Here is a 132913-nt window from a genome sequence, read left to right on the forward strand (position 1 = left end):
AGGCAAAAGGCTTGGCTCGCTCACACCCTCAGGACCTTCTAGACCAGCGTTCTCAACCTGTGAGTCGCGACCCCTTTGGGGGGTCGAACGACCCTTTCACAGGGGTCAACTAAGACCATTGGAAAACACATATATAATTACATATTGTTTTGTGATTAATTATTATGCTTTAATTATGTTCAATTTGTAACAATGAAATTGGGGGTCACCACAACATGAGGAACTGAATTAAAGGTAGCGGCATTAGGAAGGTTGAGAACCACTGTTCTAGACACTGTAACAAGAATTTTTAAACTGACTTACAACATGTAGACACAACCCTTGGGATAGGCCACGTGTTCTCACCATTTTTGAAACATTAATTCAGAGAGGATATGTTTTTATTATTATTGCTACGTGTCAAATGGGCATACTAAGGCAAAACAACATGCTCTTACACTTGTAAAGTACACTACTCACACCTCACAACTTCTGTGGACCGGGCATCTGGGCACGGTTGGGCTGGGTGCCTCTGCCCCAAGGTCCCTGTGAAGCAGGAAGTATGTTTTCACTGAGGCTGAACGAGGAACAGATTTCCCCGCAAGGTTACTCGCCTGGTTTGTGTCAGGATGCAGGTTAGCCTGAGGAGAGCTCTAGCTCCTGCCTGTTGGCCTGGGCACTCCCTCAGTTCTCTCCAATAAGGTCTCTACATAGGGCAGCTCAAAACATGGGTGCTTGCTCTCCTACTTCTACGGATAAGACAGACAGACAGGCAGGCAGGCAGACAAACACAGATAAACGTAGAGAAAATAAAATAGAGGCTTAGAGGAAGGAAGGAAACTCAAGAATGACAGAGGAGTGACAGGACATGACACCCCATCACCTGGGCTATATTTTCAACTGTTCAGAAGCCAGTTCCTAAGCACTCAGCAGACGCACAGGATGTTCCCACCAGGAGGCAGGAACCACTAGAAGCCACTGTGAAGGCTCCCACCACATGGACTGACATGAGGCACTGGGTCTGATTCTAAGTTTAACAAGAGACCACTGGGAGGTTTTAGGTCAGTAAATGACAATATCTGAATTTCCTGTCATTTTAACTTCAAGGTGCAGACATGAGGCCAAGATAGGCAGTGACTTTCCCAAGATCACACACTGGCCCCCCCGGCATGTTTAGGTAGATGTTCCATGCTACAACCCACCCCTTCTTGTAATGCTTCCACTTCTATGTTTGTCTACCAGATTCATGGGACACCAGCCCACAGGCTGTGAGAGGCATTATCTCATCCATACCTGATGAGGTCCTTAGGAAATGGTGTCTAGCATCACTCTCATTGTGCAGGTAGGGAGACGGGAGGCTCTGAGAGGCACAAAGGCTTCCCTAGGGCACAGAACTCATAAGAAAAAAGAGGTGTGAACTCAGCTTTCTCCTCCAAGCTGGGGACCTGGGACATGCCCAGGGAACTGTGGGAAGGCTGTGTTAGGTATTGGTGCACATGTGTGGTGACGAATGGGCCAGGAGGGGCAACGGTCAACAGCCCAGAGGGGGCTTTTGGTCGCTCTGATTGGAGGAAGGGGCGCAGGTCATGGAACCTAGAAAGGGTGACCTCACTTCCTCGGTGACAGAATCCCAACAGAAAAGAGAAGTCTAGTTCACTTGACTGCAGACGGTCAGGAGAGGAGGATGTTTCTCTGTTGCTTCTCGACTTTGTGCCGAGGCTCTGGGCAGAAGAAAGCCCAGAGTGAGAGATATTTCTGCTCTAGAGTCTGGCGCAAGCACCACCATGGACACCTTTCGCCCTCTGGCAGGAGGCACCCTCAGGTAACCAATGGCTAGCCCATCCATGCCAGGCCCCAACTGGGATCCTACTAGGCCAGCCCCAGCCTCTGACCCCTCATCCTACATACCTGTGTGTGTTGGGCCTGGTGAGGGAAAGTGCCCAGAGTTCGGGGTCCCCAATAATCCACGACCAGGGAGCCTTTTCCGATGCAAAAGCAAAGGGTCTTTTATTCAAGCCCAGGACTTGGTCCCCTCCTGCCTCCATTACTGGATGCAAGAGAGAGCCCTGAGTTCTAAGAGAACAAAGAATTTATAGGGGTTGGGACAGGGGGTGGGGGCTCACTCGGACCACTGATTTGGCCGATTCTGGCTGGTTGAGTGATGGCCGGGGGGCTAATGGCACAAGGGTAGGGTGCAGCTAGGGTCTGGTTACACAAAGATAGGAGGTGGCTAGCATACTTTTGGCCTTGGGCTAGTTTCCTTGCGTTCCTATTGGCTGAGATAAGGGCTGGCTGAGCAACTGATACATTCTATGGCTTTTGCTTGAAGAGGAGTTAGGAACACGGTTATCAGCCCCGTTCTGTCCTTTCATTCCCCCCTTGTCTTGGAACTTCCGGCTCAATCATGAGACAGACTGAACTATCAACTGAACTACTTTTATACGCTTCTTGACAAATTGGACTAGTCTGTTAATAATGCAAGGGCCGAAAGTCAACAGCATCAGGAGGATTATAAGGGGTCCTTCGAGGTCTGCTGTCTTCTTGAGGGTGATCTGCAGCAGGTGTGCCTGGTTAGAGGTCACCTTCCAGTCAGGCTCCTTGCTGTCCTGGGCACAGAAGAAGCTGGGCTTGTGACCTGGCAGAGACAAACTATAACAAATGGCCCAGTGGAAGGGAAAGAAATCATTTTAGTTTTAACAACCTCTCTTGAAATAGGATTTTTCTTCTTAAAATTCCTCTATGGCTATCAAAAAGCCAAATTAATATTAATTTATCTACTGTATTCAATTTGGCCTGATGTTTGCATAAACACAACAAGAATGGGAACTGACTACCCTTGCTGGAATTTCATGACTGAATCTTAACGTGCCCCGTAGGGCCAGGAAGCCAAGCCATTCAGCCACCATCAGGCCCGCCTGCAGCATCTGCTGAGTTAGGTGAATCCCTCACCTGTAGTAACTCCACCTGAGCCCACGCTCTAGGCTTTAAGGCCCATCTCAGTAGCCCTCCTACTCGTTGCGGCCCAGAGTGAGTGGGGTTCCGCAGGGATGCAGAGGCATCCTTATTGCTCCCCTTCTACTCTTACCAACCGCCAGTGATGGTAGGGCATGGGCCTGACGCTCCAGCGCCAGCCATCTTCAGGGCTCCCAAGCAGGATACCAGGCTTTTCCTGTGGCATTCTTATTGGCTTTAAGTCTTAAGAGCTCAGACAGGTTTGTTTTTTTTTAAAACATGATATTCCAGTCAAAGTTTCAGGTTAATAAAATTACTATTGAAAACCGGTCTTAATGATTTCATGCAAAGAAATGTATTGCCAGACTTATTAAGCATTGCCAGATTTCAGAGGAATTATATAAGGAGAAAAACATACTGATTTGCTCTAAGATCTTCTGATTTTTCTTGTTAGTCCTTTCAACATTTCTCTTCTCCTTTTTATCATATATACAACCTTTTTAAATTTTATACTTTCAGATTAGCCTTTAAACCTTCTTTTATGTTCTTTAAAAATGCACAACCATGCCTCAGACCTTTCATTCCAAATAGGCTTTTCCCAGCTCTCTACAGCCGAGGTTTGTACTATCCCTGACAGTACAGGCTGCCAACTGTTAGCTGTCTTTTAATAGAGACCAAAACCTGATGGGTATTCTTCTTTGCCCAGTTGGGCACCTGCCCTTTTGGCAGCCAGACACCCTCTACTCTTGGGGTTCACCCCACACAGTCCCCTTCCAGGATAGCCAACATACATTCAAACCTGCAAGAGAATCAAAGGTTAATATAACATATCAATACAATGAAACATAATATTGGCATCATGGCCGCTTCAGGCAGCCAAATCCTCCACTATTAAACATGAGGTATGGCAGGGCTATACAAACATTTTAGGGAGGTGACTAAAGTCCACTCTTTGACCTTTCTATATAAGGTAAAATTGTCCTTGTCTTTCTGAAGCCATGTCTATGAAGATGCAGGCATCATCTGAGTCTATTATACAATTTTCTGCAGGTATAGTCCTTTTCAAGTTGGGGTGAGTCCTGGGGTCGTGAACTTCTTTACCCACATTGAGTCCCCAGGCTGGAAAGAATGTACAGAGTCCGAGGTGGCACTGGCAGGGCATCTCGAACAAGCTTATGGGTGGCTTGTAATTTCTGTAAGATATCACGTAAACGAATGAGTTACCATGTTCTTTCTGAGGTCCACAGTCCTCTCTGATGTCCAAGGGAAAAAAAAAGGCAGTTTGTCCGGTGGCTTTTAGAACTGGTGCCTTTTTAGATGTTACTGGTCCCATTGGCTCTGTCAAGACTGAATAGGCTGCTCCAGAATACACCAGGAAACTAACCGGGGGTTCTATTTATTTATAAATATTTATACCTAAGTAGACATATAAACATTAAATAAACATTTACATTTATACCTTTTCAGTGAACAAGTACTTTTACAGTGTTGGGAATTTTGGCAGATAACAGGAACACTGCCCAAGTCCCCTGATGGTGGCCTGACAAGAACAGATGTGGAGGCCTTTCGCTGGGGGGTATAAAGTCTTCATTCTTCCTCTCTCGGCACTGCTAAGGACAGGATTATTGGAGAGGTCTTTTCACCTAGGCAAGGCTGTGCTGAGCCATCTGGGGCAAAAGTGGTTTCTGCTTCCATTAGAGGGACCAGGTCAACTGGTAAATACAGGAATTCATGAACCACCTGATGGCCGCCTAACTGACATCGGCGGGGGCGGCAGAACAGTCTGCAGCTGTGGTCCTGGTAGCTCCAATCATGCTGACTTCCTGTCCTGAGAGGGGAACTACCTTCTGAGTAACTACCGAGTGCTCTGCCGCTATATCAATCATAAAGTTCACAGTCTGGCCCCCGTTCTTCATTTTGACCATCGGCTCATGGGGGCCCAGTTGGAAAAAGCCCAGTCTGTCCTAGACAGAGTCAGCTGTTGCCAGTCCGAGGAGGTCTGCCTCAGGCGACTCTGGCCAATAGCGGCTGGGTGGTTTGGATGGCCTTGCCAGCTTTTTCTGGCCTGCTACTAAACTTTACTCTGTCCCTTCTTACACACACAGAACTGGACCCAAGGCAGTGAGGTTTGAGCAATTTTAAAATTTCTTAATATACATTTTATCATTCATGTTGCAGAGAGGGACCAGGTTGGCTCCTCCTGAATAAAAGAACTAATCAAAATAAGGCTTATTTTCTAACTTCATTTGTCCTTGGGTGTGGACAACAAATGACACTAATCAGATTGACATAAACGATTTAACCTTTGTTTAGGGAGGCAAATGCAAAGCATTTGCTCCCAGCTTACTGGTCTATCATGCATTCAATTTTCTTAAAATGTATTCTGACACAGGAGAAAGTTGTTTTGCTGTACACAGGTAGTTTAACCCCTATATAACTGGGCTTGGACCTCTGCCCAGCAAACTGCAGTCTATAAGTTCAATATGCAGCCTCCGGTTCTTCTAACCCAATGAGGTTTCGGCCAGTCTCTGAGTCAGACTCCTCCTCTCTTGGAGAATTTTAAAGTCCTGATGGCTCCCAGGTCCAGGGAGAGTGCCCTTTTGTTAACCCTTAGGGCTCTGCTTTCTTGCCTCTCTACCAGTTCCCTTTGTGGCAGAGCAGCAACCAGGCCTTTTTCAAGGGAGTGCTCTTGAAGGGGATATCAGCTCCTCCTGTGAGCCAGCTGCTCCGCCTAGGGTCTCCCAGGGGCCCAGCCAGAGCGTCCCCCAGCAAATCCCGGAAGCCGCTGCCCTTTCGCAGTGGTATGGACTCAAGCAGGGGGTTCACTGGATGTAGCCTGCAGCGAAGCGCTTGCTGGCTTCTGCCTGCAGCTGCTCGCACCCACAAACCCTGCCCTGCAGCACGCGCAGCACTGTCAGCTCCAGCACCTCAGTGTTCTCCAGCTTAGCCTGCATGTTGGTGTCCGCCAGCAACTGCTGCAGCTCCTGTAGGCTCTCCTTGATCCGCGTACGCGCCGCTTCTTCTCCACCAGGAGCTTCAGGGCCTTGCGGGCAGCTCAGGCATTCAGCGCCCCCCCCCCCCCCCCACCTTCTTTGACCTGGCTCTCAGGGGCTGAGTCTGCCTGGCAAACAGTTCTAAATCACCAGGGCGGCTGTGGATTTTAACACATTTTAAATGTATTTTTACTCTTAAGATATATCTAGACCTTTTGTGATCAAACTAAGAACAGGTATTGGTCTAATTTAGCATTGGTTAAAAAGAATAACACAGGGCAGAGAAAGACTACTGTGTTTACAGTTACTTCCTGTGACCTTGAAGTTCATTGATAAGACCTGTTAGGTCTGCAGCCAGTAACTTAACTGCCAACACCCCCACCCCCTTTCTCTCAGCCCAGGCCCGATTGCTTTTCCTCACAGAGTCGGCCTGGAAATATAACGGGTGCATAGGGAGGTTTCCTGCAGACAGAAAACCTGGAGACTACCTGAAATACAATTACAGATGCTTTCAGAATCAGGATGAGGGAGGAAGGGAAAGACCAATTGAAAACAGCAAGTTAAACAAAATACAGTCACAGGCAATAAATCAATCCAAGACCTGCAGAGCTGTAAGCCCTTTGACTACCAAAGAGATAAGAAAACCATGAATAACAAGTTCTTTGAAATTTGCTACTTTGTTAATTTGCTAAGCAAACAGTTAACTTGAAAAGACTTCTCTCTTGCTTTTCTTACAAGCAATCTTGGAATCTAGCCAGCTTTTAACTCTATCCTAGAACTTCAAAATTTCAATTTAATACAGCGAATTTACAACCCAGGAGAGAGCAACCGATAGACAGAAATTTATATTAACTAAGTGGGCGGATTCCCCTTTAATAGTGAGCAAAAGACTCTGAGGAAAAAAAAAAAGATTCTCGCAGCTGCTAAGAGCTGAAAGGACAGAACAGGGCTGATAACCGTGTTCCTAACTCCTCTTCAAGCAAAAGCCATAGAATGTATCAGTTGCTCAGCCAGCCCTTATCTCAGCCAATAGGAACGCAAGGAAACTAGCCCAAGGCCAAAAGTATGCTAGCCACCTCCTGTCTTTGTGTAACCAGACCCTAGCTGCACCCTGCCCTTGCGTCATTAGCCCCCGGCCCTCACTCAGCCAACCGGAATTGGACAAATCAGTGGTGCGAGTGAGCCCCCACCCCCTGACCCAAGCCCTATAAATTCTTTGTTCTTCCAAGACTCCGGGCTCTCTTGCTTCCTGTCACTCCACTGTGTCAGTGAGGGAGGCAGAGGGACCAAACTAGCTAGTCTGAATAAATGACTCTGCTTTTGCATCGGACTCGGCTCCCTGGTGGTCTGTCTTTGGGGATTTTGAAATCTGGGCATAACACTGACCCCTCATCCTACATACCTGTGTGTGTTGGGCCTGGTGAGGGAAAGTGGGGGATGAAGGGCACTCATCCTGGGCAGGAGCTGGTTGTTGGCGATTGGAAGCCTGGTGGGTCTATCATGTTCATACCCAACTCATAGCTGTGGGATGGAAATATGAGCACTGGGTACCAAGCTCCTCGCACACTTGTTAATCTTGAGCCCACAAGGTGTCATCTCATGCCTTCCCTGGCTGAGGTCTTTGCAGATGCCCCTCTGTGCCTGATCTGGGGAGCAGAATTTGTGGTGGGCATCTCCCTAAGCTGGCAACGCCCAGGCAGGCCACTGATGCCTCCTTGCCTGGCACCGGGCTCTGTCTTTGTAGAGCTCCAACAAGGATGTCGTAGAGGAGCTGGTTGAGGCATTCAGTTATGCCGTCAACCGGTACAAAGGACAAGAACGCCAGGCCAGGAACACCATCCAGTGCCAGGCTGAGGTGAGAACTGTCCCACAAACAGGACCTGGGATGACTGGGTGGGACCAGAACCCAGACTCAAATCTGAGGCCCACTCCCAAAGACATCTATACCTCCAATACTCCCATCCAGGTTCCTGGTAGGGTAGGAATACAGTCTTCACGTATTTGTTGAAATGGTAGAGAGAAAAATTCTTGCTGTCTTTGCATTTGGCTCATTATGATTGTCTAATTACCTGCCCCAGGTATCCTGTGGAGCAGTCAGCTCGACTGTCCTTGAATGACTTTTCCAACCCTTACATATCATCATACATGATAGGGTGGTTTGTACAAAAACACAAGAAAGGAAAAAGAAAAAAGCATGAGGAGGAATGAAGGTATTGGACACATTTCTCTGCAACCTGTCATCTCACAGAGCACGACAAACCATTGTATGCCAGCCAGGTCAGGAGCTGTGGCCTTATCCACCAGCATTTTGGTGCTGTTGGACCTTGACATGATTCAATCCTTCTGTCAGTTCAACAGGGCTGCCAGGAATATCCTCACTGTGTCCTAACAGAATGTATCAGTTTGCTAGGTCTGCCATAACAGGGGATCACAGATGGAAGGTTCCGGATGCCTACTGACTCAATACCCAGCTCTATTTTTGCAGAACTCCAATGAGGATGTCATTGAGGAGGTGGTCCATGGGCCCCACTATACCATCTGCCGGGTCAGGGTGCAGGTGCACCAGGCCAACAACTGCAGCCAGTGCTGGTCTGAGGTGAGAATTGGCCTCGGGGGGTCTCCACACCCCAGAACCCAAGATGACCAGGGAGGGTCAAGAACCCAGACTCAAATCTGGGGACTCCTCTGGGTGTTCCCACTAGAGTGTCCATAGGTTTATGTATAAAGGATCCTGGACCTCCACTTCTCCTTCCAGCTACATGGTAGGAGAGACTCTCCTCACATAGTTTAGGAATATTAGGAAAAAAAAGTATGTTGTTTCACTTCACAGTAGAACACGAGCACATTTGCATGTTGCTCTTTAGTGGTTTGAATTACCTGACCCTGTATCCTGTGGAGTAGTCAGCACAACTGTCTTTAGAGACCTTCTCAGAGCTTTATACACTTGATTGGGTGGTATGAACAAGAACTGGATACACTTCTGTGCAACTTGTCGTCTCACAGAGCACAGCAAACCATTGCAGGCTGGCCACGTCAGCAGTCATGACCTTCTGCATCTCCATATCACCTCAGAAAGGACATAATTTTCCTCAGTGATTCAGCCTTTCAGTGCTGTTGGAGCTTATGAACAATTCTGCTGCTAGTTCAGCAGGGCTGCCGGGAACATTCTCATTGAGTCCTAACAGACTGTCTGAGTTGCCAGGGCTGCTGTAAGATAGAACCGCAGATTGGGTGGAGGGTTCCTAACGCCTACTGGCCCCGGACGGGCTCTGTCTCTGTAGAGCTCCAAAGAGGACATTGTGGAAGAGCTCATCGGTGGGTTCAACTCTTCTATCTCCCTAGACAAGGGGAAGGTGCGTCAGGCCACAGACACCATCCGGTGCCAGACCGAGGTAAGAGCTGGCCCAGGGGTGGTTGAGGGGGAGGAGTGTCTCTCCTCACCCACCACCCTGAGATGACCTGGCAGTGCTCAGAACCCAGACTCAAATCAGAGGACTCCCCAGGATCTTCCCCTAGAGCAGCGGTTCTCAACCTGTGGGTCGCGACCCCTTTGGCGGTCAAACAACCCGTTCACAGGGGTCGCCTAAGACCATCTGCATATCAGATATTTACATTAGGATTCATAACAGTAGCAACATTACAGTTATGAAGCAGCAACGAAAATAATTTTATGTTTGGGTCACAACATGAGGAACTGTATTTAAAGGGCCAGAAGGTTGAGAACCACTGCCCTAGAGTGTCCCACAGTCCCATGCACAAAGGAATCTAGAGTTCCGCTTCTCCCTCCAGCTACATGGGAGGACACTCCACACATATTTGCAGGAATATTAGAGAGAAAAAATATGTTGTTTCATTTCACAGTAGGCCACGAGCACATTTACATTTTCCTTTTTATGTTGTTTAAACTACCTGCCCCAGGTATCCTGTCCTTGCAGACCTTCTCCAATCACAGAGGTCCTCTGCCACTGCCATGCAGGCTTTCAGTGCTGTGGGACAGCGGCATAATTCATTTCAGGCACCACACCAGCAGTGCTGTGAGAAACACTTAAGTTTGTCCAAATGTACTATATGAGTTTCCTCCTGCTGCTGTAACATCAAACCAGACTGGTTGGTATAAACAGCAGACATTCATTTTCTCACAATTCCAGAGGCTACAGGTTAGAGATGAGGGTGTCACCAGGGCTGGTTCCTCCTGAGGGGGTCTCTCCTGGGCTTGTGGATGGATGTCTTCTATCTCCGTGCCACAAGGAGTCCCCTCTTTGCTTCGGTATATCCTCCCCTTCTCTTCTAAGTACACTAGTCATATTGGATTAAGACCAAGACCACTGAATTCCCTTTACCTGAATGGCTTGCTTAAAGACTAGAACTCAAGTACAGGCACATTCTCAAGTTCTAGGGGTTCCAAAGTCATGGAATTTGGGTGACACAATTCACATCACAATGGATATACTATTTCCAGCTGGAGATAGATGTCCAGTCCAGATGGAAGGATGTGCAGATGTAACATTTTAGTAGCTGCAGCCTGATTACAAATGGAAAAGGCTGGAGCAGTGATGTTGCCAACATCAGTTTTGTGATGATGGCCACTGACTAGCACCCAATCTGGCCCAAGGATCTCTCACTCATTTAAATTTTGACCAATCCCAAACCAGGTTGTTTAAGGCAATCACAGTGTTCCTTTACTGGCAATTGCCTCATGGGTACTTTGACTCACCCATCGGCTTTCCACTAGCTACATGGATTAGCTACTTTCTGAGTCATGTGCTCACACTACCAACTTTCTCCAGTCTGGACTCATCAAGCCTTTGCCCCTTGGCTGAATCTGGGATCTCCATAATGAGGGTCCAAAAATGTCCTTTAATGTAAAAGGAAGAAACAGAAGTATCATTTTGGGAGACAATGGTTTTCATAGGCTGGGTCTACCCTGTACCCTGTCCTCCAACTTGGGGGGATGAGGTTCCAAAGGCCCTTTCCATCCAGGTCAGGAGCAGAGAAGTCTCAGGCAGTTAAGAGGGAATGTCATGCAGTCCTAGCTTGGGACAGTTTTCACTTCTGACCAGCATGCCCTAGAGCTGCCATTTGACATCCCTAAGCCTCTGGGCTCTCATCTCTATTTCGGAGATGTTTCTAGAGAACTCATTGGAACAATGGTCTTCATTCATAAAGACTATTTAGACAAGGAGGTCTGTTGCTCCTTAGCTAAAACACCATGCCTAGAAGATAACCAAACTTAAGTGGTACCTTTAAAACCTAGAACCTGGTTCAGTATGGACACTTCTATCCTTCCTCTGGACACATCCCTAAGGGTCTGAGAGTTCCTGCCTGAGCTCCAGACCGCATCCTCCTCGTGATTCATGGAGAGGGGACTGACAGATCCCTCCTTGTCCCACCCAGTGTGCAGCTGAATTAACACGTAACCTGAGTGAGGCTAACAGGATGCGGGCCCTACAGGAAGGCACACTAAGGAAGGTGGCAGCATCAATGGTACCAGTTCTCCTGGGTGGAAACATCTCCCGCACCACCACGTTTATATCCATCCACCCGGCCTTATCCAGAGCCCAAGAGTTCCTGGACCTGCTGTTTAATAGGTGAGCACTCTCCCCCTTCTTGGGCATGGTGGTGATTCTAAGCACTGCTAGCTCTGTGTCTTGAAAATGTCACCACATCTCTGTGAGCCTCAGTTTGCTCTTCTGAAAAATGGGGTAGGGGGTAGAGGATAAACCTCATAAGGTTCTTGCAGAGACTACTGTAGGGATGAGCCATGGCAGGTGCCAACCTGCTGCCTGGCTCTGCTGAAAGGGCTGCTGGACGGGCTATAGTTGTTCATGCCCATTATTTATCTGTCCCCCATGAAAAGTCATCTGCCTGACCCATCAGTGGCCTGTGGCATTTCTGTTTTTTCATTTTATTTTATTCTGTTAGTTTTTATATTTTCCTTGGCCTGTGGCATTTGAGTTTGCAAAAGCACGTGGAAAACAACCAGTCAAGGAGTTCAGGAATCCACTTCGCTGATCCCTGTCCTCATCATTGGTGTTGGCAGACTAGGGAGAGCAGGGGGCCGCAGGCCCACTTATATATCTGGGATGGTTCTCGTTGGAGTTCATGTATTCGACAATGTGTATTAAGCACCTACCACAAGTAGGCACTTTTGGAGACACTTAGCATAACTCGGAAAATGAAGGAGACACAATCCCTGGGCCCCAGTTCCACTCGGTGAATCAGACAGTGACACTGTCCATCATTCTCAGGTCCTGTCCCCCACCCATCAGATCTGATGCCATCAAGGTCTTCTCCACATCTGGAGGCATATCTCCTCATAATGACCAGGGTGACACACCACAGGGCCAAGTCAAAAAGCGAGTGCTCTTTGGGTCCAGAAGGAGGGCCTCCTGAGTCCACAGGACGAAGGCAATGGGTGGGGAGGGCCTGGCAGAACCACGATCTTACACATCTTCTCACTCCCAAGGGAGACCTGAGCCCTGATGGCTTCTATTCTGGGAGGACAGGGGTCAAAGAGGACTGTGGATGGGGCCCCTGGCCTCACAGGACCTAAGAAGAGGGGTGGGCTGACTTGTCCCCTTTGAGTTCCAAACCCACCCGTCCCATCCTGCTCTGCCTGCCGCTCTCCACAATCATCTCTCCTGACCACATCACTAGGCTCAAAACTGCCTGTTCACACACCTGTCTCAACCCTCAGTGCAGATGCCCAGGTGTATGGAGGGCTGGGCTAGGCAGAACATTCAGGAGAACTGTCAGTGGGAAGAAAAAACTCACACAGATGCTGTGTGAAAGTTACTTAATCACCAGGCCTGCTGCTCTCAGAACAGCCACTAAGAGGTCGGGGCTGGCATGGGGCTGTCCCCTAGATGGGCAGGGGCAGGCACAGAGGTCTGGTCCCAAACAAGGGTGCCCTGGGAGGGCAGTGTGTAAGCAAAGACCAGGATTCTGACTCCGCTGCCTACCCACCTCTCCCCAGAGCCATTGCTTCTACGGTGGGAACCTGGCCCGACGAGATGAAGGGTTTTGGCCGGGCTCTCCGCTTCCCCTGGTTCCAGCTGAAGCAAGCCTCAGTGCAGGCCAACTTCCCTGCCCCACACCACGCAGGCCACGCCCATCTCCTTTGGATGGAGCTGGAGCATCTAGAGTCCACCAAGGCCATGCTGGAAGGTGAGGGGAACGCATTCTGAGAAGGTGATCAGGGGAGGGGAGATTCATGGGCCGCAGTGCCCTTATAGACAGTGGCATCTTTCCTGTCTTTGGCAAGGCACGGAACGTCAGGTCTGTGTGTGAATCTGTCCATTTCTCCTGCTCCAGGTCCACCTCCAGGGCTCCAGAGCACTCCAGAGCCAGAGGAAGGGCCTGCTCAGGGGCCAGCGGCTGGTCCAGCCAGAGGCCCCTCCCTGGCCTGGCCAGGCATGAAGCTGTACCAAAAGTCATCATGGAGGCGTCTTTTTTAACCTTATTTTTTTTCTGTCTTAAAAATTCTAAGCAATTATCCTAAATATATAGACAAATAAGAGGAATACACCCCAACAGTATAAGTATAATAGTCAAAAACAATAGTTTCTATTAAATGAACTATATACCATTAAATGAAATACTTTGGAACAAATAGAAATAAAGTTGTTGATTAAAAATATCTGTAGATAATACCTGCTCATATACACATACTATAATTGTGCATTTATCATGTGTAACCATTATAAATATGGAAGTATACATTTTTTAAATATATTTTGATTTTTTTATAGAGAGGAAGGGAGAGGAATAGAGAGTTAGAAACATCAATGAGAGAGAAACATCGGATCAGCTGCCTCCTGCACACTCCCCACTGGGGGTGTGCCCGCAACCAAAGTACATGCCCTTGACCGGAATCAAACCTGGGACCCTTGAGTCCGCAGGCCGACGCTCTATCCACTGAGCCAAACTGGTTATGGCAGGAAGTATACATTTTTAAATTACTTCTAAAACAGATTTAAATTTTGTGATAAGTAAACAAATATAAACTGATAAAATGGAGAAATAAAATTTGGAAATGGCCGAGACCGGTTTGGCTCAGTGGATAGAGCGTTGGCTTGCGGACTGAAGGGGCCCGGGTTCGATTCCGGTCAAGGGCATGTACCTGGGTTGCGGGCACATCCCCAGTGGGAGATGTGCAGGAGGCGGCTGATCGATGTTTCTCTCTCATCGATATTTCTGGCTCTCTATCTCTCTCCCTTCCTCCCTGTAAAAAATCAATAAAATATATTTTTTAAAAATTTAAAAAAAAAATTTGGAAATGTATCCATCACAATGTCAACACTTGTGAACTCTTGCAAGAGGGACTACTAGAAGTGACTGGCTCTTCCCTTTTTGCTCAATCTATTTTCTAGTTTTTGTTCGAGGATCATATATTCATTACCAGGTATTTCAAGACTAACTATTTATATAGAAGACACTTTAAGAGTTTTTGAATTATCTCACCAATATTGTCTTTCTAAATTTTCCCAACGGCTGTTTGAGATCTTGAAATGATCTCATCAAAAGCAAAACTAACATAATGAGCTACGTTCTACCTCCCTCAGTGTTTAGTTTGATTTGCTATCTGAGCACTGAGAGCCACTAGGCTGGCTAATAATATTTAAAATCACTAGGGACAGAAACAGCATTGCTTTGGTTGTGACTGAAATAATGCAAAAAAGCTCTCTCCACTGAACACTTAATCGTTTTATGTTTCCTTCTTGAGCCCAGAATTGAACATACCGGTCAAATTCAACTGAGGAATAGGCAATGGTTGCACTGGGACAGGATAGTATGAAAACAAGGAAAACCTTCCTAGTCCTACCTGAAGGGCCACAGTTCACTGACACAACTGAAACAACCTATAATTAAAATTAAACCCAACATGTCAACAATTTTTAAGCCAAAATAAAAAAAAATGAGAATACAATCTGTAGCAATATTTCACAAAGAAAGCTTGCTGTGTAAGATGAAGTCACATCATGTCAATCCATACAAACATGTGGCTGAATACCCATAGGCGTTCATTCTTATGTTAATACTCTTGCTCTGAGGGGAGACACATTTTCTAGCTTTTGATTTCTATTTGGTTTGAAGGAAAACCAGCTGGTCTATAAACCAAGCCAACACTCCCCAGGTATCCACCAAGGGAAACCAAAAGGTCGACACTAACTGAATTTTAAGTTTTACTTCATTTTAGTTCATGTAAATTTAATTTTAAGAAGTTTTATGTAGCTAGTGGTAATCATATTGGAGAGAGTAGTTAAAGATACTAGCAAATAGGTTGAAAATAGGCATCCCTGAATGTCAGGATACTTTTCCTCCACAAGTCCACACAGAAGACATTTACAGGACCATTAGGGCCCATCGTATAAACAGGAAGACCACTTTCCCACGGCCATTCCCTGACTCGTCCTCATCCTCATCCTCGTCCTCGTCCTCGTGGGCAGAGGCAGCCTCCTTCAGTAGCAGTTTGGTGCTCAAATGCCCACGTCCCTCACAGTTGGGACACCTGTGGTCATGGGCTTGTGAAAGAGTCTCAGAGATGATTTCCAAGACAATTTTTTCCTCCCTGAGAAAAAGAACAATAGCAAAGAGAAGACTTATTTCCTTTCTTTGATGCTGGGTGCTGTGCCACCTTCCTGTTGTTGGCAGCTATATTGTGACCATGAGTGAATAGTGAAGAGAATGAGCAGCTGAATTCAATCCTAGATCCCACCTATGGGTTTGTTACTTTGTAAGAAAAACAAATCCCTCCTGTGAAAGATACTTTCATCAGGATTCCCTTGCTTAAAATCCTCAGCTTCCACAATGAATGAGATACTTACAACTCCTGAATGTGGGCAAGGTTGTATCATTTCTTGGTATTGCAAGAAGTGGGTAAATGTGGGAGCAGAGAGGACAAGGAAAGATGGGAGATGTTTAAAAGAAGTATCTACAGTCTTCCAACTATTCCAGAGGGCAACTCTGGACACAAGGCATGACACAGCTCCAAGCTGTGGTAGGAAAGTCTGATACCAATGAGGATCTCAAAGTGTGACCAGAAGAAAGGAGTGAAGGAGGAACAAGACTGGAAAAATAAGCAAAGGTCAGCATATGGAGGGCCTGGAGGGATATGCTAAGGATTTTGGACTTCTAAAGGCCATAGAAAACCACTGTCAGTTTTAAATAAAACACATGATCATATTTACATTTTCAAATATCTTTCGGGCTGCAGGTAGAGTAGAGAATAGTTTGGAATGGGGCAATACTAGAGGTTGACAGATCAGACAGAACACATCCTCTCAAGAGACCATGATGTCAACATGACTTAGGACTCTCAATGCTAACTCTGACATGGGGGAAAGAGTGAAGTGCACTCCCACTCTAACAGCAATTCCTGCACCTTTCCTTAGCACAGAGACACCCTAATCAGAATCAAGTCAACACCTGTGGGAACCAGCCACCTCACATTCACTCCAGGGTCAAACCTCCACTGACCTTGATTTGTTTGCCTGAGAAACCAACAGGCTTCAGAGAGCTTGCCTTGGGGTGCTGGCCACAGTAAACACACACACAAAGACACACACACACTCTGATGAGGATTACAATTCTGCAGAGACCTCACTCTAAGTTGGCTCCTCCCTCCCAGCTAAGCAGAGTAAACAAAGCTAGTGTAACCCCCAAAGTTGGCTTAAGAGACTAAAAAATTCCTCTCAGGGAACAGATGACCTCAGGCAAGCAGCCCCTCTTCCCAGTTCCATACTGATGGAGACAAACCCGCCAAGTGCAAAACCTGTGCCCCACTCCCACCCCCTCTCCTACCTACCCACACCCACTGTACCACACAAAACATCCCAGAGACAGCTCAAGAACATACCTATTCACTGCACAGTATGGACAATCGGAGAACTACTTCCGGTTCCCAGCACTTGGTCTTTCTGCCTGAAAAGGGGAGGAGAAAGAAACAAATTTAATAATACCGTCTTTTATTCCCTCTTCAGCCAGCTTCCTAGAGCTATAGAATTATTATGAATATTAACTCACCAACCAGGGTGCAAGGCAAGTACCGTGCCCATTTTACAGAAACAGAACCACTGAACCTCACAGCTGGTCTTTATTTCAGTGCCCAGTGGCAATTTGTCCACAGAGCCCTCCCTTTCACCTCTGACACTGACATCACCATGTCCTCGTATTGAAAGATACATGGAGCAGGTTAAAAAATGTGAAGAGTTAATTTGAGCAAACACTGATTCCAACTGGGTAGCATCCAATCTAGCAGATAGAAAGGAACTGTACAAAATGAAAGATTTGCACATACTTTCCTCTAAGGCAGTGGTTCTCAACCTTCCTAATGCCATGACCCTTTAATACAGTTCCTCATGTTGTGGTGACCCCCAATTTCATTGTTACAAATTGAACATAATTAAAGCATAGTGATTAATCACAAAAACAACATGTAATTATATATGTGCTTTCCGATGGTCTTAGGCGACCCCTGTGAAAGGATCGTTTGACCCCCAAAGGGTCACGACCCACAGGTTGAGAACCACTGCTCTAAGGTATGGCAGGGTGTATCAGACAGATTATGCAACTAGTACTGACCAGGTGATTCCTGATGGACTCATTTAAGATTCCATTTCTGGAAGAGCCAAAACTGTAATTAAGTCTCAGTTTGGTGATGTAGGGCTTAGCATCAGTGACTCCATTTTGGGCCTGTTGTCTAATATTTAACACTGTCCATCCTATCAGACAAAAGGCTTGGCTCACTTACAACTCACAGCAACTCAAGTTGGCCTCCAAATAATGGCCTGCAGATGAGCACTGAATGCTCCCTGACCTGCCCCTGGGAAGGGCGATCAGAAAGGAACAGATCTAAGACAAAACAACAGAGTCTAGATCAGTGGTTCTCAACCTGTAGGTCGTGACCCTTTGGGGGTCAAAGGACCCTTTCACAGGGGTCGCCTAAGACCATCGGAAAGCACATATATAATTACATGTTGTTTTTGTGATTAATCACTATGCTTTAATTATGCTCAATTTGTAACAATGAAATTGGGGGTCACCACAACATGAGGAACGGTATTAAAGGGTCTCGGCATTAGGAAGGTTGAGAACCACTGGTCTAGATGCAGCCAAAGAGCAGAAAGCAGAGGTTTCTGGCTCCCATGCCTTTTCACAAAAGCTTAATATCTAAAAGACAGGGGACTGACCGCAGATACCTTCACTTTGGTGGCATCACAGGGAACCTAAGGGACATATCCAGGCCACCCTCTAGAGCTCCCAAAGAGTCAACAGAGGAAGGGAGAGTCTGAAGGAAATGTGAAATAGTAAATTATATCAGGTTCTGTCCAGTTTCTGCCAATGGGTCCACGTTTTGCATAAGCCTGCCTCAGAGAATCTGAAAAAAGGGGGAAGCCTTAATTAGGAACATGAGAAAGTCTTCATATACAATAGGAAGGAATTGTAAAGATGTAGAACACTTCCTGAGTGCAAAGGACAAGAAATAGGCATCACACTTCTGAGCCTGCCTCTTAACAAAGGTGAAGGTGCCTATGAGTAGACCAGGTGCAGAGCAGAAGCCAGCTGAGGTCAGTTAAACCACAAACAGCACAACAAGGTCAGGACACCAACACTCAGGAACTAATGTGGAGCTCAGTTCCTCAGCAATTTCCTGGGAGCAATCTCCTGCCAATCTAAGGCGAAATGGCAAAAAAAACCAAAGGAGCAGCTACCATTTCTGAAGCATTTTCCAAGAAGATTTATAAATGTTATAAGTCACATCTCACAACAACCCCTTGTGATCTCAAGGCCCATTAAACCCATTTTAGAAACCAATTCAACACTATAAGAAAAACTTAAGACTTAGAAATGAGCAAAAAAATTACAGGATGTCCATTCAATGTCATGCTGGAGCCTGTAGGTACTGTATTATCTGATCCTCTAGGAGTGTTTGCCTTTGCCTTTGAGAAAGCATAGGGGACTGGGCCCAGGACTCTAAGAGTGCCAGATGACCAAAAGGAATACTGGACCCCAAAATGTCACCACCCCTCCACTCCACTCCCTACTCAAAAACACAGAGGTAGCTGATTTTACCTCCCCTCTAACTGTCTGCTTGAACTACTGACCCACATGCACAGTTAATCAAGGTTTGACCACTATTTGTCCTTCCCTTGGCGATAATGAACAGTGGGTCATCTTGCCCCCACAGCTGAGGAGCCAATGTATTTACCAGGCAACAAAGCTGGAAAAGGAAGTCACCCAAGCCTGGAGTGGAAAATTCCACAAGCCTGACTTTTTCAAAAAGCCCGCCTTTCCCCAAAGGACCCACTTTTCAAGAAAGTCCAATTTATTCCCAGCTTACAAAAGCAGCCAAGCAGAACCAGCCCCAGAGGTGGTTCAAAGGAACATCCTTTCCTCTGTGTTGCCTCCTTTGTGCTCAAGCATCCTATCTAATAAAAGACAAAAAGGGTAATTGACCATACCTTCGCTATGCTTCCCATTGGCTAATCAGGGTGATATGCAAATTAGCTGCCAACAAAGATGGCAGCTAATTTGCATATGTAGGTGCCAAGCGACGGAGTGAAGCAGGCTGGCCCCAGGCAGGAGCAGTGAGCGAAGGCCAGCATGGCAAGCGAAGAGCAAAGAGGGAAGCCCGCTGTACTGGCCCTGCCCTCGGGGCCCATCCAGCAAGCGAAGAGCTAAGCCCCTCGCCCACCGAGCCAGCCTCGCCCCCGGGGCCAGAGCGGCCAGCGAAAAGCGAAGCCCGCCGCGCCAGCCCCTCCCGGCGAAGAGCGAAGGCCTGGGTTCCAGGCGCCGGAGGAAAACTGGTGCCAGCAGCCAGGGGAAGGGGCCCCCGACTTCGAGAGGGCACAGGCCGGGCTGAGGGACCCACCCGAGTGCACAAATTTTTGTGCACCGGGCCTCTAGTAAGCTTAATAAAATCTGTCTGGAAATTTCTATGGGGTTTCCTATTGATTTCTATCTTGGGGAACCCAACAAGTCCAACACAGATCACACCTTGACTAGGCCATTTTACAATTCTTTAGAGATAGACTTTAACTTGTATTAAACTGTTAACAATGCAAATAATTCTTGTCCATAGAAACGCAATTAATTGTGTTTTGTGAGATCCATTTGATTATTCCCCTAGGGACATAACTTGTAAGTTTTAACATTTTTGACTGCATATACTTATGGTTCTTTGGTATTTCCTATGAACAATTATAACATCTTTTCCAGTTCCCTGATTAATTTCATGACTTAAAATAAAATTTTTGGTAGAGGTTTATATATGTATAGTAAGCATCATGATTTTTACCTATCAGAGGTTTATATATGTATAGTAAGCATCATGTTTTTTACCTATCAGAACATGTAAAGAACTTCACTAATGAGAAAATAAATACCTTGACTTAATGCCTAGGTAGACTTAAACTCACCTGAAGCTAAGAGCTCTAGCTATACAGAAATTCAACTGCCAGATTCCTTATTGCAATGCTCAATCATACACTCATGTCACCCAGCAGGCAGGTGACACATGGATGAGCTAGGGTGAGTCACACAGGCTCTGTGTGACTTTTAGAGGGGGCAAAGAATTGCAGGGGGCTGCCAGGCCAAAGGCTCCTCCACCATGTGATGTGGTCCTGGAATTAAATGACTGCCCCAGGAATCAGTGTCCAAGCCAAAGCCAGAGAGAGGTGGTCATGGGCTGACTATCAGATGGCCCAACAACAGGAGGCTGCCAAGCAGGCTGTGCTTGAGGAGTAGCCCCTTCTAACGGAAACACTAAACCACATGTCATACATGCAACGTCAGTACTTCACTCACCTCATCCAGTAGACAACCTTGGAAATACTTCTGCTAACCAACTGGAACCACTGCCCCACGATTTCTTCAAACTAAGCCAGTCAAACACAACAACAACAAAAAGCAAACAAACCAAACAACAAAGAGAACAAAGAGGTCTATGGACCTTCAGTAGGGCTGGGCCCTGAAAGGTTACCAATCTGGGGTAACTAACTCCCAGAAACAGGCAGATCTGAGTTCAGAGTGGCTACACAAAGGATTCGTTTGAGAACTCCAAGTTCTCCATCCACCCAAATGTGGAGGTGGTAACAACACTGGAACACCAATGGACTACGAAACTGGACCTATACCCAGAGATTCAATCCAGCAATAACCCCACAACCTCTGTATTTATGTCCACACTTCACACAATTCATTGAACATTTACTAGGAAGGCCCCGCTGTATGACACTGCATGAAGGTAAGGCTAGCTTCTCTCCAGGAGCTTATCCCTTACAGGGCTGGGAGACACAAACACAGAGATGACCAGAACATAAACACCTGCATAAGGTGCCTAAGAGGTATAAAATGCTACAAAATCAAAGAGAATTCACCCTCCCCTTATGAGGCTAAGGAAAAAGTGAAAGGAAGAAATAGCCTTTGAAGCAAATCCTGAAGGACATACATGAGATAGAGGACAAGAAAGAGCATTCTAGGTTAGGTCAAGTGTAATGATGTTAAAACACACTATATGCCAGTAGTCTGACTTTTTCAGTGTTCTGGTACATGGGGAGAAGGGAACATAGAAGGAAGCAAGATGGTGGAATTGAGGACAAGAACCAGTCTCTTGTCATTGGATCCTCCCCACCTGGCTGAGTATCTAGTTTACAATAAATGCTCCTGATGTGTCACATGAAGGCCAGGATAAAGGCACATGAGGGCCACTGTCACAAGAGCAGATGAAATCTTCAGAAGACAATAATGCACCACTTAGGATGCAGACAGAGGGGACAAGATAAGGGCAACTGCTGTCATCTGGCCCTGGGCAGAGCCTAAACGGGGCAAGCTGGCAGGTCAAAGGGAAGGGTCAGCTCTAAGAACATTCCAAAGGTGGAACCAACAAGACTTAGCACATAACCTACCCCAATAAGCTTACACAAATGAGTAAAGGAATCCAAGTCACAAAGTGCTAGAGGACAACATGGCCTTATCAGCGGTTCTCAACCTGTGGGTCGCGACCCCTTTGGCGGTCGAACGACCCTTTCACAGGGGTCGCCTAAGACCATCCTGCATATCAGATATTTACATTACGATTCATAACAGTAGTAACATTACAGTTATAAAGTAGCAACGCAAATAATTTTATGGTTGGGTCACAACATGAGGAACTGTATTTAAAGGGCCAGAAGATTGAGAACCACTGCCTTAGATGGAGCAAGGGATACCCCCTGGAGAGAACAATTAAGTACACAGATGTGTTCAATAAATGTGTGGATTTGAATTAGTTATCCCACTTGCAAAGTGTCCGGGACCAGACTCTCCTCCTCCCCGCTCTAGCCACATTTCTGGTGACCCTACCAACTGTCTGACACTGCTGGGCACTCAATAAATACCTGGCAAACGAATTCAATGAATAAATCAATGTTGAAGAACAGAAAATGCAAAATTCAAGTAGTGTTGGCATTTCAGGAAAGAATGTTGGTAGGGAAAATGGGTGCCACTGAGATTGGTAACCCTAAAAAGCCAATGGAGATCTCCACAGGATCACCTGGTAACTTCTTGGAATAATATAGCTGGAATCGGATGTCTTGGGGCTTTAGCCTGAGGAAAGGGCTTGCAGATTTTTACTTAAGCAAATACATAATTATAAAACAAGGGTCAGGGAGACATGCGCACCAAATATTAATGTAAACAGGTTAATACGAATACTAAGATTTGGTCCTTTTCTTTACTTGTCCATTAGCTACCCACTTTATCCAGGTATTTTGAAATATCAGCTTATTGTCCCAACTTTTCAGCTGAGGCACTGAATCCTAAAAGTAGAGCCAGATTACATTAACTCTGTGAATTCCCATAGAAAATTCTATTGCTAATCAGACTTGGAATACGTGACACCAGGACAGAGTAGCCCTGTAACAGGTGGAAGGGTAGGAACAAGAGTCACTTGGCTTCGGTTCTGGAGGATCCTTGACTATTCCTTCTACAGAACATACTGAGCCACTTTAACACACTGGCCCCTCCCACTTATCCAGTCTGTAGGGATCAACATCATCTATCTATGCAAAATAACTTGGTAAGCTAATGCATTATCAAATACAAAGAATTATCATTAGAGGATACCTTTTTTTTTTAAAGTAGAAAAGAAAGACAAAAAGCCAATAAAGCCAAAGAAACTCCATCTAAGGGCAGAGATACTCCACTTGGCTCCCAAAATACTATAATTAAGATCATTAACTTGATTGGCAACAGCAAATCCACTCAGGTCAAAAGACTCCACTAACATCACACTCTCCGTTTAACAAACAAGTGGGGCCACGATCTCCCCACTAGCAGCTGAACATCTCGGGGTGCCCACGGGGCCATCGAGAGCTCAGGTCTTCCCCTCTGACGCTCGCCCAGGAGCGGGTGCGCCAAGCTAAAACTACTTGGAGTGAAATTTCAAAGCAGTTTTCAAAGTCAACTCTCCACCGGCTTCCCAGGAAAGTAAAGAGAAGACCTCTCTGCAGCCCAGAATTCACCAGTTTCCCTTTGTTGGTAAGAAGACCAGGGGGCAAGTCCCTTCCAGCCCCACTCACCTTCAGACACACCACCTGGCCCCACCCACATTGCAACTATTGTGGAGCAGACCAGGGGTCTTTAGAAAGCTGGCCCCAAGCAGCTCCCAAATCAAAACGGCCTTGAAGGAGCAGAAAGGTAACCCAGGGAAAATGTTCGCCCTCTCCCCTCTCACGCAGCCCGCGCCCCTCCAGACACCAGGGCGCCCTGGCAGAGCCCACCACGAGCCCATCGCCTAGCCCGGAGTTGCTCACCCTCACGTGAATCTCCCCGGCCGCGTGGCTGCAACCTTCCCGGCCTCCTCACCTTGCACATGGCGGAGGGGCCGGGAAGACGCGGTTTGCTTCCGAGCTGCTGGTCCTCGTTAGTCTCTCTCGCGCCGCGGGTCCGGGTCTGCGAACCAGGTGAGAACCCAGGACATCCAACTGTTCCCGCCTCTTCCAGAGGCCGCGCCCCCACCGCCACGGTAGTGGAGCCGGGACCCGCCCATAGAGGGTGCAGAAGAGGACCGGGCGCTGCACCCTGATGCTAGGATCCAGCCTCCGCCAACGGTCCCGCCCCGGGTACTTCGAAGAGTCTGGTCTTCAAACACACCGCTCGCCCCCGTCGCGGTCCTTCCTGGGAAATGTAGTTCTGTGGCTCCCGTAGCCTGACGCCAGCGCCCTGCACCGGACTACCAGCCCCACAATGCTCCGCGACGGGCGTGCACATCCCAGCTTTGTAGCCTGGTCAGGTTGTGTGGAGTAACTGCGCTTGGGGGAATCCTACAGGTTTTTCTGCCTTCCCCTGATTGGGAGGAGGGATGTTCGACCTGACCTGTGGTTTTTCCCAGCAGTGACAGTGTGGCCGTGGACGAGACCTTAGGGCAGGACAGTCGCTCTTCTGGAGACGTCCGCTTGGGAGTGACTTCTCTAGCCTCAGTCCCAAGAGAAACGCACACGGGACCCGGCGCCCGTGGAGTCTCCCTAGACCTGCGGAGGCCCAGGACTAACAAGTTTAGAACCCCCTGCCCTAATGTTGTCTTGCACTTTGCCTTCCTCCGGATGGAGCCCAGTCCCACACCTATCAGTGTGCCCTGCAGAGACCCTACAGTTCTTGTCGACTGCAAGAACTTTTCGCTGAACTTAAGAGCTTTCTCTTTTCTTCTCTATCTGTAAGGTGTCTTACTGTAGGGCAGTGATTTTCAACCGGTGTGCTGCAAGAATTTTTAAAACATGCAGCACCTGACTATTGAGTCAGGGGCACTGACCACTTTCCCCTTAGACTGTAAAAAAAAAAAAAAAAAAAAAAAAAAAAAAAAAAAAAAAATCACAACAGCTGCCTGGCCTGTGTTGGTCCAATGGTTAGAGCAGTCATCCTGTGCACCAAAGGGTCCTGGGTTCGATTCCTGCTCAGAGCCCAGAGCCCATACAGGAGGCAACCAATTGATGTTCCTCCCTCTCCTTTCCTATCTATGCTCTCTACCTCCCTACTCCATAATCACCACACTGCTGTCCATCTTCATGAGTTCTTTTTTTTTTAACCCTCCTCCCTCCCCCACCTCCACCAGAACTGCTTTGTATCTAAGAGTCTGTCTCTGTTTCACTTGGTAGTTCAGTTTGTACCCTCTCCGTCACAATTTATCTCACTCTATTCACTTGACTGTCTCATTCAAAAGACTACAAGCCCTTGATGGCAGAGACCATCTTTTTCTTATAGAATGCACGAGAGGACCAGTGCACAAAATTCATGCACAGGTAGGGTCCCTAGCGGCTGCCGGCTGGGAGCACCTCCCTTCCCCTGCTGCCTGCCGCTGCCGCTGCCGCTGGCCCCACCCCCTGGTCAAACTCCTGGTCAAATTCCCCGTGGAGGGAACAATTTGCATATTAGGCTTTTATTATATAGGATAGCACCTGGCTCAATATTTGGGGAGTTAGCACTGTTCTACAGAATTCTACCTGTCTGTGCCTCTGTTTTCTTTTCATTCTATCCATCTTGTAATCATTTCTCATTCCAGCCCCTACTTAACCCTTCTCCTTAGGTCTGCCAATGATGCCCAGTGACTCTCATGGATGTTCTGAAATCCCACTGGCAACTCTTGGGGCTGAGGGCTATGTTGAATGGTATGAGCATCATGTTCCTATGACACTTTTTATTTGCATATTTATTAATAATAGTGCCAAGCACCATGCTAAATGCTTTGCAGATGCTGTCATACTTAATTCTAACAACTCCAAGAAGTGGGTACTATTATCCCCATTACATAGATGAGGCATGAAAGAAGTCCTCACTTAGCTGAGGTTCCACTGCTCACACGTGAAGCTGGGATGCAAACTTTCAGTGACTCCAGGACCAAACTTTGATCTCATAGAATCACCCAGATGCAGATTTATTAACACACCCAATGACCACCAATATAGTCCTAAACTTTGACTTCTATAAATCTTTCTCTTCCAAGTCACAAGTAAGAGCAATGAACCTTGAGACAAAATGGATAACAAGGGAAAAAAGAATGAAAAAAACTATAAATGAGGAAGTACCAAATAAAGGGAAATATAGTTTCTTTTAGGTTTTTTAAAAATACGTTTTTTAAATTGATTTTAGAGGGAGAGAAACATTGACCATCTGCCTCCTGCATACCTCCTACTGGGGATTGAGACTGCAACCCAGATATGTGCACTGACAGGGAATGGAACCAGCAACCTTTCGGTGCATGGGACAACTCTCAACCAACTGAGCCTCACCAGCCAGTGCTAAACAGAAGTATCGTTTTTGAATGCTGAACCACTTTCAGGGTTTCACAAAGGTGAGATCAATCTTCTTTGTAATCTTAATAACCCGCCCAATTTTTAAAATTTTTTCTAGATTACTCACACTGGGACAAACCACATTGGGCTCATTTTTTCCTCTTTCATGAAAACTAATATCCTTGGAAAAGAGATTTCAGGGCCAGAATGATGGGTCACAGGGGGCAGAGCCCATCATCCTGCCCTGTAACTGGTGGTGAGGGCCTTAGGCCCCTCACCCCCTTGATGGCTCCTGCATAGTCCAGTCTGAGAGAAACAAGGGCAACAGGGCACAATGGCACTTCCCTTAATCCTGGGGTGTAGGCTCCCCTAGGGAGATACACAGCACCATTGTGTGCCTGGCTGGGCTTCAGTGAAGCAGGAAAAGCTCTCCACTTCCACCTCCCTTCCCTCTCCCTCTTCCTCTCTTTTGCTTCAGTGTGGTCATTTGGAAGGGGACTCCCAGGGCTGGCTGTATAGAACTACAAATCAAACACTGGAATAGATTTGGGGATCCTGCCAGTGGATATCAGGCAAGTGGTACTGGCTCAAATGCACCTCAGGCTAGGGTTTGGATTGCCCTTGTTTTATCCAGCAGTTCAGACTAATTTAGAAACATATACTTTAGGTAATTTGGACATAAGTATGGTAACTAATATCGTGTTCCTATGACACTTTATTTGCATATCCTGTATAATAAAAGCCTAATATGCTAAGTGTCCGGTTGTCCAGTCGTCCATTCAACCAATCAAAGCATAATATGCTAATGATATGCTAAGGCCACTCTACCGCTCACTATGACATGCGCTGACCACCAGAGGCAGATAGTCAACCAGTCGACCAGTCGCTATGATGTGCACTGACCACCAGAGGGCAGACACTTTGGTAGGTTAGCTTGCTGCTGGGGTCCAGCCATTCAAGACTGAGCAAGACTGGCCAGACATGCCCTGAAGCCCTCCCGCAGTCCCTCCCTGGCTGGCCAACCTCCCACGTCCCTCCCCAGCCTGATCACGCACCAGTGGGGTCCTTCAGCCTGGCCTGTGCCCTTTCGCAATCCAGGACCCCTCGGGGGATGTTGGAGAGCCGGTTTTGACCTGATCCCGCTCAATGCAGAAGCCTTCCCTGGTGGTCAGTGTGCTCAGTGAGAAGCCGGGCTCATGGCTGGCAAACACAGCAGCATTGGCAGGAGCCTCTCCTGCTTCCATGGCAGCTCTAAGGATGTCCAACTGCCATCAGTTGGAGATCCCCCGAGAACTCCAGGACTGTGAGAGGATGCAGGCCAGGCTGAGGGACCACCTCCCCGAGTGCACAAATTTCGTGCACCAGGCCTCTATTTTATTGATAATAGTGCCAGGCTCCATGCTAAATGCTTTGCAGATGTTATCACACTTAATCCTAACAAGTGCAAGAAGTGGGTACTATTATTCCCATTATACACTCTCAGAATGGTCTTTGGAGTCTTAACTTGTGGCCTGCATTGCTTCATCCCTTTTCCATGAGGGCAGGTTTATTATCTACTAATAATTTTGACTGATTGGTAGGGCCTTGTAAGACCTTATTATTTCTGGTAATCAATTAAAGTGAGTCATAGTTAATACATCAGTATTACTACCCTGCTATACATTTAACACTGGAAGGTGAGCCAGCAATCTATTTACCAAAATCAAATCTTTCTGCTGGTTGATTACATGGTTCTGAAAAAAAATAATATATAGAACAATTCCTTACTGCTGTTCTTGCATAAGGATCACGCTGTCTTTTAAAATCTTTACAGAAGTGTCTGTCAATTTGGAGTGATTTTGCACCCAAAGGATATTTGGCAATGTCTAGAGACATTGTCATGACTGGGGGATGCTCCTGGCATCTAGTGGGTAGAGGCCAGGGATTCTGCTAAACATCCTATGTGCACAGACAGCCACACACAATTTCCCCACCCAAAGTATCAATAGTGCCGAGACTGAGAAACCAGACTTAAAGAATCCTCAAGTTGGGATTTGTGGGTAGCTTGTTTTTTTTCCAAAACTACACAAGCCTCACCTTATGATCGATAATTACGCTTCTAATATGAAAAATTCAGAAAAGTCAGTATTAACCCCATGCGTTTCTTAATTACTCTTGCACAATTATTAATAGCAGTTTTAGAGACCTTGACTTGAGTACTTTGAGGCAAGGGGCTAGTGAGGCTGGAGGGATAAAGACTGATAAAAGATTGATAAAGTAACTCCTGTATTGAATAGAGCCTCATTCCCTCTAGTTAACTCAATTTTTCCCAAGGTATTCGTTTGGAGAAAAGGAAAGACCTTGATCCCCTTAAGTTCTCTCAGCTGCTCCACTGTTAGGTTTGGCCAAAGGGAGCCTTTAGTTGAAATGTTTGGTGTTGAAATTGATTATTGCTGGTTTGGAGTGATTTTTGTAATTTTAGACATTCCTTTTTGAAATGCTCCAGTTTCTCACAATAGTAGCAGGCCTTTCTATGGGAGATGAAGTTTCATTATTTGGGTGGCTGGATGGGGTGCTGGGCTTCTGCTGGCTCATAGCTGCTGCTCTGAGCCTAGCTGGCTGGCTTCTAGCCCCATAGCTTAGACATCCTGGCAGTAGGTGACGGGGAACTAGATTCTCATCCCTAGGCTAGGGTGATCATGCCTCTCTCACTGGCTGCTCTTCTTTAGGAAAATATATCATCCATTCATTGTTTCCTTTGCTCAAAATACATTTATTGTAAACAGTGTCCCAGTCAACAGGTGCTGGGGATACAGTGAGGGTCTGACACTGCTCTTGGTCTCGTAAAGAATAGATGCACTTTGTCTGGATGCATCAAGTTAATGAGAATGCCCTGACCCTTGTCCTAGTGGCGAATCAGATACCTTTTGGCCTAATTCAGGCAAGTGCTAGCCCTCCCTCCATTCTTTCACACAAAGCCATAGTTTTCCATTTCAGATTCCAGTGGTCTGTGTGGGATATTAGTCAAAGCCACTGGCCTAAAGGAGATTCAGTCTTCACCAAGTGGGCCTGGGCTCTGGACCAGACAAGCAGTTTGGGGAGCATTGCAAGATATGGACCTTTTTTTTATTAGTATTACAATATGGCTTTCATATGTTTAAAAGAAAAATGGCTCTAGAATTGTTTTCTGTAATGTTTACTGCAATTTTTAAATATTTCAGTTGTATCATAGAGGTCATTGACTCCTAGGGGCTGTTCTGAAAACAAAACCATTATTTGTGCCACTATATCTAAGACCAATTTCTGAGAGTTCCAGATATCTAGCTCACTGTTACATATAGAATATAACAAACTATATATATATCAGACAGCGTTTGAAGGGTATAGTACTTTGAGGAGCCATGAAGGTATGACTGGTTGCTTTAACAGTAAATTGTCATAGACTGTTCTGCCTTTTGAGTTCTTGTGCCAATGTTTTAAAGCAGTTTTATGTAGTTTTTCACTTTCAGCTGCCTCCTTTTTACCCCTAAATTCAGAGTTTCCATCTCTGGCAGCATTCTTTTTCTTTTAAATACCATTCACCCAGGCAGTCTGCTTTCTGGTTGGGATACAGATGTAGTCCAGCCTCTATTCTCATGTAGTGAATCTTACATTCAGGTGGATAAATTGAACCAGAGAATATAACATACTCAATAAATAAAGTGTTGCCTGAAGACGTCACAGAGGAGTAAAACTGGTCTGACTCAACCCCAGAAGCCCATGACTATAAGAGGCTGAATATATCTTAGTGTCCCCTGCCCTTGGGTCAGAGCACTCCCTACGCCAGAAGAAAGTCATAAGACCATTTCCTATAATGAATTCACCAGTACCAATCAACCTGAACAGCACTAAAGTTATTCTCTTTAAACAAACAGTAGAACTCCTCTGTGCTGCAATCTGGACCATAGATGTTTGTAGGGTAGTTCTTTATCAACTTTATTTCTTCTATGAATATTTGCCTATTATTCCATGTATTCAGGAGTCTCTTTCGTTAAATTATATTTTCCTGGAAAATTGTCCATTATTCCAGGTTCTCATCAAAACTTGGATTGCATAGGCATCTGAAAGTTAAAATGTTAACAAATTAACTCTAGTTTCTGCTCCACCCACTCATTCCTCCCACCCCAAATCTTCCCTATCGGTCTAACTGGCACCACCACCCATCGAACTGCTAAAAGACAAAAATCTAGGAGTCATCCTTATTTCTGCTTCCTTTGCCTATTCCTTCCATCTATCAGTAATTTATTAATTCTAGCTCCAAAATGGATCTGGAATCTCCATTTTTGTCCACCTCCAATGCCCTCCTCTTCTATTCTTCCCCTCACCTTCTATTCTTTACTTCCCCAATCAATTCTCAACACAGTGGCTAGAACGTTTTTCTTAAAATATAAATCAGATTATATTACCCTCACCCTCAATGCCATTGCTCAAAACCCATCCAAATTTTCCTTCACCCTTAGTGAAGGAAAAAAATTCAAACTGCTCAACAAGGGCAGTGAGACCTTACCTCATTGAGAGTTGACCATGTTCCCAACTTCATTTCAAATAACTGTCCCTATACCACTGTGAGTCAAGAACTTGAGTTCCTCAAAGATGTCAAATTCTTCCCCACCCAATTTGGTTGAGTTAAACTGTTCCCAAGTATATTCACCTTAAATGTCACTTCCTTAGAGAAACCTTTGATGAGCATCCTATCTGAAATTGATACTTTACACCAGTGGTCGGCAAACTCATTAGTCAACAGAGCCAAATATCAACAGTACAACGATTGAAATTTCTTTTAAGAGCCAAATTTTTTAAACTTAAACTATATAGGTAGGTACATTGTTATTAACTTAATTAGGGTACTCCTAAGGCTTAGGAAGAGCCACACTCAAGGGGCCAAAGAGCCGCATGTGGCTCGCGAACCGCCGACCATGGCTTTACACTATTACTCTCTGCCAAAGCACTTTGTTAATATCCCTCAAAGCATTTAGTAAACTTGCAATTAGTTTTGTTTATTTGTCTTTTTTCTTACTGTATTCCTTCAGGGAATTTATTTTCAATGGGGGTGGGAGAATGTCTGTGTGATAACCATTGTATTTCCACATTTTGCATAGTGCTTGGCAGCAGAGCAAGCACTCAATTGTAAATGTTTAGTGAATGAATGACCCAGATCCAAGAGGATAATAGCTAAATGGGAGATACTGTGAAAGTGAAGAGCTGTAATATGGACAACATATCTTTTAGTGCTTGCTTCTCCCACTCCAATACACATCATCTGAACAAAGCTAGTCTTGTACCTACCCCAGGAATGCGATAATAAAACTGGACTTTGGCTTTCTTCAGGAAGGCTGAATTGCATTAAGCCTGGAAGAAATTAGTCCATCTCATTATATTCACATTAGGCAATTAAAAATAGGAATATACATATTATGTATATACATAAACAGAGTTATTTCATAGATTGTTATCTATGTGAGCTGAGAGAGTCAATGGCCAATCTAGGATACTGACATAAGAAATTAATATTTTACTTGATTCTATTTTATGCACTGTCTGCCAATACCACTAGCCCACACATATGCAGAGGTATTTCATGACCACAACTCAAATCACTGAATCCCAGTCTCTTTGGAGCCCTGTGCTAGGGGCTGAAATAATCTAGTCGAGAAATGTCCTCATCTCCCTAGAAAATTACATAAGGCCAACACTAATGTGCCAACATGACAAAGGGATGGCGCTGGATACTGACCAGATCCAGATACTGGATATCAACCCAGCTAATTAACTTCTCGAAAGCGCGTGGCACTTCAAGCGCTTAGCCTAGAGCCTGGGCCCAGTCAGCATTCAGCATGCGCTAAGAGCATCACCATCCTCTCTCATATGTAAGCCACAGGGTGGTTTCCTTGGGTGTTTGGAAGAAAGGAGAGCAAGTGCAAAACCCAGAGGGGTGTATATTGAAGCAGTCTGTTCTTTGAGGTATTCTAAATTCACACAGGGGCCTATTAACAAGGAAGATGAATGTAAATAGTAATTAGTATCCTACAATGTAATCTGTGTGAACTAGAGAGACAGTGATCTAAAATCTGGGCTTCACTCAAAATAAGTGACTTCTCTCCAGGTTTCAGAAGACCAGGGGGCATACTCTTCTCTAATGCTTATTATAGTGTTGCTTTATAACAGCATTTCTCAAAGTGTGAATCTTTGGACCTCTAAAGGGACCCACCTCCTTTCCTTGGGGACCTCTAAGGAAACTAAGCTTCCAAAGGTTCTGTGAGGTCAAAATGTATTTTGGCAAATGGTAATAATAATAAGACATTATTTGCTTTTTTTTATTCTTACTCGCTCATGAATATACAGTAAATTTTATAGAGGCTGCAGGATGTGATATCACAACAGACTGAATTCAGAAGCAGACATGAGAATGCATCTGTCTTCTATCAGGCCAGACATTAAAGAAATTTGCAAAAGCATAAAAAAGTGCTACTCTTCTCACATTTCCTGCTTTCAAAAATCTGCTTATTTTTCATAAAAATCTGTTACTTACATCAATATGTACAGATTTATTTGTTATTTTTAACATGTTTTTTAAATCCAAGTGTGAGTTTTTTAAAAATACATTTATTTGATTGATTTCAGAGAGAAAGGGAGAGGGAGAGAGAGATAGAAACATCAATGATGAGGGAGAATCATTGATTGGCTGCCTCCTGAAGCTAGGAAGGACTGAACACCCCCACCCTAATTTAGATTTGGGTGCTGCCCCATGACCTCCACCAAAGCCCATGTAAGGAGCTAATTCCTTAAGGACTAAAGTGAAGTTCTCTGGGGAAAAAATACAATGAAATTATCTTTAAAAATTTTTTTAAGTTTAAGAGGTCTTAATTCCAAGAAGTTTGAGAAACATTCGAAACTTGGGGCACTCAGTAAAGAGGTTCTAAAAGCACATCCCCTTTGAGAACACATGGAGGGTGATGTGCTTGTGAAAGAATTTTGAAAATCCATGGTCTGTACGTCATTATTATTGTGCTAAATGGAGTAACAGAGGAGGAATAACTCAGATTTCTAAAGTGTTGTTTGAAACATATGGTGCAAGCAGAATACTGTCCATCCTAAAACCACCTGACTGAGATTTCTGTGACAGAGCTGGTTCTCAACTGGCAGATACAGCTTTAGCCACTGCAAGTTTACACAGGGATCCCTTCTGAGTGTTCAAGCGGAAGAAAACACTAGACTTCTCCCAGGCAGAAGCACTGCCCCTCCCTACACGCAGCGGGAGGGGACTGCGGAGGGACTGAAGCAGCAGTCGCAGAATGTGAGGAGGATAAAGCCACTTGTTGTCTTATATGTGTGTGCTCTTGATCGAGTCGATTGTACCAGGAACACAATTCCGTATACAACTGAAAATCAACTGTTTACTCACAAATCTAAATATTTTGCTCAAAATCTATCACTTTCATTTTTTTAAATAAATCAACCTGGATCAAAAACACTGCAATTCGGATGACCCTGTTTCGGCTTTTCAAAATTTACACTTCTAGGTGGATGTCCGAAGCCACACTCTGCTCAGAGCGCCACAGAAGTGGCTGGTTTAACAAGCAGCAGCTACGGGGCTCCTGTGTCAAGTTTTACCAACATCAACCCCCACTACCTCACACTTCAACTAAGATACTTCTAGAAAGAATATTTTTTAAAAAATACCTCAGCATTTGCAGATCGCAGAATGATTTCAGATCAGCAGCCTGTTTCCCCCAAAACTCCTACAATTGAACAAAAGTTGCCTTTAAGCAGTAAGCTGTTATTCCACCCTGGAACAGATTCTCGTGAGTCACAGAGAACATTGTAAACACAAAGAACTTACCAGAACATCCTTCTCAAGGTGTTTCAGAGCCTGCATATCCTTCTCAAGGCTGGTCAGCTCTCGAAGAACAATACTGTTAAACTGCTCTAGTTTATTCAGCCTGATAAAGGTAAAAGGAACAGATCTCACTGGACTGCTTGGCTGTGGCAAAGACCCTCTTAATCCTCTTCCTGTAGGGATATGTCACCTTCTTCTCCAGACATTCATTTTAAGAATACATGTCTCTCTTCCCTCCCCTCACTGCCTGCCCATCCTCACCCCGAAACGTACTATGCGAACTTTGATTTAGCCTTTCAACAGGAGCCGGAGGAAGCTGGTATTTCAAATCATACTTTGCAGAGCAAAGGAGAGAGGACTCAGGGAATGGGGGCCGATGCCAGGCCTGGGCCAGCAGCAGCCTCGGTCCCACTAACCACAGCTCCTGCGTTTCCTACCTCCCACTTGCTCCCCTTTTTCTTGAGTAAGCGGGCTCTGAAAACTGAAATTGGCTAACTTTTTTTTCCATTTCTACGTTTTCATTTTGAAATTTCTAACAGTCACTATTCTGTGTCTAACCACCATATAAACTGCTCATTTGTACACTTGCTTCTTGTCTTCTCCGTTAGGCAGGAGGCTCTGCGAAGGCAAGCCGCCCTAAAGTTTGCTCCCCTGCACTGTTGCATGGAGCGCAGAACCGGCACCCAGCGAGCACCGCTGTGTGCATTTGCTGAACAAAACGATGAGTAAAGCTCTGACTGGGTGGCTCAGTTGGTTGGGCATCATCCTATGCACCAAAAAGGTCCCCAATTCTATTCCCCCTCAGGGCACGTTCCCAGCTTGTGGGGCTCCATCCCCAGCAGGGGGTGTGTAGGAGGCAGCTGACCCATGCTCTGCTCTCACTTGGCTGTTTCTCTTTCTCTCTCCCTCTCCCTTTCTTTCTCTCTAAAAATCAATAAAACTATTTTTTTAAATGAATACATGCATGACCCTTAAAAGATGATGGAAGTTCCACGAGTCCAAAGTCCCTCATGGGCTTGTTTTGAGACTCAAATGACAGTACATGCAATGTATAAATGTTTGAAAAAAAATTATAAATTTCTATTCATGTTATATATTCTGCCTTAAGAAGCTTTCTACATTGGTTAAGCAAATCGGCCTGCCAGCACTTCCTTCCCCACCTTCCCTATAGGCCATTCTCTCCAACAGAAACCATCTCTATACTCACCTTCCCTGTTCCATTCAAATCTCTGTTTCCAAAACCTCACTCCAGAAGCACTTCCACTGTAATCACTCTGGATCAACTCCAGTCACTACAGAAACCCATCTCCCCATTCGCACTTCCTGTCCTTCACATCTGTCTGAAATCTCAGCTCCTTTTTACTTCTTGCTACATGGTGACAAGGGTCTGTGTGTGTATGCGTGTGTAGTATTTTTTTTTATTGTTGCAAAATATACATAACATAAAATTGACCCTTTTGATCATTTTAAGTGTACAATTCAGTAGTGGTAGGACATTCACAATGTTGTGTGACCAGCACCACTCTCCATTTCCAGAATTTTTCCATCACCCCAAATAGAAACTCTTTATTGACTAAACAATAACTACCCATTTCCCACTCCCTCAACCGCTGGTAACCTCTATTCCACTTTATGTCTCTATGAATTTGCCTATTCTAGGTACTTCATATAAGTGGAGTCATATAATAATTATCCTTTTATATATTTCACTTAAAATAGTGTCCTCAAGATTCATCTATGTTGTAGCTTATATTAGAATTCCATTCCTTTTTTAAGTTGAATATCCCACTGTATGTCTATCCCACATATCATTTAGCCAGCATTTTTACATGCTTGCCCTGTCTTCACAGTTGGATTATGAACTTTTTAAGAATACAGGCAGTCCTCAGGTTACGTCATTTCGTGGTTACATCGCCATCTCCCATTTATTTATTAAAAAAAAGTTCCATCATTTCAACGTATGTACATGTGTGCTTTATGTTTGTTATTATTTATTTACCACAAGTAAAGGTCAGGAATTGTTATCTTTCTTTTACATTTTTTTTTTTACTATTTCACTTCATTACTGCTGTGTATGTGCTCCATGTGAGTGACGTAGGTGCTTATGTAGGTGGGTTCCGACTTACGGCGAAAATCATATTATGTCGCGCCGTAGTAGGAACGGATCTCCGACGTAACCCAAGGACCTACTGTAGTCTTTTAGAACCAGATAATGGTATTTCATAAAGAGGCTTAAGAAGGGCCTTCAGTTCAGCCCCTCATCTTATGAAAAACCAGACACCTGGAAGGGTTAAGCAATATATCAAACCTCACATCTTCCCGAGCTCCAACTCCTCACGGCCCAGCACAGTGGTCACGAGACAAACATTTGTGAGCAATCACACTTTTGTAAACTTGTTTTGAAAGCCAATACTTACCTACAGTGATGTATCTGGTTTAAAAGTTTTATTAGGCAGCTCGGTGCTTGCTTTGCATATTCTGAATAAAGTGCACTCCTTCTGTACCTAAGCTAAACCATAATAACAATACAAGATCACATTTGGGTCAACCATAACCACACAAAATGAATGCAGGCTTTGTATTAAAAAGATTTTGACAGCACACAACATTCATAGCAAACATTACTGCTAACGAACAGTGAAAAGGTGCAATGCTACACACCTCCCGTGTACTACCTCACGGCCAGTACCAATACAGAACAATAAGCTAAAATAGAAAAACTTGCATTCATACTATTGCAACACATATTGAATATCATGTACAACTTTCCATTATAAATTAGCTTATAGAGTATTGTAGAAAATAAGACTTTGGAGATCTTCCAACTTAGTTAAATGAATGTGTATTAGTGTAAGATAGTTCTCTCAAATGTGCTATTAAATAACTCTAGGGATATACAAAAATAGGACCAAAAAGAGGAGACTGAAATGGTTCCAAAGTTCATCTGGCAGGTACAGTTTTGGGACAGCCTACAGGTGCAGTGTCAGATAAGCCACCACTCTGCCGGGCACCCTCCCACAGCCTAGCTCCATCTTTGGCCCAGACACCTCTCCTAGCCACATGCCTTCTTCTCCCGAATCCTCCTTGTCCATCATTGTGACAAAATCATTGCCTCCTGCTAGTTTAGTTGTCTGAGAATGCCATCAGTGACACCTAACCATGAGTCCAATTTGCACATAGTCCTTCTGGTCCCATGGCAGCAAATGAACATGAAGTAGCTCTCTTATAAATACAAACCACAATTCACCAAGACTCTGAAGTCAGGGGCCACAGCTAAGACAGACTCAGGAATACTTGCACACATGGAAGATAATGGTATTAATAAATAATATGAACCTGTTACTTTAAATTCACAACAAGCTAGCTTTTCATTGTCAGTGGACCATTACCTCACATTTTCTTTCCAGTTCTCTAGTGAAGTTCTCAAAGGTTGTGATAACAGCAGAGCTATTCAAGTTCTCCGGCACAACGGCCAGGGGTGGAGTAGAAATGTTTTCTGAACAATAAAAACAGAACATTAAGTAAAATTAACAAAGTGCGAAGTAGATGTGCTCAGTCCATCAGCTGTTCGGAGGATGGAGTGAGGCAGAAGCACACATCCGATCCACGAAGCCCTTGGCTGCCTGGCTTGACTGCAGAGGGCTGACTCTGGCTGATGCTGACAAGGCCAACTCAGGCCAAGAGTCCCCACGGCAGGCGCTTCATGCTGCTTCTTACCAAACCTCCTTCGCCAGCGAGTGCCCGCTGCATCCAAACTTTCCCAGCACTTTACATCAGTGCGACCGATATGATGTCTAAGAAGCAGGCTGAGGTGCAGTAGGTTTTAAGGAGGATGTGATGGGTAGGGCATTTCTATGAGGGAAACACTGGCATAACAGCTCCAGATGCCAGACGTTTCCTGAGAGCACATGAGGGGTCTGGCCACAGTTTGCCGACCACTGTTCTAAGAGATTTGCATGTGTCAACTCCTTTAATCCTCATAAAAACAGAGAGAGCAGATAACTTGTGCAAGCTCACACCAACTGCTTCAGGACTGGAAGCCAGGCTGCCTGGCTCTTCACCACCCTCCAGTACCTCTGGGCTTCCAAATCTGCCTTCTTGGAGACTTGTGTTTCAAAATATAGTGGCGCCACTCATCCAGAAGGCCATCCCCCAAAATGCAAACATTTCAGATCCTCCTCCTTCACTGGTATAGAGTGAATGTATCCACCACAGAAATTTAGTTAATAACTATCAACGAAAGCAGAGACCTATACGTTCAGGAATGCCCAGGCCCTGAAAATTGCCATAAAGACGAGTTAAGAGGCAGAAATTTAAAGGCTAGGGAGGAGCCTGTTTTTATTGTTCTGGCTTTTATCTGTAATTTGTCCAGCAATTTATGTATCTCTGAAAGGACAGAACGCTTAGTTTTTAGGGCTCTGCAGCTGCTATGATCTTCAGACTGTAACCCCCTGGTAATTCGTGTTGGTACATTCAGTGCTTACACTTTCTCACAGTCTTGCTTGACTGGCTGGCTAGATGCACAATGTTACCTGCCAAGTCTGCTGCTTCTGTCACGGAGGAAAGGGAGCCTGGAGCACCATCCTCTTCCACTTTTGACTGTTTCCACTTAGCAGAACTACCATCCGACATGTCTAAAGGCAAGCACAGCACATTAATAACCACACACACATTATTTTTATCCCAAGTTTAGACAGTCCTCTTTTCGACAGTTAATATCTAACCTTGACGAGCAGTAAGTGAAAGTTCTTCCCTGTTACTAATTACTTACCATTTGGCACATTCAACAAGTATCAAAGCACTAAGTCTACTGATGCCTAAAAAGGACACATGGGAACAGGCCTCCCCCTTTGAGGAGCTCTGAACCATTAGGAATAAGCACCGACTGACTCAAACAAAAAGCAGTAATCATTGGCATCAAAAGTACTGCTCCCCTCCATGTCCTGCAAAACAAACAAACAAAACAAAAGAACAACTACAACAACAAACATTTCGCGGGCTCAAGGCTAAATGGCAAGGTAGCAAGGTTTCCAGGCAAATGGGCTTTGGAAGCTCTTCTATCACCCTGAGGAATGCGCCACCTGCTGGTAACACTGGAGCTTTAGGGTTGTGCTGAGGTCATTTTGGCTCCTCATCAGCTTGAGACTTTGAGAGCCTCAGCTTATGAGACTTAAATATAGATTCTCTTTTTAATTAGGCATTTAATAAATATTTTTTATTCTTATATTCATTTTTGCCCCATCCATGCCTTCCTGATCTTATCAAAGGCACCACCATTGTCAAGAGTACACTAGCATTCAGCCTGACTCCTGCTTCTCTTTACTGTCTGCTTCTCTTCCATTATCAGGGTCTGAGGTCCTGCCTGTAGAATGAATCCATATCTCTTTCTACATTCCCACACCGTGACCCTGGAGGATCGCATCAATCCCATAACATCGTCATCTCCCAAATACCTTTCTTGTCTGAGCTCTCTTAAGCAGCAAACTTGTGTTTCCAATTGCCTACTCAACAGCTCCACCTTGAGCCCACTCCTTCCTATCCCTCCTCACCCTAACCACTTTCTTCTCCACCATATACTTAGCCCCTACACACACACACACACCTGCAAAGTCATCTGCTTTCCCCCTTGTCCTCACATATCCAGCTTAATCACTATTGGTTTTCCCTCTGAAAGTTCTAGAATCTAATTTAATTAATTTGCTTAATAAATAATTGAATGTTACTATGTGCAAAGAGTTGTACAGTGTGGTAGGAAGACAGAGAAGCAAAGAGGCAAGTTTCTCTTTCTCCACTCTGCTCCTCTACCCTGGTCGCCTTGTGGTTCCTCAGACACCCCAGACACATTCTCACCTAAAGACCTTGGCACTTATTCCTCTAACTTGAGTCCTTCCCCCCACATATCTGCACTGAGGTTTCCTCTGGCCATTCAACCTAAAATTTCAATACCACCCCCAACTTCTAAACCTCTTTCCCAATTAATTTTTTCTTAGCCTTTATCACAATATAATATACTACATGTTTTACTTTTCTTGTGTATTATGTCTCCCCCACTAGAAGGTAAGCTCCAATGAGGTCAGGTATTATTTCTGTTTTGTTCTCTAGAATATTTAACATGTAGAAAAGTGTCTCACACATAGCAGACACTCAGTAGACATTCAGAGAGTAAAGGAATGATTGAATGCTGCAGAATATCCAAGCCACTATGAAATAAGATCTTGAATAAGAAATGACATCTTGACTTCTGATCGAGATGGTGATGTAGGTTAACATGGTACTCACATCCTCCCACACCACATCAAAATTACAACTAAACTACAAAATCATCATTCAAAACACGCTGAAAAAAGACTGAATGGAAGTCCTACAACTAGGGAATTAAACAAAAAGCCACATAGAAATTGGTAGGAGGGGCGAAGACGCAGAATGGGCTGGTCCTAAACCCACTTGTGTTGGATAAAAATCAGGAGGGGTATCTTGGCTGTGGATGACCACCCTGAGGAGCAAGGGTCCCAACCCCACACAAGGCCTCCCAGGTCAGGGTTCCAGTACCAGAAAGAGTTCTCATAACTTCTGGCTGTAAAAAACAGCAGGGATTAAGGCTGAGTGAGATGGAGGCTGCTGGAGTCCCAGGCAGTACCTCTTACAGGGCCCACCCATGGACTTACTCAGACTTACGCCCTCTGGGCTCCAATGCTGGGGTGGCAGCTTTCTCCCAGACAGAAGTGCTGGCAGAGGCCATTGTTCCTTTGGTGAGCCCTCCTCCCACAGAGCCACCAGGTGGGTGCTATAGCTGAGACTCCATCAAACTGGCTACACTGTTTGTCCCACCCTAGTGATTCTCTGAGGTCACACACCACCCAACTTTCAGGCCCACTCAAGCTGTTTCCAGTGGCTTTTCCAACCTTGGTTCAAAGCTTGGCCTTGCCTGGGCATCTCCAAGCCCAGCACAAGTAGCAGCCATCTACAGATTGCTTTCTAGCTCATGCCAGGCGGCCCCAGGCAGAACAGAGGCAGTGACTGAGCTTGGAGTATACTTCCTGAAAAACCCCTGAGCCAGTACACCTAGTAGACAGCCTCAGGCCATGTTGAAGCATCACCATCTAATCACCCCCATAAGTGATTCAGTCAAGGGGTAGACTCAGTGGAACCAGAGCCCCACTAAAGTAATGGTTCTACTATGTTGGGTGGGGCCCTGCACAGCTTATCCTCCATGGTGGTCTATGATCACAGCCAGTCCTTGTAGCTGATTGGCCTGGGGGTAAGTACTTCCCATTGATGTCCCATATAAAAGAAGCTAAAAGAGTTCATGACCACCGAACCAGTATTACAAGAAAGGTTTAAAGGGTCTTACAGTTGTTCTCAACCTTCCTAATGCTGCGACCCTTTAATACAGTTGCTCATGTTGTGGTGACCCCAACCATAAAATTATTTTCGTTGCTACTTCATAACTGTAATTTTGCCACTGTTATGAATCGTAATGTAAATATCTGATATGCAGGATGTATTTTCAGGGGTTGCGGCCCACAGGTTGAGAACTAGGAGAAGGAGGAGGAGAAGGAGAAAAATTTTGAACAATAAAATGGAAATAAATGCATATCTATCACTGATTGCATGTAAAAATAAATAAAAAAGTGAACAAGCAGAACAGAAACCGACTCATAAAAACAGAGAACATTATGATGGTTGCCAGGTGGGAGGGGGATAGGAAGGTGGTTAAAAAAGGTGAAGGGATTAAGAAGTGCAAATTGGTTGTTACAGAATAGTCACAGGAGGTAAAGTACAGCATAGGGAATCTATATATATAAAAGCCTAAGTGACTGTTACAACTGGTCAACCAAACGACTGGTTGACCAGTCATTCTGACGCACATGCTCAATGGTCGGTCAGTGTGCTCCCACAGCCAACCTCCCCCCATGGTCCCTCCCCCTGGCCAGCTGGCCCCAATGGGCCCCGATCGCCAGCCAGGCCAAGGGACCCCACCCATGCACAAATTCGTGCACCAGGCCTCTAGTATAGTCAATAATATTCTAATAACTTTTCATGGTGTCAGATGGGTGTGAGATCTATCAGGATGATCACTTAGTAAGTTATGTAATATCTAATCACTGAAGGTGTACACCTGAAACATACATAATAATGTATATAAAATGTAATTAAAAAATAAAAATGATTTAATAAAAGGACATCTTATATTCTAGAACAGAATCTTGATAAAAGAGATAATTTATTCTAGTTACCTTATATTACTAATAAAGAAATAGAGGAATATCAAAAACTTTAGAGACCAAAATGCCTGCTACATAAGTTATAAATAGAAATTAATAAAGTTTAGCATTTTAAGATCTGCTAAAACTACTTTTTGGAAGGAATTGTAAATACACAAATTTTTAGAAATAGCACCACAGTAGGAAATACCAGTCATAGACTTCAAGATGACAAAAGGAAAATAATTTTGCTGTTATAATTATGCTAGAGAATAGTCAATGTTAAAATAGTTATATACCAGGTATATAAATAAAATGATCAATGAATGATGAAGTTCATGGCTTGCTATAATAAAATCTTCATAAACTAAAAACTTCATTAAAGATCACATTCCCACTCTGCAGAACTTGGAAAAGAAAGAGCCCATATCCAGCTTCTCTGTAATAAAAAATTAAATTAAAGCATAAGAAATACTCTCAATTTTCAACTCTCAAATACTCTCAACTCCCATAGGAGCCACTATCTCTTCTCTTTCCTCTTAGATTTACAAGAAATGTTCCCATAAAAAAATAAAAAATAAAAAATAAAGCAAAAAGAGTTCATCACTAAGCTGAGAGGTTGTCAGTCGCATGCTTACTTGGTTCCACTATGTGCCTGACAATGTGGTAAGCTGCAGAATGATAAAGGTGAGAGAAACAAAACCCCTGTGGTAAATATTCATTTGTTTGAAAAGTATAGATGGATATTTTCTAGAGGGTTGCATTGTTTCAAGGGTAAATGATGTTTGAAAGAAAATAATTCAGCCCTAGCCAGGTGGCTCAGTTGGTTGGAGTATCTTCCCGGACACCAAAAGGTTCAATTCCCTCTCCGGGCACATACCTAGGTTGTGGGTTCAATCCCCAGTCAGGAGGCAATCGATCAATGTTTCTCTCTCACAACAATGTTTATCTGATGCAATCTGAATAATAGCACAGCCCCCCCCAAATCTGATTAATTTTTCTTTGTCTAATTCTGCAAAAAGAGTTTAGTATTCTCTCACCTCTGTCTTCCAGGTTTTCCAGTTTATGTTTGAGGTTAGCACTTTTCATCAATGAGTCTTCGTTTACAGTCTTAAAAAAAAAGGCAAACAGGCCACAAATACACGTATATACTTGTTTCCAAATAAAACACAAATGATGTTACATTATCCTTTAAGAAGGAATAAGCCAGTACATTATGCAAATATAACATTAATTCTGGAAAACCCAACAATTAAATAGTACCTTAGATACATTCTGTTCTTCTGAGTGCTCCAGTGAAGAGACACTGCTCAGTGGGTGCGGGCTCTCAAGTTCTGAGTATTATAGAGAACAGTTTCAAGGGAATGAACACACTATGAGGCAACTTCAGGCGCTAACATTTCACTGTCCCTCTACATAGCAAATCTCACCATCAAAAACGATGGGGCACAGTACTAACTGAAAGAAAGAAAACCCCAAATTTTGTATCTTTCACGGCAAGTATGGTTACTAGGTCAGCAGTTCACCTGAGAGGCCCTAAGATGCACTGTAGATAAAATGAATAGCCACTTCCTTCAATTAGATCAGCACTTTTAATAGATGTGATCTGGCCCCAAATTCATGGGCCAGGATTCTACTGCCTCAACACTGTGGTCCCTCTCCTTCTCTCTCTTAGTTCCACTCCCTTATTTCCTCTTAGTCTCTACTGCTAATTTTCCTCTCTCCTTGTTTCTTTTCCTTCCTTCTTTCCTGCCAGTGGCAGCCAAGCTGAAAGGTTGTCATTTGCCTTTCTTGGTGGCATTATGTGCCTGGCAGTATGGTAAGTAAGCTGCAGAATGATAAAGGTGAGAGAAACAAAACCCCTACTCTTACAAGTTTAAAAGATGCAAATAGTTTCAATAAAATACAGTGGTGGTTAAGATAAACCCTATAGGTCAAGGGCTGGCAAACTCTGGCCCCTTATGCCGCTTCTGCTGCCTGGTTTTATAAATAAAGTTCTATAAAATCACAGCTAATGCCCATTGACTTACATCTTATCTGTGGCTGATTTTGTGCTGCAACTGCAGAATTAAATAGTTGCAGCAGAAACTATAGGGGCCAAAAAGCAAAAAAATATTTACCATACAGTTCTTTACCAAAAAAGTTTACCACTCCCTGCTAGCAAGTCATCATTTGAGTTTCTTATTTCTTTAAAAGAGAACAAAGCATTCATTTATACACAAGCTGATCTCAGCTGTTAAAGTAAAATTACAACTTAATCATCCTCTATCTTTTGCCAATGAGAATATTAAAGAGGAGAACAGCATATTTTCACACTTTCTTTAACAGACAGTAAAAGAAAAACATTTTATTTATTTCAAACTACCTTTCCCAAAATACAACTGTTTTCTATATAAATCAACAGAAATCAGATACCTGTTTTCTGGGCAGAGGTTTCAGGAATTAAATGGGCAGAACTACCCTGAAATTTTGTTTCAGAAATTTTTGGATGTGTGGCGTCATTTTGCCTGGAGGCACCTTTCCACAATGGTGTTAAAAGTTTAGCCTAAAATATAGTACATTTTAGAAGTGTTAACATTCATAACCACTCAAGACAAGTCATCAAAAAGTTCTAAGGCATTTCCAATATCCTTTTTAAAAGTTTAAGTGTTGGATTTGCTCCATTTGAAATGCCAAGACTATAAGATCCCAGAGTTGGAGCACATTAGGTCATATATCAATTGATAATTCTAAATAAAAAATAACTCAAAGTCAAAATGTGGTCCCAGCCCACGGCATCAGCAACACCTGGGAACCTGATGGAAATGCAAATTCTCAAGCCTCATCTACTCAATCAGAAACTCTGGGAACGAAACCCAGCAACCTGCATGTAACAAACCTTCCTGGCCATTCTGATGACCGCTGTTAACCACTGCTCTAAATCAGGTTTTGGTAAATAGCATTTTATTTGAACACAACACACCCATTTGTTTCGGTTTTGTCCAGGGCAGCCTTCGTGTTACAATGGCAGAGTTGAATAGTTGCCACAGAAACCATATGGCCCACAGAGTTGAAAATATTTACTCTCTGGCTGTTTGCAGAAAAAGTTTGCTGGCCCCTGCTCTAAATTATTCTCTTATACTCCAACACAGAGAAGTGGATTTTGAATACCACTATTTGTACAAAGTCAGCAATGCCCTCCATAGACTTCTCATCACTTGCACAGCTTAAATTTATGGGTTCTCGGAGCTTTGACGTTTCTTTGGTGCTTATTTAAAACATAAGGTGTATTTACTAAACACTGTTCTCTAGGTCGATTTCTAACGGATAACTCATTGTTTCAGGTTGAATAAATATGCGGGTACTTACTCTGGCTCACAGGTTTAATCTGCAAACGTTCTCTGCCATAGAGGACCGGAGAGGCCCTGAGATGCACTGTGGGCAGCACTCCCCTGGCTGAAGGAGGGAGGCGGGTGGGGGCAGATCGCTAGCTATGACTGGAGCACTAACCACATTGCTGTGGATGCCCTCAGAATCCCAGCAGCCAGACCGGCTGGTTCTCACTTAACAAGAAACAAAAGCCAACTGCTGAGAGAGGTAATTCAGCGAAAATTAGGCTTTGAATTGGTCTGGAGGACACTGGTGTTCCTACTCTTAACTACTTTTCTATAAAACAAGGATAATTGGAGGAAATTAAGAAAGTTTGAGGGTTTATTCAATATTTACGTAACCCTGAAGGCATTGCAAAATAAAGGTTTAAATGTCTAAATCATTAAAAGCTTTGGAAGTAGCATATCAACAAACTGAACACTAAGGGAAAATTAAACCAAGGAGTTTATTTTTAAAAGTAAACTCAAAAGAGCACACATTTGCAGTAAATCAGAACAGCCCAGATTTTAAGCACTATTATAATCTTGCAGCAACATCTGGGAACAAGGAAGAAAGATCCTAAGTCTTTACCCAAGGTCATACTAAATGTTTAGAAGTCCTTGCAGTTTCTACTGACAGTGGATTACAACCACTGCTTTTTCTTTTTAAGAAATAAATACAGTTTAACCCTAAGCAGGTCTGCCTGTGCCGTGCTGATGTCACAGGGCACAAGGCAGCCCAGGTCAAATGGACTTACTTGGTCTTTATAACGGTCACTGGCAGGACTGGGAGGGAAAAGCGGCAAGACTGAAAGGAAAGGAAAAGTGTACAGTGGATAAATTTACTTAGGACAAATATAAACACTCATGTATCCCTCTCCCAATTATCCACGTCCAGGCGAGAAGCAACTCCTATTTCCTACAACTGGTTCAGATGTCTGTCTCTTAAGATCCCTTTCTAATGATTCAACATTGTTCCTCACCAGCCGGCACGAAGTCTCAGCTCCAGATCATGTCCCTGAATGTTGGTCCTGGGTCCTCCGTCTGTCCTTGGAGATTTACCTAACTTAGAATGCCCCCCCTTCTGCACACCTATTCTTTTTCCCAGGAGGAGCTCGGGCCCCACCCACTTCTTCCCTGAAGCTTTTCCTGAAGATTCCAGCTCATATCAGATTCCTCTTATCTGAGCTCCCACTCCACTTATCTACAGCTCGGACTTAACGGTTATGGCCCCTTCCATGTTTTTGTACTGTTTCACACATGGACCTTTTGCCTTTTCCATGTAATTGTAGCAGGAAAGGAGACTCCCAAGATCGCATATCTCTTTGGCACCCTCTCTCATCACATACTGAGAAATAAACACCTGCTGATTTACTTGAAAAATGACTCAAAAGAAGACATGTACCAAACTTACTGTTTAAGCTACTTCTGGTTCTTGTCTTTCTTCTACCAGGATATGGTTTTAGGGATTTCCTGTCTTTGTTAATGTCCCAAGATAGTACAGTAGCACTAGAACTTGAATCTTGATTACTTTCCGAGAAGAGGTGTCTCCTGTAATTGAACTTCTACAAACACAGATAGTAAATGAACCCTATTAAAGGGGTGTTAGTACCCACTATGTACAATTAAGCATATCACTACACAGTTAGACAAAAGAGGAGTAACAAGGTCTCTTACATAATAAAAAGGCACTGAAATAAGGAGGGAAGAAGAAACAGATGATTTCATTAGTTCTCAGCCAAGCGGCTGTTGTAAAGGATGACAAAATCCTCTCTAGTCAAATACTTGCATCTGAAGAGACTCGAAGTAGCTGTTTAAAAGCTGGTGCACCTCAATATCGTGCCAACACTGTAACTTCAAAATACTACCAGAAACAACACAAGAAAGTATAACAATGATTTTTTCAGAGACATGCCTGTCTACATTTTAGAGGAACCAAAATAAAAATAAGAGGGTCCTTTTCATTTAAACCTTAAAGCCTTTTGAAATTGAGCAGACCCTGACTGGTGTGGCTCAGTAATTAGTGTGTCCTCCCATGCACTGAAGGATCACAGGTGTGATTCCGTGAGGCAATTAATCAATGTTTCTCTCCCACATCGATGTTTCCCTCTCCCTCTCTCTCCAATCAATAAAAAATAAATCCTTGAGTGGGGATTTTAAAAAAAGAAAGAAACTGAGCTTGAACTGTAAAGGTTAGAGATTTCAGGACAATTTAATCTGTTCTGGTGGATTACTCAACTCTATAATGATATACATATATATACATACATATATATATATTTTTTTTTTAAATTTTCTATTTTTGGATTCATTTTTAGAAAGGCTGAAACAAAGAAACTTTAGCATGAAGTGTGTTTTGACTTTAATAAAGCACCTCTCTATTTGAGCCCTGTCTCCTGTGCCCTCCGGAGACCCGGTCCTGGTGCTGCCATGCCTCTCTCAACAGGGGCTCCACCACTCAGCTCGTAACAGCTCGTTCCCATTTCAGGCCAGGGAGGATTCCCGGGAATCCCAAAGTGGTGATGGTACCTCCCATGCTCTTCTCAACCTAACACATGTCAGCTGGAGGATCCACCCTGTGCCTGAAATGGCAAAGCGTAGAAGCAGCTTAGGGTGGGAAGCAGCGTCACCCTTGTTTATGGTAACACAACCCATAACCTTTAAGGTGGGTAATGGTGAACTAACTATTTTCCAAATGAGTTTATTTTAAATGTTTAGCAGTTCACCTTTTTGTAGAGAAGCTCATGTGTGAAAGGCACTCTGCGAGCCAGGCCTATCTCCATCTTCCTTTTGTGAAAAAATAAAATAAAAAAGGTTGGCGGAACCCCCACATTCGTTCCAGAGTTGCCCAGCCAGGGTCTTGTAAAGGAGCAAGCATCACTTCACTGATTGCACCCAATTAAAAAAAATCTCACAGCAAGGCTTTCCCACTTTCTTTAGTTTTGTAAAAGGGGCTGAAGCCCTAGCCGGCTTTCTCAGTGGACAGAGCATCGGCCTGCAGACTGAAGGGTCAAGGGCACATGCCTGGGTTGTGGGCTCGATGCCCAATAGGGGGTGTGCAGGAGGCAGCCAATCGATGATTCTCTCTCATCATTGATGTTTCTATCTTTCTCCCTCTCCCTCTCCCTCTCCCTCTCCCTCTCTGAAATCAATTTTTAAAAAATTTGTGTGTGTGTATACATATATACATATACATAACTTTCAGGAGCTGAAAGTTATTTTTAAAAGTGCGAGTACCCAGAGCAGCTGTTTTTCAAGTTGGCTCATATCAGGAGGGGGCTTTGAAACAAATCCCGATGCCTGAGCTCTCCCCTGGACCAACTAAGTCAGAACCATCGGGCTGCGGTTTTGTATCAGCTCCCCTGATGATTCCAACCAGAAGATGGGCAGTGGAAAGTGAGAGCCATTGCTAAAAGCAAGCCAGGAAGAGCCTTAACTCATTTGTTTGAAGCTCACAATCTCAAGTTTGTAGAAAATTTCATTTAATATTCATTATAGAGATTTTTTTAAATGCTCTGACTACAGATTTAGAGCACTGACCACCCCAAAGCGGGAGACAAGCTGGCGAGGTGTAAGCTGGTGCCCAGAGAAACAAAACCATGCCACTGACTCAGAGCAAAACACTTCTTTCACTTCATTACCACGTCTGCTTCCATTCAGGATAAATCTCAAGTGTCAGTAGGTCTTGAACCCTTCTCTTCTACTTATCTTTTCTTTAAAAGCAAGAACAGGCTTTAGCCTCAAAGCCTGATACAAGTAAAAGTACAGTTTGATATGATAACTGTTATTTCTATTGTGTTTATTTGGGGCCTTATTATTTGTTACAACTCATGCTAATTTTCCATTTGGAAGTGAAATAACTCCCTTTAAAATAAGTTTAAGATCAATTTAATGGAGAAAAATAGAGATAAAGAGCAGAGCCATAACGGATTTTGAAGATGGTATGCAAATAACTAAAATTTGGGAAGTAATGCCTCCAAACAAGAAAAGTCACTTCATTACCGACATCCTTCTTTCTTGCTTTCTGGCACCCTTGAAAGTAGATTCTTTCCTAAAACAAAATATATCAAATCAGTGGAACTCTACAACCATCACCTCCTCCTTCCCTCCCTTCACAGCCCTAACTATTTTCCCCTTCATATACCCTTTGTCTGATGTGAGCCCCGTACATGGGAAGCACCATAACCTGTGCAGAACTTAACTTGCAATCCATTTCCATAGATCCTCTGCCTGACAACAACTAGTTATTTAAAACAAAACAAACCTTTGTGGAACCCTTCTCTGTCAGGCATACAAAGAGGAAGGCAGGGTAGGACCCGCAGATAAGCAGCCAGTTTGGCAAAGCTGCAGAGCAGTGCTTCCTGTCTGGCACTGCTTTAGAATCCCCTGGGGTGCTAAAAAGATAGCTTTTGTCATGGCTGGGTAGGTGAGTGGTTAGAGCATTGGTTCATGAACCAAAGGGTCTTGGTTCAACTCCCAGTCCAGGACATGTACCTGGGTTAGAGGTTCGATCCCTGGCCTTGGTTGGAGTGCATGTGAGAGGCAACCAAGCACTGACGTTTCTCTCTCTCTCTCTCTTTCATCCTTTCTCTCTTCCTCCCTCCCTCCTTATCTCCCTCCCTCCATCCATCCATCCCTTCCTTCCTCTCTTCCACTCTCTCTAAAAAAAAAAAAATCAATTGAAAAAATATCCTCAGGTGAGGATTAACAACAATAAAATCTAAGTGTTGTTGAAGATGTGGAAAAATTGGGACCCTTGCATAATTCATGGGAATGTAAATGGTGTAGTTGCTATAGAAAACAGTATGGAATTTCTTCAAATAAATTAAAAATAGAACTATTATATGATCTAGCAATCCCATATATCCAATGGAATTGAAATCAGGATATTGAAGAAATATCTTCACTCCCATGTTCACTGCAACATTATTTACAACTAGAGGCCTGATGCACGAAATTTGTGCACGGGAGGGGGAGGTCCCTCAGCCCGGCCTGCACCCTCTCCAATCCAGGACCGCTGGCTCCTGACCGCTCACCTGCCTGCCTGCCTGCCTGATTGCCCCTAACCTTCTCTGCCTGCCTGCCTGATTGCCCCTACCACCTCTGCCTGCCTGCCTGATTGCCCCTAACTGCCTCTGCCTGCCAGCCTAGTCGCCCCTAATTGCCCTCTCCTGTCAGCCTGGTCACCCCCAATTGCCCTCCCCTGCTGACTTGGTCACCCCTAACTGCCTCTGCCTTGGCCCTCGCCACCATGGCTTTGTCCGGAAGGACATCCAGATGGATGTCTGGAAGATGTCCAGTCTAATTAGCATATTACCCTTTTATTAGTATAGATAGCCAAGATACAGAAACAATCTAAATGTCCATAGATGAATGAATGGATAAACAAAATGTGATATATATATACAATGGAATACTCATCAGCCTTAAAAAAGAAGCAAATTCTGCAATGTGCAACAACATGGATGAACTTGAATGACATTATGCTAAGTGAAATAAGCCAGTCACAGGACACTGCACAATTCCACTTACATAAGGTATCTAAAAGAGTCAAACTCACCCCTGGATGGTTGGCTCAGTTGGTTGGAGCATAATCCCATACACCAAAAGGTTGTGGGTTTGATTTCTGGTCAGGGCACATACCTAGGTTGCAAGTTTGATGCCCAGCTGCGGTGTGTACGGGAGGCAACTGATCTGTTTCTCTCTCACATCAATGTTTCTCTTTCTCCCACCCCCTTTTCCCTCTCTCTCTAAAATCAACAAAACATATCCTTGGGTGAGGAAATGAATGAATGAATGAATGAATGAATGAGTCAAACTCACAGAAAGGGTGAATAGGATGGTGATTTCCAGGGGCTGAAGGGAGGAGGAAATGCAAACTTGCTATTCAACAAGTATAGTTTCAATTACACAAGATAAATGAGTCCTAGAAATTTGTTGTATAATAATGTGCCTACAGTTAACAATATTGTTTGGGCACATACAATTTTATTAAGAGGGCAAAGCTCATGTTAAGTGTTCTTATCACAATAAAAAGAAGGGCCAATGAACCCCCATTTCCAGGCAATCATTGATCTTTCTGTTTCTAGAGATTAGTTTGCATTTTCTAGTATTTTATGTAAATGGAATCATACAATACATACTCTTTTTTTGTCTGGCTTCTTTGACTTGGTATTATGTGGAGAGTCATTCATGTTGTCTATATCAATAGTTAATTTATTTTTATTTCTGAGCACTATTCCACTGTATGTATATAACAAAATTTGTTTATCCATTCATCTATTGATGGACATTTGGGATGTTTCTAGTTTGGGTCTGTTACAAATAAAGGAAATGCAAATTAAAGCCACATGAAATACCACTAAACTTCCATTGCAATAGCAAGATAAGGAAGACATTACCAACTACTGGCAAGAATGTCTAGCATCTAGAACTCTCAAAAGTTGTTGATGGGAATGTAAAATGATGCAACCACTTTGGAAAGCAATTTGACAGTATTTTTTTAAAAAAATTAACATACACCAACAATGATCCAACCATTCCACTCCATCCCAAGAGAAAAGAAAACATGTGTCCCTGCAAAGACTTATACCTGAATCCTAAGGACTTTACTTATAACAACAAAAAGCTGGAAACAACTCAAATGTCAATCAACAGGTGAATGGATAAACAGCTTGTAGTGTATCCACCCATACAATGGAACTCTACTGGGCAATATAGAAGAATGAACAGCTGATACATACAACATGAATGAATCTCAAAATAATTACACACAAAAAAGAAGCTAGAAAAATAGCTTCTGTTTGATTCCATTTCTATATGATTTTTAAAACGGCAAAGTTATCTGTCACAGAAAATAGATCAGTGATTGCAGTGGGGGTGGGAGGGGTATAAAGAAGGGCAGGAGGGAGGGAGTTCAAAGGGGCAGGAAGAAATTCTTGGTGATGATTGGTCATTATCTGCTTGTGGTCATGGTTCCTGGGTGTAGACATATGTCAAAACTCATTAAATTATACACTTAACATAGGTACAGTTTAATTCATTTTAATTATGTCTCAAACCATAAAAAAAATCACTTGTCTTATGATCTGTTCTTCAGAGGCCTATATGGAAACATGGCCAATTAATTAATGCCAATGATATATATTTTCTGATTGGGGATATTCAATATTTTGCTGCAGAAAAATACATCACAAAAGAAAGCACTGAGGGAATAATAGTAGAGACCTATAGGTCAGGAGAACATTCTACCTTTGCTCTAATCCTACAGAAAACTGCACACAGTGCTCTCTCCTTCTGTGGGGCGTGGCCAGGTCCAGGAAAGAGGGATAACCTGTGGTCGGCAAACTGCGGCTCACGAGCCACATGCGGCTCTTTGGCCCCTTGAGTGTGGCTCTTCCTAAGCCTTAGGAGTACCCTAGTTAAGTTAATAACAATGTACCTACCTATATAGTTTAAGTTTAAAAACTTTGGCTCTCAAAAGAAATTTCAATCGTTGTACTGTTGATATTTGGCTCTGTTGACTAATGAGTTTGCCGACCACAGACCTAGACTGTTGACTTGTGCATTAACTAGTCACATTAACAGCAATCTACATAATTTGTTAGTTTTGAAAATCATTTACCTGGATTTATCTTTTAATTTAGGAACCAGGATTTTTCCTGATTGCTCTTGTAAATCTGAAGAATACTCAAGTTTTGAAGGAACTTCTAATGGGAATTAAAAACAAAAAAAAGTTTCTCAATTAAATATTTAAATATAAAATACCATTCAAGACTTATTTATGATAGATTAAAAAAATCTGACCTTGTTGTATATCACCCAGTTTCAATTTTTCAGGTGAACTATCAGCTATCTTTGTTTGCTGCAGAAAAAAATATGGGTTTAATTATGGTGTCTTTGAAGCCCTCTTTTATCATTCTTTTGGAGCCACCTTCAAAGAAAAGCATTTCCATTGAATACTAAGATACAAGGCTCTTTATTTATTAGAGTTGGCTATTCTAATAAATTGATATTCATTCTCAGGCGAAAATTTGCCACTATCAAAGACAATCACAGCATTCCAAAGTTACTCAGGGAAACATCAAAGGAAGACTTACAAAAACTGTCTTTAATAGCATCAAAATTGTTGGGATAAATGCATAACCTGACAAGGAGACTGACTATCTGAAGGAGTAATCTTTGGTGTGTTTGTTTTTATAAAACCATTACAATGCCATCGCACTTCTGTATGATGTGTCCAGATAATCAAATATAAGCCAAGGAGAAGGGGCAGAATACCTATCCATGCTAAGCAGTGTGTTAGGTGCTGTACACACATTCTGTTTTTGATCGCAGAGATCCACATTGAGAACCAGCTATCACCTCTGTTTTAGAGATGGGAATCTTCAGGCTCAGTGATGTTAGGAAATTTGTCCAAGTTCCCACAGGTAGTAAGTAAAAAACAGGTATATCCCCAAAGATTAGACTCCTTTCCCAACATCTCAGTCACCAGATCCCAAATGAGGGAATGAGGCGGAGCCCGCCAAGTCACTCATTCCATGCGAGAGCCAAGTTGAGAGAAAGGAGAGATCACATAATCGTGACAGGCAAAAATAATCTAAAGGAGGGGATGCTCAAACCAGAGACAGACGGTTAACCTGGAGAAAATGGACTACAAGCAAGGAGAGTGCTTCCACCTGTTGGCATCCTAGTGGACACAGTTCAGAATCTTGCCCCCCACACTCATACTCACAGAAAGCTCAGACTGGTCGTTTAAGGGGATAGTTATTAGGCAGTAGTCAACTTCGGCAGGTGTTAACGCTGCCAGCTTGGTGGATTCTTCTGCCTGGTCTATCACATTAAGAAAAGAGCATATAAAGGTGATCACAATATCCACGCACGACAGTGGGCACTCTCTCCAAGTGCTCTTCATGGGACCCTCAGTGTAGGGACACACCATATTTTGGTAAGAGCTGGTAAATCTATAGTGGCTATAGAAAGCAGCCTGGAGCTGTAACTCATAAGGGGAATGTGATGTGTGTGGGGTCAGCTTTGTAGGTAGATGCTCCTGCACACCCTGTCTCCTGCTGCCTGCCACCCACATCATGTTTTCTCCTTTATTTCCAACTGACCCAGAAGAGAGACTGTATCAGCTGGGCAAAATGATTCAAGGTTCTTAGCAGTTTTCTTTCTCCAAAGGCACAATAATACATTTATTACTCTTATATGATCACAGGTTTTCAGTGACTTCTTCCAAGTAAGGTTTTATTATTTTTATAGGGTATTCAGAGTATGAAAATTTGTTATTTCCCAATATACCTGTCTCTCTTTTGTGGTTGATAGGACTCTCAGGTTCTTCCTTTACAAACTTATCAAGAAGTTGTGAGGAGATTTTTATCTGGTCAAACAATATCTGAAATGCAAGCCAAAAGCCACATGACTTTTAAAACCAGTAATCTTTTTTTTTTAATTTAAGGAAAATTTAAAGCTCAGAAATAGCATATGAAAAATTAGAAGTTGGTCTTCATTTTGAAGGATCATTTCACTGTTTCCAGCTTCTCTGCCTACCTCCTCCTTTCAGAACCAGCTCTGGTTGACCACTTTCCCGCTCTCAGTCACTCCTACTCTGAAGTTGTATCAGCCTTTGCTTCCTCTGTCCCAAGTCTGACCCCTTGAGCTTTACTCAGGGACTGAAGCTCTCAGGATGAGTCTGCTGAGTCCCCACCTGCAGGCTCTCATCATCCCCACCCCTTCCTCACAGGGTCTTGTGATCGAGGAACTGTGGCTTAGTGTGCAAAGCCCAATTTTCTCCCAAAATATTTTATTCATTTTGTGAAATGTGGAAATACATATAATTCTGATGTTTTTCATGAATGAAGGCAAACCTACAATGTCAGGCCAACTCATATGAAGTATGATGGAGGAGGTGTTTTTTTTATTAATTAATTGATTCTACTTTTATTTCTCATCTTCAGCCATGAAATGGTCTTCTCATAGGTAAGTCTCTGGAAACTATATTTGCAGAGCACTTTAGCATGTATAGAATGATTCTATATACAACTCAAAGCCAAAAAGAAACCAGCCTAATACATACTCCCTGAGGTCTCTGACATTTTAATTCCACCCCTACTGACCATACCATAGTGTTTTGTATCTTCTTGCCACAAATTTCTTTGCCCTGCCTACTGTCTATGATAGAGAAAGGCTCCTTGTTTTGTGGATAAATAGGAAATATTATACTCAGCAAGACAGAGACCATAGCAGTCTACACAAGGCTCATCTCATTTCCACAATATAAGACCAGTAGATAGAACTGTTGAAAAACTTCCAAAAAGACCCTATTCCTAGTGATTCCCCTCATCCTCAAGGAGCTCAGTGATAAGAAAGTGCCAAGAAGTCCACAGCAAGTATCCTCAGAATTTCTGGAAGAATATGGTTAAGGAGGTGTTATCCTAGAAAAATTTTCAACTGTTCAAAATAAATAAAATTAAAGCTTTTTGAGACACAAAGAGGCTTTGTGTCCTATGTAGTTAAGACAATGATAACTGAAAAGGAAGAATTGGGATTAGAACTCACAACTATTATGATCTGCAAAAGATCAATCCTTCTGCTTAATCAAATATTCACATCAAAACCCAACAAGGAGTTCTGGTTCAAGATGGCAATGTAGGAAGATCCTAAACTCACCCCCTCCCACAGACACACTGATCTTCAGCTACACATAGTACAATTTCCTCTGGAGAAAAAAAATCTAGCTGAATGATTCCCATAGATTAGGTGCACAAGAAAAACCCGCATTGAAGCAGGCAGGAGATGTTGAGACACAATCTCACCATACACCTTACCACTTGGCAACCCACAATCAAGAAGGAACTCAAAACCCCAATTTCTCCTTGAAAAAGAGAAGAAACTCTGGTACCCCAACTTTTAAGACCTGCATCTGAGAGACAAGCGCCCCCCACCCCCGGCAAGTATCTAGTTTTGAAAGCCAACAGGACTAAAGTCCATGAGACCTATAGGCTGTAACAAACTGCAACATAGTTCTTAAAGCACTTGCACATGCAGGCTCACCTTCCCCAGGGCCCAGCCTGGAGGCAACCCTTGAAAAAAACACAAATTTTCTGTGAAAGAAACTTATTTGTTTATATTAAAATATCAGACTGAGGGGCAGGCATCTAATTGAACACGCACCTAGGGGCCTACTGAAATATTCTCCAGGGTCAGAAGCCAAAATGCACCATCTTTCCACTCTAGAGTCCCTTTCTCCAGCTTGCCAATGTCTCCTGGAAAGGAGCTTGTACTCTCATCTAGTGCCCTGGTTTTTGCAGCTGCCATGCAGGGGACACCTCAACATTCCCTGGCTCTAGTGGCCAGCAGGGCTTAATCTCATGGGTCCCTCCGGACTGCAGCCACTGAAGAGAGAGTTCTTAACCAGCTACCAACCCAGGACACAGCAGCGACACAAAAGACTGAGATGTCCAGTCCTTCTGTGAAAGAGGCCTATTGCTTATCTTCATAGCTGCTGCCTGAGAGGCAGGTTTCTAATTAAACACACACCTTAGGGCCGACTGTATATAAACCTCTCCAGAGAACTTGGAGGGCAGATGCTATCTTCATACTCTCCCTCCACCTGCCCCAGAGCACCAGGATCTCCCAGAGGGCAGCTTGTACGTGCATCTGGTGCCTCAGGTTTGGAGGTTGCCACTGGATTGCCTGGTTCTGATGGCCAGCAGGGCTTGCATTCCTGTGTCCCATAGGACTATAACAACTGGGGAGACCATCCCTAGAGCACAGCACATTCCGCAGACTAAAGTATACCCCCAGTCTTTCTTTAAAAAAGGCCAATTTGCTTTCCTGAAGCACTGACAAGAGAGGCAGATTTTCTGGATAGGCACATGTATAGAGGCTACTGAGGTACTCTCTAAAACAGAGGCCCAGAGATGCTACCTTCGCACTTTTGCTCTGCTTCACTACAGATCTCCAGTATCTGCCAGAAAGGAGATTGTGCCACCACTTAGCACCCCAATTTTTGTGGCTGCTACCCAGGGGACACCTCTAGATCACCTGGCTCTAGTGGATAGTGGGGCTTACACTCACAGTCCCACGGGGGTGGGGGATATATATATATATATATATATATATTTGCACACTTAAAAAGCTGTTTGTTGATGGTCTGTTTTCCAATCAGCCTAAATCTAGGTGTTGATTGAAATCTTCCCCTTTGGGATACAGACAACTCTTGACACAACCTCAAATACTAGGAGCCACTGAAAATAAAAAAGACTGCTTGGGCAACCACAGGATTGAGAGACAACTAAAAGCTAGGGCAAGGTTGAGCAACAAGGCTAATCTCCTCATGAGGCCACTCCTTCAGATTGGGAGAGGTGGCTGTTTGATCTAATGCATAGAAACCAACACAGAGAGTTAAGGAAAATGAAGAAACAAAGGAATATGTTCCAAATGAAAACAAAATACACCTTAGAAGAAGACCTTAATGAAAAGAAAGTAAGTGATTGACCCGATAAGCAGTTCAAAATAATGGTCATAAGAATGCTCACCAAATGTGGAAGAATAATGGAGGAACATAGTGAGACCTTAAAAAAAGATGTAAAAAAATAAGGAAGTACCGAATAGAACTCACAGACCTTAATACAGTAACTAAACTGAAAAATACACTACAGAGGTCCAACAGCAGATTAGATGAAACAGAAGAAAGGATCAGTGAACAGGGCAAGGCAGTCGAACTCACCCAACCAGAGCAGCAAAAAGAAAAAGAATGAAAAAAGTGAGGATAGTGTAAAGGACTTACGGAGCAACATCAAGCAGACAGACATTCATATTACAAGGGTTCCTGGAGGAGAAGAAAGAGAGAAAGGGATAGAAACTTTATCTGAAGAAATAATGACTGAAAACTTCTCTAACCTGGAGTAGGAAATAGACATCCAAATTCAGAAAACCAAAGAGATTAAAAAGAAGAGAGAGAGAGAGAGAGAGAGAGAGAGACCATGACACATTATAACTAACGTGTCAAAAATTAAAGACAAAAAGAGAATCATAAAAGTAGCAAGAGAAAAATAATTTGTTACACAAGGGAACCTCTCTAAGACTCAGTTTTCTCAATTAAACTTTGCAGGCCAAGGGTGTGTGGCACAATACATTAAAAGTGCTGAAAGACAAAAATTCCAACCAAGAATACCCGACTGACAATGCTATCATACAGAATTGGAGATAAAGTGTTCCAGACAAGCTAAAGGAGTTCATCATTATTAAACCATCTTTACAAGAAATGTCAAAGGGACTCTCTGAGCTTAAATGAAAGGGTGCTAATTAGTAACAGGAAAATATACAGCCCGGCTGGCTCAGTGGTTAAGCATCAACCTATAAACTAGGTAGTCACGGTTCAATCCCTGGTCAGGGCATATGCTCGAGTTAAGAACTCAATCCCCAGTGTGGGAGATGCAGGAGGCAGCTGATCAATGATTCTCTTTCCCTCTCCCTTTCTCTCTGAAATCAATAAAAATATTTTTTTTAAATGGTGGTGGGTTCAACTCCTGGCCAGGGCACATACCCTGGTTGCAAGTTTGATCCCCAGTCAGGGTGTGTGGGAGGCAACTGATCGATGTTTCTCTCTCACATCGATGTTTCTCTCTCTCTCTCTCTCTCTCTCTACCTTCTTCTCTCTAAAATCAATTGTAAAAATATATAAAACTATTAATTATTGATAAAAGTAAATATATAGTAAAATTCAGAATAATCTAATATTATAATTATTTATAAAGTTAATATGAAAGCTAAAAGACAAAAGTAGTAAAAATAACTATAATACTTTGTTAAGGGAACACAAAATAAAAAGTTGTAAATTTTAACATCAAAAAAATAAAATGTGGGGAAAAGAATAAAAATGAAGAGCATTAGAATATAATCAAACTTAAATTATTATCAACTTAAAAATAAGCTGTTATAAGTTGTTTTATATAAGCCTCATGGTAACAAAGCAAAAACGTATAGACACAAAAAGGAAAAAGGAAACTAAGCATAATACTACAGAAAATCAACAAATCACACAGGAATAGAGCGAGAGAAGAAAAGAACAGAGGGTGTACAAAACAGCCAGAAAGCAATTTACAAAATGGTGATCAGTATGTACCTATCAATAACTTTAAATATAAATGAATTCAATTCTCCAATTGAAAGACATAAAGTGGCTGAATAGATAAAGAGAGAGAGAGAGAGATCCATCTATATGGGCACACATAGCCTGACAGTGAAGGAATGGAAAAAAATATTCCATGCAAATGGAAACCAAACAAAAGCTGGGGTAGCTATATCAGACAAAATAGATTTTAAAACAAAGACTATCATAAGAGACAAAGAAGGTCATTATATAATGATAAAGGGATCAATCCTACAACACAATGTAATATTTAAAAATATTTATGCACCTAACATATTAACCTACCTATATAAAACAAATATTAACAAACCTAAAGGAGAAATAGACAAAAACTACATATTTGAAAATTACTAAGAAAGTAAATTAAAAGTTCTCCTCACAAGAAAAAAAATCTTTATGGCAACGGCTGTTAACTAGACTTGTTGTGGTCATTTTGCTATATATTCAAATGCTGAATCATTATGTTGTACACCTGAAACTAATACAGTCATGCACCACTAATGATGGGGATGTGTTCTGAGAAATACATTAGGTGATGTGTTTGTTATGCGAACATCATTGAGTGCACTTACACAAACCTAGGTGGTATAGCCTACTACACATCTGTGCTATATTATATAGCCTATTGTTCTTAGGCTACAATCCTGTATAGCATGTTACTGTATAAAACAACATGAGATTAAAACAAACACAACATGAAATGATTCAAGCAAAAGACACAATAAGCCTCAGATGTATGAGGTTGCTGCCAATGTAACACAGCATACTGTTTAACAGCAAACTTTTTTCTTAATAAAGAGAAAGAATACTCTGACAAAAAAATATAGTATAGTAAATTTATAAATCAATAATATTGTTGTTTATTATCATCATCAAGGATTATGTGCTACACTTTTATGCAACTGGCTGTAGGTTTGTTTACATCAACATCATTACAAATGCATTGCACTATGATGATGTTATGAGTGTTATGCTGTCACTAGGTGATAGGAATTTTTCAACTCCATTATAATCTTATGGGACCACCTTCATCTATGTAGTCTGTCACTGACTGAAAAATTATTATGCAACACATGACTGTATAATATTATGTCGATTATATTTCAATTTTTAAAAAAGAACCAACATGGAAATTTAAGAGACATGAAAACATACTAAAACACAGTCAAATAATTAAAGAGAATTAAACCTGCCACCTGTTTGTCTTCTCCTAAAGCTTTAACAGAAGCTTGTGATATGTTGAATTGCAAATCAAAATGAATTTCTACTTTCCTCACTTCCTTGTTTCCAATATTAATAGGCTTCAAGTAAATGATGAACATCTTTTTCTTTTCAGTTTCTAGCAAAAAATAAAATATACCAATGTATATCAGCACATTGAAAGTTTGTATTTTATAATTTTAAATAAGTACACTGAGATATTTGTCAATAGTCCAGTTTTTTCTGCAATGAGTAGTTGAAAAGAAATCATACTTTTAGAAGTTACATAAGCCAAAACTCAACCCCCTGTACCTGTGGTCGGCAAACTGCAGCTCGCAAGCCACATGCGGCAATTTGAGTGTGGCTCTTCCTAAGCCTTAGGAGTACCCTAATTAAGTTAATAAGAAAGTACCTACCTATATAGTTTAAGTTTAAAAAATTTGGCTCTCAAAAGAAATTTCAATCGTTGTACTGTTGATATTTGGCTCTGTTGACTAATGAATTTGCCGACCACTGCCCTATATCATCTCTGATATTCTTTCTTAATATGAACAATGATTTTGTTTGTTACAACCACGTTAGAAAAATTAAAGTACTGATTTTGTTTCTCCCTCGCCCCCATGTTTTTCTTTTCCTTAAGGATTCTAGTTCTAGGATCCATTTTCTTAAGTCAAAATTTCACAGTTAAAAACAAACAAACCTGAGAAACTAACCTGTAGGCAAAAAAGTTGTTCACTTTTTTAAATTGTTGTTCACTTCATTAAATTATAGAACTTTTACTCACAGATGCATTTAAATGCAGGTTAAATGGATAATATTTTCTTCCTGCTACCCCCAAATTACACTCAACATTAAAGCTGTTTATAGCTTGCCACCAGCATTATTCTGGTAGTCTTGTCAGTGTTAAATCTGTCTGTGGTTTTTTGTTTTTTTTATTTTAAAGTCTAATTTTAGGATAGATTAATTCAGATGTGTACCAGTGTGCATTTTGCAAAATGTTCTTCATTAAAAAAATTTGTTTGTAAATTATCCATTGTTTTTGAGTATGCCCAGTTGATGCGATAAAATTTTCATTGTCATATAAAACCTTGGTGATCAAACACAGATATTGTGAAGCTTTGTGAATTTTAAAAGTGCAAAATAAAGCAACAAAGTTTAAATAATTTTTAAAAAGTTACTTAGTTATTTTTATTAGATTCACGTGTGTGTTTATAGACACACAAATGAAGTGGTTAATCTGACAGAAATAGAAAGTAACTAATCTTAGCAGCATAGCAATGGAGATGTCCTTATCTATTGAAACCATTTTTCAAAGAGCATTCTGTGAATACAAAGCTATCATATGTAACAGGTATTTAACTTCCCAATATATTAAGCACAACATTCATTCTCATTCTTCCTCTCTCCCAGATCCCACTTATTTCTAAAATTCAAATTCAATGTCACTGTTTGCAATGTGCAAAGTGGAATAATCCACCTTCCTTTCAATAGCCTCCACTTAAACAGGAGAAATGGAAACATCATAGAGACAGGCCTGTTTCTTAGACAACAGTCTCCGTGAGGGGCCCCCTTCCAAGACACCAGCCCTTTAATGACAAATAGTAATTGATTTAAAACAGAAAATAGCTTAGACCAGCAATTTTCAAATGGTGTGCTGCAAGAATTTTTAAAACATGCAATACCTGACTATTTAGTCAGAGGTACTGACTTATTTTCCCTTAGATCGTCAAATAAAAAAAATGACAACAGCCAACACAACAATAGCTGTCCAGTGTGAATGCCCTGTCTTTTATGTAGATCATATAAAAGAGTTGCATCTTATTGGTCACCTAGAATAATAAGGTTGCATCTAATTGGTTAATTCTTGGTACCAGAAATCCTTATATACAAATATAGGCACCTGATTTTTTTAAAAATCACTTTGGAACAAAAATTATAGGTAATTACTATGAGTTTTTTTAATTAATCAGTCAAAATTATACCTATTTTTTATTGAATCAACAAAAAATATCATGTATTTTTGTGTATGCTGCAGAATTTTAGTAATCAGTTTAGTTCATTTCCATGAAATGAAAAAAGGTTGAAAATTACTGGCTAAGCCCTATCCGGTTTGGCTCAGTGGATAGAGCGTCGGCCTGCGGACTAAAGGGTCCCAGGTTCGATTCCGGTCAAGAGCATGTACCTTGGTTGCGGCCACATCCCCAGTAGGGGGTGTGCAGGAGGCAGCTGATCGATGTTTCTCTCTCATTGATGTTTCTACCTCTCTATCCTTCTCCCTTTCTCTCTGTAAAAAATAAATAAAATATTTTTAAAAAAAAAAGAAAGAAAATTACTGGCTAATAATTCAAGGAGAGTCCAAGAATAAGCCACAGTAAGTACATGCTGAGTTGGAAGCAGCAGGAGAGAAAAGAGGAAAGTCTATGAAAGAATAGGCAAAGCTAACAGTCACAAATTGATGAGGACAGAAAGAGGAAAAAAGAATGAGACACACCTAGGTCTAGATTTATGGGTACTGAGTACTTATAATATGGCTAGTACAAATCGAAGTGCACCATAAGCATAAAATACACATCAGTTTGTGAAGACTTAGTACAAAAAAAGAGAAAGTAAAATATCTCATCAATTTTTCATTTTAATTACATATTTAAATGTTAATATTTTGGATATATTGGGTTAAATGTATATTATTAAAATAACTTCTTAATGTGGCTATGTGAAAATTTAATATTAAATATGTGGCTCATACTGTGTTTCTATAGGACAATGTTGGTATAGAGACAACCTCAGCAATCCCCCCAAACACCAATCTTACTGGACATCTAGTCACTACAGGAAAAGTCTATGAAACACTGCAACAAAAGTAATTCAAACTATATCTAAAAATATAAACAGCTATTTGGGATGTAGAGCTCAATGCAAACATACAAGGGCATTAAGGTTCAGAAGAAATTATCTCAGGGCTGCACCAAGCACTCAATGTACTACTAAAACATTGCCAAGTGCTTAGCAAGAAGTTGCATATAAAACTAAGGTGTTGCTTGGAGAGTTTGCTAAACAATCTTTAGTTTCCTTGGCTAAAATAGCCCTAGCTAGTTTTGCTCAGTGGATAGAGCACCAGCCTGTGGGCTGAAGGTCCCGAGTTCGGTTCTGGTCAAGAGCACATGCCCAAAGTTGTGGGCTCAATCCCCAGTTGGGGCGGGGGGGTGGGGGTGGGGCGCCGCGGAATGCAGGAGGCAGCCTATCAATGATTCTCTCTTATCATTGATGTTTCTATGAAACTCTCTCTCCCTCTCCCTTCCTCTTTGAAATCAATAAAAATATATTTTTAAAAAGTAAAAATAGAAAATAATACCTACCTCCTTCAAACACTTGTGAGGCACTTTGTAAATTATGGAGTCTCACAGAAATGTGATATATTAGTGAAGTATAGAATATTAACTTGGCAAGTTAGCTCCTGAAAACTATTACAGTAGCAAGGTTTGGAGTTCAGGAACTTAAACTAAGAAAAACAATGTTAGGGCTACCACAGTCAGAAAATCCACGGAAGTCCTTCCAAAATAATGACTTAGAGTAAATATCAACAATATTTTATATATCTGAAATTAACAGTAACAGGTAATGACAACATAAATTATTCTTAATTTATATTTATGATTATACTTAATTCACATTTCTAGTAAGTTATTTATAAACCCCTTCTGTTTCCTACAGGTAGGTGATACTCCCGACTAATGTATCCTATCTTTCCAATTCTGTGATTGTGTAACTCTAGCTCTTCTCATCTGTGACACAATAAGAACTATACATTTGGCCTCTGCCCAGACTCCTGACACAGGGCTCCTAAAAACCTTTGTAATTCGCTAGAAGCATCTTTTCTTCTAATATTTGGTCTCTGACCCCTATTCCTAACACAAGAGCTAAGACCCTTAGAATCCCTGGAGTGAAGAGTGTCTTTTGTATGCTAATGAGGTGACTGGTGGCTCCTAGAGCAGCAGGATGGTGGCCAGTCCCAGAAAGACTAAGTCACCATTTGAGGGTTGGAACTTTCAGACCCCATTCCTCAACCTCCAGGAAGGGGAAAGGGGCCAGAGATTAAGTTAATAATCTATCGTGCCTTTGTGATAAAGCCTCCATAAAAATTCCTAAAGTAGGGGCTCATAGAGCTTTCAGGTTAACACCTCCTTGGATCAGGAGGGTAGAGCAACCCAATTTCTCAGGGACAGGAGCTCCTATGCTCAGGATACTTCTGGATCTCGCCCTATGTACCTCTTTACCTGGTTCTTCATCTGTATCCTTGATTGTATTCTTTATAATAAACTTGTAATTTAAATAAGTGTTTCCCTGAGTCCTGTGAGCCAATATAGCAAATTATCAAACCCGAGGAGGTTGTGAGAACCCACGATTTGTAGCAAATGGGTCAGAAGTTGACAGGTGGCCATCTGGTGTGCCAGCATAGTAAGCTAGGGAAATCCCTGGGCAAGTGGAATGGGGAAACTGAGACAACAAAATTAAACAAGACCAAACGCTTTGGGCAGCTTGCAGTCAGCTTCTGAACTGCAAGATCTTATCTTCCCCAACTAAGGACACTTGAAAGCAATTCCTTAACCAGAGAGTACAGAGCTTGAATCACCCTGGCCTGGGAAAACAGAGGACACAGACCCAATTAAATGCCATTTGTGCCAGCTAAACCCAAGGACAGATGAAGTCTTGGAGACAAATAACAAAAATCCAAAAGCATTTGGATGGTATTACTTGAGGGGGGAATGTCAGGCAGGATAAAATAGCTGTCAGGGCAGCAGGAGGGGAAGGGATGAAAAGGGGGAGTTTATCTCACCCACTGAACAAAGAAGTCAGCCCTCTTGGGACTTGCAAAGACAACATGGTCAGATGTTCTCATAAATTCTGGGGAAAGCTGCAACAATGTAAAAGGGGAACCTTGAAATCTAGTCTATCTGACAGGAGAACCTTGAAACCTATGGGGGGGGGGGAGTATAGAACCCTTGAACCCCCACCAAGTGGGGCACTCAGACTAGCTGAGTTGCCTGCTTGTGCCTTATGCCATGTGTATTCTTTTTTTGTTGTTGTCTCACCCCTGGATATTTTTCCATTGATTTTTAGAGAGTGGAAGAGAGAGAGAGAAAGACAGAGAGAAACACTGATGTGAGAGAAACACATCAATTAGTTGCCTCCTGCACATACCCCAACCAGGGCCCGGGCCAGGGAGGAGCTCGCAAGCAAGGTACATGCCCTTGACTGGAATTGAACCCGGGACCCTTTGGTCTGCAGGCCGACGTTCTATCCACTGAGCCAAACCAGCTAGGGCTGCCAAGTGTATTCTTAATAAATCTCCTTGCTTTATTTCAATACTCCTTTCTGTCACTCATCTGAATTCTTTCTTGTGAGTGTAATAAAAACTGAGGAGGAGAGAGCCACCTGTGACTCGAGTGGCTCTCTGGAAATACTGGGACTTATGATTAGTAGGGGAAGTCTTATGGGACTGAGCCCTCAAGGTGTGAGGTCTGTACTAACTCCAGGTAGGTAGCATCAGAATTGCTTGCAGTGGTTCTCAACCTTCTGGCCCTTTAAATACAGTTCCTCATGTTGTGACCCAACCATAAAATTATTTTCGTTACTACTTCATAACTGTAATGTTGCTACTGTTATGAATAGTAATGTAAATATCTGATATGCAGGATAGTCTTAGGCGACCCCTATGAAAGGGTCATTCGACCGCCAAAGGGGTCGCAACCCACAGATTGAGAACCGCTGGCTTAATGTGAGGGGAAAAAAACTATGTATTTGGTGTCAGAAGTGTTATGAGTGTGCAGTTTTCCATACTCTCTCTGTTCTTCCAACTCCAGGCTCCTCAGATGTCAATATACCTGTAATTCTAAAATCTAGGCTTCCTTCTCTTCATCTTTCCCTTCTTTCTCCCAGAGCTTCACTGGGAAATTCTCTCCTCCTCTTCTGCCATTTGCTTTCCTGCCTTGTCTATCCCTGTCCTAAAATTTCCCTTTTTTCCTAATGGTATCCAACAGGAGAAAGTAAAAATCCCTGCACATTAGAAGAAATTCTCACAAGCACTGAAAAGAACTAATACAGAACTGTGAAACATTTTGAAATGGACCAAAAAGTTTCTGGGTGCCTCTCTCAAATCCCTTTTGGGTTATCTGAGCTTTTCATTGTCTTTGAGCTATTCTACAAATCTGTGAGTTGTGGAAAACTGATCATAATAATGATAATGATTCTTGTCTCTAAAAATTAAATTTTTTATTAATTTTATCTGTGGAATAAATTGTCTAGTCTTAAACCTCTTTGTATGTTCATTTCAGCATTGCTTATATATCTATGATTTTAAATTCTCCTTTGAACTGGCTATTACATCTCATTGATTTCCTCATTAATTTGTGAATTAAATAAAATCTTCAACTCACATTCATTTAATATTTGTATGAGAATCATGATTTATCTTTTCAAAAATTACTGTTTAACAGAAAAATGAAGTTAGCTGAAATTGGTTAATAAAACTATATAGGCCCAGCCGGTGTGGCTCAGTGGTTGAGTGGTCGACCCATGAACCAGGAGATCACAGTTGGATTCCTGGTCAGGGCACATGACCAGGTTGTAGGCTCAATTCCCAGTGGGGGGAGTGCAGGAGGCAGCCAGATGATTCTCTCTGATGTTTCTATCTTTCTACTCCCTTTCTCTCTCTGAAATCAATAAAAACATATTTAAAAAAAATAAAAAATAAACATACAGGCTTCAAGTGTACAACTCAAAACATCATCTGCACACTGCATTGTGTACTCACCACCGAAAGTCAAGTCTCTTTTTGTCCCCAATTATCCCCCTTTGCCAACTTCTACCTCCTCCACACCCCAACATCCCTTTTTTAAAATATTTTTTTAATTAATTTCAGAGAGGAAGGGAGAGAGAGAGAGAGAGAGAGAGAGAGAAAACATCAATGATGAGAGAGAATCATCGATTGGCTGCCTCCTGCACGCCCCCTACTGGGGATCAAGCCCAGAACCCAGGCATGTGCCCTTGACCGGAATCGAACCCAGGACCCTTCAGTCTGCAGGCCGAAGCTCTATCCACAGAGCCAACCCAACTAGGGCCCCCCAACATCCCTTTATTTTTAAAGACCCAATTCGGGAACCCTGATAGATGTTTAAGTATGATTATAGTTGAAATGCTGACCTGCACTAACAGGTTACTTGCAGCCATCCAGAAAAGCATCACTCCTGATTTTATGTCCCTCATTCCTATCTACCAATCTGAGAAGGAAGGTGAGTGATCGAGTTTAAGAAGGGGGGGTCAGAGGGATGCTATTTAGAAAGAGGTGGCACATACCCACATAAACTCATTGATAATTACCATAAGTCTGTGGGAAGGGAAGGACAGGTACTACAGCCATTTTTTTAAATTATGGTGCAAAAAAATAACACCTACCATGTTTAAGTGTACAGTTCAGTTAGTATATATTGTTGTACAACAGATCTTTCAGAACATTTTCATTTTGTAAATCTGAAACTATACGCATTAAACAACAAGTCCCCATTTTCCCCTCCCCACAGATCCTGATAACCACCATTCTACTGCCTCTATCAATTTGAGTTCTTTAGATACCTCAGATAAGTAGAATCATACAGTATTTGTCCTTTTGTGACTAGCTTATTTCACTTAGCAAAATGTCCCCAAGGTTCATCCATGTTGTCAGAATTTCTTTCCTTTTCAAGCTGAATAATATCCCACTGTGTGTATACACCCCATTTTGTTTATTTATCCACTGATAGGCACTTAGGTTGCTTCCACCTCTTGGCTATTGAGAATAATGCTACAATGAACAGGGGTGTATAAATATCTCTTCGAGTCCTGTGTTCAGTCCTCCCAGATATATAACCAGAAGTGATATTGCTAGATCACATAGTAATTTAATTTTTAGTTTTTTAAACTAAACCATTTCTACGATGAGAAAACCAGGCAAGTAATTGAACCCCAAAGTCACAAAGCAAAGAAGCCACCAGTCCATTCCCTTGCATCCTGGTCCTAAGCACACTGCTCCTTCCACTACACTTCCACCCCAAGGCACTAAATCTGCTCTGTAATTAACTAAACATATACTGCAACTATAAACAGAAATAATACTCTGATAGTTTATCATCTTACCTATTATGCTGAAATTAATCACTGCTTCCTTCAAAAGTTTTACTGAGTCCCACAGAGCACTCTTGGGGGGAAAATAAGTGAAATTCATGAGCATATAATACATACTTGCATATGAACAATCTCTAAGTGCTTCAGTTTAAATAGAAATCAAACGTGTTACCTCGGTACTATCTATATAAAAAGTTACACTCTGACTTCCTAGGTTGAAATCAATCCAAAATTTCTCCAATTTTTCATCTGCTGGTTTTCTCATCTGTAAGATATAATTTCAGCATAAATTATACACATAAGTACCATGTCAAAGGGTCAAATGAAAAAATTTCCATTAAAAACAGAAGTGCTTTTCCTTAAACAACACCCTAACATTACAGGGTATCTCTTTATTGCCTTACTGGTTTCTGCAAACAAAGGGAAGGTCACAGTGTTATACAGTGGGGCTTTGACTTACGAGTTTAATTCGTTCCGAGACCGAGCTCGTTAAGGAGCTCTTTAACTCAAATTACTCTAACAACTCAATGCAAAAAATCAGCCGAGAGACAGCTGGTATCTCAAAAAACTCATTAATCGGGATACTCGTAAGTCAAACACCACTATCCTTAACTATTTAATATATGTTCAAATGTGTCAGAGGATTCTGTCCACATAAACTTTTTTTCCTGGTGAAATCACAAAGACAACCATTCTATGTGTAAACAATAACAATTCACACTGCATATGGATGGAAACTTCTATCAAAGGAAGTACTGTGATCAAATATAAGTGGTTATTCGCCCTCTAACTTACCGTCTATTAGAATAGAGCTAAGACCTGAAGATTTCAAATTATCTTCATTTTAGTTATTATAAAATAAATATATGCTTTAGTAAAAAGAGTCAAACAGGAGAACCAAGATGGCGGCATAGGTAAACGCCTGTACTTGCTGCCTCCCACAACCACATCAAAATTACAACTAAAATACAGAACAAAATCACAACTATCATCCAGAACCGTGGGAGAGCTGGCTGAGTGGAAGTACTACAATGAGAGAAGTAAAGAAGAAAGCACACTGAGACTAGTAGGAGGTGTGGAGGCACAAAACAGGCTGGTCCGGCACCCGCGTGTGCCACTTTTTTAATCGGGAGGGAGATCGCCTCTGCCGAGGCTGCACAGAGGAGCGAGGGGTCCCAGCCCCACAGCAGACCCCCAGCCAGGGTCCCAGAACTGGGGAACGAAGTCCCTACGGGCAATAAGAACTACAAACTGTAAAAACCAGTGTGGATGGGGGCTGAGTGATACACAGGCTGCTAGAGACCCAGCTGCTCCTCTTAAAAGGCCAGCACCATGAACTGAATTTACAAGCTCCCACTCCCTCTGAGCTCCAGTGCCGGGCAAGGCTCTGGGAGACCCAGACACATATGACAAGAAACCGGACTGTCTGCAGGAACTCAGGGGCAGATTTCTTCCAGAGGCAGGTGCTTGCAGTGGTCATTGTTCCCATGCTCAGACCTCCCTGGTGCAGGGCTGACTGGCAGCCATTTCTGTTTGCTCCGACCTGGTGATTCCCTGAGACCCCACCCCACCCAATTTACAACCCCACCCAAGCTGTGTGCAGCAGCTTTTGCAAATGAACGGTCTATCTATCCTTTCTGAAGCTAAAACTCTGTCAAACAAGCTGCAGCTGGGTCAGAGAGCTCCAAACCTATCAATGAAAGGCCTAAAACCGAGCACCAGCACCAGCCTGCCTTGCTTCACAGCTGGGCCTCGTCTGGGCATTTCCAAACCTGATACAAAGAGGAGGAACCTGCAGATTTCTCTGTAGCTACTGCTGGATGGCCCAGGCAGTGGCTGACTTTGCACCTCCCTGGAGACCCAAGAGCCAGTGTACTGGTGGTCAGTGTGAGACCATACCAGATTACAACTCTTCACATCCATAAGCGACACACTCAAGGGCTAGACTCAGTGAGCACCAAAGCCCCACTGAAGCAAGTTCTGCTCCATAAGGGTGTCTCCAGCACAGCAGCTCTCCCACTGTAGTCGCAGCTGGTCCCCACAGCCAATTGGCCTGGAGGTCAATTCCTCCCAGTGACACCAACAGCAATCAAGGCTCAACTACAACAAAACTGTGCATACAACCCATAAAGGGGAGCACCAAGAGTGTCCACCTCAGGTTATTGGGGAGGCTGAGCCACTGGGCCCTATAGGACACCTACCACACAAGGCCACTCTATAAACTCAAGGAGACTTAGCAGCTACCCAACACATAGAAACAAACACAGGGAAGCAGCCAAAATGTGGAGACAAAGAAACATGTCATAAATGAAAGAAATGGATGAAAGAAAACTACTGGATATAGAGTTCAAAACCACAGTTATACAGTTACTCAAGAATCTTCTAGAAACCTTCAAGGAACTTAGTGAGACTTTCAAGGATCTTAATGAGAATGCCCAAAAAATGGAAAAGGACCAGTCAGAAATTAAGCATACACTGACTGAAATAAAGAATAATATACAAGGATTCAATAGTAGATTAGAGGATCCTGAGAATCAAATCAATGATTTGAAATATGAGGGAGCAAAAAACACCCAACCAGAAGAGCAAAAGGAAAAAAGAATCCAAAAATATGAAGATAGTGTAAGGAGCCTGTGGGACAACTTCAAGCGTACCAATATTCGAATTATGGGGGTGCCAGAAGAAGGCAGAGAGCAAGATACTGAGAAACTATTTGAAGAAATAATAACAGAAAACTTCCCCCTACCTGGTGAAAGAAATAGAGTTACAAGTCCAGAAAGCGCAGAGAACCCCAAACAAGAGGAATCCAAAGAGGACCACACCAAGACACATCATAATTAAAATGCCAAGGGCAAAAGACAAAGAGAGAATCTTAAAAGCAGTAAGAGAAAAACAGTTAGTTACTGTGCCGAGCCAGCTCAGCCAAGGGTTCAAAAGCCTGAGTGAGGGCGGCAAATGGATGAAGAAAAGACAGACAAAGAGAATAAGCTGGGTCTAGGGCAGTGATGGTGAACCTATGACACGCGTGTCAGAGGTGACACACGAACTCATTTTTTTGGTTGATTTTTCTTTGTTAAATGGCATTTAAATATATAAAATAAATATCAAAAAATATAAGTCTTTGTTTTACTATGGTTGCAAATATCAAAAAATTTCTATATGTGACACGACACCAGAGTTAAGTTAGGGTTTTTCAAAATGCTGACACGCCGAGCTCAAAAGGTTCACCATCACTGGTCTAGGTGGATCTTCCTGTGCCTGGCTGAGGCCACAGAGAGAGATCCAGAGGCAAGCTAAGCCTTTATTTTATAGTCAGAGGTAAACAAGGTAGTGGTTACCATAGTTACACTATTCTTGTGAGTTTCACTTGTTTTGGCAGCACTTGCTGCACCTTCCACAGCCCATTAGCTACCTAGGAAGGATCTAGGAAGCATCATAAGGTCAAGCCTAATTATGCTAAGAGGACTGTGCCCTCTAAGCTGGGACTTGTTTGTGGCTTTGCCAACAGATCAGTCCGAGGCTTAACCCTATAGCTGCGCCCTACAAGTTACCTAGAAGGGAGTGCCCATATGATTGTCAGCTGATTTCTCAACAGAAACTATGCAAGCCAGAAGGGAGTGGCAAGAAATATTTAAAGTGATGAATAGCAAGAACCTACAACCAAAAGCTATCATTTAGAATTGAAGGTCAGATAAAAAGCTTCACAGACAAGAAAAAGCTAAAGGAGTTCATCACCACCAAACCAGTATTATATGAAATGCTGAAAGGTGTTCTTTAAAAAGAAGAAGAAGAAGAAAAAGATTAAAAAAAAATATGAACAACAAAGTGACAACAAATACATATCTATCAACAACTGAATCTAAAAATCAAATGAATAAAAAATCTGATGAATAAAGTGGTGAATGGAATAGAATCAAGGGCATGGAAATGGAACAGACTGATGATTCTCAGAGGGGAGAGGGTGTGGCGGGGGGGTGCGGGAAGAGATTAGAAAAAGATCTTATATGCATGTAAGCATTACATATGGATATAGACAATAGAGTGGCAATAGCCTGGTGTGGGGTGGGAACCAGGTGGAGGTAAGCTATTGGGGGGGGGAGGAGATGGACATCTGTAATAATATCAATAATAACAATTAAAAATAAAAATCTATGAAGACCAAAAGGAAACAACACAAAAGAAAAAAAAAAGAGTCAAACAGTATGGTGTTTATACAGAAACAGCAAATATCTACTTCTCTGCCACCCCCGACTTCCCAGAGGTACCTTCACTTAGGCACCATTAACAATGCCTTTGTTTTCTCCCAGACGTATTGTAGACATATATCAGGAAATATAATTTTTATTCCACAACAGTGAAGCACACATTAGATTTACCATTGTACCACCTGGTTTTCCAATAAACAGTATTTCTTGGACACCCTTTCATCACATATCCCTACTTTCTGATAGCTATAGAGTTAAAATAAAGGTTTTAACCCACAATGTATGTTACTAGAAGCCAGTGTAAGAGCCCTGATTATAGTTGATGGAAATTCTGAAGTCCAAGAAAGAAGAACCAAACAGAGATTAGATTCCCCAGACAATTAGAAGGAAAAATAGAATTTAGATATAGAAGTCAGGCTACCAAAACCAGTTCTAGAGAGAAATTTGTAGTGTAGTCATGAGTTACAGATGCAGTTCACAGAGGCCAAGAAAGGGGTTCTGAACCCAAAACAAAGAAATGGTTAATTAGGACATTCTGAAGACATGGTCCAGGAAACCCCCGATAGAGTCAAGGGTCAGATACCTTTAAAGATTTTATGCCAAAATTGAGATGTTGCGGGGTGGGGCACCTTAACTATGAAGGACCTTGGAAATCAAAGGAAGGAGTAAAAAGAGGCTGCTCAATTTGGGACTGTAAAGTACAAAATAAAATTATTTAGAAAAAAAGTGTCCCCAATTTGCTGGAGATGGAGTAAGAAGCATCAACTGTGTGAAGAAGCAAAATAGTTGCTCTTTTCTCTTTTATCCAGACATGAATAATGTTAACTACTAACAGAGCAAAATAAGGCTAGGTTCCTGTAATTGAGCTCATGAACACATCTACACCCTAAAATATCTTGATCTAATAACAGCAGGACACTTACACTTACCGGTAATGCACCGCAGTCACAGCATGAGAGGGGACAGGGAAAGGGGGCAATAAGCTTCGGAGTTGAGACCTCGCTACAAGAAGTGAGCTTCCTTTTTAAAGAGCCCGCCTGAGTAGTAAGAGCAGCGTGACTAAGTAAACCAAATCGTGGTTTCATTACACACCACCCTCACAGCCCCCAAGAAATACAAACATACCTCATGCCAATCGGCAAAAGCGGCAATACATGGGAATGAATAGACCCTGTAAAACACTTCACAATTAAAAAGGTAATAATATGGATGCAACCCATGCACCACCTACAGATGTTCTACAAACAAGCATTTATAACTAGGGGATGCCATCAAGTCTCTTGGTACAAAGTATGGAAGAGGACCTTAAACCTGCAAGTGGAGACCCATTGTGGCTAGATTTCAAGTCTCCGTCTGTTAGCCTACAAGCCAGGTTTACCAATACCATATCTCTGCTCAGTCACTTGGCAAAATCCCCAATGAAAGGAGTGAATTTAGCAAATATCTTTTCATCACGTACTTTACTGTCCATAATACACCTCTCCCTAGTGGCCTCAAGTCTGTAGGGGATCACTCTTCATAAAATCTTCCCAGAGAACGTAATGTTAAAAATACTCCAAATCATAAATATGCTAAAAGACTGATAGAGATTATTTTTCAAAACACAAATGAATCAATAGGGAGAATGTGTCTAATCTTCTAGGTTTCTACTCAATAACTCCGTAGTACTCAATAAATTATGTATCCTATATTCTGTCCTAAAATAAAATAAAATAAATCCTAGATTTTTTTTTTTTTTTACATTAGACATTTTAAAATACATCTAGCCAATAAAATAATGCTCAGAGAAACATCTTACCTTCTTTGGTCACCAAGTCTGTTGTTTAGGTAATTGAGAAACAGCCTACTGTCCTTCAAAGTAAATAATGCAAGTTTTTTAATAGAACACCAAGATGTCTTAGTTAAATAGTACTACTCTCACCAGCATGTAAGGGCCAGTGTGTGCCTCTAAATTTCCAGGATCTAGTAATATCACAAGGCTTCACAAGGATTCATTATTATGTGCTAACTAAAATAATACTTTGTGTCATAAAGAGGCGGCTCCAGACATATGTTCTAGAAGGAGTCCCCCAGCCAGGAGATTTTCAGCTGAGGAATGTGTAGGTCTCCGAAAGTTATATGCGCAATTACATTTCTCCTGGCTAAAAGAGTAGTAACAGAAATACATCTTACTGATGAGCTGTATTACAATATGTGATTAACCCACTGGGCATCCATTTCCCTAACATCTGCCCAGCACAAGCCAACCACAAACCCATACAACTTACTGACTTTGGGTTTACCTGGGTATATTATCACCTGCCAATTTTCCTTATCCAGAATACTCTTTCCTGCTACTTCTGAGTTTTCTCTCCCAGTATATGTTCTAAGAATAAAGAATATTTTTTAGAGTTCTCCTATCCAACAGCTATTAGGAAGGTAAATGTGTTGCCTCCAAAATTCAAAAGCCAAAGAGACTCTGATCCAGGCATTTTGTCCCTTTTGTCAAAGTGAAGACTGGCTGTTGTCTTCAGTCCTTACCCTCTGTCTATATTCAGCACGAAATAGACAACGGTAATCTAAACCTTCATATAAAAACAGTTCAATTAAGAAGTTGATGGCTCTGGAGTGGGGGGTATGACTTGAAAACCAAGGTAATTACTTTTGTCTTATTTTCATCTAATTTCCATGCAGATGAGGGAATGACACAGAGGAGAAAAGAAACTAACATCTGAGTGTCCACAACATGCCTAGCACTTTCGTTTTCTCTCATTTAATTCTCTAAATATTGAGATCAGTTTCATTTTCATTTTACAGATGAAGACACTCAGGTTTCTCCTAAATCAACTTGCCAAAATGCAAGCATCAAAATACATATAAATCAGGAAGGTGGGACTCCCGGGGCTCATGGTGTTTCTATACAGATCAAACTAAATCCTGACTATTGCAGATCTGGCCATAGGCTCAAAGTCAAATATAATATATTTAATTATATATTTAAAAGTTTAGATTTAACAGAATCCTAATTGCGTAGCCATCTACCAAAAAGCTTTTGTTCAACATGAATACAGCTATAAAGAATTTTACCTATTCTGCCCTGGCTGGTGTGGTCAGTGGTTAGAGTGCCAGCCCAAGAACTGAAAGGTCTCAGTTTCAATTCCAGGTCAAGGGTACATACCTAGGTTGTCATTAACTTCCCGCACCCCCACCCCCGTCAGGGCACATGAGGGAGGCAACTAATCAATTTGTCTCTCTCACATTTCTTTCTCTCTCTCTCTCTCTCTCTCTCTCGCTCCCCCCCCGCCCTTCCACTCTCTCTAAAAATCAATGGATAACGTATCTTCAGGTGAGAATTAACAACAACAAAAATAAATATAGATTAAACAGAATTTTGAGGACCAGGAATCGCACCGTTTCAAATTCTTGTTCCTTAATTTTTTTGAAAGCTTCAGCAATGACATCATCCTCAAACCACTGATGGACAAGGTCATCCCTTGATTTTTTAGTTGTCAGTCTACACAATGCTTCAGAAAGAGCAACCTGCTGGCCATAATCTAGAGATTAAAAACATGGCAGACACAGGTAATTCTGGGCTCAAAGCAAAAGAAGAAATGAGTTCCAAAGATTATCACTTGCTCTAAGAAATTCCATCTTAGAAGCCTAGCATCGTCTTATAAGCAGCAAAATGTATCCTGGAGTAATTACAATCATTTAAATTCAATATTTAAGAAATAGTAGGAGAAAATCTAAACAGTAGGTCAGCATATAACAATTTTAAATAAATATCTTTGCATTTTATATTACATGTATTAAACATTCATCAAAAGCAGCTCATCAAATAGCCTTTAAAAAATACTTCTACTACAAAGATTAAATTCAAGACTGATTGTGGAATTTCACAGCAGATTAATAAAAACTACATATATCAACATGTTTAAATCTCAAATAATTCTAAGGATAAAAAGAAAGTTGCAGCTGTATATGTACCTCAGGATGAGATTTAGAAAATGCTTTTAAAATCGCAAAACAGTAATGTATGTTGCTTTTGAATACATAATGAAAAAGTAAAACAATATACTTAGGAATGAAAAACAAATCCAAGTCAATAAAGAGGGGATTGGGAACAGTGACATGGACCCAGATTTAGTTTTAAAAATATTTGAAACGAATGTGGCAAAATGATAATATTTGATAAAGCTGGTTGGTGAGTAAATAAGCATTCTTTAATTATTCTTTATGGTTTTTAGCATGCTGAAGTTTCTCATAGTAAATGAAAAACAAAATCCTAATTCTTATTTTCAATTTGGCCATAATTTATTCCCCATAGTTTCAAGATGCTTAAAAACAAACTAATGTCCAATATTTAATATTCTTATATTTAAAATTCTAAACATTTCTTACCACCCACAGTCAAGATTGTTCTTGCAAAATCTTTCCTGAAAAACATTTAGAAAAACTGCATTTTACAGATATGAACCTAAGTAGGCAAAACTTCACTCTATTGACATTAGAATTTAAAACCAAGATTTATGTTTTTGAAATTATTTATTTCAATTTACCATCAGCATTTTCTCAATGTCAAAAATAGATTTTTATGGCAATCTTTCTCAAGTTTGTATATTAATGACTTAAATGTACATTTTTTTAAGACACACACACACAAACACCGCTACAGTTCTAGTTCTCCTTCTGATCTCTGAGGATTCATCAAATGTTAAGATTCTGGAATTTTATAATCATCTCACCAACCTTGTGAGAATGTGTGCCCTTTTCTTAACATAGTTTAACATCTGGAAGAAATATTAACAACAGGTGCTGTGAGTCCAATGAGTTTTTTGAACTTATTTTTAAAACTGATTATATTACAGGTAGTGTGGGATTAAGTTATTGACTCCCATATTATACACAGAGTGCCCCCAACTTATAATGGTTTGACTTATATATTTTTGACCCACAATGGAGCAAAAACCATATGCATAATAAGTAACATGATATAGTCACCATTTTATTATAAAATAGGCTTTGTGTTAGATGACTGTTCCCAACTTTAGACTACATAAGTGTTCTAAGCACACCTAAGGTCGGCTAGGCTCAGCTATGATGATAGTAGGTTAGATACAGTCAATTCATTTTCAACTAATAATATTTCCAATTTATGATATGCTTACTGGGACATAACCCCATTGCAAGTAGAAGAGCATCTGTATTTAACCATTTTAATTAAATGCTAACAAGTGTGATGTAGACTTTTTTTAATGTTTGAAATAACTCTTGTTTTAAAGAACAGATTTGTTAAGAAATCTTGGAGTACTTCAGTTTCTCATAATAAATGATTGATTTGTTACTATTAAATAGAAGCCTTGAAACAGCACCACTGAGAGTTCTGCATAATTTTATACTTGCATATTTTACTTGTAACCTAGAATACTCCAAACTTTCTGGAACACACAAACAATAAGGGAGGAAGGACCACAGGATTAGACTGAAAGCTTAGGAGAAAAATTTAGTCAGCTCCAAACCCAGAACCTCCTGATCAGTTTGATGGACATTAATAAACTGTGATTTTATAATAACATCGTCATCTGCAGTTACTGTTTACAAAACTGCTTTTACCTTAAACTTTGTAGATGCTTACATTTTTTGTTTGTTTGTTTTAAGATGATGTTGGTAATTTGTGCATTTAACTCTGTTCAGAACAGAGCTAAAAGCATCGTTGTCTTCTTTCGGATTACACTCAGGCGTCTGACAGGCGGTTTGATTTTATTTTTTTTAACACACGTGAAAAAAGGTTGGAGTAACCAGACTTTCATATAAAACTTGGTGATTATCAAAGTCTAAATACACCACTAAGAATAATGATTGTGTCCTAGCCGGGTGGCTCAGTTGGTTAGAGCACTGTTCCCTGCACCTGAAGGTTTCGGGTTCCATCCTCAATCAGCACGCTTAAGGGAGGCAACCATCAATGTTTCTCTCTTGCATCGAAATTTCTCTCCCTCTCTTTCTCCCCCTTCCTCTCTCTCTAAATATATTTTTTATTTATTTCAGAAAGGGAGAGAGAGAAACATCAATGATGAGAGAGAATCATTGATAGGCTGCCTCCTGCACGCCCCCTACTGGGGATCGAGCCCGCAACTTCGGCATGTGCCCTTGGCCGGAATCAAACTTGGGACCCTTCAGTCTGCAGGCTGACACTCTATCCACTGAGCCAAACTGGCGAGGGCTCTCTCTAAAAAATCAATTAGAATGTATCCTTGGGTGAGGGTTTTTAAAAAAGAAGAATGATTTCCCTAATAAAGTGGTTCTCAACCTTCCTAATGCCGTGACCCTTTAATACAGTTCCTCATGTTGTGGTGACCCCCATTTTCATTATTACAAATTGAACATAATTAAAGCATAGTGATTAATCACAAAAACAATATGTAATTATATATGTGTTTTCCAATGGTCTTAGGCGACCCCTGTGAAAGGGTCGTTCGACCCCCAAAGGGGTCGCGACTCACAGGTTGAGAACCGCTGCCCTAATATATTCAATAAATATTTTTTAGGAAAACCTTAGTGGAAAAACTGCATCCTGCAAAGACTAGCTAAATGGACAAACATTATAGCAATGAGCTCATGCTGACCAGTCACCTCTCCCAGGCCTACACTATGGTAAACCCGGTCGCCCTTCCTCACGCAGTCATGGGTGCTTGTCACATGAAGGACTGCGTGCCACTCTGATGTCACCAATGCTAGTTAGTGGTTAGCTCACAGTCATAGGTCTAAGTTCAATTTCAAAACAGGGGCCGGTTTTGCTCTTTCCATGGTCACACATTACAATCTTCACTCCAAATTTCAATGTCCCCAAACTCATAATTGTGAGTGAGGCACCAAAATGCAAATATAAATTCCATGCCCTATTGGTATGTTAATAGTTGGTAACCTTTGTATATTTGCTCTCTACTAGGTAATGTGCTCATCACTTTCAATGGATTGCCTGATTCAACCAGTACATAACTATCAATCAGGTATTAATGTTGGCTCCATTTTATTGGCAAGCAAACCGAGGTACAGTGAGGTTAAGACTGTGCTCTAGATAATGCAATGAACATAAATGGCAAAATCAGGATCTGAAGCCAAGCAGTTTACCAGCAGGATCTGTACTCGACAGTGTCCCATGAGTAACTAGCAATTTAGTTCACAGTGACAGTGAAAAAATTATCTATAGCCTGAGAAAGCATTTTACCTCACAAACTTGATGGGGAAAAAATTATGAACCCATACTACTAAAAAACAAACACAAAAACAAAAACAAAAAAATACTACAAAAAACCCATACTTCTAAAAACAAACAAATGAAAACAGAACAGCCCTAGCTGGTTTGGCTCAGTGAATAGAGCGTCAGCCTGGGGACTGAGGGTACTGGGTTTGATTCCTGTCAAGGGTACATGCCCAGGTTGTGGGTTTGATGATCCCTAGTGGGAGGTGTGCAGAAGGCAGCTGATCAATGGTGCTCTCTCACTATTAATGTTTCTATCTCTCTCTCCTTCTCCCTTCTTCTCTGAAATCAATAAAAATATATTTTTTAAAAACCTGAGGTTTTAAAAATAAAAATAAAAAAACAACACACACACACCCCATACTACTAAAAAAGAAAAGCTTAGAAAAGGCTAGTTTTTCCCTCAGTCCTTCTTCACTGCTTAGCATAGTGCCAGACTCATTATAAGTGCAAAGCATTTGCTGAAAGAAGGAATGAAGTGATCAGACCTGAGGAGAACAAAGAGAGATTTTGCCTGACATCATCACATAGTTGAGTACAAGGTCACTTACATGAGATGACACCGGTCGTCTGATGAAGGGAGTTTTCTCTCTTCCCAAGGTACAGCATGCAAAATGCTGTTCAAAGTCATCAAAGCCTGTTCAGAGTTAGAGAAAAGCATCCATAGGGAAGAAACAAAACACGGACCAGTGCACAACCTTCTCCCAGGTTCCTACTTTGTTATCTGTTGTGTTATTTGCAACTTACCTCTTGTTGAATCAAATGATTTACTGTCTTTTCTGTCACCAGAAATCCTAAGGTAAACATGAAGGAATACAACACCTGAATTTTCCCTGAAAATATAATTTTAAAACAATCAAATGGGTGCCGGAAAGAATCAGGAAATGCCTCCTACACTGCAGGAAGAGGCAAAGACTGGAAATTACATAGTCTGCGCAAGACACCTGCTTTGAGGTCTAGAAACCACCAGGCCACGATACACTTCCACTGTGCAGACACCCACCAAGGAAAACAAGAGCAGCACATGCAAAGTGGGACTGTTGTGATATCACAGCTCAAACAAAGCCACTTTGGTCCAGACTGGGCCATGTGTAAAGGGCAGCTCCTGCACACAGTGTCCTCCTGCTTCTATGTGTTTCTTACATTTACATATTTTATAAAAATTAAAATTTTATTTTTCATTTTATTTTTAATTGATTTTAGAGAAGAAGTGAGGGGGACAGATGGAAACATTAATGATGAGAGAAATCATTGATCAGCTGCCTCCTGTACGCCCCACACTGGAGATCGAGCTTGCAACCCACGCATGTACCCTGACCGGGAATCAAACCATGACCTCCTGGTTCATAGGTCAACACTCAACCACTAAGCCACGCCGCCTGGGCTAAAACTTAACAATTTTAAAGGTCTTATGTTAACAGAAGCGGGAATTCTTTTTTAAGTAAAGTGTTGACCTTCATTAAGTAACAGAATCACAGAAACGGCAACAACTATTTATATGTCGGTACATAGCTTGTAAATGTTATATGGTAATACTTGATGCTTGTTAAACAACTAGAGGCCCGGTGCGTGGGGTCCCTCAGTGGGAATCAGGCCTAAACCGGCTCTCCAACATCCCCCAAGGGGTCCCGGATTGCAAGAGCGTGCAGGCCAGGCCGAGGGACCCCTAGTATGCATATGAGATCTTTAGTTAACCTTTTCTCACCCTCCCCCCTTCCCTCTGAGATTCATCAGTCTGTTCCATGTTTCCATGCCTGTGCATTGAGCATCTGCCCCCTGGTAGTCAGTGCACATCATAGCTACCAGTCGGACGGTCAAACAGTCACTTACGCTTTTATATAGAGAGTTTATTTTTTATTTTATTTAAGCACATTCTGATAAGATATGAAATGACATCAGTAGTGTACATTGCAAAAATGTATGGTAAGATCACAGTATTATTTTGATAGGTTCAGATGTGCAATTTTGATATATGAATTATTCATCACATATCATATACTATTAAACTCCTATGTAACTCATGAAATTGTAGGAACCCAAACCAGAAAGCAGTACTTTAAAAGGTCCCTCTTCAGCTCTGGCTAGTGTGGCTCAGTTGTTTGGGCATTGTCCCATGCACCAAAAGGTTGCTGGTTCAATTCCCAGTTGTAGGTAATTGAAGTTTTGCTCTCACATCAATTTTCTCTCTCTCCCCCTCTCCCTTACTCTCTCTCTAAAAATCAATAGAAATGTTTGTGTGTTTTTTAAAGATCCCTCTCCAGTCCCAAAAGAGCCAGATTAATACTGCTAGATAATCTCTGGAAACCAGATATATGGCTAGGGACTGTGGCAACAACTTGCCTGTCGGCTTATAACTTGAGATGAAGATTCTAACAGAGCCCAGGTGGACAGCAGGGGACCTTAAAGATATTAATGCACCCTATTAGCAAATATCAGCTGTCATTAAATCTTTTCATTTAAAGGGTAATAAAGAAAAACTAACAAATATAATGTTAGGGTCGCCAAAGGAGGAACGCATGAGGCCAAAAGGGGTAAAGAATTTTGAATTTATTAGGTCATCTCGATACCAGATGGGCTGAGCCAGCACCCGGGGACCGGGAGTCAGAGGTTTTAAAGGACTCTAGGCGGGCTTTTTCTGGGCGGAGAATTATCTGGGCGGGTTCTGAGGGGAAAGATACTGGTCTTAGCAAGTGGAATGTGGTCTTAGCAACTGAAATGTGGTCTAAGCAAAAGGGAATGTCAGTTGTGAAGTGGCCTAAAGGTCAGTTCCCAGGGGAGTGGATGTTAATTCAATTATTTCATCAGACCTAACATACTGCCCACTGAAAAAGGAGAGAGGAGCACGGCAAGTCAAGAGGTAGCAGAAAAGTGACTTTTGAAAATATGCTTACTTCAGGAAACAAATTTTTTTTGAAGCATCTGAGTTATCATCTCAAACGAACACAGAATTCTATGAAATAAAAAATTAGATCTGCAAGAAAAGGCAACAGCCTAAGATGAACATAGAGAACACAGAAGTAAATGAGAAAGAAACATGTCATATGAAAATTGAAGTTATTCTAGATATTTCAATCTGAGGGAACTTAATACAGGAAATTAATTACAAAAACAATGAAAGAAGCTAAGAAGTCAAATTGGAAACAGTGAGGTGGCCCAGAAATTAACATCATTAACATAATTACTAGCCCCTTCCCAGCTGCACCCTCCCCCAAAGTCACCTAGAGGAAGTGGGAGGTATTACCAGATCCCAAGAATCAAGTAACAAGCAAAAGCTCTAGTGACATGAATGGGCCAGAGCCACAGAGACTATGCAGACACTCCTGGAGGTGGCACTTCTGCAGAAGGGAGGGGAGAAATGCCTTCTCTGCTCCTTCCTGCTGCTAATTTCTTTCCTTTGGCTAAACCTAGCAGGCAGCCAGTTGATAAGAAAACCTAGAAAAAATAGTTCTCTGTAATACAAAGTGTACTACAAAGGAGAGAGAGAGAGAGAGAGAAAGAGAGAGAAATGGATATAAAAGTAGAGGCAGATCACACCCACCACAGGAAGCAAAGATGTGATAGCAGAATTCAAGTCTGCACTGGAAGCAATGAGCAGAATTAGTTAAAGCAATGGCTTCCAAGAAAATATTAAGAACTGCTTTCAAAATACACGGGGGGAAATGACAAAAAAATGATGCATATGAAGATAAAAAAGATGTAATGGATGAATAACAGATAATCTTACAAAGAGACTAGAATGGAAGGAGTAACTGTAATGGACTTTTTGGTGCCTTCCCGTCATCCTTTCCCCTTCCTCTGTTATGCAGCAGTCTTTCTATGGGATGGGCGGATTTGCTTCAGGGGTGGATCCTGATTGGCTTAAGCTATGCTGGGATATCCCATTCATCTTTTCATAGTGATTGGTTCATTAAGGGGGCATCCCGTTAGAGTAAAGCTAGGGCTTTCTTTTGATGGTTGAAGAAAGAGAACGTTTCTTTCCCTGGACATGAACCTAGAAACACAAAGTGCTGGTTACTGGCCACCATCTAATAACCATCAAGGGAGACCAACTTGAAAGCAGACTCGAGACTCTGAGGAAGGTGGAATTGAAAGAACTGCAGTGAATGGCGCATAGCCACACCAAATTTCTCCTGAAACTCCTGTCTCTGGACTTTTTAGCTCCTGTGCCTGTAATTTATCTTTATCATTCAAGCCTACTTGAACTAGAAATTGTGACATATACCAAAAAACACTTTAACTCAGTGGTTTTCAACTAGAGATGATTTTTACCCCCACCTTCACCCAGGGAGGCACTTAGCAATTTTTGGAGATTTTTTTTTAGCTTGTTACAACTGGGGAAGTGGGAGGGGCTGCTATTGGCATCTAGTGGATAAAGGCTATGGAAGCTGCCAAACATGCTAGATGTACAGGACAGCAATCACCCCAAAACAAAGAATTATCTGGCCACAAATGGCAATACTGTCAGAGTTGAGAAACGCTGCTCTAACTGATAAAGTTATCAAAGAATAAAATGTCCCAAAAGGAACAAGTAAGATTTGATTCAACATAACTCAAGAACCAGCTAAAACAAACTTGTTGCGTGTGCAATGCTCTCAATATTTAATATTAGAAGTCAATGAGAATCTGCAAAGCAAGAGTGTATAAAAGCCACAAAGGCATTCTTAAACAATAAGAAGCTCTGACTAGCCCTAACCGGTTTGGCTCAATGGATGACTGTCGGCCTGCGGACTGAAGGGTCCCGGGTTTCATTCCAGTCAAGGGCATGTACCTACATCCCCAGTAGGAGGTCTTCAGGAAGCAGCTGATTGATGTTTCTCATCAATGTTTCTAACTCTCTATCTCTCCCTCTTCCTCTCTGTAAAATATCAATAAAATATATTTTTTTTAAAAAAAAAGAAGTTCTGACTATATCCAACCCACACACCCCAATAACACTCTTCCAAATATATTATAGCAGATGGAGATAACACAGAACAATGAGGACATCACAGTATAAACAGGTTAGTAGTGACCCTAAGTAATTACGGTAAATAGGACTGCAGCACAAGGCAAAGAGCAAATACTGTTTACAAAGATATGTCCATTATCCAAGCCTACAATCAAGATTAATCTAAATAAGTCCAGGTGAAAGATGTAGGAGGGATAAAAATTGAATTCCTTACTATATAGTAGAAAGAAAAAATACGGTGCTACAATTTTGATGTTGATAATTAGATTAAGAGTAATTAGATTAAGAGTATAATAAAACTCGAACATAAGCTATTCAAATCACTAGAGAGAAGCAAATTGTGAAAGAAAATATAACCCATATAGCAAAGCACAAAACAAAGAAATTATAAAATGGAACAATCCAGTGAGATAACCTAAGTCTTGGAACAAAATGGAAAGAATAATTCTATCAATGGCAGGAGGATATGGGAATGTCAGTGAAAACATCTTTGTACTTCAAAGAAAGAGATTAGTTCCCAATTCTGTAGAGCTTGGACATAACAATACCCCTGGCAAAATGACTGTCAGAGTTCACATGTGAAAATCTGACACTTGCAGATTTTCACATGTGGCCAGAATGGGCTCCAAGCACAAACTGTCATTGCTATGGGTTTACATGTTTTCCCCCAAAATTAATAGGTTGAAGCTCTAACCTGAATGTGATGGCATTTGAAATGGGCTCCTTAGAAAAGGTAATTAGAACTAGATGCGGTCATGAGGGTGAGGTCCTCATGATGAAAGTAGTGCCTTTATAAGACAAGACACCGGAGAGTTGACTTGCTCTCTGCCATGTGAGGACACAGCAAGAAGGTGGCCATCTGCACGCCAGGAATAGAGTTCTCACCAGAACCCAACATCCTGGTACCCTGATCTCAAACTTCCAGCTTCCAGAACTGTGAGAAAATAAATTTCTGTTGTGTAAGCCAATAAGTCTACAGTATTTTGTGATGGCAGCCAGGGATTATTAAAACAGTTAGTACATCTAGAGCAGTGTACTAACTAGATCTCTCCATATGTATTTTTTTCCAAATACGCAGTGATATCCACTGCTGTAATCAAAGACAAATTTATTTTTTAATGTTACAAAATTCAAAGTAGTTTTACTGTTGTGTATTTCATTAATCAATTTTAGAGACAGTAACTATCACTTATGAAGTTTATAAAAAATTGGCTTGAAAGTATTTGGATCCACTGACTAGAATAGGAGGACCTTTTTTTTTGTTTTAATCAAGTAAACACCATATACCTAATCTTCTAGCATTGAATTTCCTCTCTTATGAGATACCATCATTGTAGAATATCAATTTAATAACAGCTTTTCAAAAGAAAAATAAGAAGTTAGACAATAAGAAGAGAACATATCCATTTTAAGATGGCCTCAATTTCTGAAATGTTCAAATATTTTAAGTGTGTTTGAATCCATAGTATCATAATTCAAGATATCCAATTACCTTTGAGTAAATGGAACAGAATTATCAGTATAACTTCCAAATATTCTAAAAATTTGCCTTTTACACTCTTGAAAGACAGAGAAGGTATCTGAATCAGCTCCAAGTCAAATCAGTAAGAGCTAAACTTTGCTGGTTCCTCGTGAGGAAAGTGCCTCTCCAATCTGAATAGAGCAGGTAGCCAATGGGATAGGAGCAGCTAACTTAAGGTAGTCCTCAGGCTGAGGCATACTTTACAACAAAACTCACTTCAACATTATATATGATGGTCAATAAATGCAAATATAACAGTTAAACCCACTTTACTTTTATATATCATTTAGATAAATATTCTCCCTGTAACAGAATATTCTATTAATAAAAAGTAAACAGGCAATTAGTGGTAAATAATTCACTTACCTTTACTACTCCTCCTGGAAATAATCTAATAAAACGAGAAAAAGTAAAGCTTGTACTTAAAAAAAAAAACATTATAAACTATAATGTTAATACATTAATGCTCACATTTCTCTAACAGGCAGAATTGACTTTAAATACAGTAGAAAAAAATTTAGAGAAATCCTATTTGATCTTCACTTTATTAAAAACAGCATATCACTCTCAATCAGGTGAATAATATACTAGTATGTATGAAAATAAAACACCTCATCTTTTTATAACATTGATTATATTAATCTTGCTTCTGTTTAACATAATATTCTAATAGTAACATTTTTAGTAAAACCCACATCTTAGAAAAATGTAAGTTTTAGAAATAACTCAAAGATTCCTGCAAATTACCAATGTTATCTATTCAGCAAAGCATCCACCCCCTTCCTTACCAGCACTGTGTCAAAGAAGTCTTCTGTGACATTAGTCAGGGATGTGTCTGAAGCGAGATCTTCCATGGTCAGAAACTCTACTGTTCTTTCAAACCAGGTAGCCATGTACATGAGAAGAAGAAACACAGATGGAACTCCCATGACTGCATAACTACTCCCTATTTGATAAAATTTCGTAAGATAATTCTTTCACTAGAGCAAATAATTTTAAAGACCTTTTCCCATTCCATCGGTTCCATTGGGCCTGGCTCTGAGGCCTCCATTTAGAACACTCCAGGATGGTATCACACTACTACAGAGTTGCAGTAAGTTCTCAGATACCAGCAAGAAATGGTTAGACTCGGCCAGCAGCAATGCCAGAGAGGCACATGAAGGGACTAGTGAGGAAGGGTGAAGAGGTAAATGAGCTCCCAGCACAGGAGGAGCTCCTGTCCTCTGGGAAGCTGTAGAAGACAAGCTATCCAAAGAGCTGCAGAATTTGGAACGTGCTCCAGAAGTACGCATAGTACAGTACATATGCCTACATCTGGCTACATTTCTTTTGCCTTTCTTTTCTAGCTGCTTGGAGATTTTTCTTTTCTACAGGCATATATATCTAAATTCATATTACATTGCTAAGATTGGTATGATTTAAAATAAACTTCTATAAACCCTCCTACCACATATTTATTCAATTAAGCAAAGGCCATTTTCACTCTTACGGAAAAAAAAGAGAAAGGGAAAACCCTGCGCGCATAGTTAGAAGTTATCAGTTGAACACAAAGTCGGTGACATGAGTTCTTATAGGAGTGGGGCTTGGAAGCTGTCCAATTTGGAGCCAAGAACACAAGGCACACCCGCTGAAGACCATGAACAGATCAATCAGCTCTCACCGTTGGCTGCACAGTAGGGGAACCCTGGGAGCTCTGAAACACCGAAGGGCTGGGACCCATCACAGACCCAGCAAACCCGAATCTCATCATGAAAAGGGAACTCTGCTTTGCTTCTAGATGCCATTATAAGGCGCCCTTAATGTTACCTTCTAGTTAATTAAAAAGCAGAATTTCATAATTGGGATGACCTAAAATAAGCAAAAAAATGTTTTTGCCATTTTTTCCCCCTGCTTTAACTGGGATTTTTAGAAAGTTGGAAAAGTGGACTATGGCAAGGGGAAGTATTTGATAACTTATCTAGGTCCAATCTTGTTACTAACGTCTATTAAAATACTTTTAGAGCCTTTGATGGGGAAGAAGTGTGGAATAGTCTACTCCTCTCATCCTATATTCCTAAGTCAAATTCACTAAAATAATAAAAACATATGATCACTGCATTGGTTTGTCAAGGGGGGGGGAGTGGTGTCTGACTCCTTGCTGTAGGCTTCCAAAGTGCCCTGTCCAGCACCTCCATCAGGAAACACATGTTGAACTCAAGTTTTGATTGGATATCTATAATAATCTATAATAATAAAAGCATAATATGCTAATTAGACCAGATGTCCTTCCGGACAACCTTCTGGATGAAGCTGGGGCTGCGAGTGAAGCCGAGGTCCTGGGTGCTAGAGGTAAGCCAGTGCCGGCAGCTGGGGGAAGGAAGGCCTACTCTTGTATGAATTTCGTGCATCGGACCTCTAGTGGGCAATAAACTTTGTTACCAATTTGTTTTCATATTTGATTTTAAAAGAACAGAAAATACCAAACTTCATGAGAAAACTGAATCCACTCTAGTTCTTTAAGTTACCCAAAGCCATACAAAATTAAAACAGGACACTTATCTTTGGGATCAGTCCCTGCTGAACTAGCAAAGGCTCATCTTCTTTGAGACCATCAATGAAGAACTGCTGAATACATTTCAGCAACAGTGAAACATACTGAAATTCATTTTTATCCAGTTCCTAGGTATGAGACCACACTAAGTTAGAAGTCTTACAGTGAAAGTTAAGAGGGTAGATTCTAAGTGTTCTCATCACAAGGAAAAATATATATTTTTTAAATTTTCTTTTATTTTGTATTATATGAGATGACAGATGATAACTAAACTTACTGTGGCAATCATTTCACATCCATATATAAGTCAAATCACTATACCATATCCCTTAAACTTATACAGTGCTGTATGTTAGTTACATTTAAATAAAACTGGAGGGAAAGCCTGACAAAGTATCATTACACACTGGTATTCTGGTCAGATAACAAAACAAAACAACTTACTTGCCTTATTTATAGATTTGTCAAGATGGTATAATTCAAGATGATTATATTTTTGAGGAATGTGGCTCCCTCTCTGTTGAAAATATTCTTTTATTTTCTGAAATCCTTTACCATGGAATGCATCAATAATAAGTGACTGAAGCTGGAAAGTTGATAGTTTGCAAATTACTTTTTCCCCAAAAACATTAATTTTGTAGTAACATTTGTAACTACTATTCTCAACAATAATTCAGTGTGGAAATAATAAAAGGTAACGATAAAACAGAGAGTTATATCTTGAGCAGTAAATAGTCATGTAGCTAGTGAGCAAGTTCATTGGCTTAAGACAGTACAGGCCCATCTCGGAGATATTGCAGGCTCAGTTCCAGACCACCCCAATAAAGCAAGTATCACAACAAACCCAGTCGTAACCTTTCTCCTGGTAGAAGGTTTTCCCTTCAGTTTGGGGGCGGGGGGGGGGGCAACACCTGTGAAGTGCAATAAAGCAAAGCACAATAAAATGAGGTATGCCTGCAGTTTCCAAATGTGGTTCCTGGACCACCAGTAGCATGGGCATCACCTGAGACTTATTAGGAATCAGAAACGCTGTGGGTGGTGTTCAGGTGATTATCATTATGCTAAAGTTTGAGAACCACTGACTTAAGAGAAATTGCACTTGTGTTACAGATATCTGAGGGTGAAGAGTGTTAATTATCACTAATGTTAGAAATTCTAAAACACTAAAAAATTCAAGCCTAATATCACCCAAGAAACATGAATGATCATAAAAGGAAGAAAATTACTCCACTAATAATGACAGATAATGAAAGCTGACAAATATGTAAATTGCCAGGATAAAACTGATTTTTTCTGAACATTTGCCAAGACATACTTCTAAGTATACACTTGAATAATACAACTCCTTAATTATCTGTGCTACAGATATATGATATTTTTATTTTTGAAAGTCCAATCCAATCCTACAGACTAAATTATAACATGTAATGTTATTTTAATAAGGAGATATTTTACCATATACTGACCAAAATTCCACTTATCCTCCGTATAGATTTAAATGGGGGGGGCCGCATTTGAAATTAAATATTCAAACATCATTTTCTTTATTAAGTTACCACATAGTGAACCTTTTTGTGCCAAGTGAGTTAAGTGTTCTGCAGATGTTCTCATTTAGTCCTCTCCGCCACTCTGAGAGGTTCGATTCCTTATCTGGGGATAATAATAGCAAGGCTGGGGAAGGTTAAGGACTTGCACAAGATCACCCAGATGAGATTCACACTCAGGTTCTTTGATTCAGAACCTCAGCCTTCCACCTGCTTAACACTCTGCCTGGCTTCTCTGCACTCGGAAATAACCCAAACCCTTTGCCTTGCTCTGCAGGGCTCTGCCTGGTTTGTTCTCTATCAGCTTCCTCTGTTTGCCCTCCTAGGCGTTGAGTCCTCAAATGAGTCAAACTCTTCCTTGCCTCAGGGCCTCTGCACTGGCTACTGGGGGCCTGGAACTCTTCTCCCCACAACTTTCCACCCTCCTGGCTCCTTGTCATCCCTCAAACCTCAGCTTCAGTATCCCATTTTCAGGTCTGTCTTCCAGAACCTTATCTAAAATAAGCCAAGTACCTCCCTCCACCCTTAGTCTCCATCACATATCCTGTTCCTTTTCCCCCTACTACCTTCCTTTGGTACCTGTTTCTTTGGCTCTCTGCATGGCTGTAAGCTCCATGGGGACACACTATGTTTGCTTTGTTCCATACTGCCTACCTACATCTAGAATAGTGCCTGGCACAAGATGGCTTGACTACCTTAGACTTATCACAAGACCCTATGACAACTGGTTGTCAGAGATTAGGGAAGGAGAAGCAGCAAAAGGTGATTTCTCTGTCTTTGGCATGAGCAACTGGAGGAACAATTGTGCTGAAAGCCCAGGGAACAGAGAACTAGGAAGACCACACACACATACATACACACACACACACACACACACACACACACACCACACCTCCCCCCACCTCCCCACCCCACCCCCGCGCGCACACACACACACACACACTCACACAAAATTAACTTGATCTTTACATAGAAAGCATCCTGGGCCATTCCACTCCCATCATCTTCCTTAATAGACTGCAAAGGGCCTTCCTTTTCCTGTGAACAATAAAAATGGTTTGTTTTTTATTTTTAAAAATTCAGTTCAAGTTTTTAAAATAAAACAAAAGAAATAAAGGTTCATATTATTTTATTGAACAAAAATTTTTGTTTGCTCATGCCCCTGATTTTAAGTCTACGTAAGATATTATTTAAAAAAAACAACTAGCCAACCTCTTTAGCACTATGAGAAATTCAACTATCACAAGAAGCAAAGCAAACATCATTGTAATAAACACACACAAGAAAGGTAAATTTAAACTCTATAGTGAGGACTATAAAATAAGAAGAAAGGCTGCCAAGAATTTGTAAAATAAGGTTTTAAAAGATGCATTTCAACAACTGCAGCAGGAATTTACAAAACGCATTGTTACACATTTTTTTCAAAAAGTGGTCCCTGGGTCTGCCCTCATGGTTTTAACAGCACACTGTACGTCGTACTATGATAACTAACAGCATCGCTTCTCATCTGCTCTCTCCTTCCTAATTTAATTAATTCAATGTAAAAGTATAACACAAAAAGAAATCTTTTTAAAAATCTCTTCTTCTAAAGTTTTTTAAAAATCTACCTTGGGCGGACAACCCTACTTTTCTATGTACTTGCCCATATCCTTAAACGTCAGTATATTTTACAATGTTGTCATTATTTATAAATATTAAAAAATAGGGAGAATTTTAAAAACCAAACCTAAGCTTTTTTTTTCTCACCAGCCGTGCATTCCGTTCAATAAATGCTGAAAACTATTGGCTCTGGTAGTGCCAATCCACCCCCCTACCCGGGTTGCGTTTTCGGGATCATCACTTCCCCGCGGCTGGCTAAAGTCCCAGCGCTCGGAACCACACACCCGGGCGCTGGATTAACATCACTGCGCTGCGTACGCAGCAAGGGGGGGAACGGGCTAGGCAAACAGCCGAAGCAACTTGAAAAGAAACATCTCCTTGCCTTCCAAGCATTGATTATCCACTTTCCCTTCCCCCAGCGCTCTCTTAGCAAGGGACCAGAGGTTTCTTTTCGCACTGCAAGCTGCCAATAAACTCCACGCAAATCTAAAGCGGTGGAAGCGCCCAAAGGTTCCCCGAAAGGCTCCTCCCGCGGCGGCTGGGGCTCGGTGTCCCGCGTGCATGGGCGTGCACGCGAGGCTCTGCTCTGCGCCGCACCGCGCGCCCTGGCGCCCCTCTTGAACCGCTGAGAGGAGGCCGAGGCTAAAAGGCGCCAGGGTTCCCCGGTGTTACTCACCGCCTGCATCCCGAGGCTCCCCGTCCGCTCCTCGCTCAAGTTCACGCGATTCTGCCTCCTGAGACCCGCGCGCTGGGAGGCTGCCGGGAGAGCCCGGATAGACCACGGCTCTGGGATTCCAGTCTTGGCCAGGAAGGCTAATTGCTGAACCCGCCCCTGAAGCCAGTGTTAGAGATGCAAGGGACGCTTGCAAGGAACTAGCGGGCGCACGCACGCGCGCGCGCACACGCTTTAAGTGATTACTCAAAGAATATGAACAACGTCATTTAAACATTCTATATTTGCAAAATTCTACACCGATAGGGTGCCCCTTTGCCTCAGCGAGCAGTTTCCTCTCCATTTTTAACAGCTTTTCAGCTGTTTTGGGTCCATTAATATTGATATAAATTAAGGTTGAACTTTCACCATAGGAACCAAATTTGAGTATATATCTCATATCACAAAAAAAGGTTATTTAAAAAAAATACCTCGGTGTATTCAGTCAAAATAAAACAAAACCAAAAAAGCAAGCAAATATTTTCATCCAGTTTGTTTTCTGCCGACTTCCTTTAGCCGGACAAGTGTGTGTACTAATGGCCAGGTTTAGGCCAGTAAGTGGCCTGGTATGTGAACACGGTGGCAAAAATAAATTGGACTGGTGTTTTCTTTAATAAAAAAAAAAAGACCCCTCAATTCTAAACATTCTTTAGATGTAAATCAACTTGAATTATAACTAGATGTTAAGGGTATTTCGTGTTATGACATTTGCGGAAGGTATTTGTTTATATCCAAGCAAAACATACTATAACCGGAATCAGCTGTCAGCCCAGGACTGTGCCTCCCACCTCCAGTTCATTTGAAATGATTCTTATTTCAAAGCTCATTATATCCCTTTCCGGGGAAAGATGGTGTAAATACACTTACGTTAATTTATCAATTTTAATCTCAACCTAGCAAATTCAAAGCCTTCTTCCTTGCTTCTGAATTAATGGGCTTTTAAAATATCAAAATAGTAATTAAGGAAGAGCCAGCTTTGAAAATAAAGTGTTCTGAATCAGGGCAAACACTAACTGCAGGAAAGAATTGAAGAAGAATAAACAATAATCAAAATACAGTTTAAATATATTTTACTTTAGGAAATAAAACAATATAGTAATATAATAACAATATAACTGTTATAACATAATATAATAAAATTGTTAGTATTAGACTTTAAAACTTCATAATCCATTATCTTCAGACTTTTCAGGAAAAATACGCCTTTCCAAGCCATAAGGTTGTTAATGCATTCAGTCTTTCGGGAGAAATGAAAGATAACAAAATAGAGAACACATCGACTTCTTTATTTTGTTATATCATCACTTTGATTCATTTTACTAACATATTCTACCCAGACACATTTTTAGGGTGAATTGGAATATGTGTATTTTAATTCTGTAAATAAAATTCTGTAAATGGAATACGGCGGAGACTCTGACATTTATGTGGATACCAGAATCCATTTAGAAAATAAGTACATGAGTAATTGATTTGCTTTAACATTAAAACTTGTATTTATGGTTTTTGAAAGATATGGGCTCTAGGAACATCCCAAAATTAGAGAGACAATAAATATTCTAACAATGTTTACAGGAAGACCAGAAATTAATTCCTGTGCATTCTCAGAGGTGATTGTAAATATTTTTGAAGTTATATTAGAAACATTTTAAAGTATACATTAGTTAAACTATCAAATTAACGAAATAACGATTTGTAAAAAAAAAATAAAGTGTCCATTGTTTTAACCTCTGAAAGACAAAGCAACGTAAAAAGCAACTGGATGACAGGATTGCAATGACTTTCGGCGGTCAGTGAATACGATGAGGATAAAACCAGGGGGTGAAGAGTGGACCCTCTCTACGTTTCCTCCCGGACCTTCCTGACGATTATCTGAGAGTGATTTTAATCGCAAACCCAGACCGACGCGACCTTTCAGGAGACAACTTTGGGGCAAGGGAGGCTGGGGGAATGAACAAGTCACTTCCTCCCGCGTGGATATTTCGCCTCTGATTGGGAGGAGTATCTGAACTGGAATCTAGAGAAAGATAAGTCGTAGAACTGCCCAAAGATGGCATTTCCAGTCACGGGAGTTCTCCGCTGATCAACTACCAATTGGATTGATTTTGCTAACACGCCTGACTGTGCCCTTGACTGGAGAGGTGAGAGGATCGGGAGTGTAGATGGTTGTTCAGGTGATGGGTTTAAGGTTCATCAAAGGGAAAGACTAATCCTGCAAGAGGCGCTGGCATGGGCGCCCTACCAGCCGGGTCCCACGCGGCATTAGCCTGTGCGTCTGGCGTTCGCTCAGAGAGACCAAGGTCTAGGGGCGCCAGCTCCCTCATGTAGGCTCTAGAGCATTGGTTCTCAACCTGTGGGTCGCGACCCCTTTGGGGGTCGAACGACCCTTTCACAGGGGTCGCCTAAGACCATCGGAAAACACATATATAATTACATATTGTTTGTGTGATTAATCACTATGCTTTAATTATGTTCAATTTGTAATAATGAAAATACATCCTGCATATCAGATATTTACATTACAATTCATAACAGTAGCAAAATTACAGTTATGAAGTAGCAACGAAAATAATTTTATGGTTGGGGGTCCCTGTTTAATACAGTTGAAGAACTGTATTAAAGGGTCGCAGCATTAGGAAGGTTGAGAACCACTGCTCTAGAGGAATGTAGGTTCGGAACATCCTCCTCTAACAGTGACCCCCCCTTCAGGGTGGCTCTTCTCTGGCTAGGGCTGGAAACCATCCGGCAAAACAAAATAAATTCCAGAAACCCATCTTCTCTCTCCGCCCAGCATGGGTAATGAGCGACTTAAGTCATTTCAATCCTTTTCTCTTCTTGGGTGCTACCGGGTTCCTCCGGGAGCCCACAGCGTCCTATGCCCCCTCGCCCAGCTGTTGGACTCTCCAGAAAAGCCTCCCCAGATGGACTGGGGGTAAATACATTTTGCCGTGGTATTTCCACAACAATATCAATAAAGATGATTTTTAAGTGATTCTTTATTTTTGAAAGTATTACATATGCTCCCCTTCCCCCCCCCCCCCCGCCCCATTGACTTCCTCCAGCCCGCCCCCACCCCCCCGGGCCATCAGCACCCCATTGTCTGAGTCCATGGACTATGCATATATGCATACAAGGTAATAAAGATGATTGTTTAATAGGGTTATGTCAGGTGGATGGCGACTGAGAACTCACCGGAGCCCCAATCCCTCCTGTAAGCAGATAGGGAAACTGGCTCAGACAGAGAGAGCTGCGGGTTCTGCCGGAGATCCGGCACCTGAGGGGCGCAGAGCTCCCCACTCTCTCTCCACCTGCCCCTAGCTGGTCTTCCCCACTTCCTCCAGGTTCACTTTCCAGGACTCTCTTCCCACTGGGCAGGGTCCCCCCGCAGCCCCGGGGTGGGTGCACCCAAGCCCACGAGCACACAGGGACCTTTGGCACTCCCTTGGACATCTGCTTCGGCGCCCCCTCCCGCTCCCCCCCCCCCCCCCGCCCTCCCACACACAAAAGAGCACACAGTCCACAGTCCAGGACATGTATAACAGCAGCTACAGCAAAAGCCCAGGGAAAAGGCCCAAAGAAGGCCGACCGATCCTGCGGCATGGGTACAGTTACTCAGCCTGCGGCGCGCAGCGACCTATGGTTCCCCAGCGGCAGGAGAATTGAGTAGCGGCTCGAAAGCCACTGTCTCCAAAGCTTCCGGAAACCCCAGGGGCCGGGCGGGGTTAGAAAGAAAGAAAGACAAAAAAAAAAAATCAATATAAATGAGGCATTCCAACCTCCACACCTCCACCCTCGCCCCTCAACATCTTGGCTTCAGTTTCCTGTCACCTAAGGGCTCAGGTCAAACTCCCCCTCCTGTTCCTATTCTGTCCGGGAGCGGGTGACCGGCCCTGCTGGTGCGGGACCTGAGAGTTGGAGAAAGAGAGAGTAAAGGCGGAGCTGCCTGTCGCCTTCAGGACCGAGGCCTTCCCACTCCCTCGCTCCCAATCTCCACTTTTCTTTCTTTCTTTCTTTCTTTTTTTTTTTGAGGGGGAAAATCACCTGGCGCGTCTCTAGATTTGTTTTCCTCTTCTATCTTTCAGGATCCTTGCGGGACTTGGCCGGCAAGGTGGGCAGATGCCAACGGAAGCCGGGCAGAAGGCGGACTGTGTGCGCTCCTACGGGATGAAGCTCAGTTGGGACATCAACGACCCGCAGATGCCTCAGGTATGTGACACAGCGTGAGCGCACAGGTAGTGCTGTCCATCCAAAGAAGGAGGGTGGCATTCAAGTCCTTGTGGAGGGCGGCTACAGTGTTTCACAGGTTCAAGCCTCTGGACTAATGCAGTGGTTCTCAACCTTGGCTGCACATTAGAATCACCTGGGAATCTTTTTAAAATCCTGATTTCTGGGCCTCATCCTCCAGAAATTGTTTCTTTGTTATTAATGTTGTGGCCCCACTCCATAACAAAGAAACAGAATTTCCGGAGGATGAGGCCCAAAAATCAGGATTTTAAAAAGATTCCCAGGTGATTCTAATGCGAAGCCAAGGTTGAGAACCACTGGAGTAATGAGAGGGCACAGTCCACACTCACTGCCACGTGAGTGGCAGCTTGGAGAGCAGAGCCTTCCCAGCACAATTATAGCCAACAGCTGTAGTTGTAAGCTTGAACCTATGGTCCGAACACGTGGCCATGTGTCTGAGTAATGTGGGCTTGATAGAGTTCAGGTGCATGTAATTGAGTAGATTAGAACAGTGTAAACATCTTGACCACGTCCTTACTTTACCTCGTGGAATCTGGCTATAAAATAAAGACTTGGCTCTCGGGCGCTGTCGCTAGCTCTCCATCAGAGAGGACAGTGTCCCACCCAGACCCAGCTTTCCTTCTCTTGTCTGTCTTTTCTCAATCCTTCACCAACCCCTCTCAGGCTCACCGAACCTGGCTGAGCTGGCTGGGCACATAAGGCTCCCAAAGTGGGGCTGAGTATGCCTTGGCCCTGCTAGCTCGCCACAAGTCCTTGCAGAGACTGTGGACAGAGCATACACAAACACACATGCCAACAAACACATGAGAGTCTTCAAATGTAGATGGACTCTACAAAGGGCAGAGTTGGGTTTCTAGATGTATCTTTGCCTAGCTCTTTCTTATGGCCTGTCCAAGAACATTGAAAGCAGTGGAAACTGTCCATCAGGCTCCACCTTTCCAGTCCTCTTGGGGGCGGGGGTGGGATGCCTTGCTCCTCACTTTCCTTTAACCAAGGTAGAAATCAAGTGATTCTCTCCTTTTCCATTCTTTGAAATCCATGAGAAAGGTAGGGGAGAATCTCACAGCATTGCTTCACATGCACCAAACATGTGAGACAGGACTGTAATCCCTGTGAGGGGAATGGTGAATAAATAGCATGCCTTAGGCAATTTATTCAGATTCCCTGGGGTGCTGTCTGGATGAAGCATGGCTCCTAGGAAACCCCAGTCATGCTAACCAGGCCCTGGGTGCCCACAGGGGCCCTGGAATCCAGATTTTGGACATAACTTCTGGGTTTACTTTAATGACAAGAAAATCTCTGTCCTTTTAGGGTGGATTTGTTTTATTTTGTTTTAATGAAACAAAGTGGTTTGGAGCCAAGTCCAGGGAGTTTATGCTTTGTCATACTGGTTTGGGGCAAAAACTGAGGAGTGACTTTAAAGTCCCGGGTGGAGGTAGAGGGAGAGTGGGAGTGGCCTCCCAAGCATTTGCAAAAGTGGATTTCCCACACTGTTGTGGCATGGGGATGAGAGACTTGTTTTTTACTAAGCATCTAACATGTGCCATATAGTTGTTCAGATGGATAGCAATTCATTAGCAAAGTTGCGTAGCCTCTCAAAGAGATCAGCAATTTTTGGATGTGTTTTTTGTAGAAAGTTTGTTCTTGTTATTTGTTTTAAAGTCTGCCTACTCTACCGTCACACTGTATCATTTTTGTGAGAGTAGACCACAGGACAGTAAGGGCATCTCATTCTCGCTGACTTCAGTCCATATAAATTTTCATAGGAAAAAAGCTAATCTTGCATTTTAGAGCCACAGCCAAATAATGAAAATATGGATCCCCTCACAAGCATTTTCTAGACTTCCATAAATGTGAGTAATTTTTCCTTTGGAGACTGGCTCTTAAGCAAGGGAGTGTGTGTGACATCTCCAAGGGGACAGTTGCACTGGGCTATATAAAGAGAACTGGGACAATGTAGGCTTCTAGCCCTGTTTTGGCTAATTGAAGGAGCAAGAGCTAAAATGGCTATATGACCTTGAGGTAGTTATTGAATTTGCCTTAGTCTCAGGCTGCTCACATGTCATCACGGTGCAAAAGAGATAACAATCTTAAGCTCTCGGCCAGGTCGGCTGTGGTGTTCAGCGTGTGCATGTTTGTCTGTGTCTGAGTGCATGCACTCGCACGTGCCAACACATTAGAGCAAATGAAACCCAATCCTGGAGTCCTCCTTTCTTGTTTTGACTTAAAAATACCGTCTCTGTGGCTTCATTTTCAGTGTCACTACTTTAGTAGCTGGTGTGAGACATGGGAGTCTAGTCTGTATACAGGGCAGCACTAAAAAAATAGCCTGTTCTGGAAAACTTTCAATTTGTTATTAAGGTCCTTCACTTTAACAAGATATTAGCATTTAGTATGAACTTAGAGTTGATAGCACATCATTATATATTTCATTTGTCACTGACCTTAAGTCAATCTATTAATTTATTTCAATTATAATATTTCTAGAAAAGATAAGAATGCCTATTAGTAATAATAATGATTTCAACAATATTTCTGTGGCTTTGGAAACAATATTGCCCATTTAGTTATTACTGTTAGAATGTACAAAACTAACAATGTGCGCAAGTCTGAATCGTCCAACTGAGAATACTTTTGCTCTGCAAATATTGGATCTAATTCTCTGGGGTGGTGGGAGGGAGAGATGTTGCAAATGTCTTATTACTGTGGTAATACTCTTCTGAGCCTCTGTCATACCAATAAAGCCAGTGGGGTCTGGCAACTCAGACTTCTGTTTAAATCCCAGCTATGCCACTGTAGAAGGTTCTCTCTCTCACTTCCACATCCTTATCCAATACATAAGAGTAACCATGCACTTCATGCAACTTTGCTGTGAGGATTATAGATACTGCATTAATGTGGCTTTGTGGGCCATACTGTCTCTATCCTAAATACTCAATTCTGCATCGTAGTGTGAAAACAGCCATAGACAAATACATAGACTCATGGACATGGACATACCCAATACAACTTTACTTATGGATACTGAAATTTGATTTTCATATCATTTTCATGTATCAAATAATATAATTTTTAAAAAATTTCCCCCAACCATTAAAAAATATTAAAAACCATCCTTAGCGTGTAGACTGTGCTAAAACCTGTGGCAGGCTGGACTTGGCCCACAGTCCCTTGTCTCTTGACCTCTGTCTGTACCCGGTACCTTTAGGGCAGGGGTCAGTAAGTGCTCATTGAAGGGTAATTTTATATTAAACTGATATATAAGAAAGACATTGCGGTTTAATAATGCATAATATGATATAACATTATTGCAGCCATGTGGCTCTTTATTGAGAATGATGTTGGGGTCCAACCCCAACGGGTCCAGGGATCCCCAAAGGTGTGGACGGAGTCCGCGAAGAATGAATGACATGGAAACTGGTTTCAGTTCATCAGCATAGCGAGGTTCTCCCTCCAGGATCTCCAGTAAAGTTCTGGTTAGGAACTCCAACCAAGTTCTGGTCAGGATCTCCAACCAAGTTCTGGTGCCATGTTCTCTTGCTAGGTTCTCCAGCCAGGGTTTCCAAATTCTCCAGCCAGGTTCAGTTGCCAGGTTCTTTTGCCATGTTCTGTCTAGGTTCTTCAGCAAAGTTCTGTAGCCAGGTTCTGTCCAGGATCTTTTGCCATGTTCTCTCCCTAGGTTCTCTCTCTAGGTTCTGTATAGGATCTCCAGCCAAGTCCTATCTCTAGGTTCTGTGTAGGATCTCCAGCCAAGTCCTGTCTCTAGGTTCTGTCTCCTGTTGTCTTGTTACATCTGTATTTATACCAGTTGATTTTAATTCTATCAATTTCTATTCCAAAGGTTAGGGTGTTTCTTATCTCCATTCCAGGGAGTAAAGATTATGTAGCTTAAGCGTGATTGTTTGTAGTTAAAGTGATTAACTACCCGCCTGGCACTTAGTTAAGGGGTTTTATCTCCTCCCTAACTTCAGGGGAAAATCCCTACCTGGGGAAACAACCTTTCTCGGAGAGGTGACCTTGGTTAAAACACATAGCACTAAGGGGAGCAAACATATTAAGAACAGTATGCCATATATGCCAGGTCCCTTGAAACACATGCTGTGCAGGTGTTTCTTCTCTGCAGCGACTGTGTCAAGCAGCAAGGATGGACCGGCTCCCGGCAGAATGACATTCCCGGTTGCTCTGGGGAGAGGCCCAGTTCTTAGCAGGCTTCTTCCCAGTGCCAGGGTTTACCTTGATGGTCAGGCCCTTCATCACAACGTCCTTGAAAACTTGGAGAGCTAAACTGGGAGGAACATCGGAAGTTGTTCCTGCCTCTCTGATGTTGCTCTGAGTGTCACTGCTAATATGACTGACAGGTTTGGAATAGAGCCAGGAGTTTTAAAGAAAAAGTGCTGAATTGAAGCAAAGCTATTTACAGTCTTAATTGCAGGCCAGTAAGAGAGCATCCCAATCACTTTTTGCCCTGGTTCTTTAATACTTAATCTGGAAATGTTTCCAACATTTAAATATACAAGAAGTGGTATAACATGGTGATAAGGAGAAAAGGCTCTGGAGTCAAACTGCTAGGGCTCAAATCCTAGACCTAGAGCCAGGTCTTACTAGCTGGGTGACTTTGGGCAAGTCAGTTAACCTCTCTGGCCCCCAATTATTATTAGGCAACACTGGGAGAATAATATTATCTATTGCCTGTGTGTTATGAAGTGTAGACGAATTGGTACATGTACAGCATTGAGAAGATAAGCACAATATTAACATCAATTAGCCCATTGTCAGTAAGCTATTATAGACAGGATGAGTAGCATTGGTAATGACATTGTTTCTGAGTTTTACAACATTTCCGGATCTAAAAGGGACCAATTTTTATTCTGATATGCTTGGAGAAAATTAAAAGCACAATGTGTTGGGTTTGGTCTAGGTAGACTTGACCGCCCTTCCTTTTGTGCGCCTGTCCAGGAGCCAGCCCACTTCGACCACTTCTGCGAGTGGCCTGATGGCTTCGTGCGCTTCATCTACCGCAGCGATGAGAAGAAGGCGCAGCGTCACCTGAGCGGCTGGGCCATGCGCAACACCAACAACCACAACGGCCACATCCTCAAGAAGTCCTGCCTGGGCGTGGTGGTGTGTGCGCAGGCCTGCGCCCTGCCCGATGGCTCCCGCCTGCAGCTGAGGCCTGCCATCTGCGACAAGGCGCGGCTGAAGCAGCAGAGTGAGGCCCCGAGGCCTGGGGTGGGGGCGGCCTTGCAGTCCTGAGTTTCCTCCACCCAGTAATTTCCCTTTTGTTCCTTTGAAAGGGTCTGGAGTCGAGCTGTTATTAACATTCTCCCCTCTGGCTTTGCAGAGAAAGCATGCCCCAACTGTCATTCCGCTTTGGAATTGGTTCCCTGTCGAGGGCACAGCGGATACCCAGTAACCAACTTCTGGAGGCTTGATGGCAACGCCATATTTTTCCAGGTGGTTGGGGGGACACCACCGTTTCTAATGCATATTTTCATTGTACAGTAGAGACCAAACCACCTGCCATGTGCCTTAGGAACTCTGGACCAAACCAAATGCAGCTCCATGGCCAGAAGTAGGTGCTGGGGCTCCCAGGGCCTTTCAGGCTCCTTGAGTAATTAGTGTGCTCCTTCCTACTGTGTGCTCTGCAAGGGCAAGAGATAGTGAGCATGTTGCAGTTAGAGTTGATTTAATATGGTGAAAGGACTGTTGGTAATCTTTTAAAATGTCTATTCTTATTTTTTAAAATACATTTTTATTGATTTCAGAGAGGAAGGGAGAGGGAGAGAGAGAGAAACATCAATGATGGGAGAGAATCATTGACTGGTTGCCTCCTGCACGCCCCCTACTGGGGACTGATTCCACAACCCAGACATGTGCCCTGAACAGGAATCGAAACTGACCTGGTTCATAGGTTGACACTCAACCACTAAGCCACGCCAGCTGGCAGATGTCTATTATTGTTGCTGTTTTATTAGCTCAAGAACTTTTTTCCTGTCAGTTTGAAAAAAACAGACATCAACCTGGGATCTTGGGAAAGACATAATTTTTGCTAACATTGCCAGTTTCCTTCCCTATTAATGCAGGCCAAGGGGGTTCATGATCACCCAAGACCAGAGAGTAAATCAGAGACAGAAGCTAGAAGAAGTGCCATCAAGAGACAAATGGCCTGTTTTTATCAACCCCGGGAAAAGAGAATTCGAGAACTGGAGGTAATGGGGAGCTGACGTTACATTGTGGTCTGTGTTCATTTTCATCACAACGTATACTGATAATTATGTAAAATGTTAAGGTCAGACAATAATTTAAAAGGTTTGATTATCTGTGAAAATTGTGTATCTCCAACAAAATGTCATTGAATTAACATTTTGGATAGTGTTTCTAATTTCATCTCTTCTCTTTAAAAAAAAAAAAGTCAACTATCCACACAGTCAATAATACAGTGAGTATGCTGACTTGCTGATACAAGGGCAGTTATACGATGATACTAAAGAAAGATATATGTGCATACCAACAGTGAGTTCACATGCATCCTTGAGCGAGCCCTTTACATTATTTACATAGAACAGATAGCATTTGTTTGGCCAACTAGATCCAGTTTGGCTTTTCAACCAAAGCATGCCAAGCGGGCAGACTGTTAGTCTGAGGATAGGAGAAATAGGCATTGTTTGAGCTCTTTCTATGTGCTAGGCACATAAGGTCTAAAGTTTCACACATGAGACGTTCACAAAAGCCTGAAGAGGAGGCTACTATTATTCAGCCCTGTTTTTAAAATTAGGAATCTGAGACAGAGATTAAGTAACTTGTGCAATAATGAGGAACAGAGTCAGGATGTGAACCCTGATCTGTGCCAGGCTCTAGAATCTCCACTCTTACGGGGAGAACAGGACCATCTGCCACCCAGACCCACTCTTGCCTGGCTACTGTGGACCCCCATGCAGCCACGTGGTATTCACACCCAAGCAAGCTCCAGCTATGCAACCCTTGGACCAGAAGCCCAATTCATGTCCTGAGCTGTGTGGTGTTCACAACACAGAACCCACCAATTGGAAGTTTTTTTAAATATGTATATTTTTTATTGATTTTAGAGAGCAAGGGAGAAGGAGAGTGATAGAAACATCAATGATGAGAGAGAATCATCGATTGGCTGCCTCCTGCATGCCTCTTACTGGGGACTGAGCCCGCAACCCAGGCATGTGCCCTGATTGGGAATCAAACCATGACCTCCTGGTTCATAGGTCGATGCTCCACCACTGAGCGCACGGGCTGGGTGGAAGTTGATTTTTGGTTGGTTGATTGGCTACTATTACAGGTGAGAGTTGCATTTTATTTACAAATAAAAATGTATATCTTTTTAGGCAGGAGAGGATCAAGACAACAGTGGACAATTCAACAACATACCTCCCCTGGAAAATCCAGAAGAATTTGATATAATTGCTGACACTGGCTTTTCTATTCTAGGGCAGTCTTGCTTTTCCTTCCAAAACTCTGATGCTTATAAGGGTACCTGTGACTTAGCCACCTTTCAAGGAGACATAATGCCACCCTTTCAGAAATATCCAAACCCAAGAATCTATTTGCCTAGGTCTCCTTGCAGCTATGAATTGGCAGGTCCTGCTTATATAAATTCGAGCGCATATTCCACCCTGTATAAGGATTCCAGCAGCAACGCTAATGACACTGACTGGATCCACCTGAATGCACTACAGTATAACGTCAAGTCATACAGCAGCTTCCAGAGCAGCTGTGATTTCACCAGTAAACAACATGGCTGGAAACCAGCTCTTGGAAAACCTGGCCTTGGGGAGAGGACTGACCCTGGACAGTTCCAGGCCATGGCCACTCGCCCCTCTTATAACGCAGAGCTTCCCGGTAGGTACCTCACCACCCCCACACCAGGTGCTCCGGCCCTACAGACAGTGATCACTACCACCACCAAAGTGTCCTACCAGGCTTACCAGCCGCCAGCTCTGAAATACTGTGACAACGTGCGGGAAGCTAGGAGCCTTTTGGGCTGTAACTATGCTTCTGAGAACACCCCGATGCCCATCTATCCAGAAGCCTTGGACCTTCCAGCTACAGTCACCAGGGAAGCCTCTCCATCAATGTCACTTCCCTTGAAACTTCCAGGAGATTGCAGGGCCATCAGACCCACTGTGGCTTTTCCTCGGGAGTCAGCTCCTTCCAGGACGGACCGAGCAGAGACCTGGGATGTGTGTGCATCTGGACTGGGGTCTAGAATCAGTTATTCAGACAGAGTTAGTCCATTCTTGAGCTATGACAATGAGGACTTTTAAACAGCAAACCTGGTCACAACATAATATTGGTGTCCATGCCGGCAATGGAACATGAAATGGCCACTCTCTCATGTTGAGTTGGGAAATTTATGTAGCACAACATTTTTAAACCCACTATACTACACAGAATAAGGTCTGGAATGTGTCTTTGTTAAATGAACAAATGAGAAAACTGGAGACCATGAAGATGGAATACAAATTAAACCTGGTTCTCGTTCTAAGCCTTTTCCCATTAGACCAAGGGTCCTCAAACTACGGCCCGTGGGCCACATGCAAATACAAATATTGTATTTGTTCCCGTTTTATTTTTTTACTTCAAAATAAGATGTGCAGTGTGCATAGGAATTTGTTCATAGTTTTTTTTTAAACTATAGTCCGGCCCTCCAATGGTCTGAGGGACAGTGAACTGGCCCCCTGTTTAAAAAGTTTGAGGACCCCTGCATTAAACCGTATTGGAGCATCTTTATTTGGCACTTTGAGGTTGTCAAACAGCTTCAGGAGGAAATCTTTACAATCTTATCTCTGAAGTCATTTCTCAGGATTTTTATTTAGCATTTAAAACCTGTTAAAATAGTTTCAGGTAGTAATTTTGATCACTTTACCTCCAAATTCTTTGTCTACAGCTTTTAAAATATTTACACTATTTTAAAATATTTACACTATTGCAATGATAAAACGCAGTTATTTTAAAGATAATTTGTTTTCCTTTGTCAGCTGAATAGCTTTTATTAGCATTGACAAATGTCTTCATAACAGAGATAGCCTAATGATGATGTGTACTTAATGGATTATTACACTATTTATCTAATATACTAATTATTATTATACTAATTATAGTCTTTCTGATTAGGTTTTAAAATTAGAATTGAGATATTTTAGTCAAAAACAGCTTACCATTTCTTTGTTACTTCTCATAAATGTAATTGATAATGTTCAATTAAATGTAATAAAGAAGCTTTAGAGTAATGTAGCTGATGCTTAAGTTATTTCAAAACAAATAGAAAAAATATTGTTTATATTATGACCTGAGAAACAGTTGTTATAATAGATGAGAACATATTACCCTCTTTAACAGTGTTGCTTCACCTCCCTCATTTACATATTGGAACTAACCAATCCCTGTTAACCTAGCCTACAATACTTTATTTGCATGAAAGAATTACATTTTCTGGGTTCTACTTTTATAAACCCTGCCTTTGTTTGTTCTCACTGGAGCACAGTTTAGGTTGTTACCTGACTCTGTGTCTCTGGAGCTACAGCTCCTTTCACTCAAGTATTCTTTATTACAAACTAAATTTAATTTTGGTTTATACCCCTTTCATCCATTTTACCCACCACCACCCCCTACCTCTGACAACTACCAATCTGTTCTCTGTATACTAGTATATGAGCTCAATTCTACTGTTAGTTTTATTTTTTAAATTGCACATATAGGTGAAATCATATGGTATTAGTCTTTTCCTGTCTGAATTCTCTTAGCATAATGTCTCCAAGGCTCATCCATATTGTCACATGTAGCAAAATTTCATTCTTTTATATAGCTGAATAATATTCTATTAATATGATATAAATAGTTATATATACTTTATATATGTGTATATATGTGTGTATGTATATATGTGTATATGTGTGTGTGTGTGTATATAATGTGGCATAGATAGATAGATAGGCCACATTTTCTTTAAGCCATTCATCTGTTGGTGAATGCTTAGGTTATTTCCATATCTTGGCTATTGTAAATAATGCTATAATGAACATGGGGTGCATATATACTTTCAAATTAGTGTTTTCATTTTCTTTAAATAAATAGCCAGAAGTAGAATTGCTGTATCATGTAGTACTTCCATTTTAATTTTTTTTAAGAACCTGCCTACTGTTTCCATAGTGGTTTTACCAATTTTCATTCCCACCAATGCGCAAATGTTCTCTTTTCTCCACATCCTCACCCACATTTGTTATATTGCTTTTTTGTTGTTGTTAATTTGATAACCCAAGGATGTTTTTTTCCGTTGATTTTAGAGAGAGTGGAAGAAAAGGGGGAGAGGGAGAGGGAGAGAGAGAGAGAGAGAGAGAAAGAGAAAGAGAGCGAGAGACATCAATTGGTAGCCTCCTGAAGGCTCCCTGACTGAGGCAGGATTGAACCTGCAGTGACCCTTTGGTGCTCAGGCTGACACTCTAACCACTGAGCTACACCAGCCAGGGATGTTATATTGTTTTTATTTTTAATTGAATCTTTATTGTTGAAAGAATTACGTATGTCCTCCTTTCCTCCCCCATTGGCCCCTTCTAGCCTGCCCCCACCCCCCAACCCAGGCCTTCACCACCCTATTGTCTGTGTCCATGGGTTATGCATATATGCATACAAGTTCTTTGGTTGATCCCTTCCCACCCACCCTCCCTCCCCTGCCTTCCCGCTGAGATTCCACAGTCTGTTCTGTATATTGCGTTTTTTTAAATATTTTATTGATTTTTTTACAGAGAAGAAGGGAAGGGGAATAGAAAGTTAGAAACATCGATGAGAGAGAAACATCGATCAGCTGCCTCCTGCACACCCCACACTGGGGATGTGCCCGCAACCAAGGTACATGCCCTTGACCGGAATCGAACCTGGGACCTTTCAGTCCACAGGCCGACGCTCTATCCACTGAGCCAAACCGGTTACGGCAATAAATATTTTTAACAGCCAAAAATCACCCTTTAATATTTCTACTTACAAACCACACTGAACAGTCAACCAGATTCTCTAACACTAACCTGTTCAGCTAACAGTCACTCTATTTATTCATATTTCTATACCACTCGGTTAAAGCAAAAGAGAGTTCTTTGTATCATATATCAGTAATGGATTGTCCATTAATTAGTCCATTAGAGTTTGGTCTTCTGATCCTCTCATAGCTAAGCTACCCACATAACACTGCATTTTACAGTTTGATAAATCTTTTGAAAGATGAGTTCTTCTGGGGCTGGGGCATGGAGAGAAGAGACTTAAGAAGCTACTCTCAGACCTTAGCCACCTGTGGCTGTCCTGACTCATGTATCAGAAAGACATTACTGAGTAAAAATGCCACTGGCTGCCTATGGGGGTTTCTGCCTATGGGTGACAAATGTTCTCTTTTCTAATGTGTATATATATACACAACAATTTGTGCACTCGGGGGGGCGGGGGTCCCCCAGCCCAGCCTGTGCCCTCTCACAGTCTGGGACCCCTCCGGAGATAACAACCTGCTGGCTTAGGCCTGCTCCCGGGTGGCAGAGAGCAGGCCCAATCCCTAGGTGCAGCCCCTGGTCGGCCTCAGAGCAGGGCCGATTGGGGAGTTGGGGCGCCGCCCCGTCATGCACAGAGCAGGGCGGATCGGGAGGTTGCAATGCCACCCTCAGTCACGCTCAGGATAGACTGATTGGGGGGTTGGGGCACCGCCCCCTGTTACACTCAAGGCAGGGTCAATGGGGAGGTTGCGGCGCCACCCCCGTCACTCACAGAGCAGGGTCCATCAGGGGGGTTGGGGCGCTGCCCCCTGTCACTCACAGAGCAGGGCCCATCAGGGGGTTGAGGAGCTCCCCGCTGTCACTCACAGAGTAGGGCCGATAGGGGAGCTGGGACACCGCCCCCTGTCACACACAGAGCAGGGCGGATCAAGGGGTTGGGGCGCTGCACCCTGTCACACTCAGGGCAGGGCCAATGGGGAGGTTATGGCTCTACCCTGTCACACACAGAGCAAGGCCTGTGGAGGGGGGTTGGGGCGCCACCCTCTATCACCCACAGAACAGGGCCGATCAGGGGGTTGGGGCGCCACCACTGTCACACTCAGGGCAGGGCCGATGGAGAGGTTATGGCTCTACCCTGTCACACACAGAGCAGGGCCAATCAGGGGGTTGGTGCGCTGCACCCTGTCACACACAGAGCCGCAGGGCAATCGGGGGGTTGGGGAGCTCCCCCCCTATCAGGCACAGAGCAGGGCTGATCAGGAGGTTTGGGCACTGCCCCCTTCACGCTGATCCCGGTGCCGGGAGCCTCGCTGCTCTGCTGATCCCAGTGCCAGGAGCCTCGCTGCTCCGCTGATCCCGGTGCCGGGAGGCATATTACCCTTTTACTATATAGGATAGAGGCCTGGTGCACGGGTGGGGGCCGGCTGGTTTGCCCTGAAGGGTGTCCTGGATCAGGGTGGGGGTCCCCACTGGGGTGCCTGGCCAGGCTGGCTGAGGGGCTGAGGGCTGTTTTCCCCGCTGGCAGTTGACTAAAAGCTCCCAACTGCTCCTTGTTTTCTTTTTTTTTTTTATTCTGGGCCAGCTTTAGCTCTGAGGCCTCGCTGCTGAAAACATGGATACAATGTTGTGGTCCGGGGCTGACTGAAAGCCAGTTTTGTTTAGCTTCTTATTTGCAACATAGTAATAGTTGCTTAGAGTTGCAGTTGAGAGACCGGCAAGTGAGGCGGGGAACGTTGGAGTCTGCAGTCACTGAAGGAAGCAAGCCTCCCTGCTCGCTTCAGTGCATGGCTGCTGGCCGCCATCTTGACTGACAGTTAATTTGCATAAGGACACGCTGATTAGCCAATGGGAAGGGTAGCAGTCGTACACTAATTACCATGTTTCTCTTTTATTAGTGTAGATATATATATATTTTTCGAAGGGAGAGGGATAGAGAATAGACAGAGAGAAACATCAATGATGAGAGAGAATAATTGATTGGCTGCCTCCTGCACATCCCACACTGGGGATTGAACCCACAACCCAAGCATGTGGCCTGACCTGGAATCGAACCGTGACCTCCTGGTTCATAGGTTGATGCTCAACCACTGAGCCCCATCGGCTGGGCTAAAGAGTCAATTTTTAAAGATAGGCTTTATATGTCCATATTCATAATGAACATATGTATGATCATTTATTCAAGCAAATATTTGAACACTTACAATGTGCAGGACGCTGTTCTAGGTCCTACGATAAAGTGATGGGCACCATGCCTGGTCCTTGTTCCCATGGAGTTTACATTTTTTGTGACAAATATCCTATATAATAAAATCCTAATATGCAAATTGACTGAACAGCAGAATGACCAGTGGAATGACCAGTTGCTATGACGTGCACTGACCCACTGGGGACAGCTCCTGGGTTGAGCATCTGCCCCCCTCCCCCCCCCCACCAGAGGGAGGTGACCAGTTGTAGCAATGGAGGGGGGGGGGGGAGCAGGGCTAGCCAGCAGGCGGTGCCAGGCCACCAGCCAAGATGGGTGCCCACCAGTCACCCCACAGATGGCCCTGATTGCCGGCCAGGCCTAGGGATCCTACCCTATATATTGGGAATAGTCTCTTAGATTTAAAAATTAAAACCTGGCAAGGCTACTCTAACACTGAAAAAACAGGATGATGCAGCAATGACATGCATGGACTCTGGCTTGCACATTTTGTGGTCAGCCCTGATTCTGACACTTATAACTGTGTGACAAAGCCAATTACTTAACTTCTCTCTGCTTCAGTTTTTCCACCCATAAGGTGGGGAAAATGGTACTACTGCCTCAGAAGGATCATGTTATGTACTACTTTTTATAATCAGGGCAAAAAAAATGTAGCTGCCCATACAACAGCAAGATGCCTTTCACCTGTATGAAAAGTATGGTCACTGGTGCATGCAGCGTCCCAGATTGTGAGAGGGATGTCCGACTGTGGGTTTAGGCCCGACATCCCCGGAGAGGTCCCAGATTGCGAAAGGATGCAGGCCGGGCTGAGGGATACCCATGCACCAGACCTCTAGTGTTCTCAATAAAGAGGGAAATGTTATGTATATTATTTTTTCATTGTTGTTAATCCTCACCCGAGGACATTTAAAAAAATATATTTTTTATCGATTTCAAAAAGGAAGATGGAGAGAGATAGAAACATCAGTAATGAGAGAGAATCATTAGTTGGCTGCCTCCTGCATGCCCCACACTGGGGATTGAGCCCACAACCCAGGCATGTTCCTGACCTGCAATTGAACCATGACCTCCTGGTTCATAGGTCAATGCTCAACTAATGAGCCACACCAGCCAGGCCCGAGGACATTCTTTCCATTGATTTTTAGAGAGAGTGGGAGTGTGGGTGGGAGGGGAGAAAAAGAGAGATGGGGGAGAGAAAGAGAGAGAAATATCATTGTGAGAGAGACACACTGACACACTGATTGATTGTTTGTCTCCTGCACAAGTCCCGACAGGGGTCAGGGATCAAACCTGCAACCCAAGTACATGCCCTTGACTGGGAATCAAACCTGAGACCTTTCAGTGTGCAGGCCGATCCTCTAACCTCTTAGCCACACCAGCCAGGACATTATGTATATTCTTATAACTAAGAAATATTAGGAAGGAATGTAATTTAATGTCCTAATTTTCTCCACTTCTGCTCCCTGTCCTTCCCCGAGCAAATAATCTCCTTTCTGCCTAACTCCCTCTAACACAGCAGTAGACATTTGAGGCAGAAACAAATTAAATATTCTTCAAGATGCTGTTAGAAACCCAAAATTTTGCAGAAGTCCTCGAAACTTAAAAAAAAAAAAAAAAAAACCATCCCATCCGATAGTAATTGCTATAAACTTTATAAGTTGTTTTAGGGTTTTTTGTTTGTTTGTTTATTTAAAATCAGAGAAATGGCTGCTTGGAAAATTGGCTTCCAATAAATGTCTTTCATCAAGAAATTCACTCTTATCATCCTGCTGTCTTGCACTGGCTACCCACTGGGCACCTCCTGCCAGATGGTTTACACCATCCTCTGCTGAAGCCGAGAGACTTGAGACCTTGTGTTGAAACGGAGAAGGGGAGAACCCTGAAGGCTGCCCGGGGTCAGTCTGGAAGTAGAGGAGAGCCTCCAGTGTGGGAGCTGGTAAGATAGACATCACCGAGCCTGCTCCTGTGTGTCAGTGCCTTACCTGGTTCAGTGAAACAGCTCTCCTCCTTCCAGGTGAACAGGATGAGTCCGGAGCATCTTGTAGCTGGAAAGGAAGGGAGTGCTAAACAAACAAACAAACCCAACAACCACAAACCCCCGTAATGACAGAGGTCATGTCAAAAGGACACAGAAGTTATATGAAAGAGCCCCCAATGGCCAAAGCTGGAACAAGTTAAAAAAAAAAATAGTATTGGATTATAAACCAAGATATTAAAAAAATCCATGAGTCCATCCTGATATAAATACATGATTAAACAAATGAGGGAGAATAGAAAAATAGTCTGTATAGAATAATTCCAAATAATTGATGTGGAATACGTCATCTTCAAGGGGATGGAGCATAATTCCCCACTTAATGCCGGTGGTCTTGATCCAGCATCTAGAAGGGTTCAGGAATCTGGAGAAGGCGCTGTGTGTAAATTAATAAAGAGTCCAGAGACAAAACATAATTTTGAAAGGCATTTTGGGGAGTCAGAGAAGACTTAGCTATAGGAACTAAGTTCTCCTTGTCTCGGGGCCCCTTGCTATTAACACAAATTGTCCTAAGGCAAAGTAGATATACATCAAAGGCCAGGGTTTAGTATACAGAATCCATTGTCAAATTGGAAGAATTGCCTATGGCTGTTCAGGTGTTTGGCCAGTAGGAGGCAATAACATGTAGATTAAGATGCCCTCAGCTTTCTGGCAGCAAGCAATCATTTTATGCTTCCTTTTCAGGTTTGGGGAAATGCCCTCAGCCATTTCCAGATGATTCAGCCATGCTGACATGCTGGAATTGTCTTCCGGCACCCACTCCTTATGTTGGGCTGTGCATAGCGACTTCATTCCAGAGTACTGTATGGAAAGGGAAAAAAGAGTAACTTTATAGTAGTAGAAAATCTGACAAACACTACCTCAGCCAGGTGATCAAGGTCAACATCAACAGTGATAAGTCATACTGATAGTATGTACCCCTTTTTCAAAAAAATATATTTTATTGATTTTTTACAGAGAGGAAGGGAGAGGGATAGAGAGCTAGAAACATCAATGAGAGAGAAACATCGATCAGCTGCCTCCTGCACACCCCCCACTGGGGATGTGCCCGCAACCAAGGTACATGCCCTTGATCGGAATCGAACCTGGGACCTTTGAGTCCGCAGGCCAACGCTCTATCCACCGAGCCAAACCAGCTAAGGCAGTATGTACCCTTGATATCATGTGATGAAAATGGCACTTCACCTCTGTGCTTTTCCTCCCCCCAAAACCAGAATCCCAACCTAAGCAAGAGTGAAACAGATGAATTCTAGTTGAGGACTGTTATGCCCAGATTTCAAGATCCCCATTAGACCATACCAGGGAGCCAGCCAAGTCCGATGCAAAAGCAGAGAGTCTTTTATTCGGCTCCCCGACCACACTCACTGATGCAACGGTAAGCCAAGTGGCAGAGAGAAGGCGAGAGAGCTCGGGAGAGAGGTTTTATAGTAAGGGAAGGAGAGAGGACTGTGGGCCCTGCCGATTGGCCAGGGGCAAGTCAGTGTCTCGTTACACAGGATGTGGTCATCTCCATGGAGCGCACTTCCCTTGGCTGTCATTGGTTAGTTTAAAGAAATCCTGGGTGTGGCAAGCAGAGGCTTGGGCTTCCGGGAAAGAAGCCCCGCTGAGCACATGGCTGCCCAAAGATGGAGGATACGGGGCAAGATGGAGGGCGTAGCCCTTGCCCTTTTAAGGACTGCTGGGGTCCAGGGGGTCCAGGGGTTCCCAAAGGTGTGGACAGAGTCGGGGAAGAATGTTTTACACGGAGACAGCGTTCAGAACTCTCTAGCTTTCCTTAGTCTCCGTGGATCTTCCCTGTGCCTGGCTGAGGCCACAGAGAAAAGATCCCAAGGCAAGCTGAGCCTTTATTTTATAGAGAGAGGTAAACAAGGTAGTGGTTTCCATAGTTACACAGTTCTTGTGAGTTTCACTTGTTTTGACCATAGTTACACTTCCTGCACTTCCCTCAGCCCATTAGCTTCCCAGATAAGATCTAGAGAGCCTCATAAGGTCAAGCCTAATTATGCTAAGAGGACTGTGCCCTCTAAGCTGGGAATTGTTTGTGACTTTACCAACAGGTCAGTCCGAGGCTTAACCCTGTATCAGCTCCCCACAAAGGACCATTCTACAAAAGAGTACTCCTCAAAACTGTGAAGGTCATCAAAACAAGGAAAACCTGGGAGGCTCACAGTATAGAGGACCCTAAAGAGGCTTACCTAAAAACCACATGTACTGTGGTATCCTGAGTGCAATCCTGGAAAAGAAAAAGGACAGTAGGTAAAAACTGAGGCAGTCAGAATAAAATAAGAACTTTAACAATAATGTATCAATTAATTATAACAAACGTACCACACATCACATTGTTAAGACGTTAATAATAGGAACCTGGGTGCAGAACATAGGTGAACTCTGTACTATTTTCTCAATTATTTTGTAAATCTAAAACTGTTCTAAAAAATAAAGTCTATATAAAGTACAAAATAAATATTCTATCTTCCTGGGTCCCATCTTTGTCAGCAGGATCCCATACACAAAAGAATAATAGAGCAGAGCCTTTCACTAGAAGGGCAAACATGTCCTTGTCTATGTGTCTAAACCCTTGTTATATCCTGCATGCACATATATTTGAAGGCATTTTCTTATATTGGATTTTAATCATATTAGTGCATTGAACCAAATTTAGCAAGATGAAATTTAATGGGATAAGTGTCCCACCCGAAGAACTCTGGGATTTAGCTGACACTGGGATTCAACAGTGTAATAGGATTACTCTCAGACAGCAGCTCAGGAAGCAGACAGGAGCATGGCTAGACAAGAGGTGGCCATGGTCACAGGCCTTCCCAGTGAACTGCTATTGTCTTGATTGTCCTCCCTGATCGGCCATTCCTTGGTCTAGTCACCTCTAGGCCCAATATGATGTTGGCTTCATGCCCATTTTGTGTGTGGGTCTTTACCTCACCCTCGTTCCCAGGCTGACAGCCTTTGCTGGCAAAAAAGCCAAAGTAACTTTAGAGGACAGCAACAGGATTATATGTGAAGAGAGTAGCTAACATGTATTGAATGATTACTCTATGCCAGGCATTACGCTAAATGTTTTTCATATATGATCCTGTTTTATTCTCTGTCAAAAGATGTGGCCACCGCTGAATGCCTGGAACAAGAAGCTGGAAGCGTTGCTACGTGAGGGGGAGCTGTGCTTATAAGCAGCAGCGTCTCTGAGCAGAGCAAAGAGCTGCACTTACATAGGGTTTAGGCGAGCATGGAGTTCAGGGACTGGTGCTTTTTCAGATGTAGAGGTATTGGGGATGCGTTGGTTGGTATTTAGCTCTGGAAACATAGTGATTTGAGTAAGACAGTTGTTGATAGGCTGCCCTTTAGAAGTATAGTGAGGCTACTGCTAATCAACTGTTTTTAAACGTGAGCCGCCACTGGTTGGCTTACTGGTTACTGTGGCAGGGTGTCGTTGATCAATCCAGGTGGGTTTAAACTTGATTCTGATGATTACTTGTTGCTCAAGCCAAAGAAGTGGTTATTTTCTTGGAGCGGAGTATCTTTTTATTATCATGCCTGAAACCCTATAATGTAGTTACTATTATTATTATCCTCACATAGAGATTTAAAGAAACTGAGATTGAATTAAGTAACTGGTTTAAGTCACAAATTAGTAACATGGGACTTAAATGTGGCTCTCTATATATAAGCCTTTTTTCTTAAGCTCTAAATTATACGGGGATAGGATAAGATGGGAATAATATTGCCCCACCTTGTACTTATCATACCTTGTGTACAGGTGAGGTATTAGTAATCTAGAACATATTCAGAAAACAATAAGGAGGTTGGAAAAAAAAGTAAAAAATCGTTGCTTTATGTTTTAGTTAGGATTTGCCAGAGGAAGAGATACATAGGTAAGTATCTAGATGAAGAGATGAAGATATATAGAGATAGATAGAGATAGGGACAGAGACAGAGACAGAGATAGAGGTAGAGATAGAGATAGAGATAGAGATAGAGAGATATAGAAATATGACAGAGAGAGAGAGATTTAAGGAATTGGCTCATACAATTGTGGGGCCTATCAAGTTAGAAATCTGTAGGGAAGGCCCATAGGCTGGAAATTCTGGCGAAAGTTGATTTGCAGTCTTGAGTCCAAATTCTGCAGGGAGCAGGGAGCAGGCTGAAAACTTAGGAAGCATTTCTTTGTTGCAGTCTTGAGGTAAAATTGTGTTTTCTTTGGGCGACCTGTCTCTCCTCTTAAGGCCTTCAACTGATTGAATGAGGCCCATCCACTTAATGGAAGGATAGAGGGTAATCTGCTCTACTCATAGTCTACTGATTTAAATGTTTATTCCTGTCTATAAATACCTTCACAAACTTCTAGAATAATGCTTGACCAAACAACTATAATGCTTGACCTATCCATGTGACCTTAAATTAACCATTTTACTTAATAAAGATGAATTAAAGGGATCAGGGATATTTAGCTAGAAGGAAAGACACAAATGGTTCATGATAAAGTCTACAAATATTTGCAGTAACCTTGTACAGAGATGGGGTTAAGTAGTATAGTGTAGAGTTTAGGGACATGGTCTTCAGACAAAACTGAAAATAGTGAGAATGAGAATGGATTTTGCAGAACTCACACAGCTATTTAGTGAGAGTTGGGGTTTGAACTCAGAGATTTTGTGCTCTGTGAAGATCAGGTAAGCAGTTCCTTTTGGAGATGGTTTAAAGGCTGTATTTCTTCTCCTCAGAGTACCTGAGATGCCTCCTTCTTATCCAGGGGTTCTAAATCACTTGAAAGACTTGCATGGGAAGATGGGAAATATGTGCTTTACAATATGAGATAATTAGGAATGAAGGTGAACCAGAAAACAGCTTGTTAAGAAGTTTCCTTAAAATCGACCCATTAAGGTGCAAAGAAGACTGGGGAAAATAACACATCCAGTTAAGCAAAAGCATTTTGTTATCATAGAACCTTTTCCCTGGACCTTGGAATTCTTGAATCAAGCTAAGCCCTCTCAAAATGGGACTAGTACATCCTTAGGAGGAAGATACAAGGTGACACACCAACACTTCAAATACTGACTTCCATCACACATCTCTTGTTTTGTATTCGTTCAGAATTTATTCAGGAAAAAAGTTAAAAGTCAGGCTTACAAACTGCCTATCCATAAACACACAGCTTAGAATACTGACTTAATTTATTTTGACAAATTTTAACTAGCACAATTTAATATTAGACAAGTTTATTCATTTAAAAATAAAATGTATTTTTGTATGGAGAAGAACAGAGAACTAATAACATGCCAAGCTAATATATATATGATTTTTTGTTTACCATAGTAATCTGTAATTTTTACTCTGCTATCAGCTATTTGGTAGGTAATGACATTCTTCTACACTTTGCACTGCTGGTGGAAAATATTGAAGATATACCCATGATTGTCAGCTATGGCCAGGAGACCCGGGAGATTCAGTTCTCTGATGAGGACAAGTTGCCTTGAGTCTGTGAAATATTATACCAGGCATTTGCTAAATTTGAAGGGAGTAGCAAGTGATGACAGAATAACAAATGTTTATCAGTGACCTGTAGCAGTTGTGCAAATGCCAGGAAAATAATTTCCAGGTGATTTCACAGGTATTTGTAATAGGTCATAAATCAAAATGGTTGCTGGCTTCTATCATCATGTATTCCACCTTGAATTTCTAGAGTACCCCCTGGACTGTAAATATAAAAGTTGTTCTCAAAAATATAATTATGTCTACTTTAAATGATCCAGCAAAGAATAGACAGATCTAATTCGAACTCCCACAATTACCTCTTACTCTCTGAATGTTCCCTGAGGTAAATTCTTAAGTAGAAATCAATTTTAAATTGTAGAAATGGCCGAAACCGGTTTGGCTCAGTGGATAGAGCATCGGCCTGCGGACTGAAAGGTCCCAGGTTCGATTCCGGTCAAGGGCATGTACCTTGGTTGCGGGCACATCCCCGGTGGGGGATGTGCAGGAGGCGGCTGATCGATGTTTCTCTCTCATCGATGTTTCTGACTCTCTATCTCTCTCCCTTCCTCTCTGTAAAAAAAAAAAAAAAAAAAAAAAAAAAAAAAAAATCAATAAAATATATTTTAAAAAATAATAATAAAATAAATAAATAAATAAATAAATAAATAAAATTGTAGAAATGGAGCCCTAGTTGGTTTGGCTCAGTGGATAGAATGTTGGCCTACAGAATGAAGGGTCCCAGTTCAAGTCTGGTCAAGGGCACATGCCTAGGTTGCAGGCTTGATCCCCAGTAGGGGGCGTGCAGGAGGCAGCCGATCAATGATTCTCTCTCAACATTGATGTTTCTATCTCTCTCTCTTCCTCTCCTTTCTCTCTGAAATCAAGAAAATATATATATTTTTTAAATGCAGAGATGGAGTAAGGGATGAATTCTCCATTTTTATTAAACATTTGCTCTTGTAGGCTACCCCACTGTACTGTAGGATTCAATAGACCACAGAAATGCTTGTGACATGTTTTCTAAAAGTCTCACCCACAGCTTTTTTGGTCCCTAAATAATTCTGGCACCATAACCCATTAGTGTCCACTCTCTATACTCACTCAATTGGCTGTGGACTCATAGACACTTCATTCCAGGTAGTACAGAAACTCCCCAGAAGATATATGTATCAGTCCGAGTTCTCCAGAGATACAGACTAAACAGGACATACACACACACACACAGATACTATAACATGTATGTGTGTGCATATATGTATGTATTCGTGTTTATATATGTATAGTATATATATAAACACAATATATAAGATTTATTTTAAGGAATTGCCTCTGATAGTTGTAGGGACTGGTAAGTCTGCAATCTGCAGAGCAGGCTGGCAGAGTAGCAATTCAGCAGGATTTGATGCTGCAATCTTGAGGCAAAATTATTTTTTCCCTGAGAAACCTCAGTTTTTCCTCTTAAGGCCTTCAACTGATTAGAGGAGACCCACCCACAGTATGGAGGGTAAGCTCCTTTACTTAAAGCCAATGGGTTGTAAATGTTAATCACATCTACAAACTATTGTCATAGCACATCTAGGTTAGTGTTTGACCAAACAACTGGGTGTCAGATTTAAACCCTCAGGTTCATTGGCTGAGGGCCCTCCAACATCTACCCTTACTGCACCGACTGCCTGGAATGCCTTTCCCTGAAATATTACATGGCTAGTTCTTCTGGTCATCTAGGTATCAACTCAAATGTCATCCTCACAGGCGCTTTTCCTGGCCACTTATCTATTCTTGCCCAGCAACCCTTTCCACCCCATTTTCTCTTACACAGTTCTCTGTTTTATTTTTGTCATGGAAATTTTATTTGCTCTGTGGGAAAAAACACATACATATTTATCTCCCCCACTAGAATGTAAGTTCTATTACAGCAAGTCCATGTATATCATTACTTGCTCACATCAAAAGCAGTGTCTGGCATATAGTAGGCATTTAATAAATATTTGTACAATTAATAGACCCAATGAGGCAGGTAGCTCATTCTACTTTTATTTTATTTTATTTTAAATATATTTTTATTGATTTCAGAGAGGAAGGAAGAGGGAGAGAGAGAGAGAGAAACATCAATGACGAGAGAGAATCTCCCCACACTGGGGATGGAGCCTGCAACCCGGGCATGTGCCCTGACTGGGAATCAAACTGTGACCTCCTGGTTCATAGATCAATGCTCAACCACTGGGCCACACCAGCTGGGCATGGCTGATTCTATTTTTAAATAGCTCAAATTATGAGAAAGTTGTTACAATGCTAGGCTGAAATCATCCCTGTATGAAAGACCATCCATTTGTCCTAGATTTATCTTCTAGACCTCCCGGAATAATTATTTCTCATTCTATATCTGTAAACATTTGAATGTAGTGTTCTTGTCTCCTATTAATCACTTGTTATCCAGGCTAAATACCTTTAGTGGTTTCCAGAGCCTACCCAACTTGGTATCCAACTGAAAGATCTCTACTCTAGCGTGGGCCTGCCGGAGTGGAACACATCATCCTGTGTGTTGTAACCAGCACAAGTAGCAAGATTGACACTTCCAAGACCTGAACACTATAAGTCTATTAATTTGATCTAACACATCATTATCATTTCTAAGAGTCATATCACACTTCTACACACACATAAATGTGCATGCTTATAGTGGTTAATAATTTATTAAACACCTGACTATGCTGAACAGAGACTTTATGGGATTAAAAAAGTTTATGTATCTATCCTCATAGCACATCTAGGTTAGTATTTCTCTCAAGAAATCTAAAATCCAAGAAGAAAAAAACTATTATACATAATGAGAATTTTCAGCAAAGGAAGAAACTTTAAAGGGCATCTAGTTTCATCTTTTCAGTTTATGGAAAATGCAATGGGGCCCAGAGTAGCAAGTGATGAAATGATAATGAACAAGACAGGACACAATGTAATGGAGTGATTATCATGGGTGCAGACAATAAGAGCAAAAGAAGAAATTCAGAGGGGGAAGAAAACCAGTGACACTTTGAGGTGCTGGTGAGAACCTCACAGAAGCGGCCTGAGTTTTTGGGTGTGGAGAGAATTTGGTATGTTGAGAACAGAGATGGCATTTGGGAAACCCACTGAGAGGACACAAGACAGGACAGAGCCTGGTATGTTCTTGAGACAAACTCATAAGAATAAATGGCAATAAGTTATATAATATGTAGTTACTAAAATAATAGTAAATAGCACTAGCCGGTTTGGCTCAGAGGAGAGAGCGAAGGCCTGTGGACTGAAGGGTCCCAGGTTCGATTCCAGTCAAGGGCACATGCCCGGGTTGTAGACATGCAGGAAGAATGCAGGAGGCAGCCAATCAATGATTCTCTCTCATCATTGATGTTTCTCTCTCTCTCTCTCTCTCTCTCTCTCTCTCTCTCTCCCTTCTTCTCTGAAATCAATAAAAATATATTTAAAAATAAAATAATAATAAATAGACTCTGTAAATGTAAAACTACAGTTTTACAGAAAGCATACAGACAAAGGTGAGCTCTTAACAGACACCTGATAATTTATGGATAAAGCTCATGTAAGTATCAAGAACATGTTGTGACTAGTAATAACTAACCAGACATCAAAAGGATGCATATATCACTATGCTATTTATAAGCTATTTTTCTTCCAAAGCCCTCTGAGTACTTCCAAAGTATTAAAGTCTAGAAATAGTCCAATGAACATAGTAGAAAAAATATCAGTGTTTAGAAAAGAAGGAACTTATTCATGAAAAGGAATATGAATTCTCTAAGTTTTCTTCTGACCTGTTCTCTATATTTGTCATAGCATGATTTGAAGAAAACAAAAAAGGAAGAGAGAGAAAGAAGGAAAGAAAAAAGGAAGAAAAGAGGGAAGAAAGAAAGGAAACCTATCATTAAAATTCTGTATTACTAGAGGTGTTGCTTGCACAACATTGTGAATGTATTAAAAGCCACTGAATTGTTCACTTCCAAATAGTCAAATTTATATTATGTAAATCCCACCTCAATTTAAAAAATCTTATTACAATTTAAAAAATCTTATTACAATTTTAAAAATCTTATTAGTTTGGAGAAAGTATTATAATAATATAGAAATAGCAACACCTGAAAAGTCCCTTCTTCTTGGTTTATAAAAACATTTGCTTTTACTCTTTGGTTTCAGATGATTCACAAGCTACACTGATCTCAACTTTAAGGTGGAGCAGTGTAACCCTGGCTGGTTGACTCAGTCAGTTGGAGCATCGTCTGTATACCAAAAACAAAAAATAGTTGAGGGTTTGATTCTCGGTCAGAACACATACCTAGGTTGTGGGTTCAATCTGATTAATGTTTGCACATGTGCTAAAAAATCAATAAAAGACATATTCTCAGGTGAGTATTAAATGAAGGAGGAGGAGGAGGAGGGAGGAGGAGGGGGGAGGGGGAGGGAGAGAGGGAGAGGGAGAGGGAGAAGGAGAAGGAGAAGGAGAAGGAGAAGGAGAAGGAGAAGGAGAAGGAGAAGGAGAAGGAGAAGGAGGAGAAAGGTGGAGTCATTCAACAAATGTGTTTGGAGCTTCTACTGTGTACTAGATCCTGTCTAGGCACTGGAGATAGAGCAGAGAACAACCAACTCAAGTCCCTGCCCTCATTGAGTTTACATTCTAGTTATGGAGATTGACAACACACAAGACCTCAATGAGGGCATATATAGTACGGCATATAGTGATAAGTGCTAAGAAAGAAAATAAAGAAGACAAAAGGAATTGGGAAGCATATGTTGCAAGGTGGTATTCAAATTTAGAGAGTCACTAAGAATGTGGCCTTTGGGTAACAATCCGAAGAAAATGCCAGAGCTGGCCATGTAGCTACATGGTGTAAGAGTATTCCAGGCAGAGGGTACATCAAATGTTCAGCATGTTTGGAAGCTCCAGTTTCTGTAGCTGAGTAAGTGAGGGGAGATGAGTGGACAAAAGGTAGGGCCTTGTAAGTCTTAATAAGCACTATGCCTTTTATTAGAGTGACACAGGAAAACATTGGAGGGTTTTGAGCAAAAGGTTTTGATCTGATGTGTGTGTGTTGTAACAGAATCACTCTAGTTTGTTGGAAATAGACTGAGGAAGGGTAAGTGTGGAAGACGGGAGGCTAGTTAGAAAGTTATTGCAATAATGCACATGATATATGATGGCAGCTTGAACCAGAGTTGTGAGCAGCAGGGATGGTGAAACATGGTCAAGTTCAGGATATTATAAAGGCAAACTTATGGGTTCTGTTAATGTGGAGAATAAGAGAGAGAAGATTCAAGAATGACACACCAAATATTTGATCTGACAGCTGAAATCATAGAGTTGCCATCAACTGAGATGGGGAAGGCTGAGGAGAAGCACTTTGGGAAAGTGGAGGAAGAAGAGAGTATTAAGAGCTCAGTTTTTAACATGTTAAGTTCACATTATTAGATTTCTAAGTGAAGTGTTGAGTAGGCAGTTGGATTTATGAGTTTAGGATAGAGACACAGACTTGAAGATACAAATATGGAAATTATCATATAATATTTGGCATTTGTAGATTGTAAAATGCTATTCAAATATAAAGTATCTTACCTAGTAATTATTCATGCATATAACACAGCATCAACCATTGGCTTACTAACAACTCTAGAACACCAAAGATACTTAAAAAATATATCCTTAATAGTACACAATTGTTTTTAGAAAATAGGACATATGCAAGTGTTAACTTTTTCTTATTCTACTCCTCAACTATTTTATTGCTGATCTTAAATACTAAGAAGTTCAGAGGTTCTTAACTGATTTTACTAGGCTTACAAGGTATTATCAAGTTGGAAGTTCTGAGAAGGCCCTGTAATGACATCTTCTTCGAGAATGCTTATCTTCCTCAAAATAGAAAAGCTTGAATGTGAAATGCACAGTCTTAAAGAAGCATGAAGCTGCTAGGTTAGCCATCGTCTTGATAACAATCAAGTACTGAATGATATTTGGCCAATCTTTGATAAGAAATATGCTGGTAGTTTAAAAATATACATACTAGTACTTTTGAACATTCCATCCTGTTAGGAGAATTTAAAGTAGCCTCTATTAAGATTAACCATTGAAAATTTGATATTTTGAGGATGAAACAATTTGTGGGAAACATAAGGATAGGGGTTTATAGGGAGGAATCCCAAGAATAATGATTTTATTAAGCCACTGCAAATCTTGACGTCATATTGAAAATCAGAATATATGTTTTATCATTTAACTGTTACATATCTGCATATCAATCCATGAAGATACAAATAGAAATATTTGGGGTCATAAAATACAATATATTTCTGAAATATCTTGGGTATCAACACAAAAGTAAATTCTTAAATTTCTGATTCTGGAAATGGTAGAGTGGCTTATACTGGACTAATGCTCCTTCAGGTAACAGATATAAACTCTGGAGAAATATAAAGTTTAACCATCTAAAGGCCCTGGAAAAATCACCAAGTTAGCTAGAAATTGGAGGTGATTGGACCTTTGAGAGAAGGGTCCACACGACATGCAGCTGCTAGAACAGGAGCCTACCACTGCAGTGGCTGGCTTGTCAGAGGATGGAATCTGAGCTGTCAAAGTAGCTGGACACAAAGGGAAAATCTTGGAATAGAGGAAGCCACAGAGAGTAACCCCCAAAATCTGTGTAAAAATTCACTTTAAATTCTTGCCTGACCCCTATTTGTTTATTTTTTCCTTTGTTTCCCTTGCTCTAGGCAAACTCATTAGTCAACAGAGCCAAATATCAACAGTACAACAATTGAAATTTCTTTTGAGAGCCAAATTTTTTAAACTTAAACTATATAGGTAGGTACATTGTTATTAACTTAATTAGGGTACTCCTAAGGCTTAGGAAGAGCCACACTCAAGGTGCCAAAGAGCCGCATGTGGCTTGCGAGCCGCAGTTTGCCGACCACGGCTCTAGGGGATGTATCGGCAACCATATTGCTACAAGAGATGTCTGAGATTTTGCTGCCTATGGTTTCTTCTAGGACTTTTATGGTTTCATGACTTACATCTAAGCCTTTTATCCATTTTGAGTTTATTTTTGTGTATGGTGTAAGTTGGTGGTCTAGTTTCATTTTTTTTTCATGTACCTATCCAATTTTCCCAACACCATTTATTGAAAAGACTGTCTTTACTCCATTGTATGCTCTTGTCTCTTTGTCAAATATTAATTGAACATAATGGCTTGGGTAGATTTCTGGGTTCTCTGTTCCATTCCATTGATCTGTATGCCTGCTCTTATGCCAGTACCAAGCTGTTTTAATTACAATGACTTTGTAGTATAATTTGGTATCCAGTATTGTGAATCCTTCTACTTTGCTCTTCTTTCTCAAGATTGCTGTGGCTATTTGGAGTCTTTTTTGATTCCATATAAATTTTTGAGATATTTGTTCTAGAGCCATGAAATATGCTATTGGTGTTTTAGTAGGGATAGTGTTGTATTTATAGATTGCTTTGGGTATTATGGACATTTTAATGATGTTAATTCTTCCAATCCATGAACATGGTATATGCTTCCATTTGTTTGTGTCATCCTCTATTTCTTTTTTCAATGTCCTACTAGTATAGTTTTCCGAGTACAGTCTTTTACTCATATAACTAACAAAAGGGAGACAAACAATCCAATTTAAAAATGGGCAAAGGACCTGAATAGACACTTCTCCAAAAAGGACATACAGATGGCCAAGAAAAAAAATGCTCAAAGTCCCTAATCATCAGAGAGATGCAAATTAAGCTGATAATGAGGTATCACCTTATACTTGCCAGAATGGCTACCATCAATAAATCAACAAATGACAAGTGTTGGCGAGGATTTGGAGAAAAGGGAACCCTAGTACACTGTTGGTGGGAATGCAGACTGGTGCAGCCATTATGAAAAACAGTATGGAGTTTCCTCAAAAACTTAAAAATAAAACTGCCATTTGACCCAGTGGCCCCACTTCTAGGAATATATCTGAAGAAACCCGAAACACTAATCAGAAAGAATGTATGCACTCCTATGTTCATAGCAGCACAATTTAAAATGGCTAAGCTCTGAAAACAGCCCAAGTGCCCATCAGTAGATGAGTAAATAAAAATGCTGTGATACATTTACACCATGGAATATTATGCAGCAGTAAAAAAGAAGGATCTCTTACTCTTTGAGACAGCATGGAAAGACCTGGAGAGTATTATGCTAAGGGAAATAAGCCAGTCAGAGAAAGACAAGTATCACATGATCTCACTCATATGTGGAATCTAATGAACAAAATAAACTGATGGACAAAATATATCCAGAGACATGGAAGCATGGAACATACTGATGAATCTCAGAGGGAAGAGATTTACCAAAGAACTTATATGTATACTAGAGGCCCAGTGCATGAAATTCGTGCACTCGGGGGGTCCCTCAGCTCAGCCTGCACCTCTCACAGTCAGGGAGCCCTTGGGAGATGTCCGACTGATGGCTTAGCGGGCTTAAGCTGTCAGTCGGACATCCTTAGTGCTGCTGCAGAGGCGGGAGAGTCTCCCACCACTGCTGCTGCACTTGCCAACCTTGAGCCTGGCTTCTGGCAGAGCAGCGGTCCCCCTGTGAGACCAGGGGGCAGCTCCTGCATTGAGTGTCTGCCTCCAGGTGGTCAGTGTGCGGCATAGTGACTGGTCGTTCTGCCATTCTGTCAATTTGCATATTAGCCTTTTATTATATAGGATATGTATAACCCATGGACAGAGACCACAGTGCGGTAAGCCTGGGGGCGGGGGGGGGGGGGGAAGGTTGGAAAGGGTCAATGGGAGGAAAAAGGGGACATCTGTAATACTTTCAAAAATAAAGATAATTTTTAAAAACTATATAAGAGATTGTGCAATTAGTAGAATGGCTAATTTTCTTTTTTAAAGCACAATGCCAAATGTTAGCAAGGATGTGGAGCAGACTTGAATTGCCATACATGGCTGGTAGAATCATTAAATGGTACAACTACTTTAGAAAACTATTTGGCAGTTTCTTTTAAAGTTTAATGTACAATTCACAGCAATTTCACTCCTAGATATTGACTTCAAAGAAATGAAAGCATATTTCCACAAAAAAGATTTGTACAAGAATTATTAAAGCAGTTTTCTCTATATTAACTAAATGTCAATGAAAAGGAAGGTCAATAAACAAATTATGGTAAATTCATACAATGGAATGCTGTTCTGTAATTTCAAAAATGAACTTCAGATAAACAAGATGAATTTCAAAACATTATGTTGAACAAAAGCAGCAGGGCACAAAAAGAGTACATCCTCTATGATTCCATTTAAATGAAGTCCAAGAACAGACAAAACTAATCTATAATAATAAAAATTAATGAAGATGGCCCATAGGGAAGAAGCCTAGGGATTGGTGGGTTAGGGACATGAGGGATCTTTCTGGAGTAAAGGAAATATTCTATCTCTTAATCAGGGTGGTGATAACACAGGGATATCTATAATAATAAAAGTGTAATATGCTAATTAGACCAGATAGCCAACAACCTTTCGGATGTCCTTCCAGATGACCTTCCAGACAAAGCCGCTGCTGCGAGGGCCGAGACAAGCCACCACAGCTGCTGGGGCCGAGCCCCTTGCACGAATTTCGTGCATCGGGCCTCTAGTATATTTATAAAAACCCAATGAATTGTACACTTAAGGTCTGGTATATAAATCTTACCTCAAATTTTTATAAAGTGAAATCCTTGCATTTCCCAAATTAAAATAGAAGCCTCTATATAAATATTCCTCACCAAGGAAATAACTTCAGAAAGAGAAGAATAGTCTAAAGGAAGTCCTTTATTTCTACTGTGTTTTCATGAGAAACTGCTTTGTTCTTGAAGATGTGTATCCACTCTGGAGTTACTCCAAGACACTTAAAAATTTTTTAGATTTATGGGAGGAGTAGTCATGAGGTTTACACATTGTGGATCACTTAGCATCCCACCACATCTTGCTGAGGCAAAGAGAAGGGAAGGATGTAGAGATCCTGCACATGTTGATGTTGCAACTTTCTCCGGAAATGATCAGCAAGACAGTGAAACCTACTGATCAAATTCAATGATGTCCCTCCTCCAGCATTTATCATTTGGCTTCAACATCAGTTAAATCCATACCTATAAAGTGAACATGAAAATTGAGGCAATTCAGATGGCTAAAAAATTAAAAGTCTGGAATTATGTTTGTTGAAGTGGGAAGTAGAAAGCTGTTGAATTTTCTAGCCTCCTCATTTCTAATAAAAAAAAAAAAACAGCAGCAAATTTCCAGAACTGTCATTTTTTTCATAAATAATTGTGGACTATTTTTGCTCTACTGTATAAATCATCTTTTGCCAGCAGAAGCCATTTAAGCTGGAGTCATCTCAGCTGCAAATATTTACCATATTCAAATTTTAAATATATATATATATATTTTTAAATATATTTTATTGATTCTTTACAGAGAGGCAGGGAGAGAGATAGAGAGTTAGAAACATCGATTAGCTGCCTCCTGCACATCTCCTACTGGGGATGTGCCCGCAACCCATGTACATGCCCTTGACCGGAATCGAACCTGGGACCTTTCAGTCCGCAGGCCAATGCTCCATCCACTGAGCCAAACCGGTTTCGGCCAAATTTTAAATATATTTAAGCTCTAAGATGATTCACTAAAAAGCCAGACAACAAAGAATTCCAAGAATCAGTAACCTACATAATAAAAGCCTAATATGCTAAGTGTCCGACTGTTCATTTGACCACTTGACCAGTCTCTATGACACACACTGACCACCAGGGGGCAGACACTCTGACTAGTAGGTTAGCTTGCTGCTGGGGTCCAGCGAGACTGGGAGAGAAGGGCCAGACATGCCCTGGAGCCCTCCTTCGGTCCCTCCCCGGCCTCTAAAATATTTCTTCTAATTAATTTCCTTTCAATGAGCACAAATCCGTGTACCGGGCCACTAGTTTTGATATAACAGAGTTCTCATTGTCATAGGCAATACATATGATCAGGGAACCATTACATGCTAATTTTATTTTTTCCTAAAACGACTACTTTTTAAAATATATATATTTTTTATCATTTTCAGAGAGGGAGGGAGAGGGAGAGAGATAGAAACATCAATGTGGAGAGAGAATTATCAATCGGCTGCCTCCTGCATACCCCACTTTGGGGATCAAGCCAGAAACCTGGGCATGTTCCCTGACCAGGAATCGAACCATGACTTCCTGGTTTATAGGTCAATGCTCAACCACTGAGCACACTGGCTGGGCAAAAGAAAAATGTCTTTTTATAAAAAAAAAAAACCTATACATCTTGACATTATAAAATCATATCTAAGTAAATATCTCTAAAATCTCTGTATGAAGTCGATTAAAAACCACACTGAAAGACTTGTATGGTGTTTGAAAAATCGTAAGCTTACATGTACCTCCTGACATGTACCTCTTATTCTAAAAAAGCTTCCTTGATTTCCTGAAGTGGTTTCTTTTTTAACATAACTTCCCCCAAATGTTCCATTTTGACTCTAATCAAAAAATATGCATTTTAAGAAATCAAAAAAGCTGGGAATGAAAATTGGAATTTCAATAGTCACTTGTCTTTATGATGTCCCTCTAGTATTTTTAAAATTTTATTTCAGCTTCTGAGCTTCATTTTGGGCAGAAACTTGATGATATATCATATTACAATAAAATCTCCTAAGTCAGTGAATATAACATATAAACAAAGTTGCTGGACCTAGAAACATATAGATAAAGATCAGTTCCACAAATTCATTTGACAGAAGCGAACATTCTTGAGGTGATATAATTTATTACTTCCTCCTGAGCAGGACAGGCTTTCGACTTATTTTTGACAGGAATTAACTCAACTGAACAGTCTGTTTAAACATAATGCAGCGAAGTAGCTGCTTCTTGACAGATAAGCCTGATCTCAGGTTCCCAACCCCGCCCCTTCCAGATGGTCATGGTCCTCCACAGGGATGTTTTGTGCCTGAAGTTCCAATCAAGTGTTTTGGGTTTAATGTCTTTGGATCTGAGCCCCTCCCTGGCTTCTGCCTACAGCTTCTGGGACAGTCTCTGATGTAGGTCTAGAGGGTTTCAGCACTTAGCCAAGATAATGTTGTGTATCATTGAATGACACTGACATACTTGCCCTGGTAGAAAGCTACAAGCTGTGAACATGGTAAAACCAACACATCCACACATATTCTTGCATTAGTGGAATATCTACTTATATGGTGATAAATGGTTTTCCTTGTTTAGTGTGAAAATCAGTTGTTTGTTTAGAGGACTGGCTTCTTAAGTGATAACAGATTTTATGTTTAATAAAATTTGGGGTTTAAAAATAAACTGGGGAAAATATAGCAAAATATTGGAGATAATGTTCATTTTCTCATTTTAAATTTGCCTGTTTTTATTTTTTCCAATTAATTTATATTTTAAAAAATGAAAATAAATTGTTCCGTGTTTAAAACAACATTTTAAATGCTTCTAATGCAAAGCAGTGGCTCAGTAAAACAAATCCAAGGAATAATTTGATAAGAATATCTCTGTAAAAACAAAAGTCAACCAAGCCTAAAAGACAGCTCCTACCAGACTGTAAAATGCAAATTCCTGTTCTAGAACATGAACTGCTAGAGGAAATAATCTGTATCATTATCCATCAAATGTTTATTGAGCACCTATATACCAGGCACTCTTCCACATGTTATAGAGACAACACTTTTCTGCCTGCAACCTCTGGAGGTCTCAGGTAGGTTCAGAGGGCTTTAGTACTGGGGTGGCACTTAGCTAAGATGATGTTGTATATCATTAAGTGGCACCGACTTCCTTGCTCTGGTAGAAAGCTATAAGCTGTGAACATGCTAAAAACCATGTTCCATTTGGAAAAATCCATTTGGATTTTTCTCAAACTCAAAAATTTTAAAACTAGGCCTATTATCTCCCCCACCCTCTCTCTTCAAATCTGCTTGTCTTCCAATATTTTCCAACTTAGTTGTGGATACCACTATCTACCACTCATCTAAGCAATATTGTCTAGTCCAGTCAATTTTAACTCCTAAATATCCCTTGAAATCTGTCCTTCTCAGTCCTATTTCCATCAGCACTGCTATAGTTGGATCCTCATAATTTCTCTTGATAAACTACAGTAGCTTCTTTGTCTTTCTCTTGCCTCCAGACTCACTGCTCAAATCCACCTATCCACCACTGCTCTTGTGATCTTTCTAAAATGTGAATGTGGGAGAATCGAAGATGGCGGCATAGGTAAACACCAGAGACTGCTGCCACAAACAACCACTTCAAAAATACAACTAAAAGACGGAACGGACGTCAACCAGAACCACAGGAAGGCTGGCTGAGGAGAGACTCTTCAACTAGAAGGAAAAACAATAGCATTACGAGGCTCAGAGGAGGCGCAGTATGGAAAATTTAAAGGTACGGTGGTGCGCGCGCAAAGCGGGCTGGTGGCTGAGGGCGCGGTTGTCGTTTTCAATCAGGAGGGAGTCTCAGACTCTGGGCTACAGATCTGGGCGAGTCTCTAGGGACCGAGACTCAAACAGGAGAAGTGGGACTGTCTGGCTACAGTCCCTCCGAGGTTTGCAGCGGTTGCTGGGACAGAGAGGCGGAGCCCCTGGAGACGGACTGAGAGCAGCCATAGCTGCTCCCTCCACCCGCCCTGTTGATCCCGCCCCGCCCAAGCCCTGCGCAGAGCCATTTGCCAGATCGCCTCAGGCAAAGGCTGGATTAGCACCTCCCCAGAGGACAGAAGTTTTCCACACAGCTGATTCTCACAGCCAGTCGGCCTGGTGGTCAAATCCCTCTAGTATTAACTACAACAATTAAGGCTTAACTAGAACAAGACTGTGCACAAAGACCACAAGGGGGTGCACCAAGAAAGCATAAAAGATGTGGAGACAAAAAAACATGACAGAAATGGAAGATATGGAGCTAAAAATTGCAATTTTGAGGGCTTGCAATAAACTTGAGCAGAGCCTCACGAAAACTAATGAGACCCTCGATGCTATGATAAAGAAACTAGAAAGTAAGCATACATGGACTGAAATAAAGAATACTATACCCAATAGCAGACCAGAGGAGCACAAGAATCAAACCAAAGATTTGAAATGTGAAGAAGCAAAAAACACCCAACTGGAAAAGCAAAATGAAAAAAGAATCCGAAAGTGTGAAGATAGTGTAAGGAGCCTCTGGGACAGCTACAAGCGTACCAACATCAGAATAATAGGAGTGCCAGAAGATGAGAGACAGCAAGATATTGAAAACCTATTTGAAGAAATAATGGCAGAAAACTTCCCCCACCTGGTGAAAGAGATGGACTTACAGGTCCAAGAAGCGCAGAGAACCCCAAACAAAAGGAATCCAAAGAGGACTACACCAAGACACATCATAATTAAAATGCCAAGAGCAAAAGACAAAGAGAGAATCTTAAAAGCAGCAAGAGAAAGAGACTCAATTACCTACAAGGGAATACCCATACGACTGTCAGCTGATTTCTCAACAGAAACTTTGCAGGCCAG

The 132913-nt window shown here is 41.9% G+C and overlaps 2 protein-coding genes across 2 annotated transcripts; one reads left to right on the top strand and one right to left on the bottom strand.

Annotated features, from left to right (window-relative positions):
* Window positions 1-15269: 15269 nt before the first annotated feature.
* On the bottom strand, window positions 15270-93379 carry SYCP2L (synaptonemal complex protein 2 like). The gene is made up of 31 exons (XM_070403729.1): window positions 93371-93379; window positions 92065-92133; window positions 90000-90137; window positions 89560-89679; window positions 87810-87914; window positions 87388-87412; window positions 81299-81384; window positions 81103-81188; window positions 77695-77729; window positions 76705-76847; window positions 75113-75165; window positions 74440-74485; window positions 69282-69374; window positions 69122-69182; window positions 60949-61091; window positions 54898-54991; window positions 54332-54429; window positions 53404-53461; window positions 53222-53306; window positions 49600-49648; window positions 47012-47162; window positions 46356-46405; window positions 44666-44795; window positions 43514-43584; window positions 43291-43360; window positions 38579-38680; window positions 37436-37542; window positions 36464-36555; window positions 34050-34149; window positions 33890-33948; window positions 15270-15495 (listed from the first exon to the last, which is right to left on the bottom strand). The coding sequence occupies exons 1-31, from the start codon at window positions 93377-93379 to the stop codon at window positions 15270-15272; spliced, it is 2754 nt and encodes a 917-aa protein (XP_070259830.1).
* A 4143-nt stretch (window positions 93380-97522) lies between these two features.
* GCM2 (glial cells missing transcription factor 2) lies at window positions 97523-105945 on the top strand. The gene is made up of 5 exons (XM_070403440.1): window positions 97523-97612; window positions 102608-102860; window positions 102993-103105; window positions 103735-103860; window positions 105007-105945. The coding sequence occupies exons 1-5, from the start codon at window positions 97523-97525 to the stop codon at window positions 105943-105945; spliced, it is 1521 nt and encodes a 506-aa protein (XP_070259541.1).
* Window positions 105946-132913: the final 26968 nt, after the last annotated feature.

Source organism: Myotis yumanensis, unplaced genomic scaffold (genome assembly GCF_028538775.1).
Source record: "Myotis yumanensis isolate MYYU_CA2020_CCGP unplaced genomic scaffold, mMyoYum1.0.hap1 SCAF_2, whole genome shotgun sequence".
In the NCBI taxonomy this organism is placed as follows: Eukaryota; Metazoa; Chordata; class Mammalia; order Chiroptera; family Vespertilionidae; genus Myotis; species Myotis yumanensis.

Coding starts and splice junctions, on each gene's coding strand:
- GCM2 (XM_070403440.1), top strand. CDS start 97,523: ATGCCAACGGAAGCCGGGCAGAAGGCGGACTGTGTGCGCTCCTACGGG. Junction 102,861..102,992: donor GGCGCGGCTGAAGCAGCAGA/GTGAGGCCCCGA, acceptor CTGGCTTTGCAG/AGAAAGCATGCCCCAACTGT. Junction 103,106..103,734: donor GCAACGCCATATTTTTCCAG/GTGGTTGGGGGG, acceptor CTATTAATGCAG/GCCAAGGGGGTTCATGATCA.
- SYCP2L (XM_070403729.1), bottom strand. Junction 44,796..46,355: donor GTGACCGTTATAAAGACCAA/GTAAGTCCATTT, acceptor ACTATATTTTAG/GCTAAACTTTTAACACCATT. Junction 15,496..33,889: donor TGCGATCTGCAAATGCTGAG/GTATTTTTTAAA, acceptor TCTTTTTCTCAG/GGAGGAAAAAATTGTCTTGG.